This window comes from Falco cherrug, chromosome 6, assembly GCF_023634085.1.
Source record: "Falco cherrug isolate bFalChe1 chromosome 6, bFalChe1.pri, whole genome shotgun sequence".
NCBI lineage: Eukaryota > Metazoa > Chordata > Aves > Falconiformes > Falconidae > Falco > Falco cherrug.
The window spans coordinates 22,854,818-22,998,996 of NC_073702.1; the positions used below are offsets into that span (position 1 = coordinate 22,854,818).

Genomic DNA, 144,179 nt, shown 5'->3' on the forward strand with positions numbered 1-144,179 from the left:
ACTTCCTGGCTACTAACATTTAAAGCTTTTATCACAAGAGAGAAAGAGTATGTCATGTACTCATAAGGAATAGAATTGTTACCAACAACCCAACAACTGCTATTATTGGCATGTTCCAAACAGGCTCCAAACCAGCTTTTTTCTACATCTTAACCTCCTGTTGCTCGGCAAGGAATAGAATCACTAAGCATCTCAGATGTATTTACTGATTAAAAAAAAAACACAACCCAACAAAAAAACCCAAAAGGAAGGCAGCATGAACCCGTCTTGCTCCTGTGTGAAGCTACTCTAAATCACTTTTTCTGCTACAAAGAAAAGGGTGCACATAAGGCAGGACATACAACTCTCGGTTAATGCAATGTTATGACACGATTTTTAACTTCCTGCAGAATTCAATGTAGGAGAACAGTGGGTTCAATTGCAACCTTACACTAATGAAAAACCTGATGTCTTTATGCACAGATGCTGATTTTAAAAGCATCTTTAACAACAGTAAGAAACTACAATTAAAAGATTCATTCCTTCAAGACTTGTTTAACAGTATGGCCAAAATTTTACCAGAACATATTATAAAAGAGATTACCTGTAGATTTCCCTTATGGAATTCACCATACTAATATGTACATCCTTTATGACAGAAATCTGCCTCTGAGTCAGTCATCCCAAATTTTGACATAGCCAGCACTTCTCAGGTGTGATGCAGCTAACCTGCTGTAGGGCAAGACTGCATCACCCCTTGGGGCTGCCCATCTCACTCCACTCACCACGCAGGGAACCGAGAAGTACCAGTAACCCCTAGTTAGAAGCAGCTACAACATACATATTTAATCAGATGAATCTCATACCCAGCAACAAAAGTCTCAAAGAAAGAACCGAGTTCATGAGTCCACTCGATCACCATTTCTCTTTCCTTTAAAATCAGGATCAAAAAAGCACGTGAAATGTATCAAATACTGTAAGAAATAACAGATTTAAGTTATGAAAAGGAAATAACATATTTCATCAACATGATGAAATTCATCAAAGAATTTGCTAGGCAACACTTCCTAGTACCATACATATGGGACAGCATTATCCACAGATGTAAGCAACGTTCTCATTTATTTCAGAAAACATTCAGCACAGCAAATGAAAGAACCAATAACATCAGAATTATAATAGTGAGGCAAGGAGACAACAAAGAGAGCATTAGGAGTGGGGGGAAGCTAGCAAGGGAGAGCTGCATTAATTTTCGTAAAGAACTTGAAAATGCTTCCCTGTTGGGAAAATCCAATCTGCTTCGAGACCTTTGACTGTGAGAGCAGGGCCAAAATAATGATGAGACAAGGCAGAGCATCGCTTTACACACCCCAGCGCCCACGGAGCTCAACCGCGCAGTAGCACTACAGAGGAGTTCCTAACAGCACAGGTTAGGGAGGTGCAAATGGGGATTTTACCAGCGCCTCACTTTGCAGTGGGTACACAGACCAGGACTGGGAAGATTTCCTGATGCACACAAGGAAGTCAGGGAGAACAAAGTCCAGAACTTTGAGGAGTAGGTACCCCAGAGGAATAAAGGAGGAGACACCCCACCTGCACCTGTTACTACTCATGCCTTCGGAGGACTTCAGAGTGAGAAGGTTTTGTTGGCTTTAGTGAACTGTCTGCTTTACAGAAAGGAGATATTAATTAGCTAATAAAGGTTGTCATAGAAGGCCTGAAACATAAGATAAATACTAAGGGTCACTGGATTTTTTTTTGCTCACTTAAACCTTATCTTATATTTAATACTGCTTATTGATTTCATTTAGACCAAAAATAATTTCATCTTCTGAAGCAGTATTTAAAATAGATCACACATTGTCAGCTCTTTCAAAGGAAATTTCTAAAAATGGTGGAAAAGCACATGCAGCCCTGCTCAGGATAAACACTAAATCTGTCCCCCCCTCTCAGTCTTTACTGGAGATCAGCAGAGCAGAGTGCTGATCACAGGCTTCCCAAACACCACTGCCTGAAGGAGCTCTGCGTCCAAGCCGCAGGGCAAGTTTCAGAGCCTGTAACTGTGGTTTGGTAGTGAAACATGATGTGTTGCTCAGCATTAGTATGTCTGAAGACATTGTCTTGGATGGAGAAGGCAGCAATCTTAATGTGCCCCCCACGCCCAGGCACCTCCTTCAGGTTTCACTGGCACCAGCAGAGGAATGGCCCAAAACATTCCAGTAATTCCCATCGTGTCAGTGACTGGGGCAGCTCACAGCAGGTTCAGAGATGCGCAACTCAGTGACACCACAGAAAAAACAACTCACCCACTTACAGACAATTTACAGTCACCCACAAGCCCCAAAGGTGGTACATTCACCAACAGTGCAGAGGTAGGGCAGGTGCCACTGTGGCACCCGGTGTGGTGAAGCCTTGGTCTTGGGCACCTGGCACACCTTCAGTGGCCATCGATGGAAGGGGAGGCTACCAAACAAAGGGGACTGCAAAGTTTGGGGAGAACAACTTGGTGATGCTCTGTCTTCAGGCACCAGTAAACATACATCCCAGCCCGGCGTTTGGGGTATTTGGCTACTTTTCTGACAAAAAGAAGAACAGAAAGAAAATGCTGTTTTCCAGTTTTCCATTACAACAAAAACAGGAACATAGATTACTTGTTTATATATGACATAGTGAAACCAAAAATAAAGTTTCTCTTGTAGGCACTATTCACTCTATGACTTGAAAATCACAGATTCACAAAATGGTCAGAGTTCGATGGCACCTCTGGAGATCACCTATCCCAACCCCCTGCTAAAGCAGTGTCACCCAGGGCAGGCTGCACAGGATCGCGTCCAGGCAGGTTTTGAATGTCTCCAGAGAACATACAAAATGCAATATGTGAAATGTAAGAGAATACCCCTAGAAACATGCCCAAATGCCTCTGTCCAAATTAGGCATTTGTGGCTTTTTTTAACCATATTACACTCAAAAAGTTAATACGTTCAAGTCACACCTTCTGGGCAAGGCTACAATGAAAAGAACTGAAGCATGACACAACCCAAAAATGAGGCCAAAACCAAAAGCCCTGCCCAGAGCAAGGTGTGTACTTAGGGATGCCTTCACCAGCTGGCACCTAAAAACCAGGTCCGAGTTCAGTGACAAAACCTTCCTTGTTCATCCATAACCAAAATGGCTGAATTCAAGCATTTCAAATATTTGAGACGGCTGGATTTCACCAGGAAGTAGGCTAATTTTTGAAAACTAAATAGAAATAAGCTGAAGTCTGAGCCACTGACAGCTCAAATTTGCACACAGGCAGCACAATGCTCTCTCCAAGCATATCTGGAGAGTACTTTATGTGTGCTCATTTATTATATCAAATAACAAACACACACGTATTTAAATCTCTAGAATCTGTTAAGTTTTAAATTTGTTTTCCCAGTGAAGTTGCTTCCATCAAAGTCAATGCCTACAGCTAGGCAGAGCCTCTTAAGCAGCTGCCCTTGGTGTGATAGCAGCATGTCTAAGGGCAGGATTTGGATGCTTGCAAATGGGTGCTTGGTACTAGGTGGGAAACCTCAAGATACCCCAGGTTGGCAGATACGTATCCAGATGGCACACAAGGGTTACATGGGACCTTTCTGAAGCAATGGCTGAAAAGCAGAAGGGTGACTTACCCAGCATCCCTAACATGGCCCCGAGATCTTCAGCAGTGGCAGGGGAAGGCCACCCTGGGCAGCTGGTGTTCCCTGGGAGGTGCTGGGTGCCCCTGACCAGGATGCCAGCCAGTCCGTGTTGTACCAGCCAGGCCTGCACAGGGCGCCTTGGAGATGCTAAGGCACCTCAAGCGATGCTGGGCCCTGATGGGAACACAACTGCATTTAGTCACCAGAGCAAGTCAATGCTGTCAAAATGTTTCCTCCTGTCAAAAATGAGGACGCTGCTTTCTCCTTCACACCACGACTCAACGACACAGAAGCAAGCACAGGTGAAGTGAATAAACTGCCAGTGTGCAAGAGAAAGTCTGAAATTTTCACAGGGATCAAACTACAAATGGAAACACAGATTTCAGTCAGCCCCTTTTACTGCATCAGGAAACTAAGTGAAGGCCCCGGTTCAGGCACAAACACACACGGAGGGTATTTTTGCGTGAATTCACAACTATATCACTTCAGCACCAGCTGAAATTTCCAAGTAGCCTGCTGTGGGTAAAAAACAATGTTATTATCAAGGAAATTCAGAAAGATGTTGTTTCCTGGCGACAACAGGCAACATTCCAGGAAATTCTTTTCACTGATCTCTGAATAAAAATTAAGCCACGCATGTGGAAGAAAAAAATTCTACACATAACCACTGAATGATATTATATCATTTCAATTTTTACAGGTATCAGTTCTATTCTGGTTTAGTCTTTCAGTTCATGAGCTTTTCCATATACTTAGGAACAATTAAGTGCCTCCACATGGAAAAAAGTTGAAATTATTACTAGTTTCATCTTCATAATGACTATATGAATATTAATTTTCTATGGCTCAGTATTGTTAATCCTGTATTATCTTCTGACTTTCCTCTTTGTTTTATTTTATTTTACTTTGGATTTGGTAGTGGTTTTTTTTTCCTAAGGGAATACTTAAATTATTCTTAAAATTTCTGTGAAATCTAAGGATACTAAAGGTGTTGAAAAGTTACTGTTGGGTCTGCAATCTTAATTCTTTCTCCACTCTCCTTTGTGGATGGAATATAAATGCTTGGGTATAATCACAATTTCTTGCTTATGTATACAGTCAACTTTTCTAACAGGTTTATGGTATATAGGTTGGCACAGATTTGTGTTAAAACAATACATGAAAAATCAATCAATTAAGAAGAATACCACAAAATCCTCTAGATCAAACCACATGGTATTAGCAGCTATAGCCAAAAAATATCAGTAGTGGATGAAGTAAATTTTCATAGATACAGTTTTAAAGAGAACCTATCAAGAAGTTTTTACTAAGTAATGTTACAGGGTATCCATCATTCTTTTGTAACGGGGACATCTGGCATGCACATACATCCCTGTTTATTTTGGTACTTCTTGCAAATCTTTCAGATGAGATTTCACTACCATCTTTCAGTGGTAGTGATTACAAGAGCTAGACATATTTATGAAGGGAGGACAAGGCTGGAGAAGACATTTTTATGTTTTGCTCTGACAAAAATGAAGACTAATGATCACACTGATGTCTTTCAGAAGAGAACTCACATGGGAACAGCCTGGCTGCCAAGAATACTTTGTTCCTTGTGCTCCAAAATCAGAAACAGTGGAAAAAAATTGTTCCATTGGTCAAGAGGAACGCAGCTTACACAGCACGTTGTGATAATAACGAGTAAGATCTTTCTTCAGGGCAACATGGACCAGCCCCACTACAGGTGTTGAAAAAGAGAGGCAAATGTTATTCATCATTATGTGGAATTATGCAACTGAAATTAAGTGTGGCACAATGTTTTCTTGCACTAAATTACTTCCTGGGGTTTGGGGTTTTTTTGACAAGTTACATTTTTTTTAACCTGTTTTCCAAGTAAAGAAAACTACAAACGCAGCCTGGCAGCTACCTCATATCAGCTGAGCCCCTTCTATGCATTTTTACATGTCAAGATGCTGATACAACACAATGCTGATGACTGCCTCTATAGTCTGTGCAGTTTTATCTTGTACACATGAAAATAAATTCAAGTCTTGTCAATCTTTCATGATGCAATTTGTGAAATGTGTATGCTACCTCAGGAAAGAGATGCCATGCAGCTTGTTCCTGCCCTTTACACTTAACCAGAACAAAACACCCACAACAGTCATCCCCTGTACTGCTCTATTAAGATCTCTTCACTATTATATTCAGACACCTTCACCCATATCCTTGATCATTTGTCTCCTTTTCTTCTGGTGTCAAGCAGTATCATGATGCTTCCCTAAACCTCCGTAACACTCTCCCTTTTTTCCAAAATTAAACTGGGGTTGCTCTTGTGCCTGCTCACCCTTCGGCTGATACACTGCGGCATTATTAATTGCAGGAAAGCACAAATGTTAACAGGACAAGCTGTACTTAGAGCACTGATCTTTCAAGCAGTGAAGCAAAATTCTGTCTTTCATTTCAACACTGTAATCAGAACGTAAGGCTTCACACGTTGTCCGGATTCTCGAGCACGGTACTAGTCTGCTAAGTTTCAGTGTCCACGTACGTGCTGTGGAATAACAGACGGACATGTCAGAACACGTGAAATGAAATGTCATCAAATCAGGAACCATACCACAAAGTTTTTAAGATAACGCAATATTTAAAGAAATTAATAAACAGATAGAAAATACTCTATTAAAGGAAGTTTGGAAAAGTTGTTTGCTATTTTTCAAAAAAAAAAACCAAACTGGAAAATAAAAAGAAAATGTATTACATTGCTTTGGTACACAACTATATAGAAGCGTATCCACAAGGACATGCCAGGAAAGCTCCTGAAAGAGACTGCAGTCTGAACGTGATACAGTTATATCGGAGCAACTTTTCTATTTTATAGATCAAAGCAGGCTTCTAGAGCCTGGCATACACTATGCTTCTCAGCTTTGTATTTTGCCCTTTCTGCATCATTTTTAGGACAGTAATTCATGACAATTTTGGAAAGTCAAAAGAAATAGAAAATCACAGGGAACTGATCAGAGACCTGACACTGGTTAGCAAAGGAAGCATGTTTCGTAATTTATCCACGACGAGGAGTATCCAAGAGTGATTTCCACCATGCTCTAAATCATAATCACAGTGCGTGTTGAAAATACTAATGTATCAGATGAGGCATTTTATAAGGAACGTGCAATATCGAAAAGCAACATCAAGTGAAAATGCTATTTTGAAATACAATAACTAAGGAAAATAATGAAATTTATGTCAAAAGGAAAACTCAAAACTAAGCAATATAAAGGGACATTAACTACACTACAAATCACCTCAAGAATGAACATACATTACTATAGGAGACCTTCTATTGGTGGACATAAGAATATTTCCACTAATTCATTTTATTATAATAACATATATATGATATAATATAATGTAATGTAATATTATATTCTACTATAATATTATAGTAGTAATTGTAACCCTTAACAATTTAATTTAGCTGTAGAGAAACGTTTTTAGGAAGCAAAAAGAGAGAAACTTTGAGAAGCGTCCAAAATTGATCTATTACTTCTTCATTTGAAAAGAAGGTTAACATAACTTCAAACTACTGAACTTAACTGTTTAGATCTATTATAATATTCAGTCATCTCCTTATTTTCAAAGGTCAGTGTATGTGCCTTTGAATTCATTAATACATAACTTTCTAAATCTTGTGGCAGCTGAAATCTTGAAGTGTATATTGTTCAAGTTTTCCTAAAAAAGGTCAGTGCAATATAAGAATGCATCACTTTGCAAAAGGAGGAATGAGGCTGAAAAATAACATAGATACGAGCTTTGTCTTTTAGAAGTGTCAAATACATTAAGATGTTGGAGTAGTAAATTCTAAATTACTATTTAAGAAAACTTATCAAATTACTTACCATCCATATAATTACAAAAGTACAGGATATCATAACTAATCGCATCCCCCTTCAACTTCACGAAAATAATTCCTTTCAAAACACCTCACTCACTCACCTCTTGCATAATGAATAAAAGCTGATGTGCATGGAGATGGGAGACACTATAGAATCCAATGCATTTCAGGACCGGCAGCAAAAGTAACGCTGCATTTTCAGATGTACTGCTGCCTTTTCTGCATATAATGCTATAAACTGCAGATACCTGTGACAAAATGCTCTGATTTACAAATCCTAGTATAATGCAGTTTAAATAAACTGTGTGTTGTGAAGGAGATGTGCCTAGTCTATGTGTAACATTTTCATTTCTCAGCCTACTAAAACTTACGGGGGAAAAAAAGCAGTCCTGTTAATCCATTTTAATTCCAGAAAGGAAAAGAGTAAATTTAAATTTCTGTCAAGCTACTAAGAAAACATCACTTACATTGGTTATTTTTAAATGAATCTCTTAAATTCCAGAGTTATTCCCTTAAATCAAATAATTTATCTAGCTATGAAAACTAATTTTGGACATTTGCAGTATGAATGCAAACTACAGTAGCTATTCCTAAATGACACCTTTTGTAAACAGACCCTCAAATGAATGAGATCAAAATCTCAGACTGAAATAAAAATCAAATTACAGTCTATACAATGCATAGCAGGAACACTTAACAATCACATTTTTAAAATGTCTTACCTTTAAATAAAACATTATGGCAAAGATATCCCAAAAATAGCCAAAAAACAGGCCAGATGCCAGATAACAAAGCCACAAGTTGCCATCAAAGAAAAGATCAGTTTCACGTCCTGCAGCCAGAAAGGGATGGAAACATCAGAGGGGCTTGAATTCTCCTTCAGAGGGAAGGTGAAGCTTGTGTCACTCTTACCAATGGGAGACCAAGTCTTTCCAGCTAGAGGATATTAATACCTCTTACTCAAACGCAACATCTTCCTGCTATATGATGTATTTGTGTCCCAATTTTTAAAAAATAAATATGCATTATTAAGTCTACAGATTATTTCCTCTACATCATGTTACCATGAGGAAGCCTGGTTAAGGGTATGATAAAGAATTCAGAAAGATAGGCAGTGTTTTCAAGAAACTTGATTGTGTTTTTTCATTTCCTTTTTTAGCATTACAAAAGGCACGGATTCTTCCCGTAGCTTCAACTACATGGGATCTGAAAGGGTGCAAGATCAAGAGAAGTAAATCAAAAGAAGAAAAGCAAGCTTTGTCATCCTTTCTGCTCATCAAGGAAGATAACTGTTATCAATCTCTAAAACTGAAGAACGTATTTCTTCATTTAAGTGAAATCTGCTGTCGCACAGAGGATAAAGGTGGCCTTATACTGATGCTCTTTGGAAAGAATCTCACTCTGCATGAAAGAAGCAAAAGTGTCGTCTTTTATCTTACTTGGACTCTGTTTAGACAATTTTGATAGAATAAGAGTGTTTATGCTCTGTAGCTTTATATCCCAATGACTTATTAAGCCATAAATTAATAAGAATGTAAAGTGAAAGATCCTCTGGGTTTTTTTCCTTCATCTAATTTTAGATTACTCTATAAGAAATAAAAGGAGTAGTAACTACCTGAGATTCTCTCGCTACTGTCAGCCATTCAGGGGGAAAAGGAGGGTCAAAAATAACCTCTCGCTTGTGGCGATTTAAGCTATTTGTTCAGTGTTATTTTTATAGACTACTTGTGAAACAAGACAGGCATGAAAGCTGGGAAGGTCTTTCTACTCCTCACTGCCAGTAAAACACACAATACGAGAATAACATACCTCTGTATCCCTGCACGAGTTATAAACATGACCATGCAAGAGTGAAAGAGTATGGACAAAGTTTCCTTAAAGGCTAAGTTGATTGTCTGAATCACTACTAATAATACACATGGTTTCTATGAAAAGTCACCAGCCTATCCAGTTGCGAAACTAGAATTGCTGGAGACTTTGCTTATATTTTATGATATGTAATTTGCATAACAGTATTAAAGCATTAAAAAGTTTTACAATGCAAGTCATACTGTCAAGAAGTAAAGAATCACAGGAAACTAATTCAGTTGACCTCCAACGCATAAAAATAAATCTCATGTAGGAAATCAACATATTAAAAAGCCTGGCAAGCTAAGGGCAATTAGATTCCAGACAAGCTTGAACAATTAATTTGCATTCTCCCACACACCTTAGGGATTATTGAAAATACAATATTGCCTAAATTAAATAAGACAGATAATAAGGATGCAGTACAAATAAATGTTTTGAATTGATACTTCAGTACTGACCTGCTGCCTCTCCAGGGCAATGCAGGAGAGTTGTTCCCTCTGAACAGCAGCGTTCCAGAGGCTGAACACCACTCGAGCAGTGCCTCAGCTTCCAAGATGAAATAAGTATCAGAGACACCTTAAATGACCACTACCACAAGAGACTGGTGTCTAATTTGTCCCTACATTTGTGTATCTTAGTTTTACGCTTTCCTAACTGTTTTCAACTTCATTATCAAGACTTAACCTTTACATTTGCAGGAATAAACTTTGGCTTGCAACAACTTTTTGTGTTCCAGCTGAGCTCAGGTCAATCTGACAACCTGAAGATGCTCTTCTTTTCTTTGATACAACAAATTTACTTTTTAAAGAGAGTATTTAAGATGGAAGATACAAAATTGAGAGCGGTGGATAGACTTCGGGTCAAGGAGGAGCAGCCACGAAGGACACAAGATGGAGAACCTACAGACAGATAAAAAGCTCTGGTGTATACTTCTCTTACTGTTATTTCTGCACACATACAGTCTGAATCCCTGAATTACTGATGTTTGCAATTTTATGTATGTATTTGACCATATTTTTTATGTTTCATTACTGTCAATGTATCTATCTATATACACAGTGGCAGCAGCATCCACCAAAGATGATAGATTCCCCTTGTGAGATAAAAGCCTTCACCTATGATATATCCAACGCATCTCTGCTAACTGCAGGTGTATACTACACTTACTACCAAAAGGGGAAATAAAAGTATTTTTAGATCATAAGAATATATCACTATAAAACTACAAACAAACTACTTCTTGTTCATTTTCAAAACTGGCAAGGACAGAGAAATGTGACAAATGTGGAACGAAAACGCATGGAAGATAGGTAAATTTTATGCACAAAAGAAGTACTTAAGAAAGTATAGTGAGAAACAGATAAAAGCAAAGTTGAGATCAAATATATATGCATGCGTAGGAACACTGATTGAGAAATCTAACTGCAGTGATTTCCATCCTCTCATCACAACTGAGCGTGTACTAAATGAATAAACTGCTACTTGACATTTCCCAGATAAATATCATGGGAAGAGTACTTATTTTACCTTAATGAATCATTTTGGCCCCTATAACAGAAAGTAGCAGTGATGAACTATAATCTATTCCAGGAAATGTAATTCTATAATGGAGATATATATGGACTGAAATATGAGAAGTTGTGGTCTCCAACAGGTCTACTTTGAAAGAGATTCTGATTCATCCATGCCCACTTCTACTTATATTTGATCACAGCTGTTGACATACTGTATCTGCCATGTAGAGAGATATTTCTCTACTAGAGGTAAGAAAGCCATATGGTTTGTGGATGACTATGAATTTTCGCAAGTCAGGCTGAACTACATAATACTTTTTTTTCTGTAGTTACTCAAACAAAACTACCCATTTACCAAACAGTATTTTTTGATTCAGGTGGGATATTTTGGCCTATATAATACATTTCTAAGAAGTTGAAGTCTCTCTTAAATACAATCATAATGGGATGAGCTAACACTAACTTTCTGCATTAGTGGTCCTCTCATTCACCATGCATGGTTACATAAACAAATTCACTGTAGTGATGAATCGAAGCAGTAAATAGGACTTGCCTTGCTCACGGAGTAGAACCAAAGCAGCTGGTATTGCTTGACTGATGCAGTTTGAAAGGGTCCCTGATGGTATACCTCAGAAAAACCAGGGGTTTCTCTCAACATTCTTTTCATTACCGAAATTATGCATAGGATTATCACACCTATACAAGGAAATTGCTTTGACTACGTGTAATGGCAAACAGGGGAAAAAATTCCTGCCCAAGTTGGGTGTAAAATAACATTTTACCATCTTTGTTAAGGCACATAAATATTATCCCAACAATTACTCTAACGTCCATAATTTAGCCAGACAAAGCTCTCAATCAAGCTGAAATTTAGTCATCCAGACTGCGTTCATAAGTATTCCCTATCAGAACATCCACTCTCAGAAAAAAACTTGTAATTGGGAAGTCGTAACTGGACCAGGACAGGCAATGCTCAGGGAAGCCTGCCACGTGTCCCCTCTGGGCAGGTGCTACCTGGTGTTCACACAAAACAGAAAATGAATATCTAAGCCTTCCTCAGGATCAAGTATGAATGTGCTATTTAGGAATACATTTCTCTTATCACACCTCCCAACTAATATTAAAGTAACTCACTGCATATATCAGAATTTATTAGAATATAATTTTTAGTAGCCATAACAGACCTTGATGGTTGCGTCTTGATTTGGTAATTTTTTCTTTTAACAACTTGGCATAGCCAACAATATCACCATTTAGACTGGTGGGACTTTGCCCTACACGACCGTGAAATCCCGATCCCATTAAGTCCTTTGGAACATTACCACCGATACAGAAAATCTTGGATTTGACTGTGCCATTTTACATGTTACACAGACGAAACCACATTCTTCTCAACACCTCTGTCAAAAGCAGTCTATGTTTGCAGGTTGTTAAATGCCTGTTTAAAGAATTTATGACTTCACTCTAAGTGCAACTTCAACATGTACATGAAATTTAAACTCATTTCAGAGGGACCAGAAATTCTAAAACGTTAACAAAGAGGTATGCTCTACACCATTCCAGTGCAAACTAGATATATGTGTAACTAAATGCAAATAGCACTTTATAGTACTAAAATGAAAAGCTAAAAATAATCTAAAATAGAATCAATGAATTTATTTGACAGTCTTAGATTTTGCTTCATGTTTAACTGAACAATGGCATAATAAATGCAATCTTTAACTTAGGAATATTATGTCAGATCACACAGGGTCTGACTATAGCACTCAGAATTAAATCTCCAATGCATAACATTGTAATTCATAAAACTATGAAACGTCATCTGAGTCCATTTTAACCACATACCAAACATCTTGAAAAGCACGCAAAATGATGGGGGGAGAACAACCTTTCAAATATAAATGATACAATCTGGTTAGCACTGTAAAAATAGCTACACACAGTAAAAATCAAAAAAACTTGTAATTCCGAAAGAAAGTGGTTTATGCAAACCATCTGGAAATGACTTGGAAGTATAATTGCTATATTGCAGAAAGCAGAGGAATGTAAGACTTCCACTGTTCTTATTTTACCTGTTTTCCAGATAAAACACAAAGACGGAAATGAAACTAATCACAGATGTGAAAGGCTGATACCCCAAATATATTTGCATTACAAAATAGGACCAATCCCTGCTCTACCCCAGAGTCCCTTTCTAAAACAAGTCCAGGACAACCAGAATACTTGCCCTGGCATAGCCCAAGCTACCGTACAAGGCACTCAGCTGCCTGGACCCCTGCATGGCATCACCCAGTCATCGGCACTTGGGTCTACGCTCGGCCACACGGAGGTGACCCCCTTCCCCCCCCCCCCCCGCAGGATGCCCGCTTGCAGCCGTCTGCTCCCTAAACGGTCAGCGGTATTCGGTATTTCAAATTTTGCTAGGGCTCCGCTTGTGATGCTACTCCGAAGCACACAGAAGTAGACACAAAACACTCCAGCCCTGAGAAGGAGGGCACTCGAGTGTCACAGCCCGGTTCTTGGGCTCACAGCACAGAGAACGACTGGGGCACTTAGAGTACTTGATCTCCATCGAAGCGCTTCGGTCTGGAAGAGATTCAAGTACCACCTGCTCCCCAGACACAGACGGTGGTGCGAGCCTCTGCCGTAGCGCAGCACAGGCGGAAACAAGCACCAAAAGGGGGTGGTCGCTGCAGGGTGAGACCTCTGCAAGTTTCGGGGCGCCGGGCCCGAGGCACGGGCACACGCGTTTGCCGCCAAGCGCCCGGCCCCGCCGTTCCAGCGGGAACATCGGCACCCCGAGGGTGAAGTTCCGAGGGCGCCAGAAAGCGGCGCCGCGGGCGAACGCTCCCCCCGCACCTCCCGCCGCCGGGAAGGCTCCCCCCGCCCGGACCTGACCGGACCGGACCGACCCGCGCCAGTCGCACGGCGTCCGCCCCCCACCCGCCCCGAGGTGGCGGCGCCCGGCGGTTCCCAGGCCCCTCTCCGGCAGGCGAGTTTCGGGCCGGCGGGCCGGGCCGGGCGCGCTGCGGTTTCGTTACGCTGCTCGTGAACTGGTTTATTTCTCCGGCAGAAAGCCCCGCTCCACTGCTCCGCGGCGCGCCCGGCCAAGCCGGCGGCAACCGCGGCCCGCCCCGCGGGGACAGCCACCCGCGATCGCCCCGGCAACCGCGGGCAGCGCGGCTGATGCGGCCGGACCCGGCGCCCGCGGACTCCTCCAGCCGCGCCGAGCCCTGCGCGCCCGGCGGGTGCGCGGAGCCGCCGTGGGTAACGCCGCCGCTCGCCCTTCCTCGGAGGCCGGGGAGCGGCCCCGTCGCCCCTCGGGGCCCGGCCGCCCTCCGGGGGGCTGCGAGCGGCCGGCGGGCAGCAGCGCGACCCCTTCGACGTACCGGCACGGCGGGCGGCAGAGGACAGGGGAGGGAGCGGAGCGGGCGGCTGCAGCCCCGGCCCCCCCCGGCGGGGCAGCCCCAGAATTACGCGCTCCCGAAATTTAAATCTCCGCCGGCACTGCGGCTCCGCGCGCAAAGCCCCCCGCCCCGCCGCGCCCTCCGGCCGTACCGGAGGGTCCGTCCGTCCTCGCTCCCCCGCTTCCCGCGCTCCGCCGGCGGTGCCAGCCCGCAGCCGCCCCGCGCCGGCACAGGGCACCCCGCCGCGCAGCCGTCCTGCCCGGACTGTGCCTCGGCGAGACCCCCGCCACAGCCAGCGCGGCGCCGGGACGCACGGATGCCGGGGGAGAACGCCACAACACCACAACCGACGGCGCGGCTGGCGCGCCCTCTCCCCGCTGCCTGTGCACCCGTCCCCGACGGCGGCGGTGCCCGCACGCCGCGACCGGACCCGCAGCACCGGCGCCTCCGTTCCCTCCGCTGCCTGGGCGGGGGCACCCCGCCGCCCCGACGGCGGTCCCCTCCGCTCCCCTCCCTCCTTCCCTCCCTCCCTACCTACCTTTTTCAGCGCTGACATTCTAGTGCATTATTAACGCGGCAGGTGCGGGCTGCGCGCGGGGCTGCCGGGTCAGGTGAAGGAGACACCCGGCCGGGAGCGGGAGCGGGAGCAGCGGCGTGCGCCCAGCATCACCCCGGCGCGACTCACCCCGCCGGGGCGCCGCCGCCCGCGCGCCGCCGGGGCCGCCCGCCGCGCGCCGCCCCCCCGTCCCCGCGCGCACTCCCGCCGTCGCTCCCGCGCGCGCGGCTGGGGCGCCCGCCAGCTCTGCGCAGCCGCGCTCCCCCTGCCGGAGCCCGCGGGCACCGCGGCGTGCGGGCGGGGCGGGGCCAAGCGGCTCCCAGCCGGCGGCGCCGGCACGCCCCTGCCACCGTCTCGGCCAATGGCGCGCCTCTCGCCCCGTGACGGACAGGCGCGGCGGCGAGCAGGAAGGAGGGCGAGCGCAGTGTTGCCGGCTGCGAGGGGCCGCCCGCGCTGCTCGGAGGGGGTCGCCCGCGCGCCTGGGGCCATGGCCCTGAGCAGGAGGGAAGGTAAGGCCGCGCCGGGTGAGGGGGTGTCGATTTGGGGACGCCTGTGCTGCCGGGCTTGCTCCGTGGGGCTGGGACAGAGCGAGCCGGGGGGCTGGTTGTTAACGGCCCCGGGCGCGGCCGCCCTCGGCTGAGGCGCGTTCCCGACCGGCCCCGTACCGTGCTGCCGCGGGACGCGCGCCCCGCTCCTCGGCGGGGGGTGGCGGCGGGAGGCCGGGAGGAGGGAGCCCGGCAGCGGGGAAAGCGGGCGGCCTGGGTGGCTCCCTGCGGGAGGGACCCTGAGGTGAAGCCGGGGCAGGGCGGGGGCGGTGGGCGCGCAGGGGCACGGCCGGGCGGCCCAGCGTGGCCTCCTGCCCGGGGCCCTGCCCGGAGCTCCCCGCCGGGGCCCTCCTGGCTCGGGGGCGCCGGGGAGCGTTCCTGCTGCGGCGTGTTTCTGCCCGGGGGTGGGGAGGAAGGGAAAATCAAATTACTGCTCTAATCACACCTTATTTTATGGTGAACGGGTTTTTTTTCCTCAGTATGCACATGCGGGTGTACCCGTTGTTAGCACGTAGCTTGACTTTATTTAAAGCTAGTTAGCACAGTTCTGAAATAAGTATGCTACTGTGCTTGCAAAGAAGAAAAAAAAGCTTTCCCCTATCCAAGCATAACTTCAATCCATTTGTTTTGCTTTTGTGTTTTATAAGACATGGTTATGTGCAGAAAGAATGCAATAATAAAAATGCAGGTGTTCTTTAAGTGGTACCTTGTTCTTAAGGGAGGTTGAGTAGGGCTGAGCTATAAGGCAACTGAATGCTCGCCTCCCGTTGTGATTTGTGGCTGGCTCCTGAGGTTGCAAACAGTTACAGCGTCCTGAGGCTTAAGTCTTTCCTGTGAGGATAACAATGTGAGTGAGACTGAAGAGCAAGGGTTAATGTTTAAGCTAATTGCTGGCTGGCTGCAACTAGTGATAGTTTTGAAGGAAGTATAAAAACGAGAGTAGTATTCTGAGTTTTAGATGCAGCCTTATTGTAGGAAATGGAGAAGGCAGGTGGATTAACTGCTTTGCTTCTAGTTTGACTTTGAGGAAAACCAGCGAATTACAAATTGATGTCCTCTGGGAGAAGGAGAGTTGGGAAGAGTAAGTTCGTTCATTGGTAAACAAACATAGGAGTCTATAGCTGAGTGGGGGAAGCAAATTACAAAGCCCTCAAATTGTTTAAAAACAAAGGTCAAATAACTACTTGTTTCAATAGGGTAGAAGAGAAAGCTGAAACGATCATGCTAAGTAACTGGCTTGACTATGTAAAGTTAGAAATCAGTCATATTTCCTTCAGCCACTCTAAGGAGTGATGACTTCAATTTGGGAAGAAAATACATTAAGGAACACAAGGATGACAGGGTGCCGCATGGTCACCCGGGATAAGGTAACAAAATTGGAAGAGTTTACAACCTTATCTGATCAGCCTCTGCAGCCGATGGCATATATGGAAACTGTTGACTTTCTCTTGTGTAAACTATATATGCTTTTAAAAAGACAGATGTCTCAGACTGCGGGGGGGTGGGGTGGGTGGGAGGAGTTTAGATACTTCTCTTTACAGTTGTTTTTGCTCCTGTTTAGGAGTAGGTTGAAGAGAGACTTTTGTCTGTGTTAACCAGTGAACACTGAAGTTTTCTGTTTTGTACTGAGCTGTACCATAATATAGAATAAATGGGATGGTCAATAGTTTGTAGGATGGGTCTAGTTGTCAGTGAAGAGAACCTAATAGCTGAAAGATGGTAAGCCATCTTTCTTAGCTAAGTGCAGGTAAGTGAAATACACTTCACTTTGCAGGAAAGGGTGAGGCAGGTGTGACTAATAAAGTACAAAGTTTTTCGAGTTTTGTGGAGCTTCTTGGTTTTCAGTTGCTCATGTGCTAATGATTTCTAACAGGGCTAGAGGTACTAGCAGCTGTCATTATATGTATTACTGGCTGGATGATTATTCTCTCTGCGACAGCCTTCATAATTTGTAGCTGTTAAACATCATTAGTTGCATCTCTAAGGCTGTAGTCATTGTTTTTGAAGTGTGCAGCCCCAAGGTAACACTGTGGGAAGGGGTTATGGAGTGGCATTCCAGCTGCTGGAGGGTAGAGTTAAGATACTGGTGCAGGTGTAGTACACATTACCAACCTTAACTGCTAGTAAGAAGGGATGGAGAAGTTAATATGCATCTTGGGGGTTCTGTGTTTTGTGGGGGTGGCTGGTTTTTTGGAGGGGAGGGGAGTGGGTTTGCATTGGCTTCTTCTTATAAATTATGCTTTGGAGCAATTCTTACCTACTTTGCAGTGAGACATTCTATCTCACTGCAAGTCCACAAGAGATAGATAGGGCTCTGTTTTAACATATTAGGATATTTTTAGAAGCAGATCTATGTACTTGTGTTACTTACTTAGAGTAGTAAGATGGGGGAAGGGTGATGTGTGCCACTTTGGTGTGTTGGTTTGGGGTTATTTTACCTTTTTAAACAGTTAGTGCATTATGGCTTTCACTCAACACTAGTTTTGAGTGTGTTATCAGTAGATTTCTGGGATCTATGGGCTATCTCAGAGCAATCCATAAAAAGTTAAGATTGTGTTGTGGTTTAAAGCCCAGCTTGCAACTAAGCCCTACACCCCCTCAGTGGGATGGGGAGAGAACTGGAAGGGTAAAAGTGAGAAAACTCGAGAGCTGAGATAAATAAATAAATGAATAAACAGTTTAATAGTTAAAGCAAAACCCACATGCACACGCAAAGCAAGGAACTCATTCACCACTTCCCATCGCCAGGGAGGTGTTCAACCATCCCCAGGAAAGCAAGGCTCTGTCATACTTAATGGTTACTAGGGAAGACAAATGCCATCACTCTGAATGTCCCCCCCTTCCTTCCCTCTTCTTCCTCCAGTTTCATATGCTGAGGACTATGTCATATGGTCTGGGATATCCCTTGGGCTGGTTGGGGTTGGCTGTCCCAGCTGTGTCCCCTCCCAGTGCTTGTGCACCCACAGCCTGCTTGCTGGTGGGATGGGGTGAGAGGCAGAAAAGGCCTCAGCTCTGTGTAAGTACTTCTTGGCAATAATGGAAACATCCCTGTATTAATAACTGTTTTCAGCACAAGTCAAAAAACCCATAGCCCCATACTAACTACTATGAAGAAAATGAACTTTATCCCAGCCAAACCCAGCACAAGAGTTATTTCCAGTATGCAATATGTAGTTTCTTCTGTTTTCAGTTGTCTTTAGTTCAAAAGATTGAAAACTGTTCTCTAGAAGTTTGTGTTTCTATTAAGGGTTGCCTAATGGCTTAAATTAAAACTCCCTTTATGACTAGAAAGAAAAGAAAAATTCTCCTTTGTTGAAAATTCCAGTACTTTGTAATGATGGGATATTTGGTATAATACTGATTTCTGTTATATGTGTATGTGAGGACGCTTGCAGAAATTGTTGGATATTATGTTGTAGTCAAATATTCAAATCACAGGAAGGGGTGATATATTTCTCCGTAAAGAAAACTATGTAGACATTCAGTTATAGTTATATTTTATATAATATGAACTTATGAAGATTGCTTTTAAATATAACTTAAATGATGCAAAGTCTTGTTGAACTTTTGCCTGTGCTCAAGTGATGTTACCCTTGCCAGTTTCATGTTTTGTTTTCTAAATACTAGTATATTGAGCTTCATTTTAGTTTCATATGAGCAGAGGGAGCAAGCTGTCTCCTTAAATTTCCAGATTTTTTCCTCTTCAGTAGTCTGAACTCTGAATGACTTTTTTTACTGTTTTCAGCTATTTTTATGTCAGTACTTTAGGCCGTTTTAATACCATTTGTTTGTTTTCCATGTTACCCCCCAGCATCTATGATAACATTTAACTTTAGCCCATACAGCTGAGATATAATTTGATGTTCACTTCAAACCATACGCTGTTTGCATCCAGGTAAGAGTTCTTTAGGTTGAAGTAAGATTTAAACTTTTTGAAGTTTATGAAGTTCACACCTGTGCTGGCAGGGGACTGGTCTTGATGACCAGTGATAAGTGCACAGCTTTCTTTGACCTTTTGTACCCAAAAATCTGTCTCAGAAGAGAGAGGGGAGTCTCTGACAGCTATGGCTTACAGTTGGCCCAACTTGGAGTACCCAAAATTATTAATAATAATTATAATCAGCAAAATTGAGCTTCTTTAGCAGGGGTGGGTGAGATACCTTTAGATGGTTGAAGTGAGGTCTGTTTGTGCTAGGTAAGATCAAGGTAATGGTGCAGTATGAGAAACGTGTTGTGAAAGATGCTTAGAAAAATGGATAGCATGCACAAATTGAAATAATGGATAAGATGCTCTGTTTTCCCAGGACTGCAGTAGCAGTACACATCTTACAAGGCTTCCCTACAAGGCAGACAGGGTTCTTATGAACAGCTGGAACAAAATCCTGATATTCTCATCATGGTGGTTATGCAGCTTCTTATCATCTGTGTCACGTCAAGTTTATTAGATGTCTAGGAGCGTGTGGCTGCAATTAAGGTGGCCTACTGAGAGAGCTCTAAAGCCTTTGTTGAGACAGGATGGCATGATCTATTAGTCAGATTCTCAGTGAACTACACAGTCATGCAGAATTTGCTGACAGATGCAGTACCAGTCTTACTGATGTGAAACTGCAGTGTGACACAGATGGTGCTTTGTGAAGCTGAATCAGTTCCGTCTAAGCTAAGAAGACAGAGCAAATGTCCACTTTTTGTAGTGGATAACTTACTCTTTTGTATTGGCAATTGCTATGAACTGTGTTGGCCTGGATGCACACAGGCCAGTCTTGGTCTGGTAAAACAATCTTCCGTTGTGGGTCACTCATTAATTTAGGTGAATACATAAATGTGTGGTATGTAATCGCTGTATTCTTTTCAGTTCCTGACACGTGCTATATACTTAAGTAAGTTGCTGCTGTTCAAAAGTTGCCTCAAAGATAGGAGAACAATATATTACTGAGTTTTGAATAACAAAGTGTTTTACCGTATATTATAAAACTTAGTGCTAGGTGAAAAGAGTAACAGAGCCATGGTTTATGGACTGCTGTATTAGAGTACAAAACTGGAAGTTTTTCACGCTATGTGGTTCCTGGACTATAGTAAAGTATAAGACAGGAGTAAAATCTAGGCAATTAGCATCTGATTTTAATGTCTCATGGCATGTAGAACACTAATAGATGCTGTTTCAGTGACAATAATGTCAGAGGTCTTGAGACAAACTTAGATATTGCAAAGTTGGTATTACATACTAGATTTAAAACAGCAGCATCTGAGCTTCTTGCGTGGCTCCCCATGACATTTTGATTAACAACCATAATGAGATGCAAACGGCTGATAGCTGGTAGTTCAAGCACAGAAGTCATGTGATCTTGAATACTAGTAAATCCTTCTGTTGTTTGATTCCCAAACAGTACAAACGAGTTCTCCTTTTTCTGACTAAATATGTAATAATAGCTTTAGCAGTTAAGAGTAAAACTGTCTATGTTATATGGGATATTAATGAGATCAATTTTAAAACTGGGAAAGGGACCATTCCCACCTTACATGTAGACATTGTCAAAAACTGTACAAGTTTTTCCCTTTAAGCTGTCATTCAAGTTTTATGAGGCTAGTAGAACTAAAGGATTGTGTAAGGAGCTAGTCAAGTTGAAAAATAAATCAGTTCTCATGGTATTCCTACTCAGTCTTAATCCTGGACTTCTGTAGTCCCAGTAGAAACAAAACCAAGCAATCGACACTCCTTGATACCCGCTGACTCAGATGGTAATAGCTCACGGGGGAGATGGGGCAAACAGCCTTTTTTCGAAAAAGTGCTTTCTTTGCGAAGGCAGATAGTTAAAAGTAAGGTATATGAGACTGAGAGGCTGTGCCTTCCAAACCAAAAGACTTTAGAATCAAGATTTCTAACCTGTAGGGAGATCTTCACGGGAAACAAATTACTGTGTAATATAGGACTCCTTAATAGAGTAAGGCGAGGCAGAAGGACCAAGGCCAAAAAACCTCAAGCTTTTCAAATGTAACAAATATGGTTGGGGGGGGTGTGTGTGTGTGTGTGTATGTCAAAGGTGAAAAAGTACTGGAAAAAACCCATGTGAACTATTGAGTTCCTCTACTTCTTGAAGCACCTCCAGAGTATTTTAAAATATATTAAAAATATTCAGACACAAATTGTTTAGCCTCACTGTGGGTAGGTGTGTAAAATTACTTCTTCCAGTCGTTCGGACAAGATAGCCTAGTGCTTTTTCTGGCCTTAAGGTACAAGTGAATTCCACCCTGAAATTTGAAGCCAAAGAAGTATTTTGTGTCTTCCTCAAGAAAGAATTTCAGAGAATAGAAGTGCTGTTTGGAAACAAGGACTGTAAATTTTATAGATAGATGCATTTAAGTCTGAAGTATGAAAACTGAAGATGTTGTAGATGATCTGCAGAATGGCATCCTCTTTGACCAAACAGAAGATTTTATAAGATGTTAGCTTCTGTGTTTGTGTAAAAGTGCCTCTTTCACGTAATAGTTAGTTTCAGCCTGAATTTTCTGCAGCAGGTTTTCGGGTCGTTACTTTTATCCTGCTTTGTCCTTTTGCTACTCTCATAAGTCTATTACCATAGCTTCACCTGCAGAATGAAGACTACTTGGAGACTGTGAACACAAAGCAAAATACAGTAAAATTGGATCTTCCCATTCCTATGGACTTAAAACTGTACTTCAACCACAGCTAGAATTCTGCTTATTTCACACTTCCCCACCCCCTGCTCGCCTCTGAAAAGGCTAGTTTTGTTATTCCCATGACAGTGCTTTGCTTTGGTTTGCATGGCCTCTGTCTGTGGTAGAATGGAAGTTGGCACTCTTGGCAAGGCTGGCCTCGCTGGTAGCAGTAAAATTACATTTTCCTGCTCCTGACTGGAACAAGAGCATCCCTTCTTAAACATATGATATACCATTATGATTATCTGAACTGTCAGGCTATACAGAATGCAATTGCATGTCACTCCAGTAGTCGTCTTCTTTCTCTCATATATCTGGGCAGCTTGAACATTTTTGGAAATGGGAAAGTCATACAAAAATGAGGCAGAGTGGAAAAATGGTACCCTGTTCAGCTGCCATGCAATGTTTTGTTCTAGTTAATTCCTCCCTTTCCTCTTTGATTTTAGTCTGTTAGTAGTTGCTGAACTGGTGTCCCAAGTCTCTGGGAGTCTTCTGTGCAGCTAAGAGATCTCTGTGCAAAGATTATTTTTTTTTTTAAGTTAAAGTTTAAATATCTAGTCATTGCCCTTGGGGCTAGAACATGCATGTGTGTGCATACACGCTTCTTGTATTGTGAAATTTGGGTCATGATTAATAAATTAATTATCCTCAGAGGTCCTCTGTATTGATTTCCATTAACTGTAATGGGGGCTTGTATTCTGCATTATCATTTGTACCCAGTGGCTGGTTGGCAGAAGTGGTGTCTTGTATACACTAGGTCTGTGGAGGAGTGTCTGATGTGTCTACTGCTAGGCATCTTAACTGCAAACTGAATTTTGCTCCTAGTGTCTGAAATATAGAGCAGGTACCTTTGTCTTTGAGACTTAGAGCCATGATCGAAGAATCACTGTATATTAGGCCAAGTAAATACAGAGTTAAGACCTTTGTTCATCAGTTTGACCAGCTGAGCCACTCCTTCAGAAAGAATCTGAAATACCTAAAACATGAAACGCTGTCCTGTATGATTAAAGAGCAAGTAAACTGTGGGTAATTATTTAAGGGAACGAATAGTAGCCCTTAGCCAGAAGTTACCATCTTGCAGTCTTCCTTCCATCTGCTAGATGGTAAGAATAGCAGTCCAGCTAACATTTTCTGTATGTAGCAGTCTCTTAAAATTAAAATGCTTTACATGCTGTTGCTTTGGGTCCTAATGAAATCTAGGTCTCTCTCTCTTTCAAGTGGTCCCCTTGACCATCTCCAGTCGAGATCTGACTGTCCAGCCATGATTAGGGAAGAGGAGGTTATCCAGGCAGCGGAGCTGTTATACTCAACTAGGCAAGGCCCTAAGCAATCTGCTGTAGTTGATCCTACTATGATTAGACTAGATGATGTCCAGAGGTCCCTTCCAACCTTAACACTTCCGTGGGGGTTTTTGACCATGCTGTAAAGTAACTGTCTTGTCATGGCTTTCATAGGCGATGGGATACTTGCATCATAAACGAGACTTCAAGGATTTAAATCTTTTTGAGTATCAGAGTAATAATGCATTACAGAGGTGAACTGAACATTTTAATGAAGCCTTGTCCATGTGTTCTGCATGTGGATTATCATTCTGTCTGCTCTTTCCGTCCTCTTCTGTTCTGCTGTACTATCTTCTGCTTTGGAAGAAATAGCATATTAACACATTTTACACATAGGATGGTTTCATAAGAAATTCCTGAATCTTCTCTTTTTGGAAAACTTATGTTTGTAGGAGAGAGAGACCAAGTAGGGCAACTTGCAAGCTTCACAGAGTTCTAATGTGTTCAGCACTCTTAATGCCACTTCATTTATTCTTGCTGCCCAAATTGCATTTGAGTAGGCAGAAGGTAACCAATTCAGAAACATGATGTTCACAAACTTACAGTATGTATGGCAAGTAGCCAAAAGTACATGGCAAGCATTCTCCACAGAAATGTTTTTGAGGAAACTGTTGCCTCCTACACTGAGCTGGACAGGAACATTTCTGATGTTGTTCAGAACTTCATTTGTTTAGTTATTCAGAGTGCTTTTGTTACAGTCTTAACTGAGCTTTAAGTCATCTTGTCAACCCTAGGAGAATCATTATAAATCTGCAGTGCGGTTCCACTGTTGGCATGTGTGTGTTTGTGGGTAATTTGTTTATGTACATAAGAAACTTAAGGTGGTGTTGGTTTAATACATAGATGCCAAACAGTGCATTTATTTGAAGGAGGCTTTTTACTATTCTCACAAAGTTGTGGTGAACGCTCAGGATCTTTCTACAATTTGAATCACTAGCTAGCACGTGTTCTGCACTCTCTTTCTTTGAGTTATACTTCGCTTTGTTACATCAAACTGTAGAGACCTGGTGCTTTTTCAGTTTTCTGGTGTATTTGTACTTCACTACGTCCACACATGAGTTGTCAAGAATAAGCCATGGAACTAGCCTGGTACCTATTGCAGCTTGTCCTCACTTCTGAAAATACCGGCTCCTTTTCATCAGTGAGGAAGTCCTGGAAAGACACATCTTGTGGTGTTGCTTCAGCTCATTGCACAGGATGAACATTCAGTGCTTTCAATAAAAGGCCGGGCATTTTGATAATGTTACATGTTTTCAGCTGGAAAGTGAATTTGTTTCACTTTTGAAATTAAATAGAAAACCTACTCGTAAAACAAGACTAGAATATATAACCTTTTTACATCTCTAGGTCTATTAGAATTGAAGTTTTCTACTGAAAACTTCCAGACAGTTGGACTAGATGATAATTGTGGGCCCCTTCCAACTGAAGTACACTGTTCTAACTGCAGAAATACACCAACTGCTTTCTTCATCCTGTGTTTACAGCTCTCTACATCTCAGACACAAGACCACGGTATTTTTTTTAAGCTATGGAAGTACACAGAAGCCACATAACTGTATATGTTACTTCACTGTAATATGGCATAGACTCTTAATAAAGCTGTGAGGAAGGTTCATGTGTTTAAATATAGTTTTACTTTGAATGAAAGTACAGTAGCTTTTCCACTCTTGGCTTTTTAAACTGTGTTATTTGCCACTACTATAAGCCAAATTACGCTTCCTTTTCTTTAAGTGGAAAACTTGATGTCAGTGGGATTTCTGTGAGGAAGCTAAGCAAAATCTCATCCTAATGCTCTGAATTACTTGTGTTATACATTTTTATGTATTGCCATTTAAATGTGACTGTGCCTTAGGTGCTGCTGAAGTAGTAAGTAAAGTTCAGGATCATGGTTATTGAACTAAAATGTTATGTGGGTTTTACCCCTTTAAAAAAGCAGCAGCTATGCAGTGAATATAACTAGTAACTTGTCTTGTACACTGTTAGTGTACGTAATGGAAGTCAACTTACCTGGTACTGTTTGACACGTGATGATGTGTCTTTTTTGCTAGCTTTAATTTCAGAGATCTGTTTTAGACCTCGTGTTGGTCTGAATGCATCATACAGTGGTCTAAATCTATCATACATTTAATGAATCAAGAACCTGGGGTTTTTTAATGATCCACCATTTTGTTAAGGAAAGTATTTACCACCGTTATGTTAGGAAAACTCTTTCCTTGGTGATCTTTGTAATAACTAAGATACCTTCTGTCTGCTTCCTTTTAACAAATAAAAGGATCCAGTGTGATCACATATATCTGATCTCTGGCTTAGTTTGCATACACATGAGTAACCAAATGTAAGGAACCCTGGAGTGATCTGTGAAGAATATAGTATTAAAAGCAGTCTTCAGTGCAGTTAGTTCTATTCCTTTCTGTTGCAGTCAGCCATGTAGTATTTATAGGAGTTAGAGCTCAATGTAAGAGGCTTCTTTAACTACATTGTTTTATTTTCTTCTGTTAGTTTATTAGAAGAATGTTGCAATACTTCTAGATGCTCATCAGTGCGTTAAGATTGACAATTCTTATTCACCATTAGTTTCTAATATTTTTGTGGCATGGTCTAATGCAGGGGTCCTCAAACTTTTTAACCAGGGGGCGGCGTGCGGATGAAGTGGCAGGCAGGCATCTGCGGCTGCTTGGTTTCCCCCCCAACCCCGGCGGGGGGGTCTGTAAATACCGGGGGCCGGATTGAGGACCCTGGGGGGCCGTACCCGGCCCACGGGCCATAGTTTGAGGACCCCTGGTCTAATGTGATCTTATCCTTGAGCCATGTAACACTTCTCATTACTAGCTTAAAATTTATTTGGCATTTGTTTGCTTATGCTAAACAGCCAAAGCTCTCCTTGTTCTTCAATGTCTTGTTGGTTATTGTAAAAACTCTTCTCTGTGTCTGCTCAGGTTTCAGTTCAGCTGGTTTGTACACAGCGGACTTAAGGCTGTACAAGGTTTTTGGCGAGATCTCTCTAGATTTATATATTAATGTAGTTCATTTTCCTGTCTTGGATGTAAAAAATACTTGGCCCAGTAGGATCTTGGATCACATTGTCATTGTACTAGTGGCTGAGTCTAATGATTGATAAAACACACAGATTTTCATCTGTGGTCACCTCCATCTTAGTAATCTCCACTTTAGAATGTTGGGGGTTTTTTTAATGTTTAAGAGGAACATTTGCTTGTTCCTCTTAAGTGCAGAGTGGCCCCACACCCCTGAGGGCAAAAGAATCCATGAGGTTGTATTTCTTTCTTTAATCTTTATAACCTTGTTAGTGAAGGCAGTGTCAGTGTAGCCTGGTCTTCCCCTACAGCAAAAGTGCAAAGAATTTCTTAAAACCTTTAGGATTTGGGCCAGGCATTTCAGTTAATATTATTACTGTGCAGTACCTCCTTTTGACCATATGCCTAGTTCTAACATGAAGTTCCTTTATATAATCTTGAGCTGTATTCAATCTATTCCACAAAGCTGGTGTGGCACACACAACTCATGCCCACCAACCCCTGCCATGTGTTCACACACAATCTGATATCTGGCAAATCCAGGTAAATTCAGAACTCAAGGTCATCTTTAGTTAATGATTGTAAAAAACCTAATGCATCTCTCACCTTTGCTCACCTTTGGTGTCTTGTTTTCAACACTATATCTGACGGCATAAATAATTTACCCATTGTAGTATTAAAGTCCTGTCAGATTCCTGGAGGTGAAAGCACACAAAGCGTGGCAAGCACTTCTTCACAATTTTATTTGCTCTTCTGTTTGGGTATTGGAGACATGAGCAGTGGAAAAACCTTCCCACGTGCTACTCGGAACTAAAATGGCAACAAAGTCTGCCATGGTAACACAGAACTCCAAAATATGGTGGTCCCTGGGCTGTACTCATTCATCTAACCTAGGTTTAGAGCTTTCTCCAGTTGCCACTGTGTGACCAGGTGTTCAGAGCTATGCGTTCCTTCAATAATTTATAGCTATAGGGACATTTTTCTTCATGTTGCAGAATACATTCCCTGTAGAACTCTGAAAGCATCCTTAGTCTTTGGTAGGTTGGGAGTAATGAGCTATCAATTATACTCCAGAGAAATAGAGCCATAATAGGCTACTGTGGTAGTTTTTAAAGACTTACCGTGGACTGGGTGAACTGAAGTCTTCCTCTTATTAATTCTTGCCTGGTCTGTGCCCTACAAAACTTCTTGGATTAGTATTTGCTGGCCCAGATTTTGTAAGGAAGTAAGCACAGTTGAAAACAATGAAGATTTAATGCTAATAAATATTCTATGTTGCTTTCAGCTGCATCCACATCACTGCCATTCCTGGCCCCTAAACTGCTTAGCTTACCTGCTTCCCTCTCTCGCTTCCAGTTTTTTGTCTGTTAGTTCCCAGACACTGCTTTATCCTAAGAGGAGAGGTACATTTGTGCGACAAGGCTTCCCCTTTTTGCCTCATAGCTGGCTGCTTTTTGCTTTCACATCTCTTTCCTGTTCAATTATGGGCTCAGTTCCAGAGATAATTTCCCCTCAAACTATTCTTTCTCTTCCAGACTGGAACACTGGGTTTTGTAATATGTGAATACAATTTTCAAGAATATACTCAAAAACACCCAGTAGAATGTATTAAATTCACTCCCTTGTACCTTGTGCATTAATGCTGTGTGTGAATGTGGCAATTCTCATTGGTTCTGACTCCAAATAGTATCTCGTCTTTCTGTGGTCTCCCTTATCTTTTCTTGTGGTGTTTTTAAAAACACATCTCAAAATGTATGTGCTTGTTTAGAAACATCAGTGAAAAGTGAAAAAGTGTTCCCAGATTGGTCTCTTGAAAGATGGCATGAATCTGTACAGATCCTCGTATCAGTTAGTTGACTGGAAAACAGTAGCAACAAATAACTGTATGTACTGGGCTGTGCTACAGGTAAGGTGAGAGCAAGTCTTATTGCGTTTTGGAGCTCTGATAGGTTACATCTATCTGACAGGATACATCTCTGGTAGTAGATATTTTTCCTTGAATTTTCTTTATTGCTAATCTCATGTTAACAGGTCATTATTTTTAAGGATTTGAGCAATTCTTACCAGATGATTTGATCTCTGGGCCTGCATAGTGCCAAAGACATCAAGTTAAGGAGGGTTTTGAATAGGGGAGAAAAACTGCTCTTTAGCATCAGGCAAGACCAATCTCCTGTGGTTAAGCCAATGCTCATGGATATCACAGGATATCTTTTCTTAAATAATTGCAGCAATAAAACCCTGAGGAAAGAGGATTCTCTGTCATCTGAAAAATGTTGTGGTAGCTCAGCTCAGACTTTTAACTGCAGAGTGCTACTTTGGAGCATGTAAAGCTGCTGAGTATGGCAGGATAGATATTCCTCAGAGCCTAATTTCCTTATTCACTGATACGCAGGACAAACTTGTTCAGAAAAGTTTCGGGCTGCAGGCAGGTTTTGTTTTGTGGTTGGTTGTTGTGGGGGGGGGGGTTTGTTGTTTTTTTTTTTTTTTTTTTTTTTCTTCAGGCTAGAATATACTTAGGTTTCCAAATAGTTCAGACTAGAAGACTAGATCAGTCAGTCTTTTCAGATGCTCTCTAGTGATACCACCTTCTTCATTCTCCCAAGGGAGGTGTACTGCTGTGATACATTGCTTCCTGCTGTCTTCAGAAGGCTTGAAATACATTAAGTTTCAAACAGGGACCTTGTCATGCCTAGGTGTGCCCACTGCTCATTTCCTTTCTGTTACGGCTATTCGGAGTTACTAGTCTTAAGAGACAGTGTTGCACTGCTGATGTGCACTGACACAAGTGTGAAAGCGCTGCGGGCAGCAAAGAACTCCCCCATTCTGCACCCAGCTGCTGCTTCCTGCATCTGCTGAAAACTCCAGCCTGTAAGATTGGATGCTGCTTTCGTGTTGGCAGCTAATCCACACCTTTGCTGAAGAAAATCTGCCAATGCTACTGATCTAGGTGTTTATTTTGAAGCGAGAGAGATTTTTCTGAAAGAATGCTTTCCTCAGTATTCACATCATCTGAAGACAGGCATTGTTTCAGCTTGCTTTCTCAAGCACGGGTATTAGTGATGGGGAGAGCCCCCATGTAAACGAGAAGGAATTATTGATCAAAACTGGTCTCATATTGTTTTCTGAAGCAGTGCTAATGTGTGTATAAATTTGGTCCCTATATTCTAAAAAGGAAAGAAAAGAGTCAAGTTATTGTTTTGTGGGGGTAATTGAACAGATGACTAGAGAAATCAGATTTCAAGATGGGGAGCATAAAACTCACTGTATCTATGAGAAGGCTGGCTCTCAGCAGATTTGGATAAAATGTATTTCCACTTATAGATTCATCAGTTTCACAATGATCATTGCTTTAGAAGAACAACTTCCTCAGTACAAGTGCTTGAATGTTCATTTGTGTACTGGTTTTGGCTGTGCTAGAGTGAGTTTTCTTCATAACAGCTCCTGCAGTGCTGGTTTTTTTTGGATTTGTGGTGAAAATAGTGTTGATAACCCACCAGTGTCTTGGTTATTGCTGAGCAGTGCTGGCACAGTGCCAAGGCCTTCTCTGTTGCGCACCCCCACCCCACCAGCAAGTAGGCTGGAGGGGCACAAGAACATTTGGGAGGAGACAGAGCCGGGACAGCTGACCCCAACTGACCAAAGGGATATTCCATACCATATGATGTCATGCTCAGCAATAAAAGCTGGAGGAAGGGGGAGATGTTTGGTGAAATGGCGTTTGTTTTCCCAAATACCCCTTATGTGTGATGGAGCCCTACTTCGTTGGAGATGGCTGAACACCTGCCTGGCACTGGGAGGTGGTGAATTAATTCTTTGTTTTGCTTTGCTTCTGTGCGTAGCTTCTGCTTTAGCTACTGAACTGTCTTTATCTCAACCCACAAATTGTCTCAATTCTACCTTTCTGATTCTCTTTCCCATCCCACATGGGGGGCAGCGAGTGAGCAGTTGTGTGGGACTTAGCCACCTACTGGCATTAAACCATGACATTTAGTAAGGGCTCTACTGGAGTTCATTAAAATGCTGCAGGATTAGTTGCAGTACTCAGGGACAGGATCCGGTTTAAACCTCTTGGATAACTTGCTTTAGAGTCAGAGATCTGCAAAAGGCACTTAACTTTGTCTTACTACACTGCTTATTTCTGTCTGCTTTCTCTAGCTCTGCTTTAAGGGGAGTGATTGTGGGTTTTGTCTTCCTAGCTGCAGAATATCCTGGCAGGGGGACCTTACGAAAAGAAAATACAGTCACTTGTTGATGGCTCTCCTTCTGGGAGCGGTAGTCTTAACTCGCAATTTATAAAATGTATCATGCCTACTTGACATTGCTGGTAGCTTGTCACATGTTTTTATTACTGAATGATGGATATGCATAGAAAAACTAAAATCTGGGCTTCATAAGCAAAGCTTTCTGCACAAGTACCTCTTCAGGCTTACATCTTGTCATAGGCCTTTCATAAGCCTACCAATTATTCAAGAGATTGGACACAAGCAAAGAGTAAGTGATCACTTATAAACAAGTAAGAGCTCAAAAACATCTAATAAAACATTCTCCCTCAGTTAGTCATTTACCTGATAATTGAAGCACATTGCCGAGGCAGATGTGGAGGAAAAAATTATCTATCAAGGACTGGTGGTTCAAGGATTTCCCAGCTCAATGAAGGTGATTTTTTTTTCAGTTGTGAAGGAAAGTAATTTGTTGAAGAAAGTTATGTGGTGATAGTATGTTCGTCTGTTACACTGCAGTAGGAGCCATTCTTTTAACAGTGTAAGGCCTTTTGACTTGGCAGAATTATTTTGTTAAGAATCTGCACCAGGTTGCTTGTATAGTGTCCATACACTGTATATTAAATTTAAAATTAGTGTTTAGATGTGTTTTTCCAAATTTCTCTTTTCCTTCTTTCCGCCTTGTCCTGCAGTATCTGCTTGATCATGTAGAATTAGTGAAACTGGGGCTGAAACAGATAAAAGCTTTTAGTATTACTTTGTATTTTGATATAATACATAGCTTTAAGTGATCAAATTGTGCATGCTTCCATATAAAGATGATAGTTTTGTTGATGAGTAGATTATTTGCATATATTTTCTTTAATCAAATCATGCTTGCATTTGAGTAACTAGTAGCAGATTGCTAGTGTCGTCGGAAAGGGGCTCATAAGAGGAAGAGGCATATAAGAATACTGCTAATTCTGTAGAAATAATTGGGTTACCATGTGTTTCTGCTGCTGTCTACTTCTAGGTTTTGATGTGATTAAATAGTTGTAGCTTACTGATTTTAATGAGTGATTCAATTGCAGTTGCCCCTGTGCCAGAAGAGACCTGCATTTTGAGCAGCCTTGTAACACTTGTGTGGGAAGATACTTGTTTTAAAAGAAACTTTAAAAAAAATGTATGTTTTATCTGTAAATGTACTGTTATTGCCAAAATGCAGTCAAGTAGAAGACTTCAAATGTAACCTTGCTAGTGAACTCTGGGGTTTTAAAGCTGCTTTTCTGACCCTAATTGTGACTTTAATATATTAATTTTCATTTTACCTATGAGAGGTAGGGACTAACAAAGACAAACTTGCATCGAATGTGAGAGAAATTATCTTGTATCAATAAGTTGCCAGATTTTTAAAGTAGTAAAATACCTTTAAATCACTGCATTTCTTTCTGTTTAAAAAAAATTTCTTGCCCCACAGTATTCATAGGGAAAGTACTGAAACGACTCTATGGTGAAACTGCATCTTCTCTTGTGCATACTTCAAGTAGAGAAGAGGAGGCGGTTCTCGGAAATCTGGGCTCAAAATCCGAAGAAAATTTGGATAATGTTCAGGCTTCATCAGCACATGATGCTAGCACATCAACTGATACACCCTGTGAATCATTTCAAGGTGAGACTGTCCTTTTTCTGATAATATGCTTTTAAATATAGTTACTTGTAAACAGAATAGTATGTACTTTTCTCATCTGTTTGCATCAAAAGACAAATTTTGAATACAAGTGCTAATAGTACTTATGACCTGAAGTGTTCAAGGTATTAAATCCTGTGAAAGCCAAGAAGTAAGAGTCTTGATGTTTATGCATGAATATAGCATTTAGCAGTAGCTAATATGAAACTTCAGTGTAAACTGTAACTGTCTTTGGTGTGATGTCTGTTGAACAGTCAGAAAACGACTTACGCTGGTGCAGCTTTGCTCAGCTGTTAAGAGATACATGAAAAGAATAGTGGGAATACGTGATCCAGCACTTCCTCCTGCCCTCATGTTGCAACAGAAGGCATATATCAGTTCAGGCACTATGTTAGTTCCCTGCTGAAGAGCATTATTTTGTGTGTTTATGCAACAAAAGTGGCACATGAATATTTTTGACAGGTAAGTAAAAGTTGTTTTTCAAATGGATTGTAAAATGTGGATACTGTGCCAAAAAGATGGAATTGGAGATTATGGTAGCTGTGATATTGTGATGTGATATTGTAGCCGTGATGAAAGGCTCTGTACATAAGTATACAAGTGTGAATTGCCTTGTGTTGTCGTTCATCTGAAAGCAAATTTTGCGGTAACGGAAAGAGGTTGTTAAACTGACTTGAAATAAAAAAGCATGTTTCCCAAGAGCATAAAAAAACTTTCTCAGGGAGGTGCTGAGCTAGACCTGTTACTCACAAGCAAAGAACAACCAATTGTGGATATTGTGCAAGGCAGGAAACTAAAGTCCTGGAAGAAGCGAGCAAAATTATTAGGATTGGAACAGTGTACTACAGAAGAGCAGATCTTGTTTGGGGATCTGCTTGGGAGGATTGAGTGGAAGACTGGTCTGAATTCCAAAGGCGCTCTGGAGAGCTGGCTGATCTTCAAGAATAACCTTCTCAAAGCACAAGAATGGCTCATTTTGACATGCAGAAAACTAAACAAGTGTGGCATGGTGCCTGACTGAGCTCAGATGTGCCAGGGAGCAGCAAAGGGAAGGTGAGGGAAGGCTAGCTGGGACAAAGCAGGCACAGGAGCTGTATCATTACTGTGGAAGCAACCCCACAGTACGTGATAAAGGAGAGGAGAGCATGTCTGGTAACAGCAACCAGGTTCAGCCAACAGTCCAGTGGCACCAGGCGTGTCGGTAGTGACACAGCAGGTGTGAGGTCAAGCCACTATGTAAGGTCTGTGAGTCAGGGTGTGTGTCAATTGGGCTATGTGCCCAGGCACAGGTATGGCAGCAGTCTAGCTCAGACTGGGAGCTGCTTAAAAGCCTCAGCTTAAAAGCAGCTCCTGGGTGATGTGAGGGGAGTCCCTGCTGAGGTGGCTTCTTATAGGTCTTTCATTTCTTCACAGCAATCTGAATCAACAGCTGTGTGATATCAGAGATGCCTGTAAGTGCAGGCAGCTAAGCTTCTCAGTGGGAGCTCTGGGCCCTTAAAACACAAAAAGGAAATACCTGCTTTCACCTTCTCTGTATAAGCTACCTAAAAGAAATACAGAGATACTGCCCGAGTATGCTGGTATGGTGTTAGGAAGGCCAAAGCTCAGCTAGCGTTGGAATTCATGAGTGGTGTGGGAAGGAACAAGAAGGATGGGGGCAACAACTGGAAGGCTAAAGAAAATGTGGGGCCACAGCTCAATGGGTAAGGGTCTAGTAATGGAAGACAAGGAAAATGCTGAGGTACTTTGTGCCCTTTTTTACCTATTTTTAGTGGTAAGATTTGTCCTCGGGCCTCCCAGGCCCCTGAGTGTACTGATGTAGTTTGTGAGAGTGAGGCATTACCTGCAGTAGATGGTGAGAGCTAGGGAGTCATTAAGCCAGTTGCTGAATGGCATATCAGTGGCACAAAGTGGTGTGCATCCAGGCATGATGGCTGATGTCATTGTGAGGCTGGCTGCTATCCTCATTGAGAAGTCACCACAACTGGGAGGTTCCTCAGTGTCTGGAAAAGGCAAACATATCTATTTTCAAGCAGGGCAAAAAGGAATGTCTGAAAAACTGTGAGCATGTGTATGGAGTAAATCCTTTGGAAGCTTTTTCCAAGGATGTGAAAGACAAAAAGGGAATTGGGAACAGTAAATCTTGATTTACTGAAGGCAGGTTGTGCAACCCAGTTGCCTTCTATGATGACACGACTGGCTTGTAGATAGGGAGGGCACAGTGCATTTTCTCTAACTTTTTTAGCAAAGCCTTCGATGTAAGTCTCCCATAGTATTCTTAAAGCCAAGAGGGCGAGATACCAACTCGGCAAGTGAGTGGTCAGGTAGACTGCCAGGCTCAAAAGATGGTGATCCGCAGTACAAAGTTCGATAGATGACCTTGTGCTAGTGGTGTACCTTGGGGATTAATACTGGAGTGCATACTTCTGTGTCTGACCCAGAATAAGCAATGATACAGGCTGAGGGTAACCTGGCTGGGAGCAGCTCCACAGAAAAGGACGTAGGGGTTCTGTTGGATGCCCAGTTGAACATGAGTCAGCATTGCATCGTTGCCACAAAGGCAGCTGATGATGCCATATTGTGCTGTATTAGCAATGTAGCCAGCAATTTGAAGAAAGCAATCATTTCTTTTGTGAGACACACTGGAGCAGCATTTGTGAGTCTATTCTGCCAACGCTGCGACCAGTGAGTTCCTTAGTAAAAGACAGGTAGTGACAAAGTAGAATGAGTCCGATGGAGGGCACCGTAATAGCCAGAGAGCCAGATGACAATATATGCCGAGAGAATTGAGTTTGTTCGGTGCATAAGAAAAGAAGATTAAGAGGAAATCGCATTACTTCAACTAACAAATGAGGAGGAGGAATATAGAGAAGACCAAGCTGTTTTGGAGGTGCTCAGCAACAGGAGAAGGGGCAGCAAGGAAGTTGTGGCAAGAGTAATTCCAACTAGATGGGTAAGGGAATTCGACCTTGGCATGATCCAGCACTGGGAATGGGCTGCCCAGAGAGAGTTTTACTAACTCCATCCTTGGAGGAGCTGAAAACTAAACAGTGTAATAGAAAACTTGATCTAATTGGGTCAAATTTTAATGAGGTTTGGGTTAATGATCTCCAAAAGTCCTTTCCAACAGAGTAGTCTAGGAATCTGTGTTACCAGGGTGGGGGGTTTTTAATTAAAAAAAAAAAAAAAAAACAACCACAAACCACACCTCACCCAATCTGTTACAAGTGTGGCTAGTAACAGGTTGGCTACAGAGCTTTCTTATGTGTGTCTGTGGTAGAATTACCTTCTGAAAGCTGTTGTCCTGTACTGCATCCTGTTACTGTGACAGAAGATTGTCTGGAGATCTCAACTTGTTGCACTTGCATTTGTTTGATACCCATTTTGTTTTTCTAGATCAGTACTTCTAGTACTACTTTTGTGTGGTCAATAATGAGGTACAAGAGGCTGATAAAGCATTAAGTTTATTCTATAAAATGGTATTTGGTAGCATTGGGAACTAATTGTCCTGTCAAAATATGTAACGGGCTATTTATTGGCACTAAGATGAAGACATGCTAAATAAGTTTGACTATGGAGTCATTTCTTAAGCTACAGATGCCTTCATTTGTAGTGAACCCATACCATTTCTTATAAATTAGGGCCTGCCCAAACTCCCACTGAAGTGGGAGGTGAGGGGGAGAATTTGGTTGGCTTTGTGATATATATCTGTTTGTACCTAGTTCCCAATACAATGTTCTTCAGATTAATGAAACAAAAGCTTTTGATCTAGAATCCTAATAGAGGTGAAATATATCTCAGGGGAAAGGGAACATGGAGCAAAAAGAACAGTTCTGTATTTATGATTTTCACAGCACAGCAATGAGGCTGTTCTTAAAATTATCAGTAAGCTAACTGAGCTTGTTTTTGTTAGAGGCAAGAAAATGCTATGGTAGTACAGAAGAGGTTCTTCTGTAATTGATGTTCTATAAATTTGTACTTTCAAAAAAAAACAACCAAACAACAACTTAAAAAGGGTTGCAGTGATAAACTCGTGGGTAACTGATTTTTCTCTCTTTCCTATCTGTGAAACCAGCAGATAACCACAACCAGAGAAGAAGAGTTTCATTTAAATTTAAGGAGATCTTGCATGAATAGTCATGTACATTTTGTGATTTTATGGCATTGGACACTGAAAGTAGCATGTTTAGGCTATAAGATTTAGAGCTATAAACTGTATGGCTTTGGAAAAGGAAAAATATAAAGGCATTGATTTTTTTATTTTTTTTTTTTTTTTACTACCATATACTATTTTAAGTAACTTTTTTATTGTAGACCAAAGGTTATGGGCATAACTATGAAACAACTGATCATTTAAGTAGCAGTAGTCTAAGATGAACAATGGAAAATGACGGGGATTGTGTGGATATGAACTCCTTCCTAGTCTGAAAGTGATCAATTTAGTCCTACAAAATCTACTGAAAAAATTAATTTACTGTCAATAAGAAATCGAAGATTTCTTTAAAAATAAGCTGACTTGAAGTCTAAGTATTTTCTAGCATTGAATAACAGCTTTTACTATAAAACTCATCACAATGTTCTCCTTTAACAGTTGTTTTCAAATTGTGAAAATACCGTTACTGATTTGCATGAGCTAACTCCTACTAGATTGTGGTATTTGTTGGAATGCAGTTTGCAGCATTGCCTGGAATGTCTGCGTCTTGTCGTATAACAGGGACTTATGCCCATAAAATTTAAAGATTATGCCTCTCTATCCTGTAAATATTTGCATTTCTGTGCCTCCTTTGAAATCAAGTTGAAGTTGAGGTGCTTAAGCATATAGATCAGGACCCATGTTAACAACTGTTTCTCATTTAATTTTGGAAGATTACTAATGTAGAGGCAGAAATCATTGTCCCATAAAGCTCCCCACATGGTTCTAGAACTAAACCTTATAATAAGACCCAAAATAATCATTTTGATTGTTGGAGATAGAAGGGAAATTCTGAGGGATGCTGTCCTTTCACTATAGAGTGATCTTCTGAATAGTATATGCATTTTCTTTAGGAAAGTGATAGTTCTGTTATGGGTGGAGAAGTCATGTGGAGGTGCCATGCTGCTTCTGAAACCCAAAGAAGGAGGGTTTTCACTTATATCTTTTCTTGGAGAGAAATATTTTATTACTTTTAAGAAGCAACTTAAGAAAACTCAACAAGTTCCAACCACCAGCCTGTGGCCAGAATTTCCATTCAAGGGCATGCTAAGATGTATCTTCCCTTTGGATTCTAGTTGTCCTAAATGAGATATTACTTTTTTTCCCCTCCCTCTTCTACTAAAATACTAGGTGAGAAAATGGATGTAAAATAGAGTTGTGTCCCTCCACGACATTTAGGTAACACTTTCTAAACATTTCTTCCCTTGAGGAAGTTGACTCTTCCATTTGCAAGAGCTATAGTTCTTAATTTCAGAAGATGTAAGAAAAGAGTTTTTTCTTTCTTCAACATAAAATTGAACAGGGTTAAGATAAATGGCTTTATTACCTTAAACCATTTTAAAGTTACTCATATACATAATAAACCTGAGCCTTCTTGGCAGGCAAAGTATTAAAGAGACCAAATGGAAAACTACAGTCTCCTACAAATAAGAGGACTTAATTTTCTTTTTCCCTAAGCTTGTGAATATACTTCCAAGTGCAGTATTAGAAATGCTTAAAAACTTGTTGTAACACAAAAAAAGCGTCTATCTAAAGACTGAGAAATTATTTCTAAATATGGATTACTCACTTGGATATGGGCTTGGCCTAAGTCTTGTTCTGGATTGGTTTTGGTTATTTCTGACCCTTGTTAAGGCAGGATCTGCTTGTAACAAAGATTAATTTCATGGAGAATGTTTCTCTTGAGGTCTGCAGTGATTTCTTTGCTTTTTGTGATATGAAAAATAACTAGGTTTTAAAGTACCTTTATGGTATATGTTCAAAGTAGACACGCATGCTTCTGACTAGAGACTTGGTAATTGTAGAATTGGCTTTTTTAATAGCCTTCTTAGTCTCAGGCCTTCTTCTTTGTCAGAATTATAACCACTTTTTAAAGGATGTGGGATTTACTGGTTGATGTTTAGCATCCTGCATATAAAAATTTAAATTTAAGAGTTGCTGAAGAAGGATAATTATTCACAAGTGACATGTGTAGTATTCAGTTTTTCTGTATTAAGCACGCTGTTCCACTTCTTGCTTTTGCATCTTCCCTAATTCTGAAAAAGGAAATTGAAATGCAGAGAGCCTAGGTGGAGTCTCAGATCTTCTGGAGACAACCTATTTGATGTTTTGTCTCATTCATTTAAGTAAGAGGTAATGAAGAAAAACACTAAGCTATTTTAAAAAACCTTTAAAAAATTCATAAAACTTATGAGTAATAAAAGGGAATTCCTATTAGCTATATAAATAGATAATACACAATTTACTGCATATTAATTAAAAATGGGAATGTCTATTGACTGTGAAATATCCTAGCATTGCTATCCTATGAGGAATTCCTGTCAAAATTCAGTACAGCTGTGTGATGATTTTTTTGTGTGTGTGTTCTTACTTTTGAAGTTAATACTGACAGTATAATTTAAGAAATCATCACTGGGCCATCTGAACTGTGTCCTTACTCATCCTAATCCTGTCTTCCTGTGGCGTTCTGTTATAGAAAACTTTTAAGTTTGTGACAGAAGTGCCTGGAAGACACAAATTGTCTAAAAAATATACATGGACAGCCCTGGCTTTTAGTTGATCGAATTGATGAAGTGCATATGCTTGAGAAGTTAAAACTCTAGCAGTACCCAGTGCAGCAAACAGCTTTAGAGACTCGTTAAACAATTCAGCTTCGTTTTAGTTAATTACTCTGAAAAGCTGTCTATTGCGAATAAGATAAAGAGCAGTGGAGACTATAATTATTGTACAACAAAGTGTTGTCACGCACTTTTATGTTCTTCTCTCAAGGGTTTAAAAAATTCTCTCATTATATGCTATATTACAGTGGCATCGTACTGTGAAAATGGGACAGATGGATCCAGGAGTGAGTATTTGACTGAAGACGCCAAACCCTGGTGGCTATGGTAGAAATGGTGCCCAACCAGATTTAAAAGCTGGTATCTATATGCTTGGGGGGAAGGTAGAGACTCGGGGGTTGCGGTGGGGGGAGCACAATCAAAAACAGAACACAAACAAAAAAACCTGTCTGTCTTCAGCCTGAGTTGGCTGTATGTATGACATCTGTAACTTCTGTTCTGAGAAAAAGAACCTTGCAGTTCAGTCTCCGGTTCCTGTAGTAATGCTTTTGGTTTTGATTAGGTTTTTTTTTTTGGCTGTGGTTGTCAGATTCCTTTCTTTTCCAGTGTTCTTATGTATATACGTTCACTCATTCTTCTCTTCTATATCTTCATTTCAAACAGTTGTCATAGAGAAGTCTGTCTGCTGGCCTCTGTGACAAGTGGAAGCTATTTAAGAAGTAGCTCATCTATTAGTGTGTAGCGGCTCCCTAATTGGAGTAGAAAATGCCGGATTTAGCTGTAAGTGTAAACAAGCTCTAAACTTCAATGTAGCCAGCTACAGGAAAAGTAATTATCCTGAGAAAGGAAACAGAAAAATGGCTTGTGTAAGAACTTGATGAAGTGGAGTGTTTTCTGGTAGAGAAGAGCTGATAGACAGCTGTAAGGTGAATCGAACTGTAATATAGTAATTGTGTGTTAGCATTCTTACTGTCCACCCTTTCTCCCTGTTTGAAATTGTTTTTAACAAGTGGATGACAAAACAGGTTGTATGAGAGGCCTCTCCTGTTCCTATTTACATTGGGAAGTTTATTGCTTAAAGCTGCCATTGTCAAAATCATAGTTCTTCAAATTTCATGTTTGCTGCTGTTAAGCATGCTTTCTTCCTGCTTGTCCTTCCTACCAGCTGTACCCTCTAACTGTTATTTGAAAAGTGGAAAGGCTTCTAATGTGAACTTGCTACTGAACTAAGTTTCGGGCAAATAATTTTCCAAAACTTTTTTGTGCTTCTATGGTTTGCATTATTTTTGTACACAAATGGGAATGGACTCTTACTGATGACTTCTGATTATGGAATTAAAAGTGTTTTGGGGGAAAATAAGTTTAAAACCTTAAACTTTGTTTACCTTTATTCTGATGAGCACATTTGTTTATTTTCTGGTCTAGTTTCATTCAGGTAAGTCCCAGTAATCATCAATTAATCAGTGAGGGTAATTAACTTAATTGCAACCTAGACATGGCCTTTTAGATTCAGTACTGTTGCATTTATTTTAAAAAATATATTGATTGACAGGGATGTATTTGGCTTTTGAAAAGTATGTTGAACAGCTAAGATCTGCAGCACAAGGAGAAATAATTGAGCTAAGTATTAACATTAAGGTAGCTTTATTCTGTTAGTACAACTAGAATTCTTAGACATTTAAAATGTTGCCTATAATCATAGACTAGGACATATGAGATGCTGAAGCTTTTAAGTTAAAAAACTTAACAGCTAAACTTCAACTTCCAGAAAACAAAAAATAGCTTGGACCACTTTTTTTAAATAAGCTATCTCGTAATTTTAAAACTGCCATATGCCAGTACTTAGATGCTAGAAGGTGCTCTGCTTCTTGGTTCACTCTCATTCTGTTTTGTACTTGATTTTTCGTTACCTTTTCCAAGGGAATGTAGGTGTTAATGGTTCATAGGTAAATATTCTTCCTCAGACAATGAGTGAGAACAAGAGGAAGAAGGATTTGTTTGATCTGGCTTTTCTCTATGACATAGAATGTCTGCCACTTCTAATGTAATGAAACTGAGGCTGAGTTGTAATGGTTAAGTCTTGTCTCCAGTAAAATGGGCTATAATACAGCCTTTTGAGGTGTCTAAAAAAATAAATAGCTGAGTTAGTGTACATGTGGGAGGTGGTGAGGGAAATAAATCTGAGCTTTCTTGTTCCTTGTCTCTTATGAGTTTCCCATCCCAACTCCAGGCCTTGTAAAATAGGTATATCTTTACTGAGCGTAGTTTCCTTCTGAAGTTTTTGTTTCCATGAAGCTGAAGGAGAAGACAATGATGAGAAAGTACTTCTGAGGATTTTCTCAAGTTCTTTTTTTCTTTTAATGCTCTAGTCCTGTGAGCATCAAACATCTCCCCTTCCCTTCCTTTTCCCTCTCTGAAAACTTTGAGGTAATGAGGTCTGTAAATTCCAAGTTTGACCACGTTTCTTTCATTGATAACTTTGTGGTTATTCCACTGGAAATATTAACAGAAAACAGAATGGTTTAAAACACTATTAAAAAAAATACCCCCATAAAAAGGAATGCTTAGGGAAAACGCCCTACATAACTACTGACTTCATTTACTTTATAGTCATTTCCATTATTTGAGAAGAGGGAGCAACCACTGTTGTCTAGACTCTCTTTTTAATGAAGTGAAGCACTTAGTGATGTGAAGTGTCAGGAGGGAGGCTGGAATGAACCGACTTGAGTGTCAGCATGCTACCAGACACAAATGATGTACAGTCTAAGAATTGGGTGCAGTGTTCTGTAATGTGGCTATGCCCTTACAAAACAAATCTGAGAAAGTACTGAAAACATGCTATTTCTTGAACATCAAAGGATGTTCAAGGATCAGAGTATCAAAGGATAGTGGGCTGCTTCTATATAACTGAATAAAGTAGCAGAAATTAAGGTCAATCCAAAAGATTTCACTACTGCTGTCTACACTAGTATATAGTGACCAATAGTATTGTCAAAACCAGTATTGCAATAAAATGGGCATATTTTACTACTTCCTCACGATGTTCTCCAGCAGCTTGCTACTTGAGGATTTTCTGAGCCAGAGCACAACTTGCACCTGTTACTATGATTTTTTTTTTCTTTCATTAATTTGTTGTTTGGATCTATGTAATTTTGGAATAGAACTATAGACTTTGAAGTTTTACCTGGCAATCAGGGAAACTTGTAATTCAAAACAGAATAGCAGACATCTTCAAAATTTTAAAGCTGAAGTGAACTCTGCAGAAGAAAATACTTTTTCAGTATTCTGTTAAAGGTACTGGTGCCAATAATGTAACATAAGATAATTAGATGTCCAATAGACATTCAGTAGGCTTTTATTATTTAGAAAGACATAAAGACTCTCAGGAAGGAGTGTATCTTCTTCAGCCAAAAACGGGCTTGAGTGACGACTCTTATTTATTTCAATAAGGTATAGATAATGAAGGGGGGGGGTTGATTGGGCACTAATACTTGCAGATGAGAGCATTTTTTCTATTAAATCAGTAAGATTGGGCTCTAGAGGTGTTAAAACAAGCTAAAGGAATTAGCTTGTAATAGTTTACTGTTTTTCTTAGCTCTCCATAAAGGGAGTTCCATAATTCTGTGAGAGGCAAGTTCCTACGTGCAGTAGTGAATTTGTACAGAAATAATTCATCAACTACTCCAGTCACCCAGCAAAATAGCACAACACTGCCATTATTGAGCGATGGTTCTCATTTGAGTAGAACAAATGATAAGCAGTAAGTGACGATCTGTCCTTTGCTAGGTTGCTTATAATAATTTTTTCTCACTACCCAGTGTGACTTACCTAGTATTGCAGGAGAGAATCCTGCTGAAGGCTGAGGTCAAGCAGCAGGAATTATGCAGCACTCCAGGGAAAAATTTTATGCTTTCTGATTGCACAGAAGGCTACTTAGCTAAAACGTTCTGACTTTGTGGAAAGCACTCTCGTGTGTGTTGACTTGAGGCTGGAAAAGTGTCCTGTGAGCAGAGGATGATTGTACACAGTATGACACCTCATGTCCGAAGTTACTCTCACATACCTTACCATGACAGACTAAAGTAACTATAGCTTGATGTCCAGGAACTTGGATATGATCTGAACAAACCTGTGTATACGTTGGGGGATGGGGGGGTGGGGCACTGTGGGGTTTAGGATCACCAGACTTGTCTTACAATGTTTATGCTGAAGGACAGTTTATTGTCGTACTGATCAACTGGAAAAGTACCTGTTCTTTAGTACCACAGCTCAGGAGGACCCTGATCATGTTTATGTTCTACAGTTAGTCACCGGTACTACCTCTGCTACACTTCAGTTTGTGAAGGTGTTTTTGAGAAGACAGAAACTCTCTTGCCCGGAATTTGCATGTGTACTGTCCTTAAATACACTTGTCGTGCTAGTCAATGAATGTGGAAGTGACAGTGTGTGTCTCATGTAGATATAAAGAGGGAGTGCATATGTGCATTGGGGATTGTCATAGTTCTCAGGTTGTAGTCTCAGTCTGTCACACGTAATAAAAATGAGAAATAGCTAGATCATGGTAATGTTCTATCTTACATAGTAAGTAAAAATATATTTCAGTACAAACGTCTTAAAGGAGATAACAGACCTTCTTCAAACTTTATTTTTCTCCAGACCAGATCTAATGTAACACCATGCAATAAGTGCCTAATAAGAATGACTTTTGTAGAAGGTATGATATTGAACTAATCAGACCTTGGATTTGATCCAGCATCAATCTCTCTCTTCCTATGCTTTTTTTTCTAAAAAAACTCTTTTAGGTCATGAACTACTTTCTTCCATTTGGAGAAGTCATAGCTGGGTGTTTGCAAGGGATAATTTTGTGGAAGAGATCAGTCTTGGGCAGATTGGGTGCACTTGATGGTTGTTCTGGTGAGGCTGCAACATGTTCCAGCTGACTTCTGGACTTGAGTCCTCCATTTGCTCTATGGAGGCCAGTTGTGTGAGGTTCTACAAAGAAAAGTGCCTCTAAGAGTAATATTTGTTCCTTCTGTGGTTTTGTAAACATCCTTTAGATGTGGGGGGTTTCCCACATAAGACTGGGGGATTTGTTGCTACACTGAGATTATGCAGTTGTGAGTATACCTTTTTTATTATTATTATATGGTAACAGTTTTGTTTGACATTCTTGCACAGGACTAGGAAAGAGTAATGCTTGATTTGTGGTTTGTAAACTTACTCAAGATGAATATGGGGTGAATAAATATGCAACTTGGTGTTACAGAAATGAAGTAGCAATATGTTTGCTGATACAAAACAGCAATTTAACCAAGTTTGATACTAAATGCAACAGTTGTTTAACAACATTCAGTGGCAAAGTACATTTGATTATTTACTAGATAGAGGACAGGGTCAGACAAAACTGTCAGGGAGACCCTCCCACTGAGTCATGAGGTTTAGAAAAAGGACCTCCTTGCTTTCCAAACTTCTCAGAAAGGAGTCTAGGTGCAGATGGATCCAGTCCTAGTTCTGGACTTGGTCAACTGTGTTTATATCTAAAGGATTATATATCTGCAGTCAATCCTTTATATCACTCGGCTACAATTTCAAAGCTTAGCATGCTATTCGTCACTTAATTGGAATCTGTTGTGGCAAGGAATCTCTCAGCCTCGAGGAGTAACCTTGAGGGGTGTCTGTATTCAAGGGGAGCCCCTGGCATGCAGCTCACAGCCATGCAGGAGGGTGCAATGGGCCCTGGGCTGTCTGCTCGTTGGGGAATAAGGTGATTAATTTCTAGTCATATTTGCATACTGGTTGTATTTTTGTTGGCACATGTACAACTAGCCTTCAGCTGTTGCGAGCAAGATGTATGGCCCTTCACTATTGTGGTGTTGTCTATCTCCCAGATTCGAACTTAGGCCAGATGCAGCCATCACAACCACTACTGGGGGCTATTGCTTAAACAGAAAAGGTGAAGGGGGGAGGAAGCACAGTGCTGTGCTCCACCCCATGATTATAGTCAATTCATCTTACCCTCACGGAGGGGTGGTATAGTGACCTCTTGCCTCTGTGCTATAAATGGTGTATTGATAGTTTGTGCGCTTTACACATCTGCGGTAAGTAGTTAGTGAAGCACTGCTATTTGTTATGCATTAATTTGTATGTTTTAGGTGGTTGAAGTTGGGTTATTTGTTTTATCATGTACCAGCCTTTACATACAGTATAATTATAAGCAGTAGACGTGTTAGAGTTAGTAAAATCACAGCTGGGTGAAGCATGAAATTAAAAACTCCCATTGCTGTCAGTGACAATCCAATAAGAGTTTCTCAGCAATGTTTTCCACTCTTCCTCACTTTTTCCAGTACATGGTTATCTCTTCTGTATCACGATGAACGATGATTAGAGTTTTTTGTCCACCGTTTCAGATGTGTTCTAGCAGTTGACACAGATCATAATGCTGTAGCGGTTTCTTCACCAATGTAAGATTCATTCCCATGGGCATAGGCAATAAATCTTGATTCAGTGTATAGTTAGATTGTAACAATTGATAAGACATAACAGGAGATGAATAATTAAAGTTGTATTCCATAAATTTAGTAAATTTACAAGCACAAATATTTGAGCAACTGCTTGTATCTACAGTAATATTATCTACAAATGTAAAATCACAAAGGGTTCTCATACAAACACATCCCTTGCCAATATATACAAGCATAGTTTCAGGGTTTTCATTGGGATGTATTTCAAAATGACAGATGCTTTGTTCAGTGTCAAGACAAATGTCTTGGGCTTTGATAGTGTTACTCTCACAAATAAATCCTTGTTCCTTTACAACACATGCATTAACATGAATAGTTTGCCCTTTGTTTCTGTTTTGTAGGGCCCATACTTTTATGTTCTAATGGATAGCATAGCTCCATTGTGATTTAATCCTAGCAAAATAACAGAGTATATGGTGCATACTGAAGCAAAGGCTGTGGCTTTATTGTTGATGGGGTCTAAGTAAAACTGACCAAATACCACCAAGACTGGATTTATTTCTCAAATTTAGTTGCACTATCCCAAAGTACCTTTCAAATTTCAGTGGGTAAGGTGCCCTCTTCACCTTCTCTTATTAATTGCTGCTACCATAGGTTGCATCCATAGTTGAGCTTGGATACAGCTAAGAGCTAGAGAAATGTTCTTTTGGGCTACACCAAGTGCATCCACAATCAGTTGGTGGTCTCTTTCATTATTTCTTTCCCATTGAGACAATACATCAGATTAGAGCCATTGGTTCATTCCCAATGCTAAAAGAGAAGACTGCAATGGTTGTTGTCATTTATTTAAATCAAGCGCAACAACGGGTGCTTCAGCATCTCTACTATTCAAGGCTCCAAATTCTGTCCCTATGATACCGGTCACGTCTCTCCTTGTTTGTCTTGGAGAGGTGAGGGTTTATCCATGTAACCATGCTAACTGTCCTGCATAGAATGTATGTAGGAATGGTAAAGAGGTCTGTTTGATTGTATAGATACTAATTTGTATCAATAATTATGTTTAAGAGACCATGATGGATTAAATAACACTTGTTATTGGCTTCTACTTTTGATCACATATCATCCAATTCCAGAAATTTGGGGGGAATAAGAGTTTTCTTATCCTTTACAATTAGGACAGATGTTGTACCAGGCTCAGTAATATCTTTTTTTAAATTTAAATGATAGTCCCACACCATGGTGAGCCCAGGGGCAGACTACAAAACCAGGTTGTATTAAGGTAAAAATGTACCAACAGTCCAGTCTTTCAGAGGTGCAAAGTTTTGTATCTTTTGCTGTTGTTTGACGTAACGTAGTACACAGAAATCTGAGATGCCTTCTCATGAGTAGACCCATTGATCGCATGGCATCCTATTTTAATTTCTTTTCTGGCCATTCCTCCAAGTTGGGGAACTTTGTGAGCTTCATCTTTATCCCAGCTCCATTAGTTTGCTAAGTATATTTTGGTTCTGTGCGTGACTGTGCTGGAAAGCTTTAAATCTCCCTTACTGGAGCGTATAGCCATACTTCTGGTATATTTAACATGAGCTTGAGACCACGGCCACTCTAGGGTTCTTTCATCACAGGTTAAGAGAAGCAGCATTGCTAGGATTTGGAATAGTAGCATGACCACAGCATTTCCATTTGCCATCCTGTGGGGTGCTGCAAGCGAAAAGTAGACACTTGTTTCAGTGGGGAGAGTCTGAACAGGCTACCCCATTAAAAAGAATGAAAAAATACATCATGCATTAATTCTGTGTTTTGCACCACTGCCATTGGTAGCTTCCCAGACAAGTGGGCCATGAAGTTGAGTTAATGTCACAGTACTCGTGGATGGTAGCTTGACCATCACAGGCTGTCCTGGCTATAATGTTGTCAGATACTCTCTTTTCCCAGTAAGTGGAGCACTAAGCTCAGTTTTTACGAAGAATGCTTGGTTTGCAGGGCTTTCAGTGGGCCCATATTGATTATTTAATTGATGGAGTACTTTGGGAAGTCATATATCCCCATTGAGGCTGGTGTGGTTTGCGACTCCTTTTCAATAAGCCAATAGCTCTTTCTACCATCACATTTGATTGAGGGTAGTATGGTGTGTGGAAAACCCATGTAATTTCCTCATTTTTTTGCCCAATCTTGTACGTACGTACATGTAAAATGTGAGCCATTATCACTTTGGGTAATACCAGGAATAGGCAGATTTGAGAATCTGTCTCTCAAATCTAGAGCCAAGATGATATACCTTGCACTGTGTTTTGCCTATTAGCTTTCCAACACTTACTTGCTATAAGCAAATCGGAGACTAATCCCACTCCTGTGAGAATGTATTGATATCCGACAGGGGATTTGAATGGTCCAATATAATGTGTGCCGTGTAGACCATAAATTTTCCTGTCATTGATATGTAGAGGTGGTGTTTTAGCAAGGGTGATATGCTTGTAATTTCAGTCTACACTGGAGACATTATGTAAGGATATGTTTACGAGTTTTCCTGTGTTCATAGGCCAGCCCTTACTCTGTGCAGCAGAGTGCTGCTTTACCTGTGTGGCCTAAGTTTTAATGTAAGCATTCTCCCAATCAATACCACTCAGGATTTAAGGTGATTTTCCTGATTTTAGTTAGCTCATCTACTTTCTGATTCCACTTTGTGGCTGGTTGATTATCCTTAGCATGAGCTTTTACCTGTCACACCTTGAACAGTGTTTTTCTGGCTATATCTAGTAGTAATTGCCTATCTTTGGTTCTCCAGGCTGGGAATCTATTTACTTCCTAATTCAAGGTTTCCCGTTCACAGAGCCACTGTGTGGCACCAGCCCACACAGTGTAAGAGTCTACGTCTATGACTTCTGTTATGTGCTACCAAAACAATTGCTCCTATTTCTCCTACTCATACACTGCCATCACCTTCTATTACTTGTTTACTGGTGATAGTATCTAATGCAATGCCTTTATATTGCCATTTACCATTTACTCTTTCTGCTGAAGCATCTGTAAACCACATGTTTTCTGTTGATGTACTGTCAGGGGGGGGTGGTATATTCTGTTAGGCAGGCTTACCATTATCTGATAGTGGGATTTTGTGCAACTTTTTCTGGGGAAATCTTTTCTAGGATTGCTTCTAGTAAATGAAATGGTCCTCTAGTTTGCACGGGTTGTCCCTGATGTATTTTCTAAACTCATTTAACTGCTTGGACTAAAGATAAAAGTACCTTTTTCCCATTCAGAGTATCGTTGTTCTGTTTCTTTAAAAGTAGTTGAGCTAAACAATAAAGGTCTTTTTGGCCCATCAGGGCCAGTTTGGAAGAGGTTGTAGTAAGTAGCACGTTTGGCGAAACCTCATTTGGCTGTAATAGTGTTGTGGGGCTGTGCTGGTCCCAGCGACTGATACATTTTTAATTCTTCAGTTAGATATTTGACTGCCTCTCTATGTTCTTCTGACTTCCAGAGTTTGCCTTTTTGTAACATAAAATGATAGAAAATCCAGGTACATGCTTCCTCCAATATCCTAAAGTTCCCATTAATTGTTGTAACTCCTTCTCCTGGAGTGCAGCATTTTCAGCTTTCTCATTTTTTTTTTCTTAAGGTTTCTAGAGAAATCACTGTGCTGCCCATTATCGATCAAGTATCTAAAGATTTTACTTCTGTACTTGCTCCCTGACATTTTCAATCCTTTCAATCTCTGCAGTCAGTCCTTTACATCACTTAGCTACAATTTCAAAGCTTAGCATGCTATTCATCACTTATCGGGAATCTGTTGTGGCAAGGAATCTCTCAGCCTCAAGGAGTAACCTTGAGGGGTGTCTGTATTCAAGGGGAGCCCCTGGCATGCAGCTCACAGCCATGCAGGAGGGTGCAATGGGCCCTGGGCTGTCTGCTCGTTGGGGAGTAAGGTGATTGATTTCTAGTCATATTTGCATATTGGTCGTATTTTGGTTGGCACATGTGCAACTAGCCCTCAGCTGCTGAGCCAGATCTATGGCCCTTAGCTGTTGTGTTATCATCTGTCTCCCAGATTCGAACTTAGGCCAGATGCAGCCACCACAACCACCACTGGGGGCTATTGCTTAAACAGAAAAGGTGAAGGGGAAGCACGGTGCCAGGCTTGGGAACTCCCATTTAAACAGGTCAACTTAAATTGTTTTGAGTCATTGCTCATTTACATAGTAAAAGTTGTTACTGTTGTTCTTTGTAAGATTAGGTGTTCTATATAGTCCTTCAAATTCTGTCATGTGTAACTCTTTGGTCTGGGAGGTTAATATCACAGTATATCTACTGCTTTTATGGTTGAAGAGTTTGTCAGGACTGCTGCAAATTGAGTTTAATGTTTTCACGGTCATCTTTGTTTTACAAAACCTAAATGTAAAGGGATAAAAGGGGAAACTTGAAATTGTTCAGAAGGGAGCATCTCAAGAAACATTTGTACATCCTTATAATTTAAAGCTGTCACCAATTAGCACTACATCATTAATCAACCTGGGTGAGGGGGTGGAAATCAATGCAAGTACTGCCAGTTCGGTGATTTGGCATCATCTTCATAGAAAGGATCTGCTGAAGAATTATTCCGAATTAATTTTTGGTGGATCTTTTTCCAAATTACATAATTGCTCTTCATCTTTCTGTATGACTGACTTTCCTTTGTTCTCCCTTAAAGTAAGAATCACCAATACCAGTTTGAAATTTTGTGGCTTGAAAAACTGACAACTTTCTAACGTGTTCTCAAAACAGAATTATTACATCCTGATGATTTATTACATCCTGATGATGCGAACAACTGTGATGCAGCTTTTCAAAAGTGCCTTGAATGTTCTGAAATGTACTTTATCATAGATGCCTAAGATGATTAGTCATGCCGAACTCTTTGAAGTATGCTGAGAAATATCAGTCTATAGTTAAATTACAAATTTGCATACAATATGTATAGTTAAATTACATATTAGAAACATAGCTCCCTAACAAGAATTATTCCTATTAGACAGATACTTTAAATGTTTAGGTATTAGTCCAACCGTAGCTGTAGCTTGATAATAAACTCAGATTGTCTGGGATCTGGTAGCAAGTTTGTGATGTAAGGAGGTTAATTGTGTCCGCTTGCCGATGTTTGTACCATATATTATTTTACACTTCTGTCTGTGTTTTAAAGGGCCAAACTGACGCCAAGAAGGGAGGGCTAGTGCTGAGTCTGCTGGCTTACGCAGCTGGCTGGCTGTTTAAAAACAAAAACCCTACAAAAAACCCCAAGAAACAAAACCACAATGGAAGACCAAAAAATACACTGAACAGTCTAAAATTACATTGCAGCATTTGGAGACGCCCTGACATCCTGGCCCTCTTTGAAAGGCTTTTGTCTCCTTGTGGTTGATACCTACTGTTGTCACTACTGAGCAAAAAAAAAAATCAGTCTGCTATTTGGACTGGTTTCATGTAACAAGCAGAGAGGCTTCTCTGTCATTTCTACAGAGCTACTTCTTGTCTGGTGAACAACTGGAAAGTTTATGCTGCCACTCTTGCATGTATTTTTAAATACCTTTTAAAGATACAAGGGATCCTACAAAAACAGTCTGCTCTCATCATCAGAAGTAGTTTCTTATACAATGAAACAGTTGGAAAGCTGACCCTTGGCACTTTTTCCCCCCACACACTGAAGAAAGAAGCAGAGGAAGGATGAGGAGATGAGCCCTCTTGGGCAGGCACTGCTGAGGCTTAGTCAAGTGTGCCTTTCAAACTCCCTTTATCTTTGTCCCCTTCATAACAGCATAGGCAATGTTTAAAAGGTCTGCAGATGGACAAACCAAAGTTCTGTGTTTCTTTTTTCTGTTGCTTCTATCACTTTGTTATCAGCTTGTATCTCTCCATCCATCCATCCATCTTTTATAAAACAGTTCTTAAAGTAATAGTATCTGCTCATGCTGAATGGGGAAAAATGTGTTGATTGCCTCTTAAAATATTACTGTAAGTTGAAGCTTCTTCTGAAGTTAGGACAGGAGAGTGTCTGACACAAGGAAAAAAGGTGTTTCTGGTGGAAGGCATTAACCTGTGGAGTATTTGTTTATTTACAGCTGCTGTGGAATTCAGTAAAATTGTGTTTGTTATATGATAATGTCAGTGTTCCACACCTGACTTCCTCTAACTTCCTTTTCCTCTAAGGATTTTTGAGACTGCTTATTATCATTGCAATAGTTGGGAAAAGGTTTGAGGAAAATCTATGCTGAGATCAATAGCCAGACACCTTGTTTTTTCTGTTTTGTAGGTGGTGACAATACAGTTACGTCTTCAAGGAGAAAGTACACAGTGAATCTTCCTCCAGAGGGTTACACTGTAGTTACTCCAGATGCTATTAGGAGTTCAGTTTCTGAAAACTCAGGTGGTAGCGGTGACTCAACAGGTAAGTTTGGATGGTTGTTACTAGGACGAATTTTTCTCAAGAGAAGCTTCTTGGCTCCTGTAGTTAAGTAGATCCAAACTGCAACAATTAATTATTTAAACTATTGCTGCCAGTGGGTGTCACTGTTCTGCAGCATAAGCAGAGTAAGGCTGTACATCTCTATGGGTTCCTTTCCATTGTTAGAATTTGAAGACCAGACTCAACATCTGGTTATAGCCATAGAGTGCCACTGATCTTACTGAAGTTACATAAAGTGTAACTGAGGAGAAAGTCTTCCACGCCTCCCATTCAAGTGCCACATGTATATGATGCCTGTTCCCAGTTATTTTTAAGAGTAAATGTCAGGTAAAGCTGTTTTAGTAAGTCTTACTCCTGATGTTCTGAGGAATTGGGCAAAGACTTAATGACTCTTTAAATTTATCTCTCCCAGTTAGAACAGATGTTCACCTGACTGGAGTTGATGGAGGGTAATCCTTTAGCATTGACAAGAAACTGTCACCAGGCAACTTCAGAACCAATATTTAGTGTTATCAAAGGATACAAGAGAAGCAACACAGATATGTGAAGAAGTGGCCTCTAAATTGGCCTCCATTAAAAACATGGGGTTTTGAATGACGTTGCTAGAATGAAATTGATTGTCTTCGAAAAAGTCCTCAGATAAGACTAATTAAGTTTTTTTCAATTGTTATGTTCCTGTGCGTATATGTTTTTCCAGACTGTCTATCGCTGTCTTTTGTTGTTAGGGACAGTCTACAGCAAAGAAAATATCCAGGTGAACCAGCTGAAGTCAAATGCTTGACAAGCAATGCTTATTAAACTGCTCTATCTGTTTCAGCCCAGGGGCTGCCTAGATGTAAGGAAAACCTGAGATACAACGTGCAGACACAGAAAGGCAAATGCACTTTGCCTTTTGAAAACGGTACCCACAGGGGTGGATTTTTTTGGCTTGGAAATTAGGTCTGCACCCTGTTGTGAACTCCATTCAGAAGCTGGATACAAGTAAAACTATTAAAAGTAGCCCAAGAGACTAAAGTGATGACCAGCATGAGTGGTGGCACATCAAGAATGCTCTTTCTGGGAGTGAAATGGTTCAAAGACTTTTTTTTATGTTGAGGAAGAACTTTATCAGAGTAACATAACAGTAGATCTTGATACGATGGGGATTATGGGTAGGAAGGTGTTGTAATGCACAACTTCCAGGTTGTGCTTTTTTCTTTGTTAATTAGGATTCATTTTCAGAATCCAGAATGTTTCTAGACTATCCTTAAATTTGTTTAGTTACACAGTTCTCTCTGGGCAGTTCACTGGGTTTCTGTTTCCCAGCATGTCAGATTCAAGCTTCTTATTCTGATATTGAAGCACACTTTCTTTCCCTCAGTGCCATATAATCTCTGTTGATTCTTTGATGCAGTCTCATTTCAGATATTAGAGAGATGCTTCGCTTCTTCTGTATTTTGCTAACAAGATTAAATGAAGTCTTATAATACTTTGTAGGTAAATAGGCCTATAACTTTCACTTTTATACTTGTACTTGAGTGACTTCCAAATAAAACATTAGAATGCAGGCCTTTAAACGCTACAACTGAGATATTAAGTTATCAGCCCAGAACTTCTGTGGCAAATTTACTCAACCGCTCTTTAAAATCTTTTAATAATAAATATGTAGTGCGTACTAGATGTTCGTAGAATCGTAGAATGGTTTGGGTTGGAAGGGACCTTAAAAATCATCTGGTTCCAACCCCCCTGCCATGGGCAGGGACACCTTCCACAAGACCAGCTTGCTCAAAGCCCCATCCAGCCTTGAACACCATCAGGGATTGCAGGAGGGGGCCTGGGAAGCAGGACCACAAGTAACAATCAGTTAGTTGAAAGGAATGTGCTCGAGCATGTGGGTCACAAGCCCTGGTGATAAGGGACGTGAGAAATTACCGAAGGGTATAGAAACAGGGACTAAGTATCAAGTTGAGACTATACAAGGAATAAGGCAGGGGGTTTGTCAGCTTGCTCAAGGATGTGGTGCAAGAACTGCAGACGTTGTCTTTAACTGTTGCTGAATTGCTAAACAGCTAGTGTGAGATCTTTGCGCGAGTTGCCACACAGTTATAGAATAAGCAAGTTTTTGGACCAATCAGAATAAGATGTAACGACTGCTTGTGTGTATATAATCATGCTGTTAGGCTAATTAAAATGACATTGGCTTGCATCAAGCTGTGTCCCGTCTCTCAATCACGTCTCTCAATCACGGCAAGGGATGGGCCATGTTGATGTATTGCATAAGAATAAAGCAGAATAGAATTTAGAATTGCATTATATTGTCCCTTTTTAGGGTCATATACATATTTGTCTGGTTTTAAATGGATAGATTATTGAACAGTGGCTTCACTTGCTCATTTTTTAGATTTAATCTTTTCCTCTAGTATTTCACAACAAACATGCTCAATCGTGATAGCAGTAAGCTGCTTAGTGGCAGTATTGACTGTTGGATAGTGATCTCCTTTAGCTGATCCCAGTCTCAGTGTTCAAGAAAAGTAGGTTTTGGACTTCAGCCACTTTTTTTTAACCGTTAACAAATGCATCTGAAGTTTTGGTACATTTAGTTTTTGATTGGTTTGCTACTTGAGTTTACAGTTTATCATGGAATCAAGAAAAATTAGGTTTTAAGTGATCTTTGGTGGTTTCTAATCTGTGTTCTCTTTGCAAGGTAGGTTTGACTATAGATGGTGTTCTTGCCTGGTATTTGCCTAATTTGTTCTTGAAAACCTCCCTGTAGGGAGATTTTTCTTACATTCTTTTTTTTTTTCAGTTGCTCTAGTCTTTCACTACCCTTTAATGCTAGATCTTTCTTGCTGTAGCTTAAGGCCCATATTATTTCTTCCATCTAAATACAGATTACAGAATTAGAGATCCGTGTTAACCCTGCAAGGCTGAGGGACATGTTAACTTTACTGATGTGTATGTCTTTTATAGTATTTAATTTAAGCATATACATGAAATTATTGCAGGATGAAGGCTGTGATTTCAGGCAGTCCTCAAAATAGAAAAGGAACGGTTTAGACAATCACACCATGAATTGCTTAGTTTGCTCACCTAGGTTTAGTAGTATATCCTCATTTAGATGTCTTTTTGAAAGGATGAAGGAAAGCTCCAATGAGAGCCTTTGACACTGAATTAAAAAAAGGGAGTATGCATGTCTGTATGTATGAACCAATATGTATAAAACTTGTTTTGTTTAGAAGTGTTTCAATATTCCCAAAGACCCAGCTCCCTAAGGTGAAAATGCAGATCTAGTGTTTGCATCGTTTTACTCCTAATACTATCTATATGATATATTTTAAAAGGCACCAGGCTATCTTCTGCTGTGTTTCCTAAAAAATGGAACATGTTGTGTATATATGCTGAGTAACAAAGGGCTACCTTTCTAGCCTTTGGACCTAGAAGTAAGGGAAATAAATTCTGTGGAAATTCAAACAGCAACCTGACTCAGAAAATAATTTTATTATGAAACCGGTCTCATAAAAATAAGATGACCGTATCTTGGGATTAACATTTTTCAGTTGTAACTTACAGATCAGTGTGATTTGCTGTGTCTTTTAGATACATAAAGAAAATCAAATCCATGTTTATCTGAATTAATAAGATGATCAAGAGGAGTAGATACGCCATGGCTGAGATTTCATTGCATTCAGTTCATCTGTGGAAGAATGAAATATTCAGTCAGTAGAACATGAATTTAAACATCAGCTGTTTTTGAGAAGTTATTTAAATGTTGAAGTTAATTACAATTATAAATTAAAATAGTTTGTCAGCTCTAAAATGTTTGGGTTTTCCATTATTATTTTTCTTGGAACTAGTAGTTATATTATGGTTGATACTGTCAGAATGAAATTAATCTTGTCCAGACTAGCTTCTGACCAAGGAAAAAATAACAAAACTAAAAAGGCAGGAAAACAGGTCTGTGTGAATAGTTTAGCATGTCTTTCTCCATCTGTCTCTGTATGTTGTTTTTAGCACTTCAGATAATCTTTCAAATACTTTTATCTGTTGTGTCAAACTGTGATCAGTTATGCCCTTAACATTATGCAGTCAACTCGGGATACACATGTAAATGACTAATTGCATTGAGATTTAAAGTTTTGTGAAGTGTCTTGGCTTCCTTGTGTAATTCTCTTACACATTTCCCAGAGGTCGGAGGAATAACGATGCTCTTTCAGCCTTGTTTTCTTCATGTAATGGATGAACATGTAGTAATGAGAAGAAAAATCTAAGACTGCCTTGTCATTCAAGAGAATAATAACAATTAAATTTATCCGGTATTGTTAGAATAATAATTTAGACTTGGGTGTCTAATTTTTAAAACCTCCCTTGACTGTTTTGGAGGAACTGAATGTCACTATGGTGGTGTGATCATGTCAGCCTTTTGTTGACTGAACTGAGTAACAGTAATTAGACACTCGAGGGAGGAAATAAAGCAGAGAATTTCTTCTGTTTATCACATTATTTTTGTATTGAGTTACATGTTAGTGCATTGCTTTCTTTCAGCAATAGACATTATACTTTTGACAAGGGCGTTAAAAACATGTAACATTCAAGCTACATGCTAGTTACTATCCATCAAATTCTGGTCGTAAAATCACTATCCTCATAACTTAAAGCTCTTAAATCAGAGATCAAAATTAATTTATTTGTATTTCTCAATAAATAGATAATAATTCTTCAGGAGTAGTCACCTGAGAGGTGCACCATCATGTCTAAAAGGGTGTTCTGTATGAAAGGAGAATCCAGAAAACTTTAATTACGTGTTCTTTAATTTACTAGGAAGCAGCAGCTTAGTTTCCATTTGTTTTGGGTTTTGATTTCGTAAGATGAAGTTAAATTGTGGAGGTTTTGCTTCTTATTTTAAGCAGGTGAAACAATATGAAATACTGTGTCTTGCATTAAAATATGAATGCTAAAAATGTAACCTTATTCCTTCTAAATGATAAACTTTGGTTTTTTTCCTCCAGCAATGTTTCTTCTTGAATACTCTAAGCTATGATAATAGAATATAACATAGAAAATTATTTTATTTGTGCAAAAAAGTGTGCTGGATTATGGTTTCTCTCTGAACTGGTTTAATATTAAATCCATATTTTTATGTAGAGTTGTAACGTGGTATTTGCTGTTTCTTAGACTTGTGGCAGAGCAAATTCCTGACTGAGACTGTGGAAAATAAGAAGACTGTGCACGTAGGAGTTCAAGAATAGGCAGTAGTTGAGGGCACCTGGAAGACTAGATAAAGAGAATTCCAAGAAAAGTGTTCTTAGGGTATTTTTTTATTTTTAACTTCATACTCAAGTATTTTTGTTCTTGTCCATCTCACTAATATTTTCTTCATATTTTTGAACTGCAGTGCAGTATTCATCTGATAATATCCTGTTGTTACTGTCGCGGTTGTTTCACCAGTGTTGGTGAAACCCCTTATATAGACAAAAGGAGTAAGACCGAACTGTGCTTTATCCCACCTTCTAAGGGGTATGCTATGAGACAGAGTTTTAGTTAAGAGGAAGAGTCCAGTCTGGATGCTCCACTCCTGTGCTGAGAAGTCGTCAAGTTAGAGAAACAGAAGAAGCAAGCAACCCACTTCTTTTTTTTTCTACCTTTTCGCATCTGGCAAGTCTGAAATAATGTGGAAGGTGGTACTTCTGTGGGAGGCTTTCTCACCTAGTTAAATTTGTTTGTTGGCCTGAGGCAGCGCAGTTCCACATGATAGATGTATACAAGTTAGTTGTTAATGTAGCTGGCCTTTGGACTTTTGCTTTTTTTTTTCTTTGTTTCTGTCAGAAAGGGCAATACTGAAAAGAATTGCTACTGCTGCAGCAAGAGGCTCAAGATGAGGGAATTAATTTAGAGATCTCTCTCATTTGCATGCAAGTAAAGTTATTCAAATGAGATGCATTCCAGGAAACTAATGGCCATGTCAGTGAAGGGTACTGATATTGGGAAGGGGTTTTTAGCAGACTTCCCAGAAATGACTGCATTCCCTGAGGTTGGTTCTGCTGGCAAAAGTAGTTGGTCTTACTGATCAGCAAAAGATAAATTTGGTAAAGGCATAATCAGGTAGTCTCTTATCTGTCTAGTGTCTTGATTCAATTAAAGTTTAAGGCAGCCATTTTAGGAAGACTTAACAATGCTTAAGCCTGTGTTTGTTGTTAAGATGATGTTAGTATTATTCCTGTGTTAACTACTTAGGTTCTTGGCTGGTGGCTGGGAATGTCATACATTACAGAACTGATATACTTAGCACGCCAAGGGAACAATATATTTTAAGCAGCTAATGCCGGCAGCAAACCTTTTTCACTGGTAGGTAGCACTGTTTGTGAAACTTCAGCATTATGACTATCTTTGTAGCCTTCAAACTAGAGGGATCGTTAACTTAATCTTCTGTACCTGTTAGAGAGGTCATACCTCATATTGAGCTCAGGAGTTTGTGTTTGAAAAAAAAAAAAATACCATGCACATTTCAAAAATGTCACAGAGGCTCTGCTACTTTCTGGTAATTAGTTCTAATAGTTAATTGGCCTGAATGTATTGGGGGGGGGGGGGGGAAAGACAATTTGAAAATTGCTTTTTTTCCTGCCTTCCTCCATGTGAGTGAAGAGCATTTATTAAGCAGTATTTTCTTCCCACAAAGTGCAGGTAATCAAGTCACCATCATCTTTTCTGATTAGATAAATTGATTCACTTGTGTATTTCACTAAGATACTTCAGTCCTCAAGTCACTTTTGTAGCTCTTTTATGTATCTCCCCATTCACAACATCCTTGTAAGAATACAAACTCCAGTACTTCCTGTAGTATTTGTGGTTTCAACAAGGCCATGTGTTGAAATAAGTCTTTGTAATTCTGCCCACTACTCTTGGATTTTTTGTATGTCAAAAAATTGCATCAATCTTTTTCTGCCACAGCATTCCACCAAGAACTCCTGTTATTTGATACGTTGATACTTTAGCCATTGCCAGAAGTCAGTCTGTTGAAAAATGTTTTCTGTTAAACCACTGCATTTGATCATGTTTAAAATTTGTCTGGTTTGTTTGATTTTGGTTTGTTGTTTCTGTTGTTGGTTGTTGGGTTTTGAGTTCTTTGGGGTTTTTTTTTTTTAGAACTAGATTACCAAGTAGTACTTATGTATAACTTCCCTGTTTTCAGTCTTTTTTAATATCAACAATAATTCTATTATTAAGCACTGATGAAAAAGCCAAGTAGCTGCAAGCTTTCTGCCAGTACCTACAGAAGTAGGCTTTTTCAAATTTTAAGTCACCTCAAACCATATCTCGGAATCTCTGTGCTAAGAGTTCATAGGCTCTATGTGTTGCAAGAAAAGGGTATCCAAAGCTGTAAGTATTTTTATTTTCTCTGTATATTAACTCATGTCTTACGTTTGCCATCCTGGAGTCATACCACATGACTTCAGCATGTCCTGGCATCCCAGTTTCAACGTCCCAAGTACAACAGATTGCCCAGAATTCTTTACCATTGAAGAAAGTAATACTGTATCAAAGGTTTACATATGTTTTCAAATTAATTAGAGGAAGTATTGGAGAAAGAAAAGAAATTTTGCATTAAAAAATACTTATGTTTGTAACTCCACGTCAGTTTGTTCATGCATACAGTTACCTCAATGATGTTACTATATATTGTGTGCATAATACTACTTAACTATAAATCAAAATGTTTAACAGTACTCAATGACTAACAGGCTATTACCTATTTTAAGTAAAAGATAGATTTCTGTTCAGGAAAGAGCTCAACATGAAATAAACTGGACTTCCCTTGAAGACTAAGGAATTTAAGCACACGTACAATTGCTTTTCTGAGTCTGGTATCTGAGAGAAAGAGCTAAGGAAAAAAACCAAACCCCTGTGAATCAGATTGTCTTGTAGTATGTTCTGTCAGCTGCTCCTGCATCAACTGTTCAGAATCCTGTGGCCACTTGCTGTGTTCTGAATATTCAAAGCTTTTAACAAGACAAACAGAGGGAACTGTGGCAATTTGGGGATAAGGATTCTGCGTTTGAAAAATTGCATTGCAAAAGAAGTAATAAAATCCTTTCCAGTTTTACTCCACTAAAAACAAAAATCAAACAATATACCGATTAAAGAATGCTTACATATAAAACTCGTATCTAATTTAGGACTTCTTTCATTACTCTGGCATACTTAATGATGCTAAAAGATAGTCTTTGAATAATGAGATGCTAAAGTCCATCTCTTAACTTAGTACAGTAAGTCTGTGTTTTGCAACACAGGTGCACCACATCATATTTCAAATGATAGCATGAATAAGTTAATGTGATTGATATGCAGATATCCAGACTTTTCTTACAACTTGCTGAAAAAAAGGCATTTTTTCTGTCCCACTTTCAACTACTTCCAAAAAAACTATTGCTGTAAGGTTTGTTTCTCTTTTCTCCTTTCCTCAGACTTGTTAGCATGAGTCTTTCCTCTTGTAGTAAGGATGGTATGGACTTGCAAACTTATTTATAGAAGAGTTACTACCTTTGAAAAGTGATTTTCAGTAATTCAGCAAGGAATAAGCAGTGATTATATGACGTTTCTGACTCTTGTATTTTTAATGGTTAGGTTAAGTCCTTTTTAATTTCTGTTAATGAATTCCCCTAATTAACTTCGGGTGTTCTAGTTTTATTTCTCTGCCAGTTTGGATGTCACTGTTTATTATTAAAGCAGTATCTTTGTAGATGAGTAAATTATAGATGATAGCATTCTGTAATTTAACTCTGTTCTTGCAGAAATTAATGTATGACTCCCAGTTTGTGAATGGCAGATTTTCTTGAGTTCCCAACGGCTTCAGGCATTTCCATGTGTATTGTCATCCTTGGAAAGCAAGCTGTAGCAACAATGACATCTCTGGTAAGGATGTTAACATAAGTGTTTCCATAATGTTGCTGGTGTTTATAGATCAATCAATAACTTGGAAGGGGAGATGTCTGTGAGGTTAAGCAACTTTCTCCTCTACAGCCAGTTTCTTCTTCAGTGTAAGTGTACTTGACATGGTGTGTGACAGATGCCACAAACAAGTAGAAGTGTTGGACACCTGTGGCTGAAGAGTTCTGTATGTCTGATGTTTTCTCCTTGAATATCCTTTCTGCAGACCTTGTATTTGTTGATAGATAAAATGACATTCCTAAAGATAATATCACCACAGGTTTCTTTCTGAAATTGAGTAAGATTAAATAAGCATTTTTGTTTTCAGAGTTCAGATAAAGTATTTAATCATTTGTTATCTCAGGCTTAATTTAAAAGAAAAAGGTTAGATCTAGTAGTGCTCATATTTATACTGACACTGTTATACTGACAGTTGAATTACATCACAACAATTAAACTGCAAGATTGAGAAAGACCTAAGTCAACTTCCGTAATTTAATACTGCTTTGGAAAATTTTAAAATCCTGTTCTGTTGGAACGGGACACTTTTTTTTTAAAGTGACACCTGATTCAAGCGTCATCCAGAATTCTAGTTATGTGTTTAACTTTTATCATACTGACTACCAAGGAATTAAATGTATGCTTAAAGGGAGATGCCTGATGATGCGCCATGCTGCAAAAGCTAGCTAACCACTGTGATCACTTCTCTTTGGGAATCTTTCTTTAGTATACTACATGTAATACAGATTATAAACATTTGGGTAGGTGTAGCTTGCACAGTCACTTACAGAAAAAGTTTCCAGACTACTGGTTTCCTGTAGCAGTACTATGAGCAATTTCAGTGATCTCAGTCAGCCAGCTAGAATCTAGTAATCCCCTCTTGATTTCACAACAAATCTGAGCCTCCTGAAAGTGAGTATGAAATTCACCAAGAAATTCACTGCTGCCCATAGAAGGTTTTTAAATACAGGATTGGGATATCAATTGAAACTGTAGGTGTGAATCGCTAGTTTAGGTTTATATAGAGTGTAGAAACCAGTTATTTCTAACTACAACTGTCTGTAACTGTTTACATTTTCTAAATACCAATAGATCCACGAGCATATAGGACTGTTACAGAACTAATGCATCATGGTATGGGTTAGGAGTTTTTTGAAGTCACTGAACTCTTCAGTATTTCTTGTGTGATAGTATCTAACATAAAGACATTGGTAGATATCCGTTTAAAAATAAAATACCACACACAACACACACACTCCCTCCTGCCCCACACACACACATATACCCACCTCCCCAACCCCCCAAAAAACTCTAGAAAATTACTTTGGAAGTAGAATGGCAAAGAATTCTGCCCCAGATTTTTAGTCCAAATTTGTGTGTGGTGTTAGGAAAGGCTGTAAATGCTACAGAAGTTGTAAGGAAAAAAATAAAATTTATAGTAATGTGATCCATTGGTAATGCTTTACTTTAGCCATGTCTGCGTATTAATCGTTTATTAACGATCTTGATCTTTCTGTAACTGTAAATAAGTACACTTATAGATAGTGTAAGTACTAGTTAACTTTATGCATGTTTTTGAGAAAGCTTTGAATAATTGAATAACAAAAATGTACCTTTGAAATGAGATCTCATTTCTCTGTGTTCCTGTAGTGCAGAAAACAATGTACCCCTGCCTAATCCTGGTTTGTGCCTTCACATTTTAACAAAGAGAACACTCAGTTGTAACCCAGAGGGCAGTTGTGTGCTTAAGCATAGTAAGAATTTGCCAAGAAGTGCATTCATTTTTAATTAGACATCTTTACTGTAGCAGTTACCTTTGCTTTCTGTAGTGGTTCTTGTCCTTCCATCTGTTTGTTTTCTTACTCCTCCATGATAACAATCAGTGTCTCAGACAGAATCTCCTCTTGTTTACATGTCCATAAGTCTGAAAATCTGTTAAGTAGGTTCTGCTGGTCAGGTAGCAGTATGTGAAGCAGGAGAGAGAATTTCGGCTTTTATCTCTGTGGCATGTTTATTCTTGCTTTTTGTTTTATTTTGAATTACAATGATGACAAACACTTTGGTTGAACGCTCCCTCCTCAATACATGAGCCTCACAGAATGAAGAGGCAGTGTGACCTTCTATTTTCTCCTCTTTCCGGACTGCATCCCTTTAACTTCCCGTATAATTTTTCTGTTCTTGTCCCCCCACCCACTGAGTCACTTCTCCCCTCTCAGATGGAGCATACTCCCCCCTTCTCCTTCCTTGCAGCTGTATTGCAGGCTTACTGTCGTCATAGTGACAGTAGGCAATTGATGGGAAGGGAAAAGAAATAGGGAACAGCACCAAAAAACACTTTAGATCCTAGCAAAAAGCCAGTGCTGTTGTAATTGCAGCCTCACTTGAGCAGACACCCAACACTCTGGAAATCGGACACTGCCTCACTAACTTTCACCATCTTATTTCATAACAAAATCATGATCAAGACCTAAGCTTTTGCACTTAAGAGCATCAGGGTAAAGTCGATGGGTGCTGGATTAAGGGGAAAAGAATGTCAGTAAAAAAAAAAAAAAAAGCTGTTCAGGTGCTTCATTCTGTATCTCAGTGCATCACCTGTAAAAGCGGGAGGATCCGTTGTTTTGTAGATTTTGGAGAGGCTTCTGATTGCTGTTAATATACATGACAATTCCCTTTCAGCTATCAGTTGCGTAGTTGGTTGCATGTAAAATTACAACCTCCGCTGCTTTGCTATTGTCTATGAACCTGTTAGCATTGAACCAAAGCAATGTGTTGCTGTTATACATGTCAAGACCCAAATATCCATTGACTGACAACACACTTGGGAATACTAAGCATAAGAATGTGACCCTGGCTCATCCTTACACTGTTAGGGCTCATGTTGCTCTTTCTCTCTAGTGAGACTTGTTTCAATGCAGTATTTTCACTTCTCACATTCAATATAAACATAGGGAGCAGGGGAAGAGGAAAGCTGTCTGAATGCAGAATTTCTGTCGTTATATATTACTGTGCTGTTTAAATACTCTAGACACTGAAAACACAATAGAAAGCTCACTTCTAACATGAAGGGGCTTATAATCAGTATGGCTGAGTGGACAAGTGTGTGAGTAGTAGTAACCGTGTCTTTTCTTAAACAGTTTTATCTATGAAAAATGCTGCTGCCTTGTATTACATGTCAGAATCGGGCCTACCCAATCATTTCATTTTATTGTTACTCTGTTATAGCAGCTGTTGTAATTTATGGGAGTTTGTGGCCTTACAGCCACATATTGATATAGCTTCCAGTAGACTGTCTCCAGTCTCCACTTGGGAAATTTCTTGATCTCATATCCTTTGCCTTTTGGTTACTGCCCTCTGCACAATTTATAGGTAGCAGTCTTTTAAAGTACTGAGCAACCCTCTGTGCAACTGTAGCCTGTGCCAAGGAAGCTTTGAAAATCGTCCTTCATCCATCTCCCTTTCCAATACTTCTGCTACATAATTTTGTTTTAGTTTCACCATCTTCTGTCCATTTTATACTTGAAAGTGGAAATTGGTTCATAGTTGGAGTATGCCCCGTTAGTAATTTGAACTCTATCAGCCTTCTGTAAAGTAGACTAATGGAGAGAAAGGGAGTCACTTCACTGTAGAATCGTGATAGCTCAGTATTAGAGCATTTGCGTTACACATGCCATGCATCAGCCTCCCTCAGCCTCTCTCTTCTCAGCAATCTGTGGAGGGCTGAAAAAAATGGATGTTGCTACAGCAAAAGACAGAAATACCAGTGCACACAAATTTATTGTTGTAATCTAGCCAAAATGTGCTACGGGCAATGTAAGAGTTGCTTTGAACAGCATGTTCTGGCTGACCAAAGCTACTGCAGTTTTTTCTTACTTCTACCAAAGCTGTGTATTCTTTCGCTGCATCTATGTACCATTAGTTTGATTTCCTGCCTCCTTTGGCAATACGCAACTGCACAAGTAGGCATTATGGCAAATACACAATCTCTCCTGATAAAAAGCAAATTAATTCAACAGCTGCATTTCTGATTCACAGTACTAGATGATTTGTATCTGTCTGATGACGGCTCCACCTGACAAACACCTCTGTGTGAAATCTGAGTGTTCTCAGACTCAGCTGGTATAACCAGCACAGCCATGCTGACGTGAATGGATCTGCCAGTTTACAGTAGCTGAGCACCTAGCTCTCTACAACTGTAGAGACCTTCACTGACCTGTGGGCTACTGCCAACATCTGACACTTTCCTCCTTTTCTTGATGCAGATATTTTAAACAATAGTCTTGAGCCTCCCATCTTGGCCAGGCTGGTGTAATGACAGGTGAAGTTTTGTGCGAATTCATACCGGTTCTGCCTGCTTCTGTACCTTTCCATAAGTATAGAGTTGCCTTACTTTCTCAGAGCTCTTTTATTTCTGGGTGGGTTGATGATATTTGGTAAGGACTTCCATGTATCTTACCCTACATCTTGTAGCTGGGGGAGTAGGAGAGAACTCAGAATCAGTTTTACAAAACTATTTTTGCTTTGTTAGGCTAATGATACCAGTTTTTCACCAATCTCATTTAATAACCATGAATGAAAGAATTCTTAAGCTGCCTTTCTACAAGGGATTATTTATTAGCTGAATTCATAAATGTTAGGAATACTGAAGGAATGCAACATAAGCCTAATTCACAGATAATTCCAACTTTAAGGTGTGTAGACCAGGATGACAAATACCATATAACCTAAAATCCTGACTGCTAGAAACAAATTCTGCCAATTCAAATTTGTTCAGTACATTAGTCTCAGTGGGTGATGTGGTGGTGGGTTTTTTGGAACCAGGACCAAAGTGTGAGTGTAGTGCTGAACTGGTTATCAGCGTTAGCCACAAAATAAATTCATTCTGTTTCTTTACTTTTCACTGGTAAAGAGAAATTGCACTGTCACAATGCCAGATATAAGATAAAAACTTCATTTTGGTAGCTTGAATAATGGACTAGTCAGGTGCAAAAATCTTAAGTATAATGGAACTGTAAGGGTTGCAGCACCTTAAAGAGAACCTAACAAACACTTAATAAAAAAGGATGCATCCTTAACACACAATGAGTTTAAATCATTTTGTGCTTCTGTCTTAAATCCAGCTTAGGTACTTTCTTATCTGAATGGCTTAGGTTTGCAGTGTGTTCACAGACTGTTTCATTCTGTTTACATTTTTAGTATGCGCTGAACTCCATCAGTGTATCAATATTGCTGGAGTATTTACAAATGGAAACATTGTTTCTCAGTCTGGACAAATACAGAGCTCTATTTTTTTGATCATTGTCTTTCTAAATATGAGGAGTTAGAAGCTAATACTCTTTTTTTTACATGTGGGTTTTGTTGTTTGGTTTTTTTTTAATGGAGTGCTTTATTATCCTAATTATAAAATGACATGCAAGATATAATTTTTAGAAATGATAAAGGCATGCAGCTGTTTAGTTGACAGGAAAATTATTTGGTGTGAAATTTTATGAAAAGTGACCAATATTAAATATAGAAATTATATCTAGTTATTCAGCTAGCATTCTTAGAGGAAGCAGCAAGTAAAGTGAAAATGTCTCAAGAAGTTCTTAGTTTTCAAGTGTAGCTCCTATTCTTTTCCAGCCTTCATTCAATCTACTAAAAAGCTTTAGTTCTTTTATACTTAACTAACAAATTTAGGTTAGTTGTCCATTAGCTTTTAAATCTGTTATTTGTCTTTTTTCCATCTTGGCTATTCCCTTGCATCTTTATATCTCTGTCCATCATCTATACCGATGCTGACATGGTGAGTTCAAACATCTTTGGGTGCTGTTCTAATAAGCAACTGTGGTGGGTTTAAAGACAAGATGGCTTTATTAAGAGTCATTCCTTAGAGAACTTTACTGAATGCTCAGATCAATACACTTTTCATATCACAAGCTGTGTAAAATAGTAAAGATTCTGCTGTGGAAGCCCAAACATATAAAGACATGAGCAAAAATACACATACGGGAATGTGGTTGAAATTCAGAGTGTGTTGATAGACCAGCACAGGGAGGCAGCAGCTGCTGCAGGCTCCAGGGCTGATTTGCAGGTCTGTAACACTTCATACCTTGAACTGCTGCAACAGACAAAATTTGTGCAAGGACCTGATTTTATTCCATCTCTTCACTGAAGCATATAAGAATACCCTACTAACCTGCTCATATAACTAGAAGAGTGAGACATTAGTGATATTATAACAAGTGTTGATAATAAAGTCTAGCTAGGATCAGACTTACAGTTTGGAGGAACCTGTCACTTCTCTTTCTGTGGTCACATAAAAAGTGAATATTACAGTAGCTTATACATCCGTCTTAAATACCTTAGCTGAACTGTAGCATTTTTACCAAAAAGAACATAGTGTCCATCCTTCCCGTTCTTCTGCCAGAGAAAAAGATTGATTGATTCTTTGTTCAGTGCTTCTTTATTTGGTGTGTAGGTGAACACTGTAGAGGACAGGAATATTAATTTGTGCTTGCTACAGCTTCTTAAGAAATGGAAATACATAGCCGTAGGATAAATGGCAAGACTTAAAGTAATAAAATAGTGATACAATTCTTCTGCTTTCATCTCAGGATCCAGGTTTAATCTTGTTGCCTTTTGCAAGCTTTACTCCTGAAAAAAATGCCAGATGTTCTTGGCGTCTTCTTTGTAGCACTTGCCAATAGAATTCTCACATATGCCTCCATTGCTAACTCACTGTCTCTTGGGCTTTTTGTGTTTATTTTGGGCTTCTCCCCCCGCCCCCCCCCCCCCCCCCCCCCGACGACATGTTTTCCAATGCCTCTTGTGGTTTTTTCTGTTCTGTAGTGATTCTTTAACTACGTTTGCCTATGATTGTTTTAAGGCATTTAGTTGCCTGGTGAAGTAAGTACTCATAGTCAATTCTGAAATGCTGCTCAGCTGAACTTTGGTACTATAATTTTGAATATATTGTTGATGGGTGGACCCTTTAATGTTAAGTATTATACAGCTTTGGATGGAGATTTTCTTTAAAAGGGAAGAATAATATATCAAGGAAGAATGAAAGACGATGAAATGCAGTATGCAGTGTTTCCTTACTTCATATGTGTTACATACATATGTATGTATGTGTTTCTAATTTCCAACATTGTAAGATATTTTAGTGATTGCATGGCATTTAGATGTAAGTAATGTCAGAAACTACTTTTCCCATGAAAAAGATTCCATTACAGTATTTTCTTTGAATATATCTAGAAATCATAATGGTATACAGCATCCACTAATAATCGGCAATGTTTGCATTTGAAAATAAACATCACACTGTTTAGGGCAAAACCATGTATATTTGCATAGAGCACTTCAGCAAAAGCTTCAGAGAGGGTGTTATAACTTGCAAATATGCAGAAAAATATCTAGGTAAAAATGCAATGGTTGAATTACTTGAATGTGTTCTGTAGTGATTATCTACAGTTCTTTTCCTTTTTGCTCTGTAACTCTGGCATTTTTATTAAGTACATTGTTGGTTAAATATATGTGTTAAATTGAAATGCCTCTAGCAGTTAGATTACAAGCTGTATAAACTTCCATTATGCATTATATATCAGTTAGTTCAAATGTATCTACAAGGTCTTTACACTTCCCTTTTCTATACCTTCTCTTGTAATGGCAGTAATTCCATACACTTAAACTTGCTTGCAGTGAAATGCTATTTTAAAAGCTAAGTAAATGGAAAGCCCTGAATTACTTTGTGCTGCTTGCAGTCTATTTTTTAGTGAACTTCTGCCAGCTTTTTGTGTCACTGTATGTGTTAATACGGTGGAAGCTCTCTCCACCTGCTGTAATATAAGGTAATGGCAGAAGTGAATCTTGTGGGAAGTCCTGGTTAGTGTTTATCAGAGGGTGAGTGAGTAGTAAAATTTAGGCTGCAGTCTCCCTTGGTGGTGTTCAGCCGGGGAAGTAGCCAACATAATAGACTCAGGCACTTGCTATCTCCATCCAGATGGCCCCCAGTCCTGCTTTCACAGAGGTCAGTGCTCTGGCCCTTATCTCCAGGGGCCCTAAAGCCATTGGTGCAGTTTGTTTTTAGTGTCACTTACTGCAACATTTTTATAAACTCTTTAGTGTTCCAGAATAAAAAGTCCTGTGAACATAGAAGCTGACTACCAAAGTCAATTGGTCAATTCTTTGAGAAGACAGAAACCTGTACAGTGTTGCCTCTTGTCCAGCTTGAGTAAGATAACTTTTTATGAGGGGGGAAGGAGGAGGATTTAACAACCATTGCTTGTGGTAACTTCAAACTCAGCATTCCAGTGAAACCTTACAAAACTTGGTTTTGCTAATGAGATGTGCAGGTAGCTTATAACCTTACTACAGATTTCCTGGAGTTTGTTTTTGGTTTAAATAAGTTAATTTTGTTGACTTTCTGTCCTACTTTCTCTTTGCTGTTCATCAGTGTAGAAGAAAATGACCCACTTTCTCATGGTTTTGCATCTCTTTTAGTTGTTCTTCAGAAATAATTGAAACAGAGCTGAGCTGTGCATAAACCCCTGTATATCTTATAGGACCTGTATAAAACATAGTATATTGAGTTTGGCTTTTTTATTTGGTTGTGTTTTGGTTTGTTGGTTTTTTTCTTTTTAAAAACACTTTTTCATAAAGTAAACAATAATCCAGGAGTCTTTATACAAAAAAGTAAAACCTTACTTTCTAAGAAAGCAATTTTCATCTCCTATATCCCCACAGAAAGTGTTCAAGTAGATACATACGTGATAATTTTTCATGTTTCACAAGTAGCATGTGATACAGCCATTAAAGTAATGATAGTTTAGTGTAAAAGCACACATGGATAGTCTGTACAGATACAAACAGCAACAATAATGTAAAATATATAATTATTACAGAAGCACACAGATCTTCTTAAATTTATGATCCCTACTTAGCCAGCCTGCATTGTCTAATCAGCTGTGTAAAAATTTGTATGTTCTCCAGGTGAAAAAGAAAAGGCCAAATGAAGTGATAGTCTTTAATTCAAGAAAGCATTTGTATTGGTAATGAGATTATTTTTTTTTTCACCAGGCTTGCATTTGTTAAAGTTCAGAAAACTGTTAGTGCCTAAGCAAATTAAAAAATTTTTCTCAGACCTGTTCCTTGCGTCTGAATCCAGCATCTTCACTTAATGCAATGGGCATAATAACGTCGGGGACAACCTTGTAACTGAAGCCTACAAGCGGGCTCCCTTTTGTTCTATACAAGTGAAATGAAGAAACAGTTTCTACATTTTCTTGTTTAAGCAAAGTTCTGTGTAACACATGTCATCAGGTCTGAGCCTTAAATATTCCTTAAGCGTTGGAAACTTTGGTATAGTAACTGTCTTGGGAAAAATCAGGTATCACTTGGCTGCCCTGAGTATCAGGGGAAGCCATTTCTGCAGCTTAAGCATAGGAAGCCTGAGTACCCCGTTAACAACAAGCATGAGTCAGATGAGAGACACCAGAAGCAAAGTCTTTGGGGGGGGGGAGGTATGTCACTTGACTATTCTCCAGCTTTTGAAAACATAGATGATTTCCAATGCAGAGGACATATACTGTATCAAGTAATGTGATTTTGTAACCTTGTCAACTACTACAAAAGAACAGTGTGATTGACTTCAAGCTAAGTAGCTTCCTCGACTTGTACTAAAGGTTTAACAAAGTTCTGCGTATCTTACTATTGGAATGATGCTGAGATACTCCAATTCTAGAAAATGGAAGCAGTATGGTTTTCACTCTAAACTGGAAAGAATAATGTCAAATTAAAAATGTAAAAGGAAGCAACAGTTTTGCACCCCGTGATAAATTACTTCTAGGTGGAACCAAACTAGGGGGACGGAAGGGGGAATTTTTGAAGGGGATTTTCTTTGTGTGCACTTGTTAAAGTTTCTGATCTATAGCCTGAAAATGTAATCACATCTCTCCATCACTAAAATCTAGTTGATACTTTTTTCCTGAACTGTAGCAATGTTAGAGGCATTGCACAAATACTGACAACATAAGTAAAGGAACTTTTATTGACTAGCTGAAAAGGCATCCTCAAAACTGTAATGACAGGAGTATGAAAAGATTAGCAGAACAGTTCTGCTCAAGTATTTTTTCTTGCTGTCCCAATCATGTGTAAGCCGTCCTGATATTTATTATTAATTAAGACTTAAAAGTTAGGAAGAGCAAAACAAAGCCCGAAAGGACTGAAGGAATGGTGAAATACACTGTGGTGTCAGCTTCATCAGGATTAAATGGTCATTCAGTTATACCTCTGTTCTCCTTTTTTCAGGTTGGAAGTGGTCAGTTTGACACTGTCTCCCATAACACCCTCATAGCCAAGCTCAGGCAGTGTGGGTGAGATGGGTGGGCAGTGGGGTGGGCTGAGAACCGGCTGAGTGGCAGAGCTCAGGGGGTTGTGATCGGTGATGCAGAGTCTGGCTGGAGGCCTGTAGCTCGCGGGGTTCCCAGGGGTCAGTACGGGGTCCAGTCCTGTTCAACTGATTCACCAGTGCCCTGGATGAAGGGACAGTGTCCCCTCAGCACCTTTGCTGGTGACACAGCACGGGGAGGAGTGGCTGAGACCCCAGCAGGCTGCGCTGCCATTCAGCGAGACCTGGGCAGGCTGGGGAGCTGGGCGGAGAGGGACCTCATGGAGTTCAGCAAAGGCAAGTGGAGGGTCCTGCCCCTGGGCAGGAATAACCCCCCGCACCAGTACAGGCTGGGGCTGGCCTGCTGGGAGGCAGCTCTGCGGGGAAGGGCCTGGGAGCTCTGGTGGGCAGCAAGGTGCCCATGGGCCAGCAGTGTGCCCTGGTGGCCAAGGCCAGTGGGACCCTGGGGTGCATCAGGAGGATCATGGCCAGCAGGTGGAGGGAGGTGATCCTGCCCCTCTGCTCTGCCCTGGTGAGGCCGCATCTGGGGTGCTGTGTCCAGTGCTGGGCTCCCCAGTTCTAGAGAGACTGGGAACTGCTGAAGAGGGCCCAGCGGAGGGCTACCAAGGTGGTGAGGTGACTGGAGCATCTCCCTTGTGAGGGAAGGCTGAGAGCTAGGCCTGTGTAGCCTGGGGAAGACTGAGAGGGGATCTTGCCAATGTTTACAGATACCTTAAGGGCAGGTGTCAAGAGGATGGGGCTGGGCTCTTTTCAGTGGTGCCCAGTGACAGGACAAGGGGCAATGGGCACAAACTGCAACAGAAGAAGTTCCTATTGAATATGAGGAAGAACTTCTTTCCTTTGAGGGTGCCAGAGCCCTGGCACAGGCTGCCCAGAGAGGTCTCTGGGGACATTCGAAACCTGCCTGGGCACAATTCTGTGCAACCTGCTCTGGGTGACCCTGCTTTAGCAGGGCGTTGGACTAGATGATCTCCAGAGGTGCCTTCCAACCCCAGCCATTCTGTGATTCTGTGGATTTAAAATTTAAGACGGAGGAAGCTTTTTTTTTCTGAAGCTTTGTCCTCTCTAAGTCCAAAAAGTCTTCAAGACTAACTTCTTAGTCACTGGAACATGTACTGATAGTCTCCAGTACAGCTTCAGATGCTTACAACAAATCAGAGCCTGTCCCCAGGTTATATTCAGTGATACAGGAGTACAGTAGCCTCTTGTGTCAGAGCTGCCAAATGACTTGTGTCACAATTTCTTTGCCCATGTCTGTTGTCTGTATTGTGGAAGAAATACATATGAAATATCAATAAGTGGTAGAAAGGGACTTGTTCAACCCAGATTTATTCTTAGTTTCCTCTTACAGATTTCTTGCCTGCTGATGGATATTTCATTTAAGTAGAACATCCTGCCTAAAAGTCAGCAATATAGGTTAAAGTCAGATGCTTGTGGTGGGATAAGTTCTCTTTGGGATAACCCTTTTATTCCTTCCTGAAGCAATGGCATTTAATGCTCATAAGGGAATTTATTTTCCAGTGGGATTAATGGTAGTGTACATCGGCCAGTTCACGAAAGCATGGGAGAGATTCAGTTAGTATAGCTGTGCTGATTTTGGCTGAGGTATAGGTAATTTTCATCATGGTTGCTAGCATGGGGCTAGGTTTTGGATTTGTGCTGGAAACAGTGTTGATAGTGCAGGGATGTGTTCGTTACTGCTGAGCAGCGCTTGCACAGAGCCAAGGCCTTTGTTGCTTCTCACTCACCCCACCAGCCAGCAGGCTGGGGGTGCACAAGGAGCTGGGAGGGGGCACAGCCAGGACAGCCGACCCCAACTGACCCCAGGGATATCCCAGACCATATGACATCATGCTCAGCATATAAAGCTAGGGGAAGAAGGAAGGGGGGGGAACATTCAGAGTGATGGTGTTTGTCTTCCCAAGTAACGGCTAGGTGTGATGCAGCCCTGCTTCCCTGGGGATGGCTGAACACCTGCCTGCTGGTGGGAAGTGGAGAATGAATCCCTTGTTCTGCTTTGCTTGCACATACAGGTTTTGTTTTAGCTATTAAACTGTCTTTATCTCAACTCTCTAGTTTTCTCACTTTTACACTTCCAATTCTCTCTCCCATCCCACCAGAGGGGAGCGAGTGAGCAGCTATGTGAGGCTTAATTGCTGGCTGGGGTTAAACCGTGACAGTACTGAGCATCTAACTACACAGATAAATATATCAAAAAAGGGTAAGAAAAATTATGCATATCCATAGCATATTACATGTATTCTGTGAATTCAATCTATTAATAATTAGAGTTCCATGAAGTGATAAAGAAAAAGTAAACTTTGAGTTCATAAGAGGTGTCAGGCAGTGCACCAAGTGAAGAAAAAAAAAAAGCAATGCCGTCACCACTGAGCTGGATTGGGGTGGCAGTATGCGATGGAAAAGAATGTATTTGCTAGCAGATGACAGATTTTAAAATTTGTATGAACTATAATGTCAAGTGTAGACAGATGAACACGTTTCCCTTTGTCATAGCAGGGTTATTTCATAAATCAAGTCATATAACTGAAGAATGGTAAGGAAGTCTCATTTTCAAGCAAAGGTACTGTGCTTCAGTGAGGTGCAGAGCACCTTCAAACTTCCAACAAATTAAATGGGAACAAAAAAGTACCTGACACTTTACTAACCTGAACAGACAAGTCATTGTGCTCAGATTGCCATTTGAAGTGCTTTGCTTTTGGGAAGCAGAACAAGAAATCCTGGAAATTGCAAAGATTGAGTGAGCCATGTTATCCCAGTAGTATTTCGCTGTGCCTAGTACTAGGTGATTTAATAGTATAAAGCAGGTGATGTACAGTGGGATCAATACCTAGGAAAATACAGTATGCATAGTACATGATCTCTTGTTGAGAACATGTGACAACATTATTTCAGTCACTTCCCAAACATTTATTTGTGTAACAGATGGTATCAGTTGTTTCTGGTTTGTTGGGTTTTTTTTTTCAATTTATTATGACTAATCACATGTTTATGTCATTTATCATGTTTCATTCTTTGGAAAACTGTAGCTGCCCAGTAGAGAAGCCAGGAAGGAGCCCGTAGGAGATGAGCAGACATTTGCTGAGAGAGAATAACTTCCTAGATTGTAAAGCACAGGCAGGTTGCAGAGTAATGATGGTGACCAAGTAATAAGCTCTGTGTATACCAGAGACCAGGCATCTGCTGAGAACAGTGGGAACCCAGGCTTCAGAGGGACTTCCCCTAGAGACCCAAAGGGGACTGTGCACACTTTTCTGCAGCTCTGGAAGTTGCTGATGTGTTGGACTCGGAGCAAGCCTGAGCAAAGAGGATTCATTTACCAGGATGCAGTAGGCAAGGTGAAGATACAGTTATGTAATGTTTTGGTTTGGTTTTCCTCATTTTGAGTTTTCTCCCAAAAAAATCACCTGTTCTAGTATATGTTCTAATAAAACTTGGCTTTCCTATCTGAAAGCCATTTTGGAGTGTTCACTACGGAAAAAAGCTTTGAGCACTCTGTCCTCACAGCTATGGCCAGGGCAGAGCCCCATTGCAACACAGCATGCAGTAAAGAACAAACCTACATCACTGGCAAGACTGTAGCACCAGATTCCCAGCTATTACAAACCGGCAGATTACCAGTTTACACAGCTGCTCAGGATCTTCCCTATGGTGTTTCATTTTTACAGCATACTTGTCTATATATTTATATGTATATTTAGCTTAGCATAGATCTCTGTCACTAAGAAGTGACTCACATTAATGTTTTCAACTGTTCGTTAAAATGTAATTCATTTAGAATGTGTTTAATAAAAATAAGTTGAACCCAGATCCTAAAACATCCCAGATTTTACAAAGCTGCTTAGAAACTATGTTATTAAATTCAAATCAGTCTTAAGATCCAAAGATAAATGGATAAATTAAGTAGTTTAAAATAAAACACTTGGAAGGTTTGCATTCTTTCAGACTTTCCTTTTCCGGAGTGTCTTGAAATAGGATTTACTGAAAAAAGTGTAATAAATTGTAGTTGTGGCAGCTTTCGTATGTGGCTTAAATGTGATTGGTTATTGGACGCTGTGTAAAAAGTTACAAGACGCCGTGCAGTATTGCAAAAATTGAATTGAGGTATCATATTTAAATATTTGATAACTGAAATTGATAAATTGGGGCTTTTTTTTTTGCTGACTACCTGCATTTTGCTGTATCAGAGCCTGTGTGCTTTTAGATAGCTCTTCTGTACAAGATTGTACTTTCAGTTTAGATCTGCTCTTTGATACTGTTTTATCACAGGTGAAAACTAGATACCAGTTTTCTATTAGGTTGCTTATCATTTAATAGTTTTTGGTCCTGTAGTCTGAGTGACTTCTTACACTTCACACTATTTTAGCTGGTATATTTGTAAAGAACATTTTAAAAGCTGAACGGAATTTTGAGATTGCAGCTCTTCTTATCATTTGTGGTGGTGTTCTGAGCAAAGAAAGAGCTTTGGATTCTTTAAACTAAGCGTTGGTTGAAAACTAGCTCTGGGGGAAAAAACAGACTTTAAAAGAAACTCTGAATGTGTGTTTGTGTCCTGCGTAGTTAAAAGGAAGAACACATTTTTTAAAAGTCTAAATGTGATATCAAAAGTTTAAAATGTTTCCAGTTATAAATGTTAGAAATCTCTCCCTCTGATCATGGTGATGCTTTCTGTTCAAATACAAGGATGCAATCTTATTAGCAGAGACTAAGAAGGTTTCTGTATTTAGTAGCAATTAGTCTTTGTGGCTGCTAAACTGTAGAAACTCCCATCAGCAGCTTTAGGATCCTTGGGCTTTTTTTATTTAGTTGCCTTCAAAACAGTTCCTGATTGTCACTGAATCTCTGTTCTTATTTCATGTCCGTGATTATGCTTGGCTCTGTGATTTTCTTTTTATATTCCTCACAGAGTCAATATAATAATTCTCAGGTTTTTTTCAGAAGCAGCACTGAGCCCATTTAGGAAGTGCTGCATGATGCCTCTATGCAATGGAAATTGACTCAGATTGTTTGTGCATCACCCCAAAAAAAGCAAAATTGAATGAGTATTGTGAGCTTGAACTGTAAACAAATATAATGAGAAAGATCAATAAAAGGTCAAAATATTCAGTTTTGTTTAAAAATTAAGTAATTGGACAGTACAGAATTTGTATTAGAAAAGCTGTTATTTAAGAAAACTTAAGGGCTTCAGCAAACACAGGTTTTTGTATAAAATGGCAAGAGGCCCGAAACATGATTGTCAAAATTAATTTACTCAACGGAATAGTTTCTGGTATCTCCTGAATGCCTTAAATCAACATATGTGTGGACTGCGTGTACATATCAAAAAGCAAAGCAAGCTTAGAGTGATTCATCATATACCCAGCTGGGATTGTGAATACTCATTGCTGTGCGCTGAAAGATCAGAGCAGCAGCAGAGAGGGTACTAAAGGGATCTTCAGTTTCTCCCTGGAACTGATGCATCAGCATGTTGTGAAAAGTCTCAATTTTTATACCCAGTGAATAACCAAGGCATTGGTTGGTGGGGCTGTGAGAGGAAACGTGACTCTTGACATTGTCCTAGGTGGAATTTGGTTCACAAGAGGCACGTTGCAACAGCAACAATTAGGTTCAACATCTTACTTGAAACAACAACAACAACAAAATATCCAAAATCCACAGCAGTTGTGATCCACTTCAAGAAAGGGCACTACACAAAAACAAAGATACTTGCTAAAAAGAACCTAAAAAAGGTCAGCTAAGAGAAGAAAGTTGGACCAGGGGATCTGGAAGCTACATAAGGACACCATATGTGATATTCAAGGCCAGCGCCCACCACCTGTCATGAAAGGCTTGAGAAAAAGCAAAAGGAAGAGAGCAGAGCTAGACAACAGCGTAAAGGAAGTTGTTAGAAAGAAGTAGGTGTCCTTTTAAAACCTGAATTCACACCCAAGTTATGTTTTTAAACAGATCTAAATATAATAATATGGTAAGACAGGCTAAGGACTATTTGAGCAAATGGTACAAAAAATTAAAACCAGTAATAGTTTTACTTCTGATGTATCAGGAGCAATGTGCCTGCTAGTCTCTTGAGCCAATTATCATGGTGTAGAAGGAATACTGAGAAGGCTTGTTTCAGTGAAGTTAAAGAAATTCTTTGCTTTGATATTATATGTGGGGAAAAAACTATGGAGAATCCCATGTTGGAACGCTCTTTCTTGGGCTTTCTCAAAGGATATGTGAAACTGTAGTTATTTAATAGTCATGCAAAAGAACAGTTATAAAATAAAATCACCAGTACCAGATTTTATTTACCTAAAATTTGTGAAAGAATTCAAGGAAGAAAATTGCCTACATTACTGACAGTGATGCATAACCACTTGCTTTTCAAATTGCTTTGTTATCAGAGACTTTGAGGCTGAATAGTGAGAGTCCAGTTGTTTTTTAACAGGTCTTAAATCATCTAGGGAACTGCAAGCCTGTAATCCTGGTGTTTGCCGTAGGAAGTTTAGCACAATTTATAATGCAGGATAAGATTTGCAGGTGCCTGAAAGCCTGTGATCAGCATGGGAAGGATCGACATGGGGTTTACAAAGAGAAAATCTACACGTTATCTTGGAATTCTTTGAAAAGCCAGGAAATCTGTGGATAAGCTACAACTAATGTGGTTTCCTTGAATTTTTACAAGAATGCTTATAAAGCCCCTCACCAATGGGGGCACATAAACATTTAGCATTGAAGACTTGCAGACTGTGATATCTGCCTTTACTTATTATTGTCATTACTCTTAATTGGATTTGCTTTAAATCCAAGAGGTAGTACTCAGTTGTGGTATGCAGCATATATGCAACATTTGCCAGTTTTATATGAAATCTTTACCTGTAAATATAAAAACTTAGTATGAATGAACAAACAAAAGACAGTCCCTATCCTAAATTCCAGTCTTTCGCACTTTTCTCCAACATTAAAAGTGTTGTAGATTACTAAAACCTTCACAGTGGGGGGGGGGGGGGGGGGGGGTCCGGAGTTCAAATGATGATCTAAAACAATTACCAAAAAGTGTGTAAAAAATAATAATGGCTTCTTGTGATCCTGAGATCTTTTCAGTATTGCGTGTTGAGATCTTTTCAGTATTGCGTGTTGAGATCTTTTCAGTATTGCGTGTTGAGATCTTTTCAGTATTGCGTGTTGAGATCTTTTCAGTATTGCGTGTTGAGATCTTTTCAGTATTGCGTGTTGAGATCTTTTCAGTATTGCGTGTTGAGATCTTTTCAGTATTGCGTGTTGAGATCTTTTCAGTATTGCGTGTTGAGATCTTTTCAGTATTGCGTGTTGAGATCTTTTCAGTATTGCGTGTTGAGATCTTTTCAGTATTGCGTGTTGAGATCTTTTCAGTATTGCGTGTTGAGATCTTTTCAGTATTGCGTGTTGAGATCTTTTCAGTATTGCGTGTTGAGATCTTTTCAGTATTGCGTGTTGAGATCTTTTCAGTATTGCGTGTTGAGATCTTTTCAGTATTGCGTGTTGAGATCTTTTCAGTATTGCGTGTTGAGATCTTTTCAGTATTGCGTGTTGAGATCTTTTCAGTATTGCGTGTTGAGATCTTTTCAGTATTGCGTGTTGAGATCTTTTCAGTATTGCGTGTTGAGATCTTTTCAGTATTGCGTGTTGAGATCTTTTCAGTATTGCGTGTTGAGATCTTTTCAGTATTGCGTGTTGAGATCTTTTCAGTATTGCGTGTTGAGATCTTTTCAGTATTGCGTGTTGAGATCTTTTCAGTATTGCGTGTTGAGATCTTTTCAGTATTGCGTGTTGAGATCTTTTCAGTATTGCGTGTTGAGATCTTTTCAGTATTGCGTGTTGAGATCTTTTCAGTATTGCGTGTTGAGATCTTTTCAGTATTGCGTGTTGAGATCTTTTCAGTATTGCGTGTTGAGATCTTTTCAGTATTGCGTGTTGAGATCTTTTCAGTATTGCGTGTTGAGATCTTTTCAGTATTGCGTGTTGAGATCTTTTCAGTATTGCGTGTTGAGATCTTTTCAGTATTGCGTGTTGAGATCTTTTCAGTATTGCGTGTTGAGATCTTTTCAGTATTGCGTGTTGAGATCTTTTCAGTATTGCGTGTTGAGATCTTTTCAGTATTGCGTGTTTTCTAATGAACCATTACTTTTTATTGCATTTGTTAACCACAGCTTTTCACTCTTGGCCAAATTGTAGCTGCTGATATCTTAATTGGCACCAAAAATAACATTATTTTTTTCTCTTGCAAGATCCTAAACCAAAATTAAATTCCTCTGCACTGACTGCTCGGTATACCATGGAAAATCCATCCAGTTTATTAGGGAGAAGAAAAGAGTTTAAACTGGATGAAAAACCGGGAGAGGCCCATGTCTGGTTTCTTTTGAGCAAAATCAAAAAATTACCATGAACAACATCCAGAAAGCCTGCTATGGGACTTGGTCATTGAGCAGGAGAGCCAGCTGCTGTACTTCAGTCATGATGAGCACGTTATAGAGGAGATTCTAAAGCTTGAAGGATATTCTTTGACTATCTTTTCCTCAATCTGCTTTATCTCTCTTTTTTCTAATGTGCTGTTTGAAAGGTTTGTTCTAATAGTGTTTAGGGACCCGATTTTTAAAAAACCCTAGTATTATCTGCTGCTTCTCAGATACGGGAAAGCCAAACTGCAGTTTGGCATGCTGTGGAACTTTGTATACCTTACTTGCAGACACCTAATAAATAGCCTCCCATTTTTCATTGTCTTGTATGATGCTTTCCCTGAATGTTTCCATCAGCCATTGTGTAAAGGAGCTGAAATAATAAAGATAAACTTGAGCTCATCTTTTCAATCACAGAATTCCCAGCAATGTCTTCAGGCTGATGGATAGTTTGCTTGGGAGGAACAGTCAGCTGTTGCTGTTAGCCTATGTAAAGCATTGTATTTAATCTCTGTGTCTCTAGCTGCTGTGATAATGAACACAAAATAACTTACTAATATGGTATAAGTTAATAAATGCAAGTCAGCTTATTTGGAGCCTTGATGTATATCATTATTTTTATCATTTTCTGTTTTTCCTTGAAGATACAAACTGGATGGGCTGACTTTTCATTATCAAAATTCAATAAGCAGTATCTGTAAACTGAGTCCTCCGTTTCATTTTAAGTCTGTTTCTGACATTTTTCTGCCTCTGTTCTGTTAAGAAGACAGGTAGTTTGTGTGCAGAAAACTTTAATGTTTCAGGCTGGATTAGATAGGCTGTTAGAAGATGACTCTTTTGGTGCTGACTTTCCTTTTCAGGCTACTCATTCCCACTTCCATATCATTCTGTCGGTCATGCTAGTGTGACTGTGCAGCTGCATGGTAAACTGCATCAGGAAAGTAATCTAGACTAAAAATTACCTATGGGGGGGAAAAAAAGCGCAAAAAAAAAAAAACACCTAAAAAACCCCCCAAACAAACAAAGAAAGAAAACAGTTATTTTTAACTCTGAACAGTTCCTGAGGAGTGTAAGGCTGAAAGAAATCCTTATAAAATTACGACCACGACTGGAAAATGTATATGGGTATTCTGTCTGGAAGCCAACTTTGCTCAGTCTGAGAGGGCACCAAGTCCAGACTAAACGGGTTGAAGACAGCTGCTTCTGCATAATTGGATTATGTGATAAATTAAGCTACTTGTGGAGCACAGATGAGTCTCAGGAGGGAGAGAGGTGACAGGCCATTACGGAACAGAAGGAGAAGAATCATCAGCTCTTCTGGAATTAGGACAAGCTGTAGCTGCAGTTGTGGCTAAAGTTATTGTTGTCTAAAAGTTCATATTCCTATCGATGTTGCTTAAGTATATATTCAATACCTTACTAAGATTGCTTGTGTAGTATTCCCTGCATTTGTTTTAATTATGCTGCTTTGATATAAGAAACCTCTTCAGTCAGTGGGAAAAATTACTGAAACCAAGTTCATATCTATTGAAATGTTATCAGACCTGCCTACTGGTTTGAAATGTAGAGGATCAGTGAAAAGTTGGGTGGTTTGGTTTTTTGTAACAGTGGGGTTTGTTAATTAGTAAAAATCAATCTGATGAGCAAACTCATGTTAACACCTTCCCCCATACTGTTAATTTTTATAAAAGAGACCAATTCTTCTTATTTGTTGAAAGCATCTTGTCCAAATTTATTGTCTATATTTCCTTTGTGGTTAACAGAAGGGGTGAAAGAGGAAGACCTTCAGGGTGCATTTCCGTCCCAGCTGGTTTAGGGTGAGGTAAATTGCTTTTTGAAGATGATAGTGTCTCTTGATTTATCAGAGGGAGTGCAGATCTAAGTACGCTCTTAAGTATTTTCTTTTCAGACAGCCAAAGTTGTGGGAGGTGAATCCCACTGAACATTTCATTTAAGATCATTGTGTGGGCTGTGACCTAAACATGGTTTAAATTTCTTGTATAACTCTTACTTATATTTTAGCATAGCTGTTATAATCAGCTAGCTTGACTGACTATACAAACAACCAGTTCTTGAATCCCATTGAACTCTTGGCTCCTGTGCATACCACACACATGTGAATTCAGTAAGCTAACTGTGCTGTTTGTAAAACAGGTATTTACTTTCTTCTAATTCCTTGTGAAACTGCTCGGTTTAATTAGATGTCACCTTGTTCTTGCATCAGGAGGCAGAAACAGGGTCCATTTTATTATTCTTTCTTTCAACACAAATCATACAAATCTTTATTGAGTTTCTCTGGTGACTTCTCTGAGAGTCCTCCTCTTGTTGGCAAAAGTCTTACTGTGATGGGATTATGCAAAGAAACAGCATTACAAGCTTGTAGAGTGCAACAGGTTTGTATAATAGCTTTGGAATATTTTTCCTGTTGTTTTCCATCCTCTCTCATGTATGCAAACAAGGTGTTTGCTGTTTTGATAACTGATACCCACTGAGCAAATGTTTTCATTGAGCTTTCCATACTGATGCATAGGTTTGGCTTTTGTTTTGTTTTTCCCCAGCTGATAACAGTTCACTCTAACCCTAGTAGTGAGTTGTTCAAATTAATCCCTTTTGTGTGCATTGCTCTGCATTTGTCAACATCTGATTTCATCTGTTCTTGATGCTGAATCACTAGTACCTCCCATTCATGGAGCAGTAGATACTAAAAAGATATTAAAATGTGGGGCAAAGAATGACAAAAGCTGCTAGAAGACTTGCAGTTTAACTCCTCAACAGAATGAGGTCAAGTCTTGTGTTTTTGTTTTCTGTGTTGGAGGAAACTCAGCACAGTTCTGATTTCCTTTCATTCAGGTGTTTATCTTAATTACATACACATAGGAAGACTACATTCATTCTGCCTTGACAGTGTTACCCTGGTCTCTTCAGACCTCCTGCTATCTTGAGCTACCAAAGATAAGCAAACTTCTGGATTTGACTCAAAATATCAATTATCTTAAGACCTGTTCTGCCTTCTGCACCATTTTTTCAAGTGGCTTCAAACCAATTGAGAGTGCTTGGCTGCGCAACATGCTGCAATTTTGCTGAGATTTAGTGATTCTTAAATGCTCAAAGGGCATGTTGGGCCATTTGCTGAGAGCACAGAACAGAGTAGCTTTATTAGCAAACACTGTGGTTCAGGTTAACGGAGGGGCGAGAAATTTTACAGAACAATGTATCTATGTTTACAGTGAAATTCACCTATTAGAACACAAATACAGCCATGAAAATCCAAATTAGATCTTAAGATGAAACATTGATGTTTTGTTTATAGCATCTTTCACCATTCATATCTGCCTTCAGTTTTGATATTTTATTCCTACAGAACGACACAGACGTTATTTTTCCCACATCCCATATGTCCAAATCATGTATAAAGATACTTAGCTCAAATACCATGTGTGCAGAACATTCCGCACTGTGGGTACGAGGTGATGTTTGGTGTGTCTTTAACATGCTGTGGTGTTCAGTTACAATACAGCAAATTTATTTTTATGCAGCCTTCTTTATAGAAAGTATGGAAAATTGCTTTGCAGTGAGTCATCCGTCAGCTAAAGAACTAGAAGTCTTGTAGTGGTATTTAAAGAGAGAAAGTGGCTCAGAGCTGACAGAGTTCAAGACAGAAAAAGAAACGGCAATGAAAGAAAGGGCCTCCAACCATGGAGAAAATAGACGTGAAGACTGGTAGGGGGAGGAGTGATGAGAAGGCCAAACAAGCTGAGAATGAGAGGCAGTTCAGGAGACTATGCAAGTAATTCTTGTTGGGCTTCAGGTGTCTCTCCTGCATTGCACCAGCATTAGCCAAGCAAAGATTCTTTAACACTAAGGGAATGGTGTAAAACCAGACAAATAAGAGCACTGGGCTCAGTGCACTGTGAGGAGTTTAGAAACATGCAGGTAGAGGTTGCGGGAAGGATAAATGGCTTAATTTTCTAGAGCAAGACATTAGAAGAACAGGGTAGTCTGCACTCCATGATGTTTAAACATGTGAGGATTTTGTTAGGCTATGAAAGAGGGAATTTTGGTTAATTAGACAGGAATTACTATAGTCACGAATATGGACTTCAGCAGCAGTGCAGTCAAAGGGAAGATGGATTCTGGCAGTCTGCCCTTGCTAGTGCCAGGAGGGCTTGTGCTCACAAGTGAGTGTGTAGGAGGGGCAGTCAGTTCAGGGTCAGAGGTGACTTCAGAACTCTGACTTTCTGTACAGGGATAAGATGTGAGTAAAGAAGCCTGAAAGCTGTTTTGGAGAGCAAGAGGAACTACTTTCCCATGACATTTGAGCCTTTTGAAGAATCAGCTAGGAAGTAAATTATAATGTAGTAAGGAAACAACAGAACTAAGACAGGCTGTTAAAGAGATCAGAGATTACTTGCCAAGGTCACTGATGCCTTTCATGCTTTCCCCATAAAGCTGATGTCCAAAGCAGTGAGATTTCCCAAAGGAGGAGGATGTTTAAGGAGGAAAAAGTGGAAGAATCAGAAACTGGTGTTTTTAAAGCACAGCACTATTGTGAAGGGATATCACCAATATAAACACTATCATCTTTTATTGTGACTTACGTGCATTCTTCAGTTCTTGATAAAGTCTGCCAACTGGTGGTGTCGGGCTCTTGGGGAAGCTTTCCCATCCCATCTCCCCCAGCCTGCACATACTGGTTTTTGCCCTGGCAATTCTTTTGACCTCACTCCCTGTATAGAACCATACTATCTGTCTTAAGAAAGTAAATGTGATGCAAAGTATGTGGCACGAAGGAAAGTACAGTCTTTATTGAAAGCAGAAGAGAAAAGAACTTGTCATCTTACTCAATGCATTCAGAAAACTTGGCTTTGACACTGTAGTACTGAATAGCATTCAAAACATAAAAGTAAGGTTAGAGCCACTCAGACATCCCAGAATTTGAAGGGAGTAATATTTCATTGTATGCAGTCCCAAAATGCTTATTACAGATCCTCTTATTTACAACTATCATGTCTCTTTTGAATCTGCAGAGGAGGAATATCAAGGACAAACCAAGAGAAAGCACATTCGCAGGAAGAAACAAAAGAGCAGTTTGCAAAACTGTAATAATTTACATGGAGAACAAACAGAATCTGGAATGCAAGAGACTCTTGTTCAAGATAATTTACAGCTGCATCAGATAGACAGTCCCAAACTAAGCAAAAACAAGAAGAGGAAAATGAAAAAGAAACGACAGAAAGAAAAAATGAGAGCAGCTGGCTTGATATCAAAAACTACCGGTGTGGATTTTACATATCAGCCTGACAAAAACAACAGAGAAGAAGCAGCAGGCTTAAAAGACACAGATGAAAAGGCAGATAGCATTCTGGACTTCCTGCAGGCAACACAAAAAATTTATTTTGCTGACAGTATGTACCACTCTTTGTCCTTTCTTTTCATTAGTATTACCACGTAGGGGAAAATAGATATACACATTATTGCTGTAGAATGGGTCAAATCTACTGGACAAGTGTCAGTTTTGAACTCAATGAGACACACAAGCACTTTAGTGTTTGTCCTGATTTCTGGTATATGCATGTATAGGTAAGAATCCACATCAATATAAAAAACTGTGGTCCCAATCTCTTTTTTTCTGTGTCTTTGAAAATATAAATCATATTCCTTTCTCCTTTTTAGAACATTCCAATGCACTCGGGGTAAATGTAGTGGTTTAAATGGACCAAATTCTTTCCTCTGCAAGCAAACATCCAGAAGGATTACTTGCTTTCAGAGACCTTCAAATGAGGGCAATGATTGCTGTCCTGAGCTACTTTCATGCTTACTATCTCTGAACCAACCCACTTTTCAGAAAGTTCTTTTTCCCGGGAGGAGATTTATTTGTAATATGTAAGGAAATCTAGACAGACAGCATCCAATAGGAAAGGGGAAGATACTGTTGGCACCGGGAAAGTGTATTGGCATAAAGCACTTGTGAACAAGATGCATGTGAACTGATGCTCAATATGCGTTTCATAGCAATTTGAAAAGGACTGCATGGTTGTTATCGCTAATGGCCTATTGAATGCTCACCTGGCCACTAAAATCAGATAAATTCCTACTGTTTGTTTCTTATGTGGACTTCCTAAAACGCTGCTTGTATGGTGCTTGCATCATAAAAGCCTTTCAGAGATAATGAAGTTTTAATGGTAAGTACTACAGTACTTACCTGTACATACACCAGGTTATGTTGGTATCACTGAGAATGAAATACATTTTTCTTCAGGGCAAGGTGTGTTCTTTAGTTGCTCAGCTTGGAACATACCTTTAAAATTATAACAGTCTTATAAAACTGGAAAAAAGCAGTGAAAAAATTTTCAAAGTGCATGGCCTTGCCTTGACTGTCTTTGTGGAGCTGAACGAAGAGTATTAAACAGCTTACCTACCTGTATGAGTCCATCTTAAGTCAGAGCTGTTAGCTCCTACTCCCATAAAAATTCCTCTTTAGACCGTGGACTGACTTTAAAAACTGTGTCAAGATGACATCAGGATTTTCATGTTAATTTTTTTCTCAAGACTTTTACATAGAATTTTCTTTCCTTACTGTCACAATTTTTCTGCTGTGTCATGTGTTCGTACTTAGCCTAGCACTGGAAAGCCATCCTACTTTCTGGCTAATGTATTTCCATAACCAAAAATAAAAATTTTACTACTTCAGTGTATGTCTAAGTAAATACAAGCTAAACTACATGCATTAGCTGTAGTGGGACTCCAGAGTAACTGAGAAAGATTGCAAACTCAGGTAACAGTTCTGCTGTTAATACATGTCCCAGAACAGAAACCTGGTCAGTTGGCCATAGCTGTGTTGCATGTTGAATTTTAAGAAAAAGTGTTGAGCTTCCAGCTTTCCTGGAAGTCAAGCTCGGGTCTTAGCAGTGGTTGACACACTGACTGGCCCTGGCATCAAACCCGTAGACTGGAGTGTTGAGCCAGTGGGGACCTTGGAATCCATGGAAAGAAATTCTCAGGTAAAAGAAGGTTCATCTGCAGATGAGATGTCACATCCATAAATCATAGCGTGACTAACTTTCTTGTTAGGCAAATCCCAGTTTATATATAGATCTGACAGTATGCTGTTTGCCTTTTCTAGTTGAATGACTTTAACACTCCCTAGCTTTTTAGATAAAATTGGAAGCCATTGCTTTTAGCAGTATTTTCAAATGGTCACATTGGATTCTCATACTTATGTCAGAAAGCTGAATCGGGAAAAATCTGTTCTCAGTTGGCTTGCTGGTAAAACAGAAGAATTAAAAAGAAGTCTGGTTAAAGGGACAGACTACGCATTGTTACTGCAGTGGAAGAATGAATTTATGCTTTAGTACTGTAGAAACAATGCGTCCCTTTCTCTGCTGTCTTGCATGCTGTAATATCTGCTTTTTAAATAAAAATATAAAAGTACAGCAACAAGATAATCGGATGCCTCCAGAAGTTCTTTGCAGTAGTTCCACAGAGTTCTTCCCCATCTCCAAAGGGAAAAAAATAGGTGTGCATTTTTATAATACATAGTGTATGGGAAGCAAAAACACAGTGCTTTGGCCACAGTACAGTTTCTTCATCACACCTTCTTCCTGTGCTAATCTTGAATATCTAGACTCCTCTTGCATTCTTGTCACTATGAATCTTATTGTCCTTTTTACTTCTTGAATTTGACACTTTCCCCTCTTACCATTGTTTTAATATTTAACAAAAAATAGGAGGAGCAAGCTGCCTTCTGGTACGAGATATCTGGCTGTAAGTTGTACTGAAAAGGAAGGTGCTGTATTTGAAAAGAAAATATAATTAGGAAAATTCTCTGTGTTCATTGAGTTTTGGGTTTTTTCCACTTGTTTTTCCAGATAAATCAGAATGCACGGATTCAGCTGTAAACTGTGCAGCTGCCCAAGAGGTTTTACAATGTCTTGAATCTCGCACCATTTCTTCCTCAGATGTGACTCTTCTACATCAGTTGAAATCCCTTGTATTGCTGCAGGATATTGAGAGATTGAAGGATGCTTTGAAACAATTCCAAGAACAATCCATGATGCCTTCTGGTAGGTACCATTCATTCATGTTCATTATCTGATGTTCTTTTGTGTATAGATTAAAACTCAAATTTGTTGCAGTGGTTTTTTTTATTTGGAAGCTGTAAATATTTATATAGTAGTAAATATACGCTTATACAAGATTTGAAGCATAATTCCCACCAAAAATACAGTGATTTTCCCTTTTTCATGTTTGGTTACAATCAATACGGAAAATTTTCATATTTTGCAGCAACTATAGACTACAAGGTCATTCAGGTTCTTAAAACAGTACGTTTTAAATCTTAACTGTTTTAAGTTTTAATCATGTTTAAAGCCTATTTTTTAATACATTCTCTCTGTAGACTTCTTAAGTCATAGAAATTATCTTGTTTATTTTGGAGATTTCACTCATCCAGTTAAGGATTAATTTTGCGTGCATAAAAATCAATAAAGCCCATTATTTCATTTCTTCTTGGTCACCTATGTGGCTTCTTTAACACGTAGATTTTGCATGCCAAACTTTGATTTACAGCTTTGTTTTTGTTTAAATATAAATGTCTGGTTTAAGTTTCTAAAAATAGTGTTGATTATGTAAAAACGTTAAGTCACTCTTTATAATAAATGATACTATAAAGTCATTCATAAAAATAAAAATTATTCTGTTACTAAATCTTTTCATCCCTGAGGCACAAGTCTGATTTCAGTCATGTTCCTTTTTTTCTCTATTATAATCCCTTTCATTTTAGTAGAATTTCTTCTTGAACAGTTAATAGTTCCTCAAGTAAATGTGGGATCAGCATGTAGTCCATAGAAGCTATAATAATTCATTTTCCAAGTAGTTTTCATTTAAACAGTCATTGTTACTTGTCATTAGTACTTCTGTTACAGCATCAGACAAATCTACAAGATGTGCTGAATTCTCTTGCCTCCCAAAGAATTTGATCAGTTGAGAGCACTTGCTATGGCACGAGAGAATCTCAACCATTTTAGATTGTGTTCTGCATCTTTTGAAGAGTAATGACTGAGCTGGTAGTAGTGCATCAATAGAGTAAATAAAATCATAGCCGTCAGAGGCTTAGGAATAACATTCAAAGAAGACAGTGCTGCTTGTAACATCATTAAATAATTTACAGCATGGTAGTGCTAAAGATCCCAGTCAAGACTGGAGCCTACTGCATGCTGTGCATTGTAAAAACACAGAAATGGGAGAATTCCTGCCTGTAGAGTTCATAGCTGATACATTCTGAAAAGGACACGCTTAACAGAAGTAAATACGTATTCTTTCAAAGTTTAGATGTGGAGTATGAGAACCCTCAAAGCTCCGATCTATCTGAAGTATCCACATGGAACAAAATCCTTCTGTGCATTCAATAATTAACTTTAAAGCCTACATTCTGTGATCTTAATTACAAACAGATAGTCTCATTGATGTAATACACGTTTGCAAACTAAGTAGGACTCAGCAGGAATGGTGAAAATAGTATTGGCCCTTTATTAAATGACCTAATTCAGCTTCTTTTCATTAAATTGGAATGGAGCTGTTGAAGTGACCACAATCAGGCTATTCCTTACAGGCCTTTTCCAAATTCTGCTCAATACAGTAGGAAATCTGTTGGGTTTTGCAGTATTGAGGCAAGCTGCTCTGTTTACTTTTATATAGCAATAATGTCAAACTGAAGAGAGAAAACAGAAGCAAATTAGAAACAAATCCATACAACTGCCCTAATTTTCTGAGGTATGTATTTGTCACTTGAAAAAGCAGAAGAAAATTTTCTGAGTAAATTTTTAAATTCATTTATGTTCTTGCTGATACAGCCTGAAATTATTTATTCTTCCAGTCGATTTTTTTTTTTTCCTAGTAACTGTTGTCGCTCTGGGCTCAATTCTAATCTCATTCCCAGTTCACAGTGGTGTGACCATAGTAGTTGATAGGTTATTCAAGAGGTACAACAATGTAAGAAAGAGGAAAATACATTTGTTATAAATTATTAAAGTATAATTAAATACCTGCCAGATATTAATTTGCCTCATCAGAGTTTAACAATACATTCTATTTGTAATTCAGGAATTTCAGTGAATGAGAATTTAGTGCTCTGAAATTTTACCTTGAATTAGGCTTTTAATTGTACTTTTTTTCTACTTTTGGCTCAAAAATAGGTCATCTTGCCCAGTTTTGGGAATTTATACTTCATTCCCAATAAACAGGTGATAAGAGTTAATACAAAAACTTATCTCAGCAAATTCAAGATTTTTTTATACAAATACAGGTTAGGGCTGTTTGTGGAGACAGAAATGTATAGTACATCATAGTGATCTCATGGTTTTTTTACAGGTTTGTCTGATTATCTTGCCTTTTTTTCTGTTTTGTTTATTTTTACTGGGACATGATGTATGAGAAGAAAAGGTCATTCCTTATTAATATGGTGAAGACATTTTTTTTCTTCATTTTAGCAAGGTGTATTAGTTTTACAAATAAACCTGTTTTATTCTCTGTAGCTCAAGAAGCAGTATATTAACCCTTTTCCTGTGGTTATGATTCTACTTAAGATGCCAGCATCAAAGAAACAATAATGGGTGCTATATTTTGTTCAGTTTTATCTTTAATTCAAGGAAGGAAAGAATAGGAAACAAATGAGAAGTGATCCATCTCTTTCATAGAAGTGCACATTCTCTGTTAGTAAACTTTACAGGCCAAACATACCATTATATCTCCTTTATTTCCTCATATATATATTATGAGGAATCATAACACATAACATATATGTGTTATGATTCAATCTAATTTTCCACTGGGGTTACCAAGTCCCACTTGGCAGGTTTATGCCTAGTGATGAGAAATTGGGGTGGCGGTGGGGGTGGGGGTGCATGTAGTATTTTACAGACCCTTTAGTGTAAAGCTATGGTCTGCCCAAGGTCTGCAGACCACAAATTGAAAATCATTGGTTCAAGACCATGTTTTGGTATTTCCTTCACACCTCTTAGCATGTTATTCAGATTGGGAATCATGATTTAACCAAAACAAAAAAGAAACTATGAAGAAAACAGTGTCTTGAGCTCTTGGATCTCAATATTTGCAGCCATATCAAATAAAGGTCTTACAAAGCTGGTGGTAGGGTCGGCAAAATTTTGCAGGAAGAAGGAATTGCTAAGGAAATTGAAAGAGAAAAATTATCAATATTAAAGTAGGGGGTTTAGCCCTTCATTTAAATGACAAAACATACTTGAACAAGCAAATCTCTGTGATTCAGAAATACAGATTGTTCTGTCTAGTGGTCATCCTCCATCAACTTACCTTGTGCTCTGTGCTTCAAGTTATTCTGTCAAGTTACCTTTGGCCTTGTACTTCATACAATCATACAAAGTTGAGGTTGGACAAGGGTTTCTGAGCATGGCTATTTGAAGAATCATTGTTCTTAGACTGTAAAAAAGAACAAAATGTCCTATTACTATTTCCATTTATTTGGTAGTCTTTATCAAAAAGTACTTACCTTTACGTAATGTCTTCTGTAAGTTCAGGGAAGAAAATGTTTCAAAGTCAAATAGACATGCGTTTCTCATGATGGGGGCTTGGCAGATCTCTGTCAGAAAGTCCGTGGCCATTTGCCAAAAGGAAGCCAGAGACTTTCATGATCCTGCACAGTGCAGTGGGCAAAGGAGAAGAGCTGTTACTGGAAGTAATGCTCCATTTGCTGGTTGGAAACTGTAGCTTTTGAAATGAGGACTACTTAATTCCTATTTCACATCAATTATTAAAGGTGATTGCCTAATTAAAAAAAAAGTCATTATCTCCTAATTTATGAACTCATTCAGCTTCTACTCATCAACTTCATTCCATTATCTATTAACATTTTCCCTTTGTTGGTTAGCATCAAGTCTCAAATATACTCTTCCCTTGTTGCCTAGGAAATTATCACTCACAGAAGGAACCAGAAGCTTCTTTTAACTACCTTTTTTTGGAAAGTTGTCCTTTATATGTGTCTCCATTGTGGCAGGTGGCAGGGGGATATATTTTGCAGACCAGAAGTAATGCAGTTACTGTGTGCCAACAGTGCACTGACTGGACACACAGAAGCCCTAAAATGATTAAATTTAACCTTTTTTCTTTTTCTTTTTTAATCAACATTCAAAGAAAAGGAAATGTGAAAGCTATGTTAGCATAACGTTATAGAACCATGTTAAATGTGATATTACGTGATAAGTACTGTGGAAAGTCCTGTCGTTAAAAATAAGTAAAGCCGCATAGATAATCTCTGAATTAAGACAGAAGCCACGGCACTTTGAGGCTTTGATGTATCTGTCTGTACAAGACTACTCATTCTCAACTGGGGCTTCTAGGTGCTACTGTAAGTTAATTAATAATGTGTGAAATTACTATTCAGACAGAAAGAAGTTGGACAAGATTGCACTCTTTTTAGCCTTACCCATATGATCATGTCATTGCGATCTCCTTTTTTTCTGAGTTACTGAATCATAACAAATAAGATTCCAAAATATAGAACCAAAACTTTTTCTCATAAAAATAACTGACCTCCTGAAAGAAAATGCACCTGTTTATCTAGTCTTCAAGCTCGGATATCTGCATTGTTTTTACTGAAATGCTAATACTAAATGAAAACAGATGTTCACACAAGTAGTCTTTTTTAATGCTCAGAAATATTGTAGAGGTATTTCAGGAGGAATGTGTTTTCTTTGTTTCAGATCATACCAAGATAGTCACGTCTCTGTTTCACTACTGGATTACAGACATCCTTCCTGTGAAGAACAGGAAATAAAGCTTTGCCTGTGTCCATATGCGCAGGGTTAAAACTTAATGTAAACACTCTTAACCAAGTAGCAATTTTTCAGGAAGAGCAGTGTCAATACACATTCTACACCTTCAGGTAAATGAATTATTTTTCTGTGTTAAAACTCCAGAAGACAATAAACCGTGTATAACTACATGTGATTTTTGTGTTTGGTTGGTCAAGAATATGTATATGCTGTATGGCCTGAGTCTTCAGCTGGATTAGTATGTACATTTCACTTTAGGTTAAGGGCCTTATCTGGAATTATAAAGTCTGTATCGAGTATTTTGTTTAACAAGTATCTTTGGAGGGGGGGGTGGGGGTGGGGGTGTTTGTTTATTTATAAATTGATCATTCCTTTCTGGAAGTTTTATTTATTGACTTTTCTTGTTTATCTGATATAGCTGTTTACCTGAAAAACAAATATATTTTTTTATATTTAAGCAACAGTATGCCTAAGGAATGTATTTTTGCTGAATTATAGAAATAGATACATTTCTGCATGTGGGTCATGTAGGGTACTGCTTGGAGTTATGCAGAAACCTGGATGGCATTTTAAGGATACTCCACAGCCCAGCCTGTAACAATCCATTGGGCTTCACTGGCTGCAGAATTATGGGACTGGGTTCTCTCACTGATTACTGTGTAGTCTTTCTGCAACTGAATTTGTCCACGTGTAGAAGATGCAGTAAATAATATCCATGGCTGTAAAGTGTTTTGGAAACAAGAACAAAAAAATGCTTCATGAGAGGCTTTTCTCTCAGCTGAGTCATTCACCTGATAGGTGATAACAGAGCAAACCATTTCTTTTATCTCAGTCTGTTAGCTTCCTCATCAGTAGGGTAGGGGCAACGTATTTATCTCCTTCAACATATGCTTGGAGATATATTATTGAGGAGACTATATTAACATTGGGGGAGAGTTATTATATTGGTTGATATATCCTATTGCAAGCCATTGTTTTCAGTGATGTTAAAAAATGTGTACTAAAACCACAATCATACCTCTTTCTCATTAAAAGGGGGTCAGTAACATGCCAAAGGATTGCAGATGTAGAAGAAATGGTCTTACAGCTAAGGTAGCTCTGTGTGGCCCTGGAGAACTTAAATTAGGTCTGTATCTGCTAGGAAAGATATTTAAACCAGACTTTGCAGGAGGAAAACTGATAGTGTGTTCCCTGTTTTAATGCTCCTGACTTGCTAACACATAGGCACCGAACTGTAGCTGCGACTTTTTCACTGAGATGCTGTGTACCTCAGTGCCACATCTGGGAAATGAAGACAGTACCACTTTAGTGTGAAGCACCTAGATACTTTATTGATAGACCCCACAGAAAATTTATCACTTCATCCCTAGATTAAGGTTTGAAGGTCGTGCAGTAAATGAAGCCTAGGAACCACACAAAAGGAATGTGCAGCAACTTACTAGGTAAGCATCATCTGTCCTATAGACTGATTATGAAAAAGTGAATGGGACTGTGTAATTAAAGAATTATTTTTTATAAAATTTACATACACAATATGTATTTTGAAGCACAAGTACAAACTAGGTCAAATTAGGACATACAAACAACTGTAGTGCCTGCCTTTCCTGATACTCGAGTGACTGTGCTGAAGGATGTTATAAGGCTGCTGCTTTAGGTGGACCTGGGGATTCCTCCTCCCTTTCCTCTAGATCCAGCCTGGTGCACCTGGAGACCTGGATGTCTCTCAGCCCCTCATCAGTGCAGTCAGCTGCAGCTTTCATCTTTCCAGGTTCAGCCAGTAGTGATGCTTAGCACCTCTTAGCAACGCGCACACACAGCACTCAGATGGCTGACTTCAGAGACCGCCACAGACATGGCACTGCCTTTGAACAACACCCATGAGTAACCCTGACAGGACTTACATAAAACACAAGTATAGTCATCTTCTCTGGCTGATGGGGGTTGAAGTTCATGAGTGAAAACACACATGCCCTTCACTTTCTAGATTTACAAGCGTAACCCCATTTACAGATTCCCTGAATACCAACGCGGGCTGCCAGCCTCTCCCATGTCCCTGCCTGGATCTTGGCCCCTCTTACCCATTCTGCAGGTCTTCTACTCACCAGCTAGTCGAGCCTGACACACGCTACCACACTTCCACACACTCGCCTCACGAGTGTTCACGCACTTGTCTCACAGCTCTGTTTGTTCCTTTCATTTCTCTTCTTCGTTATTTCTGTTTCAGTATTTGGCCATTTCTCATAACATTATTTTTTTAAAAAAGAATTATGCTGAATTTTTAATAGCTGCATACAGAGGAGCAGATTTGGTTGTCTTTGCCAAACAGAGATACGTTGTAGTATCAGTAGTTTAATCCCAGAATGTAAGTAAAATTTCTCAGGTCAAAAATGTACTTTCTTTGAATCATGTAATAGCGAGGAAAAGACTGCTTTCAGTCTCCCTTTTTTCCCCCCTCACTTTAAGCACTTATATTCTTATAAGAATATAAGAGCCTTATATTCTGTGCAGAAATCAGTTGGTGCTAACAAAGCAAGCCTGGGAACAGTTTCAGAGCATAGCTAGTTAGTCAGTGATATCTGATGTCTTTGTAAATGACCTGTGATAGGAGCTGAATCTTATGCTTATCAAACCTGTCACTATTACATTAACGGGGATTATAAAGAGTAGAAGATAAAGTAAAATTTGAGATGTTGGAGAGTTTAGAAAATTGGACCAAATTCAAGAAGGTAAATTGTAGATTGTCATTGTAGATAAATACAATCACATAAGAGTGTATTTGTTTCTGAAACAAACGTGCCAAACAACTGTGCTGAACTGCAGTAAGGACACCTAAGAGCAACACATGGCAGAACACAGCCAAAAGGTCTAGTTTAGAAGCAAAAGAAATTAACGTTGTTTATTCTATAATAATGTCAATTAGGTAACGTTCTAAAAATGGCAGAGGGGAAGGATTGTTTGGTTCCATGTTTAACATCCTGTTTGCAGTCAAAAAGATTTCATACACCAGAATTCTAATGCCTGGTCTCTTTTCTGTGCTGCTTCTCTAAAATAAATGGTGCTGAATCTCCCTACACTTTTTATGGTGTACATTGAACATTAGTATAACCAACACAGGTGGGATATGAAAACTAAAAATTTTGAATTAATATCCTCCAGTGAACCCAGTGTGGTTTACATTTCACTATACATGGCTCCTTCAACATAGCAGTGAAACATTTATCGCTTTGGATTTTCATGCTAAACTAAACTAAAAAAAGGAGATAGCCTTGAGTGTTTGCTTCTTCTGCATCATTTAGTCTAATTAAAGTGCAGTATCATATGGAATTTCTGAGAAATACAAGAGTATTTTTAGTGGACTTTGCATCACAGAACTTCAGACTGAACTGTACACACACAATTATCAGCATATTTCAAGCTTTTAGGAAGATGGAACTTTAAAATTTTGGTTTTAAAACCTACATGGATTCCAACAGGACAAAGGTAAGCATCAACTAGAAAACAGCCTGCATGTAGCTTCAAGAGTTAACTTTCTAGTTTGCATAATTAAACATTGCACAGTAAGGAAGGAACAGCAACACAACGGGAGAGAAAGCAGACTCTGAGTAGCTGGTGGTCCCTTACCCAGGCTCCATGTACAAGGAAGACCACAGGGGCTGAACTAGTTTTGGGTATCAGTAGTAGTGAATAGCTGGTCACTATGCTTGTATACAAGGGTATGAGTTCAAAACCAGTATCTCTGTATATAGGTACATGTTTTATTCTCAAAATTGCCTGTAAGACCTTAATTCTTCTCTTCTGTGGATGTGTAATGTGGGAATCGGATTCTAATACTACAGATTTTGACTGCTTCATAAGTGGTGTGATATTTTATATAGTACTTTAAAATCATGTAGGGGTATAAATTCTTTTATGTATTTTCTCTGACAGCTGGCTTTTCTCCCCTGCACCAGTGTGCAGGTGGGTACTGCTCAGTAGGCTGAATCTCTGAAATGATATCTAGGGGAAAAAAATCTGGAAGGAAAAAAAAAAAAAAGGAAGGAAAAAAGTGGTGAGTGGCATCATGAAAACAGAAAATTGTTCAGCTCTTTGACCAAAGGAAACACATTTCACCCGGTAATACCTGGTATATCACAAAAGCAGTCCACAGACATAGAGTAGAAAGAGGTGTGTGTTACGCTTGTACAGCATGCTACACATTCAGTATAGTAACAAAGAGCGGTAGTGAAAAAAAAAAAGCAAACTCTAAGATTTGTAAAATGCATTATATTTAATATTTGGGCCAAACTCAGGTTATGGCTGTGTAGCTTTTGTGATTAATTGCTTCAGCCCTAGATTGCACCTAAGGAGGGCTGCATTGCACATTGTTTATGCAGGTAATTTAGCGTCACCGTTAACTACTTCATCCTCTGCACTGCATCTAAGTAAATTTTGTTGAATAGGCTAATTACAATGTCTGAGTATCTCACGATTTTTAATACATGTTTTTCTTAGATGAAAAGATGTGTATTTTTAAACTGCTAGATCTGCTAGATATGTGCTGAACTAAGCCACGGGAGAAAAACACGTAAGCATAAAGAAAAAGCAGTATTTACAAATGCTGTATATGTTTCCTATCTCTATATATAGTCTATGATTATTTGAAAACAGTGTATATGCACCATAGTCAGTCAAGGTCAAATATATAGCTTTAATAAGGACTTCTCCACGTTGAGTATTTAACTTCGTGGAATTAACAGTCTGTAGTCATTTTAATGAACTGTATATATTTGTAAAATGTATAAGCAAGCTGTAGTTTCACATTATTACTGCAATGTACATCCTGTTTTAGGATACATAATGCAAAAAAAAGAAGTAAGTAGTGTTATCTAAGGTTGAAGAGGACTACACAAAAATAGAGAAGGAATGAATCTGTGGTTCAATACCTTCTTTTCTCTTGCATCAACTCGAGGCTGCTATAGGTTGCATCAACTACAAAGGCTGCTTTGCTTCACTTTCAGGTTCTTTGCCAGTCATCCCAGTCCCTCAGTCAGTGCACAGATGATTCCTCCATCCTCTCAGCCTCTGATACTAGCTTTCATCACCCATTTGTAACATTTTTAGATTTACACATTTGTGCTTTTTCCCACAGTGCCTTCCACAACTCTCTGTAGAGCAGTCTTTCTATTGTCTTTCTTTCCTTCTTTAAAACTCTCCTTTACCATGATGCTGCCCAGAAGCTTGGTAACAGCTAGGTCAGTAGTGTGTTAAGACAACTGCCTACTGCGCTGACTGATGTTGCCTTATTGTATCTGTGTACTCCCACCTCAGCCTGCCTGTTTTCTCATGTTTTCTCCTTTCTTTAACTAGCAGCAATTTGATGCAAGGTTTGGCCTGCTGCACAGCACCCACCCAGCACAGCGAATTTCTATTATGTTTGACGTGCCAGTGTGGTAGGGGAGTGTAACAGACCTAACTCCAGTCAAGAACATGCTAGAACATGTAAGCAAGGCTGCTGGGTAGTTAAAGATGGCACAATATTTTTACATGTACAATACACATGAACAGCCTAGTAAAACAAGGACCTGGTTCTCCTTAGTGGGCGCTTTGAGGCAGTGCTCATCTGCAGCTTGCTCAGGAGAGCCTGGAAGCATGCGAGGTGGGATTAATTTCCCCTAACTTCAGATGTCTGCAGTGTAAATGTTTCCATCTGACCTGCCTGTCCTAAAGAACTTTGTAATCACTGGGATGACATAGATACATGTACAACCCAATATAACTGATTGCTTCTAGACAGCTATTTTAGAGTAAGAACAAAGGTACAAGTAAGAGAATTTACGTTGACTGTTAGGGGAGCATAAACAGGTAAGTCAAATGGAAATGTCTGCGTTGCAGGCATCTGGATCTTATAAAAAAATATATTTTTTTACATCAGAGAAAGGTACAGGAATGTACATGTTGCATGACCAGAATGTCACCTACTCCTGGAGCTGGTCTAGCAGTGGCAAGCTCATTCAGCTTGGGCAGGGCTATGACCCTGCTCCTTGCTGCTTTCATATCTTCTGTTGGGAATCCATTGTTTGGGAGTGGTAAAAAGGAGGAGAAGAAGAGTGAGGAGCTGTTGTACAGCTGTGGTTGGACTCACCCAACACAAGCTGAGGAGGTGCTTCTTCTGGTCTTCTTGTTCCCTTCATGCAGTCATGCACAACGCGCCCTCCACCACTTCTCAGATAGGCTCAGTAAAAGATTGCTGTGTGATGTATTCCTTCTCCCAGTAACGGTAATGAAGTGGAGGTGAATATAAACGCACAGAGAAGGAGTAACCATTGCTAGGAATATCAAACTGATTACCCATTACCTGTGTTCTAGAGAGTGAAAGAATAGCACATGTATTTTTTTCAGAATCACAGGAGTAATCACCAAACTCCGTAGATTTAATGATAGCTGTTTGATCTCTGTCTGGCTTGTTGGAGCTTAAAATGAAGGTCATGTTCAAATCTGATTGGAATTCAGAGAAAGCGTTGTAGCTTATTACCATTACTATAGTGCTGGATTCTATTTACATTGGTAAACAGTTTAAAATACTTGACATGTTATTCAATTAAATCTGTGATTGCTAACTGACAGACCAAAGTGCATTGATTTTTCCAACCACATTAAGCTAAGTACACGGCACAGTGTTTCATTAGCCTGTCTGCTTAACCCTTTCACATTAATTCAATTATCCAGTATAAAATTAATGTGTAAAATATTAAATAACTATAAATTCCTGAATTAGAAGGCGTTACAAGAATATAATCATCTCGATAGTTTCTGACATATATTTATTACTGGATGATTTACAGTCTGCTACGGGTGACATTGTTATCCAGATGGAAAAAATCACTCAGAAAGTTTTTCTCTGTACTCACTCAGTATATTGATAGATTCATAGAGGGTAAGACTAAAAAGAGCATGAGATTATCTTCTCTGACCCCCATCTAGATGCCTGGTCATAAATTTTCCTTTTATCAGGGTGAAGACCAGTAACTTGAGTCTGACAAAAGCACAATTTGTGGGTTTTGCTAAAGCAGGGAAAGGCAAGCTTCATTTAAGGACGTCAAGAAATGAACACTTAGCCCCTTCTCTGGTCATTTATTCCAGTACTCAGTCACTCTCATGGTTAGAATAAATTTGATTTTGTTACAATTTAACTTTCAGATTAGTTCTTGGTATGCTTTTCTTCACTAGATTAAATAGTCCCTCGCTAGCCACTATTTTCTGTCTGTGAAAGTTTTTGAACACTGTAATCAGGCTGCAATGCAACCTCCTTTTTGCTACCCTAAACATTATCTTTAAATTATTTAAGTTATTTTCTACAGCCTTCCAATTGTTTTTGTGGCTCTCTTGTACATTCTCTCCATTTCCCCCACCACCACCATTTAGAGAACAAGTGTTCCGGAACCGCACGCACATAGAAATTAATTTAAAATCTCAGCAGTGCCAACTTTCATAATCACTGTTCCACTGTTTGTGGGTCCATTTTTTGCCATAGAATTGTATAGGGAGTCCACGTTGAATTATTTGCCATAGTAGACAAGTACTCTTGAAGTGTATTGCTTTCCAGGATATAGTCCCTGGTTCCATACTTCTTGCTCTTAAATGTCTGAGTTTCTGTTTGGCCATATTAACCTTAATTTTCTTTGACTATGTCTAGATTAGTAAATGATGGATTGTTTTGCGTGCCTGTACTGCTTTCATTAGTATCAACTATGCTAATCTTGGTGTCATCTTCAAATTTTATCAGCAGTGATTCTATGTTTATTTACAGATCATTAATAAAAATGCTGAACAGTGTGGAGTACCAGTACTAATATTTATGAGATCCAAAAAGAAATAACATCAGTTAGTCACATTTCCCTATCTGCACCTTCTTTTTCAAAACAGAAAACTGGTATCATCTAGTGGATGTCTAATGTATTTAACATGTACTTTATTATCTTACATGCTTTTTTTGTTTTGATCAGAAATTCATGTGGCACTAAATAACTACAGGAGACTAAATAGCACAGGGTGTAATGGTTGTCTGCTGCTGTCAACAAGTATTTCTTCAGTTTTCAACAAGAACAATGTTTTGATTTTTTTAGGTAAGGGTAAGAATCTTAACTAAAGACACAATACAAAAATTGAATTCTTGTTTTAGAGCATGTTTAGGGGGAAGCAGAATAATATAGAAGTATTCAAAGTAAATAGCCTCTCAAATCTGTCTTTCTTTTTTCCAATCTGTTGCTCTGCAGGGAATGATATGCATTAGTTAAGAATGATTGTTGTGAAAGATTCCTTATTTTTAAACATAAAAGGAAAATTTCTATTTCTTTTCCCATGAGATGTGATCCATAACTTCAGTTATGAAGGTGTCTAGTGTGTGAATTGTCTTTTGTGTTGCATTTCTTCCAGCTGGTAGTTGAAGAAAGATCCTTGCAGTAAGTTCATTAACTACTGATGAAAAAAACAGGTTTGAAACTTAAAAGTTTGCTTAGGAAAGTTGCTTAAGAAGTTGCATTCACAGTTTTACAGTGGGATATGCAAATTTTCAATTTTTTAAAGAAATGGTTCTCTGAGCACATTTCCAGGCCACAGCAAGGCATGTTAACTGAGAGTATCAGCACTACCTGTCTAAACCCTAAGCTATTATTAGGTAGCAGTGTAAGGATTCATCAGAGATAATTAATCGAACTTCAGATTAGTCTCCCAACTTCTGCTGCTCATGGAGTGCCAAGTTGCAGTTGGTGTCATGAATCAAAATGTAGGCGTTTTCTGTTGGAACTAGAAATGGCAGAGAAGTGTCCCAGTTACTCTCTGACCAGAACTGTCACGGTCCAGAGACAAGCAGGAGCAGATTCTCAGAAGGATCTTTGTGCGAGACAGAACCACCAGTGGGATTCCCACTTCATTGTAGTGGTTCATCACTCTCATGGTTCCCTTTAATCAAGGCTGTGTCACAGGTTGGCCCCAAAGCTACACAACTGAAAAACAGAGGAGTAATGACAACGTAGCAGTGCAGTAACCAGCAAGTCAAGTAAGGCCAGCTAGTACAGGAGCTAAACATGAAAGGAAAAGGATTTTAAAACAACTTGCAACTGGAAGTACCTCTCCTGCACCATCTGTAGGAGCCCACAGTTAAAGGCAGAAGAGAAAACGGAAGTGTTTTATACTGAAAACTGCAAAAGAAAAAGAGCCAAAGATGAGAGGTGTTCAGAGCAGTACATTGATTTGTTTTCTCAGTATGAATACAGTCGGTGAATGCAGTTCTGCTGCTTTATTTGAGGTAAGTCTTAACTGCCTTAGCCAGAATCTGACCTGTGGCTGTATAAAGCCCTCACAAACAGCACAGAGCCTCTAGCTCCCAGGTTCTGGCTCTGTACTAACACAGAACATGTCTTGCAGGATTCCAAAAGATTCCTTAACTCTCCCCGACACTGGAAGCCTTAGGGAAAAAAGCAGTGTTTCTGTCAAAACACCCTGACGGTATCCTTTCTTTCAGTCTGATTCCCTTATGCATAAGCAAAAAAAAAATCAATATCAAGCCAAAAAATCTTTGTCAAGGTACCTGACATACAGACTTAGCTGACCGTTGTGTTTGTAGAAGTCCCATGCCCATCTATTTCTCCATAATTTGCAAGGCCTTGCCCTGTTTCACAGACTGAAAAGCCATCTCGGACTACCTTGCAGGTGCCATAGAGTAAGAATCTGAACATGGGCAGATTGTGGGAAGCAACTGGCGGCAGTGACTTGCTGAGGGGATGTGAACAGGCGGGAAGGAGAGATGGGGCTACGTGAGTGTGGCTGTTCCCTTGTAATTTGCAATCTGATTTGCAGATCCATTCTGCTCTGTGCTCAGCAACATTCCTATGGATGACCTAAGACTTCCACTTTCAGATGAGAGGTGGGAAGCTTCGGAGGTAAAAGTCACAAAGATGAAATGGCATTGAGCAAGTATCTCGAAGGGGGTAATTAGGTTTTTTGAATAACAACTAAGGATCCTTTCTGTCAACCTTGGTATAGCTCCAGTTGTCAAAGGCTGATCCAAATCTTAGGAATTCCCTGTATCCAGAAGTCATAGATGCTTTGTACAGCAGTCTCTTGCACAGTGTTTTGTTTGAAGCCAATCAAAGAAGTCTGAAAAGAACCCTGTAGTGCTGCAAAAAACATAAAACTATCTGTTAGAAATCCAAACTAGGCAAGTCTTTACCAGCTTTTTTTTTTTTTTTTTTCCTGAGCACCTAAGTTGTTATTCTTTGTGAGTGTCCAGGATAAGCAAGTAATCTGAAAAGCCTACCCAGTAAAGCATTCTACCCACAGTTGCTGTTCCTTCTCTTCTCTGGATTCAGATCTGAGTCCATGGACCTGACTGTTATCTCAGTGCCTGGAATGGTGTGCTCACATTGCATTATGCCCTGCAGGGATATTCATTCCCTTTCCCAATCTGGCAGCCTGTGCTTGTGAACAGAGTCATTACAACTGAGCATGCTGTTCTATGGTGTGCCCTAAGGCGGCGGAAATGACTGCAGTCCAACTCTCAGCTCAAGAGTATTGTGCACCAGGATATTAACTGTAGAACTGGCAATATTGCTTTGGTGCAGAGGCTTCCTCCAGGCACCCACAAGACAGATGGCTTTATCAGTACACAGCCATTCACCTCTGCATTGCAATTGGGAAGAGATACAAACAAATTTCCAACTGTCTTTGCTAAGCAATTTTACAGCTGTCTATCTGAAATTAAAGCACCCTCCCTTGGTTGTGCTTTGCATTTTTATGGTGACTAGCAATCTTTTTTTCCACAATGCTACTCTCAGCCTTCCAGAGAGCTTTCAATGTTCACAAAAATACGTGACACTAAGTTAACAAAGACGAGTGCTTCAGACTGTAGGGAGCCAAGCAAAGGAGGATTCTGCATAATCTGTACAATTGGACACTTCCTGTAGATCAGTGTAAAACCAAATTGTTTCTGGCAGGGAAAGGCTTTTTTATAGAAGTTCATAGGAATGAATGAATATGCACCTCATGGCAAGTCTTTGTAGAGCCTATACAAAGGGCAGCTTCCAGCCTGCAGCCCATCAGTCCTGTTCTTCCTGAACTGAACTGTGCACCAGTCTTTGAAGTGGTATGAGCCAAGGATCGAAGCAGTGCATTTCTCAGTAACTGAGTACCTGTCTGTGGCTCAAATGAGTGGGAATCCATGAACATGTCTCTCGTTGGAGTGAGTTTTACATCAGAGTCAAAAGCTGGTCAGAACTAAATTCTAAGATGAAGAAGCCAGGGCATTTACACCCCCTGGCTGTTGTAGTACCTGTGCTCCAGTATCCAAATAAAGTAGACGCAAACTTCCCATAAGTGAGAGGTAAGACTGAACCATGCTTAACGAGTAAGTACTACATCACCATCGGGGAAAAGCAGTTTGCTGAGATTTCTGTAAGCCGTGAAATGGAAGGAGTTTACAATTGGCTCTGAAAGTAACATCAAGTTGGGACAATCTGTCACAGCAGTTCCTAATTTATGGAGAAGCCGTGCACTGAAAACAGGGTCCCTGCCTCCAAGTTGGAGAAGTCAGTGTCTGGCAATCTCTAAAAATCTTGTGGACAAGGCTATGATGCAGGAAGGAGGAAAAGAAACTCAAAGGAGTGGGTTTTTTTCCTTTGTATGTTGGGGCAGGAGGACAGTGAATCCTTACACATTTCCTGCCTTGGAGAAGTATAGGAAGATCGGAGGAAGCCTCCCTCTAACTCTGAGTGAAGAAAGAAAATCTTAATAGCTTGTATTTCAAACTCTCCCTTTGTCTGCAGGTCTGGGAAGACTATGGAAGTGTTGGTAAGAACATTGTAACATGAGAGGGAGGGGAAGACATACAGAGGAGGTGAGGAAGTAGGGAAGAAGAGTAAACTGACACATCCAACTTGAAGACTCCTGTTTGCTCATTCTTTGTAAAGAGATTTTTTTCCTACTTTTCATTATGCCTTTTTTTGCCCTTTCCTGTATATTTTGTGAGTCTGCTTCAGAGATGGGGGGACCGAAACTGCCCATGTTGCTAAAAATGCAGGTTCACCGTGATTTTTTTCAAGTGTGTTTTGATTTGCTCTCTAGTCCTTCCCGAATAATTTCGTTGCTTTTTTGACCCCTTAGTGGGTACTGAGCTGATATCTTCAGAACTGTTATTTCATACCTGAATGTTCCTTATCAGTTTTAAGTAATTATGCACACCACTTTGCAATATCCTGCACAGAATTTCGTCTGCCATTTTATCGTTGGTTTTTCATGATTGTAGTGCTGTTCCGAAGCTCTGCACAGTCAGCTTTCAATTTTAGTCCTCGTGATAACTGCAGTGGGATCAGCAGTCTCTGTTCCCCCATTATTCATCACCTTTCCCAGGTCATTTAGGACTTTGCTGAGCAGCACAGATCATGGCACAAAGTCCCATAGGATTGCATGGGTGAATTCCTTCCAGTGGGAAAACTGCATTCCTGCTTTTACTTTTGTATCTTTTAATTGTTTATTCATTTAAACGAGGATCTTCTTAGCCCATGAGACTTCCTTTTCAAGAGCTTTTTTTCCCCAATTAATTTTTTAAATGGATTTTAGTACACCTTAATCATAGAATCACAGAATAGTTTGGGTTGGAAGGGGCCTTAAAGATCATCTAGTTCCAGCCCCCTGCCATGGGTAGGGACACCTTCCACTAGACCAGGTTGCTCAAAGCCCCATCCAGCCTGGCCTTGAACGCTTGCAGGGATGGGGCATCCACAGCTTCTCTGGGCAACCTGTGCCAGTGTCTTACCACCCTCACAGTGAAGAATTTCTTCCTGACATCTAGTCTAAATCTACCCTCTTTCAGTGTAAATCTATTCCTCCTTGTCCTGTCACTCCATGCCCTTGTAAAAAGTCCCTCTCCAGCTTTCTTGTAGGCCCCTTTAAGATACTGGAAGGTTGCTTATTTGTCGCTTCCTCAAACAAAACAAAAAAATGCCTATAGGCTTCTGAAGTATGTCCTCCCTTTTACAGAAGCTTAATGGAGTTCTTCCGAATATATTTTTCTGTGAGTCTGCTCATTTTGTTCCTTGCTATGGTTCCTACTGATCTGCAGAATAAGGACGTCATGTTCACTGGTCTGTAGTTCCTCAGATCACCCCTGAATCCTTCATAAAAATTAGCCATTCCACCACCTTCCCATCCCCTGACACTGAGGCAATTCCCAGTGAGGGGTTACACACCGTGGCTCGCAGTTGTGTTATTTCATCCTTGGGTTGGTTTAGAGCTCTTAGGTGAATACCATCTGGTCCTAGTGAGCTGTTAGCGTTGTGCCATGGGAAACACGGTCTCTGAAGAGAGGGCTCCATGCTAAGTCCACTGCATCATGTGTGCTCAAGTGCAAATGTTCACTACTTTGCCCCTCTTGTTTTGTTTTCCACTTCTAGGTAATTTGAATTCTGTTTTAATCATATCTGCTTGGCCTCCCAGTCAGATAGCCACAACACTTAATCAGAATAGAGTGCCTAATGAAAAAATAAACATTATAGAAATGCTGCTCTTTTGATTAATGTATCTTTCATGCTTTATTTCCTGCATAGATTGTTTTGCCCTCATCTTAAGTTGATGAATCTTCCGGTGGTCAGCTATAGAGTTCACAGCATAAGACATGTACTTTTACACAGGATTATGCCTAAAAATAGACTACCAATCGTGTTAAACAGCCACAACTGTGCTGGCACAATGCCATGCCAGAAATAATAGATGCCACTTTCAGGAATTAGAATATTTAAATAGAAATACAGATAGTAAGCGATGGGAACCATGTGTACTCAACAGTGTGAAGGCAGTTACAAGGGAACATGTCAGTGTGCAAGAACAGAAATTCAACTAGCAAGGTTCCCACTAAATCTGTGTAATTTAATTTAAAGCTTTGAAGCATTTTCTATCATACTATCATCCAGTAATTTATATCTTCTTATATTGCAGTTTAATGTCTTACAAGAGATTTTAGAGGCCTTTTCTGTTTTGGGTGGAGTAATTCATTAGCCTGTTGCATTGGAAACACGGCATACGCCAATATATATTCAGGCCTATATATCTGCAAGGATGGATCAAAGCATTTACAGTTTCTAAATTAGAAACCCTTTTGGGGTGTTGCAGATCTAGATATCTATTACCGCTAAATGTAAGTAACTTTCCTAGCAGGCTGCTAAGGAAGACTTCAGAACCTCTTGATGTTTATAGACACATTTGCTTATGCAGGAATGGTAAATGTCAATAAAATTCTACATTTTGATAATAGCTCCAGATTAATTTTAACTGTGATGACATGCATAGCAAGTTCCAGCCCATCCAGAAAGAAAGATTCTACATGTTTGTTTAGAAAGTGGATCAGGTGCCTTTGTGGGATTCATGACTCATAATTTATAAAGCCATATGGAATATAGTAACCCCCCCATTCTGGCTATCTGAAAATTTTGTTTGAAAAGAACAGAGAGGTACCAGTGATTGACTGAAGTTGTATACTTCTGTTGTAAATCAGCACTTCAGAGTTAGAACCAAAATTGTGGTCATGCTTTGAATGTGTCTATATCGTCTTCTTAGAATGAATCCTTCCCTGTTCCAGAGTCCTGGTACCCCAAACATCCCTGCTGTGGCTATTTTTTCACACTACAGCTGTGCTCTGAAGCAAACTAAAACTGTCAGTAGTTACAGAAAAGCTCAGGGTACTGTACATTAGGGTCTTTCTCGTACATAAAATATGGCAGTTCTTTGCAAGCCTCCCAATCATTTGCGGGCATCACAGCAGGCCTCATGGCCTTCAGTCCTCAGCTGCCATCCCTAAATACCTGCACTTCTGGAATTCACATCAAAAGGCTGCTTCTTCAGCTCTGTCATTTATGTGATACACAGTGAAGATTTGGCACATGTAATAGGGTAGAGGAGGAGGAAGAACCCTGCTCAACAGCTAGTTGCATATGCACGTGCTCATGTGCACGGTCTTACTGATGAGAATATTTCCCAACAGCAATACAGAACTGCTGGGAATGATCTGTCCAGCTTTTTACAGACAAGTGGTTCAGATTCAAAAGGCTGTGTGTGTACGTGCATTGGACAGGTTACAACCCTATGCAGGTCAGTATAGCTATACACTGTGTATCATGCTGCAGAAGATGTCTGGGACACCGTGTGTGGCCTCTCATGATCCAGGACGCTTTGCAGATGGAGTGAGTGATGCCCATGAGGACACAGAGTGTGACGGTCTAGCTTTTTGTCTCATCAGCCACAGAAGCAGCAAAGGACACAACGTGAAGTGTGCTCATCACAGATTGTAATATGATTTCTCATATCAACTCCCACAGTGAGAAACACCCACTGAGGACTGGCTAGCCAGAAACACATGTTCAGCCTGGCACAGGAGCCCATATCTGATGAGTGTCTTGAGGTAGATAGTGGACTTCGGGGAGCAGAGCAGGGTGAGAAGGCATGCCTTGCTCCTTAGCAAGCTCGTCCCTCTTTGCTGCATCTCTTCTAAATGGAAATCACAGGCTGTTCAGAGGAAAAAGCCTAATGCCTTATTCCTTTGCAAAATAGCAGCCATTGTATGGCACTCCTCGAGAACAAGAAGTAATACATTGTCTTGGATTAATAGCAGCTTATTGGCACACACGATCACTAGAGTGGGTGTGCTTTTGAATAATGATGTGTCTTGTGAGTCTTCTGTGTTCAGATACATCCATAGGTGTGTCATAGGCATCCCTAGTCAGACCAGCAGTGCCTTGGTAGCTGATAAATGGTATTATGTTAAATGATGATACTACCTCATTCACAGACTGTCAGGATTGCATTGTGTGTCCTTCCAGTGTGCTGCCTTGCTGAAGTGGTTGGTACGTGCAAGACAGTGCATTACACTTGTGAGAAAAAGGGAACTGTTACAAAATCTTTCCAGGGTTAACTGGGACTCTGGACCTCTGCTGGAAGTCTGTCCACTGCTTGCCAGATGTGAACCGTCCCAGAATAATGGCCATAGATAAATCTTTCCGCCAATATGCACCCAGGTAATTCTCAGGCCTATGAGCACAGCCCATAGTGTTCCAGCTTCTCTGGTAGTGTGTTGTGCTGGTTGATTTCTGAACCTGCTTCAGAAGGAGCAAAGCATAAAGCTGTTGCTGAAAAAAAGACAGCTATGACTCTGCTATGCATTTTAAACCCTCACCCCACTTTGCAGGAGTGGGTATTAAGCAAAAGGCCCAACAGGGAAGTGCTTATGATGCAGTGTCACTTGCACATCAGAGGCGGATAGGCCTCTCCCTGCCCGTATCTGCTAGAACAGTTTTCTGTCGCAGTCCAACCTAAAGATTCTGCAAAATTGTACAAATATTAAGGTGGGTCCAAACATTGGAGTTGCCAGTGGCTGGCATAATTATAGCAGTACTTTTTAAAAAGGTGCTAGCATCCGTTAAGATCTTCAGACCTGCAAAGACCCTAAGTCTGTCTGTTAATGCCCATTGTTTGTATTCTTGGTTTGGGGTTGTTTGTGGGTTGTTTTTTTTCATTTTAGTCGTGGTTTTTTGGTTTTCAGTTGTAAAAGGAATACATAATTTCTGTACTAGTACACAGCTACAGAAAAACTGACAGTTTATTCACTCAGCTGATTGCTCTTGGGTCAGTGGCAGCCAGGACTGGCAGTGTTCTGTAGAGCAATGACTGCCTACAGGGACACTGGAGATGGTCCCCCCAAGGGTGCTGTACTTGCCTATCAGGTCAGATAGCACCTTGTATGCATGGCCATAATGCAGTCCTTCTCATGTGTTGGCTTTCCCACTCTGTTTTAGCAATGTTGCTTTCCCTCTATGAAGACCTCCCCTGAGCAAGGGAAGATGAAACTAGGCTGTTGACGACATCCAGTAGTTGGGGAGTGAGGCAAAAATCAGTGTTCAAGGGCGCCAGCGCTGCTCATCCGTGTCTTAAGAGGAGAAGAAGGGTTTGACAATCCTCCTTTTGTGAGGTTGAACATAGCTTATTCTTGTAATACATACTTCCCATTTGCTTTGGTCATCTTAGTAGCTGTTCGTCATACCAGCTTTACTTTTAATTCTGCTGCTCTAATGAGCGGGGTGCAGTTCACGTGACTGGCTGCATTTACACTATTGATGTCTGCGCTAGCTGTACTAACTCACTGTACTATCAAGCGTCGCTTCTTTCCCTGATCTTAACATAAACATCTAAAATAGGTAAATTACAATGGGAGTTTAGAGCGATTAGTTCTGAGGCAGGCATCTGCGCTAGCCACATTTGGAGTTAGGAGAGAGGGATCCAACCCTGCTTGACCAGAACTGGGTTCCAGATGAACTGTGCTAGGCTAGTGCCTTTGTGCTACACCTGTGCTGCTGCCAGTGACAGTAGTGTTTACCTACCTTTGTTTTGGAAATACTTTAAAAAAAAATCCAGGATTTTTTTTTCCCCCCCTGTAGTTTCTAACAGATACAAACTGCAACAGTCTCTAACAAAATCTTCTTTCATGGCTGAAGTTCTTCTTTCCCTGTAGCAGAAATTAACTTGATTTTCTCCTATTCTTTCGCTGTTAATTTTTAGTCGGTTTCCATTATTTCATCTCTCAATGGCATCAAAGCACTGTGAGTAGGCAGGCTGCAAATACAGGAGTAACCACTTGGCAGTGGAGCTGTGACGAGTGAGCAAGTGAGCTCTCAGCAGGAAATAAATGAGTAGTTTAAGCTACTTCAATGGTAACTCCATAAGCCTCAGCAACAGTCTCTTGCTGCTGTCTATCTGTAACCTTAGATGACTTTGAGGACAGAACTATCTGCAATTTTCTGTCTGTGCCTCAGCTCATCTACACAGTATTGCAGTCTTCTTTTATTGACAGTATTTCCTACTTCTGTCATCAGCATCTTCCAATAAATCTCCCTAATTTTGTGCTCCGAAAAGCTATTACTGTGTAATGCAACAATATGACTAACATTGTTCCTGTTCCTTGCTTGCCTTTATCATTTTAAAATTCTTTAACCACCTTCACATCCCTCCTTAACACTGTGCTTTGCTGCAACGCCTACAAAAATTTGGAAACAACCTGATGCTGAGTGAGCTGAGAACATTGCCTCGCATGCCAAGCAGTATATTTTCTTTGTTTCCCTGGGCTCCTCCATCTGGTAGCATCCATCTGCCTCCCCATGGATTGTAGGCTCTTTGGGGCAGGACCGTCGCTTTTTTCTATGAGCTGACAGTATCGAATCCTGTTACCCCTACAGAGCTGATGTTTTCATTACCTTTGTTCTAGGCAAAATTCCTTTTAGCCCAGCTTTAATCTTTTAAGTAATGCACAGAATGATTTGTGAGGACATACTCTCAGACCTAATAGCTGTTAAAGTCAAAAAGCCCAGGATTAGCCGTATGGTTGTGTGTGGAGGAAGCTTTGCTTGTTTGTTTTCTTCATGGTTTGGTTTATTTATTTGCCTGCAGTGACAGCACTCTGTTTACTCCTGTCCCGCACAAAAAGCTGCAGTGGAAGCCATGGTAGGTTCAGGATCCTGCCTGTATTCATCCACCCTGGCTAAGGATGATGAATTTTGGAAAGTACTTCTTTAGCTAAGTGTCTGAATTATTTTCAGAATTATGACTTCAAAGTAATAAATTTTGCTGTTGTTGTCCAGGTATAGAATGAAAATTCTGTGTGCTGTACAGGAAAAACTCTTTTAAAATGCTGTCCCTGTATCAGGGTGGAAGGCCTAGAGTAGGTCAAGCTTAGTGACCCTGGAAGCCAGGGGAGAGTCTTGCTTTAAACCAGTTTACTGCTGAGAAATGCAACTGCACATAGCAATGCCCTGCAGTGTTCTGCCTGCAATCTTCATCAGGCAGGAGCAACAACTGTTGTCAGACATCAGCTCCAACCACTTAGCATATAGTGGGTCACAAGTAGCTGAGGCCCATAAACGCGCACACTTGCCACCGCATTGCCTTGGGTGGCTCAGCCCCTGTGCTGCCCAGAGCCTCCTGTCTGCAGGTGTCCAGGCTGCCTTCCCTTGGCAGTGGGGGGGCCGTCACCCCAGCCACCCATGAGGAAGGATTTTCCCCTCCTTGGTCTTATCACGTTCTTGTTCTCGCTTTTTCATTCTTGTGGCCTTGCCCCAGCAGAGCTGGTAGTGTGGCTGTGGCAGATCCTCGTGGAAAGCAACTGCAGCAGCGGGAGAATCACCTGCCTTTCCCGTGCTTCCCCCGCCATTGATTGGGGCCCGAATGGTACATGTGCATGGAGCGTAGCACCAGTCAGCGATGACAGCATCACAAGCATGAACCACCGCCAGCAGTTTGAGCAGGTCCCAATAAGAGTTGTGTCCTCTGCAAGGGGCTTTCTGGGGTGACGCTGCTGCACTGGAGGGGAGCCCTGGGGAGGCTGCTCACTTGGGCATTCCCATCACCTCTCTTCCCACTGGCCGGAGTTTCCCTTTTTCCCCCTTTATTATTTTGTCTCTCTGACCTTCCCTCACCTCTCCCTTCCTCGGTCATTTCCATTTGTCACCAAAAGCAAGGCCGTGCATGCTGTCAGCCGCAGGCCCCACTGATGGATCCTTGTGTCTGGGCATCCTTTGTGTAACAGCCACGTGTTGGCTGCAGCTCCTTAATCTGGGCTTCCACGCAGGCATGAGAGAAACCGCTCTCCCCTGCTGCTGTTGCCTGCGGTTTAATTCACACATGTTACCAGCTTGCCTCACTCCTCCCTCCCTCTGGTTCAGGGTGGCTAAAAACTTGTTAGAAATAGGATTTTTTAAGAAATAAGAAAGCGGAGGGGGGGGGGGGGGGGGGGGGAAGGCATGGGTAAATGTAGGCAATGGACTCCGATATGGGTGAGAGTCGGGCCCACTAGCATCCAGAGTCTCTCGAGTGCCATAGACCACTGCTATTCCAGCTCTCGCAAGGGTCTGCAACAGCAAGAACTGACCAGCGGAAGAAAGCAGTATAGGCCCCTCTTCTGAAGGCAAGTTTCTGGTGCTAAAGCTGCAGTATTGGTGTAGAGGGAAGCATTGACATAGCTTTTGTCAGGATAAAAGTAAATATACTGGAAAGTAGCTGGGAAAATGAGCTGGAAAATAGGAATCACTGTACAGAGCACAGGCAGCAAAGATGGCTGGAAAGTTAAGGCTGATTTTAGGAGACAACATATTTAAGGATCTGAAAGTGAATTCAGGGTGATGTAAGAAGCAGTGGTCTGTGAAAGAGAAGCTAACAAAGTCCAGGGCACACAGAGAAAGCAGCAAGTCCAGGAATGGTTAGTGTAGTTTCAGCCTAAATATTTGAGGCATCTGTCTTGGAGCGGTCAACGGCACAAGCTTGGGGTGGGCTGCAAAACTGACTGAAAGAGCGGGGGGCTGAGCCCCAGGCTGCCATGCTTGCCCTGCTGCTTGCCACTGAGCTGTGGTGAGTAATGCTGCATGTCCCTGCATCGTGCTCCAGAGAGGCAGGGACACGCTCATGAGCAGCACAGGCAGCATGAAAAGCTTTTCGGGGAGTGCCGGTCAAGGAGGGGCTTCTAATGGTGTGAAAAGAAGCTGTTCCTGTTGGTTGATTCCTGATGCATTTGGGGAAGCAGCTCTTGCTGGTCCCAAATGCACAGGATTACAGCAAAGAAACTTTTAATTTCATTATTGACTACTTCTCTTCGTGGAAATAGAGTGCAAGGTGGTGAATATTGACAGCTGGGTTCAAAGTGTCCCTCACCTTTAATTTTGGGATGGGGGGAATGTCAGCATATCATTTGCATTCTTATCTGCTTGATGCTATTAGAAAACAGTGCCGCCATCAAGCAGTGAAGGCATTAGTAGATGACCGAGGCGAGTAGTCTGCGCTGCGCGTGGGACCACCAGGTATTTGCCAAGAGAGCCCTTTGCGGCTTGTGCTTTTCGTCCTCTGTTAGCCGGTCCCCTGCCCAGGATGGGCACGTTCATCTCTGCATCCTGGCTCTCAGGGCTCAATTCTCAGAGGCTTGAACTTCAAAAGGAACAGGAGCAGCTCCTTGTTTGTTCAAAGTTCTCCTGAAACAGCTCGGGAGGGTTATTCTTTCAGAGTCCTCAGAAAGTTATGCAGATTTTGATTACACCTGCAATTACAGAAAGCCAATATGTTGAGTACGGCAAATAAGTCATTTTTAAAGACAGCTTTGGTATTCAAGGCATGCTCTTCCCTTTTATTTTCTGCACAAAGCAACTTGGTTGGAAAGCTCTCCCTTTCTGAATACCTTGCCACAGGAATCTCACTGCCATCCTCTGAATGGAAAGAGTTACACACAAAATGACAGAAATTGGTAGTAACACATTTTTTGGACCTCCTGAAACTGATACTGTAGGAAGTAGGTTTTTCTTTGAATGCAGGCAAGACTGGAAATTTAAAGGAAAAATTCCTCATTCTGTGTATTTCCAGAAGAACATGGACTCTGCAGCATTAGCCTTGTCCTGCTTTGCTCAGCAAGCCCAGGTGCTCTCCTGTTTGTGCAGGGAAGTTAGTATGGGGCATACAGTGAGAAACAAGAACAAAAAATAAAAAAAAAAAAAAAGCTTTTTTATAGTAGAGGTTTTCATCCCAAATGCATTTGGGCAGGTACAGTGACTTGTACTTACTGGTACATTTTCCATTAATTTCAGTCAGCTCCCAATTTTATATTGATTGTTTCCTGTTGATACATTTCCTGTAGCTACAGTATACAGCACTTAAGGTTTAGCATGAAGTCACTGTGCAAGTTCCGTATTAAAAAAAAACCAAACTACAACAGATGGCAGGCTGCCAGTCTCTTGCTTTTAGTATTTAGATTGACGCTATAGGATGAGTTCAAGTCCGTTACCTTTTTTGTGAACGACATATAACTCCACTGATGCCGATGGGGTTCACGTGGTATAAATGTGGTGCAGTGAGAGGCAAGTAAGATCTTCCCACTGCATGCCATATAAGCCAGAGTCTCAGAAGAAAACAACAGTGTGCCTTTATATAACATTAATTAAGCATCTGCTGAAAAGTAAATGAGTTTTGTGGATTCCTGATAAGTGGTATCATTGTGGAATACCTAATGTAGAGTATTTCTCCAAGTAGAAACATATCATGTTTCTGCTCTTTTACGGCAGGAATATTTCTCAGAGAGCTTTAGGCTGCTGTAGCACAGGCTAAAGGGGTGTAAATCAGCGCTGTTCTGTGGAGTGCTTGTGATAAAAACCCATGTGGGCTCACTCTGCACACCAGTGCTATACTGACTTACACCACCTGAACATTTTTACCCTGCATGCTTAGAAGTAGGACTGCAACTGCAGCTATATTCTGCCTTGCTATCCATATTCAAGGCTGCATGTATTGATAATGGGGAAAAGGAGCTTTCTCAGCAGTCTTTCCATGTACACTCCTAAAAGAAAGAGAAATTACTTCTGTAGATTAGATTTTACCACCATTTCTCAGATCGTGTGCTATACGACCCCAGGAGCAGAACTGAATCCAAGCTCACTACAGTGAAAAAAAATCACAGTTAACAGAAGGTAGCAATAGCAGCATTAGATTAGATATTTTTAGTAGTAAAGCTTTAGCAGTAGAAAAAGGGTCAAGAACATGCATAATGCTGAGTAAAAGAGAAGGCTATCAGAAAAGAGGGAACTTATTTTTAAACGTGCCTCCAAATAACCCTATTATACTAGCATATCCTTTCAAGTCAGGTCATGGCTGCATTAAGCTTCCTACCGAGTCAGGTCATCCTGTGGGTATAAATGTGTGCTCTAAGTTGCATAAAATCCATCCAATCCTATTTGCATTGTCACTCTACGATACAAAAAGCTATAGTGACCTTTTTTTATGTCCAGTACTATCTATAAAGCAGGCTTAGGCCCTTTTGTTCTTAAGGAGGTCAGCTGTCAGTTACTCTCTTAATGAGCTTCAGGCATTCCCAAAGAGTTTTCCAATATTGCAAGACATACCTGGCCCCAGGCAGAACAGTTATGGCTCTGCCAACACCTAAGCGGTGCAGACAGATCCCATGTGACAGGTTATGCAACTGAGCTGGGCTTTATATACCCCTAGGACCTTAAGCATGTAACGGGCTCGAGGGAAAAGAGCATCAGGTGAGGAAAAAATGTTTGCATACCTTGCTTCTTGGAGTGCTTTTGGCATTGTCGCAAACCATATTAGACTTAATCTTATGTTTCAGTAAAGGGTCAGCTTGTAAAACTCCCTGGGATGTAGTAATGGTTTGTGTGTTCTAAAATTGCAGGGTCTGAAATTTTGCAAAGACTCAGAAATCATGATTGCTTCTCTCCGGAGAATGACACCTGGGTATATAAGGTTGTTGCAGGTATGAAAATTCTGTCCTTTTTTTCTGCTTTTAATTACATCTTTGAAATACCAGTATTTCTTTTGCTCAGACTGATTTCATTTCAAATTATTGCATGGTCAACCCAAGGGAACGCTGGCTTCTGGTGGGTTAACTTGCGTAACAAGTAGAAGAAGTCTTAATTAAGCCTCTGCTGAAAAGTAAATGAATTATGATAATTCTTCATAATTGGTGTCATGCTGGAATACTGAATGCAGACTACTTGGAAGGAGTTTATGTTTCTGCAGTGCTTAAAGAGGAAATACTTCTCCACCATTTTCTCTTGCAGTGGCTTTGTGTGTTTGGGGCAGTAGGAGAATGTTAATGGGAAGAAGGATGCTGAGTTCCTAAGCAACTCAAAAGAGCTGTCAGTGAAATGCATCAAGCAGCTTCTATTTATATGATAAAGAAACCACAGCCAGTATTGGCCTCTGGAACACTGGTGGACCAGAGTATCAATTATTATATGAAAAGAAAAAAAAATAAATAAAAAAAGGCATGCATAGAAAATGTTTTAAATTAGCTACATAATTGAGAATAAACCAGCCCAAATATATATATACATCGAAGTAGAGCATCTTCTTTATCGTACTCCATATTTTGATATTTACAGTGTATATCCTTTTGTTGGAAAATCTGATGGCTCTTAGCAATGTGATCTGCATCCAAATCATAGACGATAGTAGCTGAGAGGTGATAGTTGCGTAGCTGAGGGGGTGAGCTAAGGATACTGTGTTTCAGTCCCAGCAGTGGAAGTTCTTTCACACCTCCTGCATATCTCTTGATATCACCTTAAGCAGTAATTTTATTTGGAATTTATTTTGCCATCATTTATTCTGCTGCTGAAGTAGCTACCCACACCGTCAGACACGTTTATCAAGGTCAGAGCACTCAGCTCTGATTATTTAACCTCACATAAAAAATCTAGAATCTGGAAGTGAAAATCAGGTTCCTTGGAACATGTCACTCCTGCCAGTGGTGCCATGCTTTCCGTCCGTGGACTGCAAGGGAGAGTACACAAAAGTCATTATTTCAGGCCTAGTCATGATTTCATATAAGAAATGCTGTAACTAGAAAGGCGCATTGTATGTTTTAACTCACAGCGCCAATATGTATAGGAATTTCTGTTTTGCTTTCTAGGGAGTCTGTGCAACTGTGTTTCTGCTTCTTGGTCAGTGTATCGTATGTCCTAGCAAGCAACAGTAACTTAATTTCTGTTCTGACTGTTATTCAGATTATCAGTAAATAATTTTTTTTGTATCTTTACTTTGATTGGCATTTTCTGCTACTTTGTTAGACTTGAGAAAGAGACTGTGTTAAAACTTGTCTGCTTGGTCTAGTCCCACCTGTGGAGCTAACAAAAGATGATACTGATCCCTTTTAGCCTTGCTTTCCTGAATTAATAACTAACATTCAAGGGAGCATCACTGTGTTAGCAGCTAATCTGTGGGAAGGAGATCTTTGAACTTCACGGAACAAGAGAGTCCCTTCTCTTTTATGCCTAAGCCTCCACACTTAATTCAGCTCCCCTTTCAGCCAAGTAGCCAGAGGGAATCCCATTAAAGTCACTGAAATCGATGAGTTACAAATGAGAGAGATCATATTAGAAATGTGTCTTTTCTTTTACAAAGCCATAAAAAGGGGAGCCCTGCAAAATGTGCAGTGGTTTGTGCCGAATACTCTTCAGCAAAAAGCAGAGTCATACTCTATGACATATAGAAGAAAAAAGTGCTTTGTAGGTTCCAAAGACACACTTTTGTGTTGCCCTCAGCTGAATCAGCATGTAATTTGCCCTGTTTCTCCCATAGACTCAAGCTGCAGGAAAAATCGTTACCAACTCGTCAGACACCTTGCTGCAACGGGCAGCGGTGCTACTGGGAATGTTTGGGATCAGTATATCCAGCTACAGCACACACCAGCTAACTCAAAAGAGACTTCCCTTGACCCTTCAAGCTGCATTGGGATGTGACCCAAGAAGTAAAGGCTTACATCAGTAGTGCTGATGCGTGGCTTTTCTGCCTCAGTAACTGGTGTGGAGGTAATGAGACACTTTGCAGCTGTGATTTCTACAGGCAAAGTTAAAAAGATGGACGAATTACAGACTTCTTCAAGAAAGAAAAAAAAACAATGACTAACAGAGGCATCAGTTTTCCAAAGACAAACCGTCTATAAATACAATGGACTTTCTTTGTTATCCCGTGTATACATTGAGAGAGATCTAAAGGTATAAAATACAGTTAAAATCAGAGTAGGTGTAAACAGATCGATGAGGGTGCCATGCTTCGTTAGTGTCACCTTGTTGCAGCTTTTGCAGATTTACTGTGCAAACACTGGTTTTGAAAAGGAAAAGTTAGAAGCAATATATTCCTTATGAGAAGAGTTAGACTGGTTTGTGCTGTTATATCTAACTAGATATGTGCATTTGTGTGTATTACAGAATTTGTGCACCCTAATTTTTCCTACTGAATCTTAAACATTTCTTGATGCCTTTTGTGTAAAAATCTTTGTGTATTTTAACACAAGCTGGTTACCTTCTGCCACAGCAGATATGGCCACAGGCTACGCCATCCATATGATGTTGGGAAGGAACTGTGGCAGCAGGCCAGATAACTTCATAATTGTGTACAGAAACTCTCTACTCTAGAAAGTATCAGTAAAAATACTGGGTTGGGTTTCATTGCAGAGTTCAGTATCTGATTGTATGCCTCTGCGAAGCCCACTCATCCCGTAATGTAGATTGTGATTAAAATAAAAATAGAGATTGACCTTTTTTCCCCTCCTTTTCCCTTGTTTTCTTGTTCTTCTCACTCAGTGCAATAGCTTATTCAGGAATGTTTTCTTACTATCGGTTTGCATTTTTCCGACTGTTTCTGATGTTTTATCTAAACATGGCTTTGTAGGCTCTTCGGTGCATGTTAGCGTTTCAAATCCTTTGTTCTCAGTTACTAAATACAAATATTATTTTGGGGGGTTTTTTCCATGTTTAAATTATTTCTTGTGTCAACAGTGTTTATATTCAACCACTAAGGGGCATCCTACACAGCTGAATGTTTTGAAGTCCAGCTTGTTCATTGCAACATTACAAACCACAAATTGAATCAGGCTGAAATTTTTACCTTTTTTTTATTTTTAGATCGTTCTTTCCCCTGTTTCCTTTTCTCACCCCCTCCAAGCAGTGTCTTTCCTCCCCCACAACTGTTTTTAAACTGAAGAAAATGAGAAAATCAGTGCTTACATGGTCATTTTTTACAATGTACCAGGTCACAAATTACCTCCATCTTGTATAGTGTTCTGTTTATACATAAAATTAAAAAATCGTATAATGGATCCCATCTTCTGCCTACACATACAGAAATGAAACAAAATACTTGATTCCTTTGACAAAAGTAAGACTGGTATCTCTGGAAAGCATTTAATCACATTGATTGAAGATGCACAGTGTGACCACCACCACCACCCTCAATATGCCATATATATGGCTTTTTAATCAATGCATATGGGTTTGGGCAGCTGCATTTTGATCACCTGATTTCCTGCCCCCATGCAACATGAATGGAAGATCATTAGCTGTTTTCAATGCCATTACTATGCTCATGTGAACTCTTCCGTTAGATAAAAGGTAAGTGCAAGAGCATTGTGATTTTAAGGTGATAGAATAGAATAAGATAAATGATAACTTGACCACTGAGATTTTCCCATTTTACTGTATCATGAAAATGATGCCCATGAGGAATATATACTTTTTCCATGAGAATTGCTTTGAATCGTTTTGAAAATTTTATCTGGCACCACTAGAAATGACAGGAGGACAACACAGACTATAGGCAAATTGACTGTGGAGAGACTCAGTAAAGGTATGGGCCTTAGGAGCCTCAGGAACATACAGTGAAGCACCAAGAAGGTGTAATTGAAATTAATTACAGAACAGTTACATTTAAACTTGCTGAAGATTTGGGGCTGGGCTGTAAATCACTGTTAGGTGAAAAGTTGGGACTGCATCCAGCGGAAGATGCAGATATCTGTAACTAACCTATCTGTTCCTGTAAAAGTCTAAAACCAAAATTTTAGTTTTTTGAAATACAGCTGCCACCTCATGCTGGGCACAACAGATGGCCATGCGCCCGTTGCTTTCACTGCTGCAGCAACCTGCAAGATTTCCCCTCAGCTGAGTGACGCTGGGATGTGCTGAGCACCAAGACATTGAAACTTGGTGGGGGTGGGCAACAATATGCCCATCATCTCATCCTCTCTGTGGCTGGAAGCAGAGGTGGACTGGGGGCTGCCATAAAATACTACTGGAAGCTAATATCCCCCGGCCCTTTTTATCCTGATGTTTGTTGGAGCAAACACTCTTTGGCAGAGGAAGGAAAGGCACCTGCACAGCGACTCTCGCAAAGGAGCCCGTGGCGCCGTACCTTCCCTCTGCATGTTCTTCAGAAGGACCCCATGGTCCTGTGTGGTCCTGACTTCTAAAGGAGGCTGGCCATTGCACCCATCCCAGCTCTGCATCAACGGCAGCAAGGGGCCCAAATTCACAATTAGGACAAGCTAAAGGCTTTTTCCTCCTAATTGCCCATTAGCTAAGGTTGCCCCCGCTCTCTGCACTCAGTGTTCCTTGTGCTTGGACCCTACCTAAGTTTGCCATGTTTGTAGACATCTAAGTCCAGCCTGCAGACTGAGTATGTGGCTGGGCTCCCAAACTGGGCAGGATACTGCTCCGTGCTGCAATTCCCTAACCTGCCTGTGAATTTAGTCTTCAAAGCTCTGAGCATGCCAAACTTCAAGCAAATGTTTATGTCTACTGAAGTCAAAGGGGAGTTTAAGGAAGATCTTTACATCCTTCGCCAGACTGAGGTATTTAATCTCTTCCTTGATCTCCCCCAAAAAGCATTTACATTTTAAATATATTTGTACTTTTGTTTATACGGTTTTTACTTCAAAAATGTTGGCAATTCATCAACAATTGAATGCTGATGAAAGTCAGGAGCCTGGTGAGCTTGGGGAGGTTAATGCTGCCTTACTTACTTTTGCAAAGCTTTTAAGAAACACCAGCAATGGATTTCATTTGGCACATAAATTGTTATGTTTGAGGAGTTACACTCCAGGAATTACTCTTTACCTTCCCTAACCTGTAAAAATATATAAACAGTAGTACTGATTAAGCTAGTAAATATTAGACCTTCTTTAAAAATACACTTTAAAAGCCATTTCATAAAATTTATCAGATTGGGTTTCCTTCTAATACAGGCAAATATAGATAACTATCTCCTGATGCCAAGCAGTTTTAACTAATCCACTCCTAACAGCAGTAACTTCTCTAGTTTGAATCATGTCTTCATACATCAAGTTGATTATTTTATTCTTCGAGAAAGAATCCCAAGAGATTTTGTAGCTGGTTTGTATGCCTGACTCCAACTCCTAAAAGCAAGTGAAATTAAAGCATTAAATAATCCAAGAAAATCAAACGTGGTTGGTATTCTCTTCAAATAGATGTAGCGTAGACTGGAGAGTTTTTTGAGATAAATGGTATTGCTAGTGAATATCAGAGAACATTCAAGCTTGATCTCTTGTGCTAAATAAAGTTGATTAAATTCACTTCAATGTTTTATGAAAAACTCTTTCACGTATATATACTCAGTTGTCTAAGGCAGAATTTCTGTCATCTTCCATCAGGACAGACAGCCTAGGACAACTACTCAAGGTAACACTCATTTACTAATAAAGGAAGTATAAAATGAAGGCAAGTCTCTGACATCTTTTCATACATCTTCTGGAAATTATGTGTCTGCACCAAAATTACTGCTCTAGTGCATTATTTGTCTCTAAAGCTGGAGATTATAGCGTTGCAGATTGTGCATCTCCAAATATGTCATAGACCAAGGCAGCAAACTTGAGTAGTTACCGATCAGTGGATGCTCCTGTTACTTACTAGGCAGCAGTGATGTCATCGTGACACAGAGCCTTTAATTAGTGTATCAAACTAAGAACAGAACACAAACAAGAAAATTCTTTTTTCTACCCTAAATCATGGGCACGTATTTTATACAGCAGATGTGCTGCAGGCTGAAACATCAGATTGCTTGAGTGGGCTTTCTTCTGTCCTTCAGCTACCCTGAGGTTTCACATCGTGCAGAGCTGCTATCTAGTGTTTAAAGTATCTGACGTGGCCCCCAGTGGAGGTGCTGCACAGCCTGGGGGTTGTTCTGGCAGCATGACCCTGGTGCCACTGGTGCCTTGCTGAGAAGCCCTTCATTTCAGACCATTTTTACTAGCGCCAGATGCAGGTAAGTCGGGCCTCAGCTGAGGTTTTGGGTGGTGCTGTAATGGAAATTAATATCACCAATAAAACTGGGGCACTGATGCTGTGTGGGAGCTTCCTGGAAATGTTCCGTGTCTGCATCGCCTTTTCAGTCGCAGGTTGTACAGCGGGCTGTCTTAGTGGTAATTCACCGCCCTGGCTACAGCTGAACACGGCCACAGGGATTTAACCGAGAAATGTTTTAACCCCTGCAGTGCAATGGCACTTCACTATGAATATATTAGTGGTAAAACAAAAAATAAAAGATACTCATGCTTGTCATGTCTGTTCCTACCTTGGATAAAATGCCTTTTTCACTCTTAGTTATAACTGAGTAGTCAATGATAACACAAAATAACCCGCTAAATCAGTCTTGTCTTTCATATGACTTTCTTGTTACTCTTCTACAGCTATCGCAATTTAATAAGGTAGCTGAAAGGTAGTTTAATCAAATGGTAGATTAATACGGTTCCTGGAGCTATGTTCACTTCAGTTTTTAACTAAGCGTGTAATCATGAGCTATGGTGTGCCACTGACTTTTAATGAGAGTGCCCCTGTCTCTGCAGAGTGTGTTTGTAAGCATAAAAGCAGCCCAAAAGGGCCCAGAAAGAGACACTTCTTCACCTCCTTAGCACCATTTTTGCAAGTGACCTTTTTTAAGAGTGCAAAGTGCTTTAGAATCAATAATCCACGCCTTTTCAAAAGCTTTTAGGAACTTCACGTAATCCACAGCACCCCACTGGCAAGGTCCATCCTGCAAGGGAGACAGTGGAGGCATGGTGGTCAAAGGAGGTGTCTGATCCCAAGTGGAGTGAGGGCTTGAGTGAGCTCTCAGTGTGTGCTTCCACGTGCTTCCATTCAGAAATGACGGGTGAGATCCAGCTCGGCTGACCGGAGGGATGGAGAGGTTGACCAAGACTGCCAGCTCCCTTGGGTCCCTCTACAGCCAGCAGAGAAGGGTCGTGGGGGGGGCCACCTTCACCCTGCCACGTGGCAGCTGCCTGAAGGTGATTTAAAATGAGCTGAAGGAATGTGGATGGTTTCCTTACATGTGGAAGTATTTAATGTTGGGGGTTTCTTTTATTTTTCTGTGATTTTCCTGACTGGGGGAAGAGAGTGTATCGTGATGCTGTTATTTAAACCAGAGGAAGGAAGAAATGCCAAGGCAGAGTGACCCTGCTGCTGATAAAGGTTTTTATCTTAAAAAAAAAAAAAAAAAAAAGTCAAATAACAAATTGGTTGGTTGTTCACTCTGTTCTTCAGTAATGAATTACAGGAACTTAAAATCTCTCAGCACAACAGGGATGGTGGCACATAAAGCCAAAGTGCATGAAGGCTTGAACAGAATTGTCAGTGCCTGGGAATAACTCAGACACTACGTGCCTTCCCTGTCATACCTGAGCCACCTTTCCTTTTAAAAATCAAGCTTTGCCCCAAGGGAAAGAAAGCACATCAGACTGTGCTCTGCCCCCCCAGGTGCTCTTCTGCTGCACCATGGTAGGTCCTTGCTGTAGGTGAGGAGAGGAAAGGTGGAGGAATGGCACTGAAACCTTTGCTTTGGTGGCACAAAAGCCCCTCAGCTGCTGCTTCAGGCCAATGTAACCAGAGTATTGCCGAGCCTTTGGTGAGGCTCCACTTACCTGTCCTGACTGCTGCCTTGTGCTCCCAGAGCTCCTTTCTGGCTCCTCTAAAGCATGTGGAGCTGTGACTGACCCTCTGTGCCTGTGTCTGTGCACATAAGGGAGAGCGGGTGAGAGCAGCCTCTGGCCCTCAGGCTGCAGGAGGTGGTAAATGCCAAAGAGGGAAGGGGAGGGATGCCATCGCAGCATCAATGATTTGAGCAAATCCCAGGCTCTTCCCTGGGAGTAACGTGTGATCTCCCGCTGGATCTTAGCATTTGTCTGCAGGACAGCTCCAGCAAGAGCTCTTTCATCAGGTTAACCGAGAGTCCCCTTTCCACTCACTTGCCAGTTGCATCCTGTTCATTAGCCCCAGAGCTCACCTAAAGGATTATTTGTGATGTTCTATCCTCAACTGAATTTGCTTGTAAATTTGATAGCATAGCATCAAGAGGAGAAACTAAAGAAACACCAGGAGTGTTTGCCATTAAAAGATACCTGCAGTGGTTTTTTGCCGCTTTCCTCCTTATTGTCAATTTTTCAATAACAATTCTGCTCTTGTATGCGTGCCCCAACATCTCCCTGCCTTTTCCTTGCCAAGCAGAAAGACCCCGTGACCTCAGCTGACCCTACCTTGCAGAGCGGCATGTGATGGGAGGAGAGGCATCACTCGGGGAAGAATAAGAGAAGCAGAACAAGTATCCTACCCACCGGGTGCCAGGAGCCATAAATCTCAACTGCTGGCCGTGCAGCAAGCCCGGGACCATGCTGAGCCCAGGGTGCCTTTAATGAGCTAATGTTCCTGCAACCATTCAGCAAAGCTGAGGACTCACCCAAGCTCTGGGTAGTTTTAGCTGTGGTTTAACTATGCAACTGTCTCAGTACAAGTTTATGCCAAAGTGACAGGAGGATGAATGTAAAGCAGCCAGTTTATACTGGATCACTAACAGACTTTTTGGTTAGGGTTTTTTTTTAAAAATAATACAGTTTGAATTTCACTTCATAACTGCTCTCCCACATTAAAGCAAAATTAGTTCCTTGCTGAGCAGCGCATTAAAAGTGCAGAGGATACCAACGCTGCAGTATGATGCTACACCCTTATCTCACCAAACCTTAGCCACTGCACATTAAATATTCAGCCTGGGCTATTTCCACAGGTTCTCTGCGTAGGCAGTGCAAAAAATAAGCACCTCCAGAGAGCAATTCATCCCCTTTGGGAAGTGTCTGGAAGATGTGGGCCAGCTCCCCTGCTGAATGTGTGCCTCTCTCCTTCCAGACTACGGGCTGGATACCTCACTTACAGAAAGCTCAGGGTAGCAGAGACAAATAATTCCACTCTCTACAAAAACACGCTATTCCAGTAATAACAATTTCCCATTGAAGACAGACAGCGAGATAATGAGTTAGTGAATTCAGAGGCATGATTGCCAGGCTCTGGGCAACTTTCAGAGGGAGCCATGGAGCTGTGGGATGCAGTCTCTGGGTCCAAGAATGTGGAGTCTGGGCACTGACCAGCACAGGCAGCCTCACTGCGGCTGACCTCCCATACGGAGGCACCTGGAAACATTCAAGAGCTGAAGCAGCACTAAGAGCATGCTTGCACCAGAGAGGTGAATGCAGCAGTGCGTATCACAGTAGCACAGCTGACTAGCATTAGGAAAGGCTGCAAGGAAGATGCACAGGTCCTGGCATCCACATGGGAAGTAAAAGCCCACAAAGGACGTTTTGTATTTCCCTGGGAGCTAAAGTCCTTGCCACTGTGTGTGCACTGTTACTGTGCTACAACGGGAGCTGCTAGACAGGTGGTTGGCACAGGTCTGCTGACCATTCTCCCTGAAAGCAGCAGGGTGCCCTCTGCAGAAGGAACAGCTTTCACCCAGAAAACCACAACAGCATGGAAGGATCCACCACAAAGAACATTCACAACCCCACCAGCTACCGCCTTGCATCTCCCCATTCTTGTCATTCTTGTTCCTTCCAGTACCACCTCTTTTGGCGGTCCTTCCAGGGAAATGACCCTCATCAGCGATGAGGTCATGTCATGAGAGCCAGCTCTCCTCCCACCTCCCCTGAAGCAGAGGCACAGCCACTGCCTGCAGGCTAGAGGCCAGAGGTGGACTGAAGGTTGGAGGTGGGCTGAGGTCCAGGGTGAAACCCAGTGGCCACCAGAGTCTTCTGCTGACCCAAGGACATGAGGCGTGGCCAAAGCAGGAGGTGCCCATGTGCTGCAGCAGCGCCTCGGAGGCCACTTAATTGATTAATTTCCATTGGCATGCAAATACAATTTAACACATTGCCCAATCTTTTATGAAAACTATGAGGGAACAGCAGAAAATAAACCTTTTCTGAGAAATACAATCTGCAGACAAAAACCAAAAAGAAGATGGAACTGCAGCTCAGAACTTTGCAACCCTATGTCAAAATATGCTTCAAATACTATCTTGAAACTTCTTTAGCTGATCATTATTTTGCTCTCTGAACAACTTGTATATAAAGACCCACATTTGACTGACATAACATAAAATGTCTGAGGCATTTGATTGAGGGTTGGAATTACTTTAGATTCTTCCCACTGTCACCAGAGAGAACTAAATGCTACTCAGTTCTTGGGTGAGCCAGTCCATTTTCAGAGCCACCTATTTCTTTCCACTGACTATGGAGGGAGCCTACTGTGTCTGTGCTTCTTAGGCATCTCATTTAGGTTCCCATAGCTAGCTAGGATGAATCCAAGCCAAAATCAATCCACTTAAGTGTCAAATCTCCCATTACCAAAGGCCAAGCTGAACTTGCTCTTACAGCAAACAAACCCCACAGTTCTTGGCACTTTGTTTTCCCAAGCAACAAAGCCATGGTCATGAACAGCATCACAGAATGGACCTTCAGAGATCATCCAGTCCAACCTCTCTACCATGGGCATGGACGTTTTCCACTAGTCCATATTGCACAAAGCCCCATCCAGCCTGGCCTGGAACACTGCCAGTGATAAGGTATCCTGTTCCAGTGTCTCAGCACCCTTATCATAAAAAATTTCCTTTCTTATATTCAGTCTAACTCTACCCTCTTTTGGTTTAAAACTGGGGCCCCTTGCCCTGTCACTACAGGCCTTGGTGAAAAGTTTCTCTCCATTTTTGTTATAAGTCTCCTTTATATATTGAAAGGCCACAATAAGGTCTCCCAGAGCCTTCTCTTCTCAAGCTGAACAACCCCAACTCTCAGCAGATCTTCACAGGGGAGGTGTTCCATCCCTCTGATCATTTTCATCGCTCTCCTCTGGACCCACTCCAACGGGTCCACGTCTTTCTTGTGCTGGGGGCCCCAGAGCTGGATGCAGTTCTCCAAGCGGAGTCTCATGAGACTGGAGTAAAGGGACAGAATCGACTCTCTTGACCTGCTGGCCATGCGGCATTTGATGCAGCCCAGGATCACACATTGCTGGCTTATATCTAATTTTTTGTCAGCCAACACCCCCAAGCCTTCCTCCACAGGGCTGCTCTAATCCATTCATGCCCCAGTCTGTGCCAACATTGGGGACTGCCCCAACCCAGGTGTAGGACCTTGCAATTCGCCTTACTGAGCTTCAGGAGGTTCACACAGGCCCACTCCTCGAAACTGTCAAGACCCCTCAGGATGGCATCCCTTGCCTCTAGCATCTCAGCACCACTCAGCTTGGTGTCATCCGCAGTCCTTTCCAGACAGAAATAATGTTAGAGACACTCTGCACCCCAGCGCTATGCAATGGGCGTTGGCAGAGGTGTGAAGAAGCACGGCAAATGGTCTTGTGTGTGTCAGCACTGAACTCTCTCCAGCCCTGGGCCATCTCATGTTGCTCATCAGCTTCATTGTCACCCCTGAGATTTGATGAAAAAGTGAGTTGTGCTCTACTTTGATTTTCGTGCTTCCTATAAAGCTGGACTTCATGTACTCACTGTAGTCTAACAGCCCTTTAAATGAGATATTCTTTTGTCAATATCTATACTATAGTGTTCTTTCTGTTAACACAATGTTTGGCATAAAATGTTACTGGTTATTATATTCTTTAATCCCAGGGACTGCTGAGAAGTTCTCAATAAATAATAATTTTCATTTATTTTCAACACAGGCATCTATATGTAATTGTATAATATTGCTGAGAGTGAATTATCTGCAGGTCTGTGCTGCACTGTAAATAAAATGCTGTGTGTGCTTTGTGCTATGTGAGCCAAGGCAGCACCAAGAACCTGAAATCATCCACTTTCCTGAGAGAGTGCAAGAAGAAGAGAGGGTATAGAGAGAACACTGCCCAAGGTTTACATTTGGGTCTGATTAAGGACTCCAGGAGTTGTTTCAGTTCCTCACCTACAACAGGCAGGTAACAATACTCCCTTTTTCTCACACTTCTGTTTTGCCGATGGCAGCGGGAGGGGGGGCAATGCTCCAGGGGCCGGTTCCCCCCCAGCAGAGACCTGCTTAGCACTTGGGCAGCACTTTGGGCTGCATGGGATACCCTGGTTGACCACAGCCCTCTCACTTGCCCGATACCATTGAGTGCTTGTGCTGAAAAGCCTTGGTCTTTGTGCAGAAGAATATGAGCTGCTGCCATAGGTAATGCTACAACACTAAAAAAATAATATGTCTGTGGCTTAAAAAAAAAAATATATCTCTTGAATAGAAACGATGGCCTCCTGGGTGCTTAAGATCCTCTCCTCCTGAGAAAAAATCAAAACCTGCCAAGATCTTAAGTCATCTGGCTCCATATCCATCTGCAACTGACTCAGCGGTCTTCCCTTCCTCCAGCTGCATAAGTAGTGTGTTAAGTGTCCTAAAGCCAGGTATGATATCAGTCCTTGATGAATGAACATCTACGACTCCTATTGCAGATGCTGTGAGAGGCCGCCGGGCTGCCCCTGCTGTGCTAGGCGCATACCCACACCAAACACAATTTCCTGCCCCAATTTGCTTTCCATGCAAATGAGCGAGATGTAAAGTTTGACAAGTCACTCTGGCATCCTGTGAGTGTTTCTGGAAAGTCAAAGGTGAGCAATAGAATTGTTTTCCTGCCTTTTTTGTCAGTGGCTCCTAACAGAAGGAGTGGGTAGAAATATCGATATGCCTGCAGAGTGAGAACATGGAAACTGAATACTCAGACCATCAACCTCGCTGAAAGTGTCTGCGCTGTATTAGATAATGTCGAAAGGCAGCTATGCCAGGCCTCAGATGCTTTGTACATACCAGCTCCTAAGCAGTGATATCTAATTAATATAATCAGTAGCAGTTATTTGAGGCAATATTTTAGTATCAGAATGCATTTGCTTCCATTACCTGAGAGGTGCTGCAGCCAGGGAGCAAAGTATTCACCTAATACTGTGTTATTATCAGGTGGACCTGAGGAAATTCACTTTGGAGTACTTTGGGATCCGGCTGAAGGAGTCTTAAGAGCCATTAGTGGTTATAACTGAGGTTCATGAAGGGTGGGTGAGGTCCCAGAAGGCTGAAAAAAGGGTAAATATCTTTCAGACAGAAAAGCCGAGGATCAGCTTGCTGCTCAACAGAGCTCAACAAACACTCAATAGTACTCAACAAATAATCAGAGCTATCTGCAAACCCACAGGCAAAAAAAGGATAAAAAAGCAGCTAACGTATTTACCAGGGATAAATTGTGTGCGACCAGTCCAGTTTCCTTCTCAGCCAACATTACAAGCCAGCAAGCAAACACCGCAATGCACGACTTCAGCAAGGTGGTCACAAATGACATTCTCATACGCAAGCTGGGGGAAAGCACTCTTAAATGAACCGCAGTAATGAGATTGCAGGTCTTGTCTGAAAACCTACAAAGAACGAACAGTATTCTTTGTCTGCCTGGGAAAAGAAAAAAGTGCAGAATGGGCTGCTGCACACTGCTGTGAATGGGGGCTGCCTGATATTTTTACTAATGACTCATGTTCTGAGAGCGGGTATGCATAGAACATCAACCTCAGAAGGTCTGCAGGCACTGAGAGATAGGAGCAGAATTCACGATAGATCTAAAACCTGCAAAGTGCTCTCAGGTCGGCAGTGGGATTCAAGGGCAGGCACAAAAAGCTTGGTGCTTTGGCAAAAGCATCAGCTGTGCGAACAATGTGTGAGGAGCAACGCAAGACTGATGGAGCGAATCACAGCAACAGGCAGCAGAGGCAAATTCTTGCAGGGGTGGGAAACAATCTCGTGAGGATGTCAGGAGTGGGGGCACAAGCTGGAAGGCACATGGAAGGGTCCTTCTGCTTTGCCCAGAGCCGGTGAGGGCCCGGCAAGACCCCTGTGTCTTGTTTTGGGCACCACCCTTTAAGGAAGATGTGGACCAGTGGAAGAGAGCTCTGAGGAAAGTGACAAAAATAAGAAGTGCAGAAAATGTGATCTGCACAGAAAGACTGAACAGACTGGGAGCCTGGAGAGGGGAAGGCTGATAAAAGCCACAGATCCAACCGTCTCCCTACAAGTCCTGACTGCAGACACCATGCCCGCAGCGTGCACCTCTCCTGACTCACAAAAAACAAGTGATTTTTTTCCACTGACCTACCACGCTCTGTCACAGCCCTCCTGCAAAGCTAAGGCTGCCCTGCTGGGCGATGCTCTGGTGCGTCTGGATAAAGCTGGTTCGGACAGGAGGCTTAGGGGTGCTGGGTTGTCCTGGAACCAGCCAACACACCAACCAACACTCAGTACTGCAGAACCACCAGAGGGAAGATGCCACCTAACATGCAAGTAGGGATCAGCCGTCCCAGAACTCTTCTGTCCCGCGGGCTGGCCCCCAGGGACATTGGTGTGCATGGCTGCATTGCCGGGTGCTACCAGTACAAAGGCAGTGCTGGAAATAGGCATTTTGTTTTCAGTTTTATTTAGGAAATGAAGTTTCAGCAAAGCAGATCTCTTGCTGTTTTGTCCATTCTGCCTGGGAAAAGGTCCATAATATTGGGAGGAAAAAAAAAAAAAAAAAAAGATTGGCTTAGATTTGTAAAGGCACTGAAGCCAAAATCACTACTTCCTACTTCAGATGCCTTTCTTTAGGTACCACAAAGCTCAGCCTCACAGAAATGAGCTGTGCCATGCCAGGAGGGTGCCAGTGCTCCCCACAGGGCAGGAGAAAGAAGAGAGACTGCAGAGCAGCTCAGCAGATCTGCAGGATGCTAGCCCTTGCTGGGACAGCTGCTCCAAAATATCTGAGCCTCTGACAATGCTTGGACACTCCCGGTCAGTCAGGACCCAGTAGCCAATGGAAAACTCTTCCCAATGCAGTATCCATGGACAGCTAGTGCCTCTGGACATGCAGCTGGAGGGGAGCAGAAGGTGCCACTCACTCATCCCCAAGAGCCCAGCAGTCAAAGCAACTCTACCAGGATGACAAAGGCTGAAGGTGGCACCAAGGTTATCACTAGAAGCACTGTGTCCCTCGCCATGGCCACCTCCCAGCCTCAGGAGATGCTCCCAGCAGCAGGCATGGGGAGGAGGCAGGTGCTCACTACGGGAGACCTGGCAACAGGAGCAGGAGCATTGCTGTAGATGAATGGCTAGAGTGGGAAAGGAGGGCAAAAACTTTAAACCACAGAGATCTCCTAGTGCCTGTCCTGCTCTTCGTGTGACTCCTCAACCTAGTGCCTGTCCTGCTCTTCGTGTGACTCCTCAAACATGTGTAATCAAACACTGAGAAGACTGACTGAACTTCAGAATAAGCAATCTATTAAATTTCATTAGCTCTCCTTTCCATCACAAACTCTGAGACAGAGCTGTGATCTTGCCTGTGCTCTGAAGAAGATTGTTTGCAATCTGGTGGTAAACAACCATAATTATCTCCAGCGCAATACCCAGTCGAATACCCAAACGAGTCAACAGCAAGGCTGCTCAGCCTGGCAAGTCTGCCATCACACATGCAGGTGCATAGAGGCAACTGTCTCATGTCTGCATTCCCCTCTCCCTTTGCCGGCGATGTGGGGTTGTTGGACTCACTGCAAGACTCCAGCATCGGGCATCTGGTCTCACCAGTCACAACCGCACACCCACAGGGCCAGCCCTCTCCTCCCAAGGCACTTCAGGGAGATCTCCGCCACATGAGACCCCCTTTGCCCTGTTTACCAGAAGGTGAGCTGGCAGCCAGCTTTGGTGCAGGAGCCAAATTTCAGGTATGTAAGATACAGGAAAAATATTAATACTTCTGATGTATTTAACACACTGACTGGGAGCAGGGAAGCTATTGTGACTTGTAACGTAACCATTGTGCTACGAAACATCATAAGCTGTGCACTCAGATTGTGTTTATGTAACAGCATAACAATTTTATGCAAATATCTGCTCTTTTCAGTATGCTTTTCTTCCCATCCTGCAGTTTTCACTCTTTCCACATGCCCATCTTATGCCCAGTTCTAGTGTTTGACTTTAAATATGTATATCTTTTGTTATTCTCATTGTCATACATGGTTCAACTCACTAGCCTGATATTTTTTTAATCAACTATTCAATATCTTGTAACCCAAATAATAGTTTATGTCTAAGGTAAAGTTAATGTGATAGTAGAAATCTCTACTTTTAGCAACAAAGCTCATATTTCATATGCTATTCACCACCGAGAAACAAAATGCTGTTGCGGGTTTCCTCTGAACTGTTCCTATAACACCAGCATTGGGGAAGCACAAAGATCAAAAGACCAGAGAAATCATATTTCTTTCAGAAATCTAGGTGCAAGTAGAAATGGTTAAAAAAAAGAAAAAGGATAAAAATATTTAATGAAAAGTTACATATCTCTCTTAATCTTCTATTGAAATCTAGCTCTTCTTTGACTAGCTCTAGGACAACTCAAAGGACTTGGGCAAACACCAGACCAAAACTATTCCTGACAATGTTCTGGAAATACTGGCTGCCTTTTGCAGTCAGACATGCAGAGGGGTTTAAATTTAAACATTCACTGTCAAAACTGGCATCATTTTATGGTAGCTGCAAAAGCAAGTCAATGCCCTTGCCCTGCTGAAGGTGATCACCTCCACGCAAGCCCTCACTGAAATGTCAACTCAGTATAAATGATGTCCCTGAGCAAGCACGGCTGTCCCACAGCTGGCAGCACCCTGGGAAAGTGGGTCTGGAGCTCAGCGTACCCTCAGGATATGTTTTGATTTGCCATACATAATTTTTCCATGTTCCCTACAGAGACTCTTCTATAAAAATTATGTACATGTTTCATTTTAAGTAATCTCTGGTGCCTCGTAGCCTTGCTCTTTGAAATAACCGAATCTGAATATCCATTACTGCAAGGTATTTGAGGACAGATTTCCAGGCAAGATTCTTAAATCATCTCTGTAACATGCACATGTTCACAAATCCACCTGTGTGAAGTTCTGCATTTACAAAAATAACTTTTTTCATGCAAAATTATTCTTGCCAAATCAGGAAACTTCCACAAGTAAGGATTTGATCAACCCCTTGCATCTGTGCTTAAAAGATAAAGGAAGAAGTGGAAGAGAACAGAGTCTTGAAAATGAGAATAAATCAACTCCAAACTCAAGCTGCTTATTAAGTGCCATGAAAACTGTTCTGTTACCAAACTTAATTTTTCTTCCTTTCTATGAGCGATGAGGTATTTTCTTCTTTGGGAGTCTGGCTGGGTGCAGCCGCCGTTTACCAGCTGAGCACACAACAAGGCTGAGCAGTTCAGGCAAATGAATCATCTTCATCCCTGCCAAAAACTGCCTCACCCGTGGAACACCTTGTGGGGAATAAGGTAATCTCTGTCACTTTGAAACAACTCTAAATATCTTTAAAGAAGTCAGAGGTTATAAACCTGATGCAAAAGCTCCTGGGCGAGGGTCTTTCTGGCGGGCTATGGTCTCCCACTCTGATTTCATGCATAGTGCATCCCTCTGCCTGCTAATGTGCCTGCGGAGGGCATGTGGTGAAACGCAGAGAGTTCTTGCTGCCGTTGGAAATGCTGGGGTCTGAATGGGAGGGCTGGGCTTTTTGTGGTGGCCTGGTGTGCTCCTTTTGCAATATATAGAAACAGAGATCACAGCAATGCTAGAGGTGTGGTGAGCAGGTTTGTAAAACCCATCCATGTGCAAGTCCCATAGCGCAAAACCTACTGCATACAATGGGCACGAGAAGGGATTTCTGGGGCGGATTTGCACTTGAAGTACTTCTGTGCACGCAGAGGGGTGGGCTGGATGTTGGGTTTTTTCCTTCCCTTCACTCTGGGCCCTCATTCCAATTTTGCAGATTTAGCTTTAGCATATGTAGCTCAGTCCTGGTGTAAGTGCATATGCTCATGCCACCAATGTTTCTTTAACTACTTTAAATATTTCTAACAGTTCATAGAATCATTTAGGTTGGAAAAGACCTCTGAGATCATCAAGTCCAGCTGCTAACCCAGGACTGCCAAGCCCACCACTAAACCATGTTGCCAAGCACCACATCTACGCGCTTTTTAAACACCTCCAGGGATGGTGATTCCACCACCTCCCTGGGCAGCCTGTTCCAGCGCTTGACCACCCTTTCTGTGAAGAAATTTTTCCTAACAGTTCCCTCTGTAACAACTACCTCCCTCCATAATATCCCTCATGGAAGCACAAATCTCATTAAATTCCTTTATGTTGAAACAACACACGAACTATGAAGAGATGAGTTGGGAAAACTTAAGAAGTCTCAGGTCCTGTAGTGGGGCACCATCTCGCCATTCCAGATTTCTCTGAAAAGAAGCATTAAAAACAATTGCCTCTTTTGCCAGAAGCACCCTATACACCACTCATAGCAATGACGGTCCCCGGTAAGACTCACTGTGTGCCAAACGTGCTATTGAAACAGGTGAGAGATGTTATTTGCCACGTTATGGCTGGGACTTCCTGCAAATGCCATATGTACCCTCCCTGTGTGTCCTGGGTGCCGCAGCCCAGAGAGCAGGCCCCGGATGAGGAGAGACTAGGAGAAGGCAGCAGAGGGACTGGCATGAAGAGTATGTTGGTATGTGGTGGTAAAAGACCTTGTTGCAGCTTGATAGTTTGGAGAGTGCTGTGACACAGCCCCACCACGGAGTTTGCTGCATGCCCACTTGTGCCACTCCTGCCACCAGAAAATTGTTGTCATTTCACAGGCCTCCTACAAAATCATTGGGAGGTTTTGGTGTATGTTCGGGGAGAAGAGCCAGCATCACACCCCCTGCCACCCTGCAGCTGTAACAACAGCACTCCTTTGCTGAGATGGTCCCAGACCAGTGTTGTGCGCCAAGTTCCCCCCTATATAATAAACATATGATCACAAGGTCAAACCTACAGGCAAGATACAGATGGGTGGCTATTATAGGAAGGATCAAGGTAAAAAAAACTTAAACCCATTACAAAGTTGTTCTATATACTTAGCAGTATACTAAGTATATAACTATATGTATAACCCATTAAGAAAGGCTTTTTTATGCTTAGTGGTATAACCTGAGGAATAGGGTGGAGGGAATACTCTGTAATTAATCTATGAGCAGATGAAAACTTGCTCTTTAGTAGCAGTTTGTCAGGGAGAAATGCTAAAGTGAAGTGTGATTGTGATTTTTGGGGGGCTGTTAAAAATAAAATCCTTTCAAAGGAATATCTGACTGACATCACAGAATATAAATCGGGGGGGAAGTTCAGCTTATGGGATGAATGCTACAAGGTAGCTCAAAGCACCCCAGTTAATAAATAGCTCCAGCATTGCTCTATCACTTTGGAAAAATTCAAATTTTACTCATGTTGATTCAGCCCCACTGAATTTGGTAGCACCCTGCTGTTACTAGAGGGAACGATTTGACAAGGCAGTCCTTCAGCATCAAAAGCGATCTGATCTTTTTCCTCACTTTCACCTCATTTATAGCCCGTGTTTCTACTCAGCTTTGACTTTGCAAGTTTCTGTTGCTCTCTCACTTCATGTATTGGTAAGATGCCTTCTAACTACTAGGTCCTGTGGATGTGTTCAAACGTGCTAAGAGAGAGCAAATACTCGCTGATCATAATGCTTTGACCCACTGTGACAACACAACACAGATGGCAGAGGTCTGCTGGCCATGACAGTCCTGGTGTTGACTTCACTGGGGTTTGATTATGGTTTAAATTCATGCAGATCTGCCATCAAATCAGCATCACAAACCCCATAATTTTGTATTTAACTCTTGGATTTTCCAAAGTGATTTTTTGCTTATGTTGTAGAGTTGTTTCTAAATATCAAGAAAGAAAAAATTAGAAATGTTATCTGTTTAGCAATCCGTATTTTATACACTATTGCCTTACCTTTGTAAGAGTGAGCTTTCAACATATTTTCTTAAAAAAAAATACTCCTGCCAATTTAAATGAAGAAACTGTCATAAAATTCAGATGAAAGCAGTTCCATGGAAAAGTACAGAGGAAAACGCGGAAAAAAAAAAATGACATCCCCCCCCAACTGGTGTGATCAGATGAGTGTCAGTGTGGTTGGACACTGGGAGATCAATCACTGCTCTTGGCTGTCTATACACATTTCTTCCCATGCCCAGTAGCCCAAAGCTATTTCTCAAAATTCCTGCCTGAAGTCTCTGCCACCCCTACGCTGTCCTTTGCGTAATGAATATCACTCCTTTTTTTTCTAGAGAATTCTGAATGTTTTGTTCCCTTAAGAAGCCAATGTAACAGTAGGTATTATCTTGAAAGTATGAAACTGCACATTCTGCCCAAGAAATACTTTCTGAGCACTACAGATAATCAGCTTCTCAGGTGCTTGTACCGAGGCAGTTTCACAGCTCTGAAGAATGCTATGCGTCATCTTTATCCCAGGACATAAAGCTCACCACTCTCGGGGAAATCTCACACCAGCCACCACTCCCAGGGAAGGAGACATCTCCAGAAATCTTTACTCAGTTTTTAAGTTTTGTCTGAGCTATTTTCTGGGAATTAAACACAATCCATAAAAAGAAAATAACAAACGTCTGGGCAAATGTGTCAGGGCAGCTGAAGAGCAGATAGCAACTGGCAACTTAATTTTACTCAGGACTTCACGAATATTACATCCTTTCTCAGGGCACTCTGAGGCAGGAGCCACTAAGCTGAGCCAGAAAGGCTAGATGACAGCATGCCCAGGCACTCCCTCCAAGGTAACTGGATTTTGGATCCCCTTCCAGGAACACCATCCATGTGCTATTTATCCAAAACCTCAGGACAGCAACAACAGCTCCAATGTACAGCTCATGGAAGATGTATGCACATGCACAGACATCCCTATATGAACATACAATGTATTTTTTTATATATCTATATAGAAAAACTCAGAACGGAAGCCCATTTTGTTCCTGACGCTGTCATCAGACATGCAAGCAAACCGCCATGCGATGGGGATTTGGAGCTACCAATAAAACCAGAAAACCAACCCTCCCAGCAAAATGCAACGCACGCCCCCGACATCCTGACGCGCTAAAGCTGCAGCTCTCTTGTGTTTAAAGTAGTAGTGAGACACAGAAAAGGCACTTCAGCGGCTGGCATGGCAGAAACCAGAGCAGCCTTGGCATAACCCACAACACCAGGGCACAGGCAGGGCGGGCGCATGTGGACGGAGCCTGTGAGCTGCTGCTTCCCGAGGGGAAACAGGAAAAGCACCAGTGTGCAGAGCCTAGAGAAACCGAAGTCAAAACAGGAACTAGAGTATAACTCAAGATGAGGAAATAAAGGCAACTTTTCAGGCACACCCCGGGCAAGGAAGGAAGCTAAGAACCCCCAGCACAGACCTTGCTATCTGCTCTGTAATTCCTGCCCTCATCAGGAAAACAGTTGCATCAAACAGCCACCTGGGTCCATCAGCAATTTCTTCATCTATCCAGAAAAACAGTCTTTCAAGGTATGGCTTTTCTTAAATTAACTGGAGGAGAGTATAACCTCCTAACTTGACGCAGCTGCGAGGTTTTCTAAATACACAAATGCAAACTTAATTATCCCGATTACTTAGCATAAGATTATTAGTTGTTTACTTCCTTTGTTCCACTCTGATTGGAATGCTAACTAGATTTAATTATTAAATAACCTATTTTTTCCTCAGGCCTTTGAGCTTGGTGCTGCTTTCGGAGAAGGGATGTATGCCATCTACATGGGGGGTCCTTTTCCTTGACTTGTGCGGTCAAGAAGGAAGAAGTGACTTAGTGCAGGAGCATACTTCGGTAGCTACATTAGGTGCTGATACCATTGCAAAATCTTATTTTTATTATTACAGTAGGAATAAAATGTTTTACAAATGCACCTCCTCTCTTCCTTGTGCTACCCCCTGAGGCCATAGTATCTGTGCTCTCCTACCTTCCTTGATGCTTTTTGCTTCTGGCACATTGATATGAACAGCTGTGCTACAATGAAATACCCGAACTCCTGCATTTGGGATTAGATCCAAATACTCTTCTACCTAAATTAATTCCTGCTTAAGCCTTCCTATGTTGCCCAGTGTTTTGGCCTGCACTGTGCTATTTCTGTTGTCGCACTCCATAAAGAAGTATCACACTGGAGGGCAATTTGCTAACATAGCTGCAACTACAGACTTGCGTAAGCCCCAAGAAAATTCTAAGGTCAGAACATAAGACAGGATATTTGACATGTGATATCTTCCCAAGTCAAACCGGTGTTGAGTGGCCAAGGCTGAAATTCTTTTCCAGGTGGAGAAATAAGCCATACTTCCCACCTTGCAATCAGTCTCTTTCTGGGGAAGATTTCTGTGGATCCTCTCCACTGAGCCAGCACCTAGCTGTCTACTGGAAGACCATCAGACCTGGATGAAGACCCTGATCCTTCTTCTTGCAGCACAGTTCCTGGAGACTGCAAGAGTGATGCACAGGTTAGTTAGACACCTAGAAAAGATGTGTTAACCAGTGTCACCTCCTCTAACAAGGAGCTTTTAAGACCAGATTGGCTACATCCGCAATTGCACATGTGCCTTCGGGGAGAAAGAAGGTCAGTGAAGAGGTGTAGGCTTCAGCTACCGGTCCAACACGATGGGAAAGCTACTTTAAGACAGCCTGTGCTGATACCACTTTTTGAGCAAAAGGCTGGACATTGTAAAGAGCCCTCCAATAAACTCTGGATATTTCTGTCTATCAATGCAATAGGTATGTTGAGCCAGTGAAATATTGGTTTGAGGATGGAGGGCTTAGGAGAACACTCAGATTGTCTGTCAGTGGGCCTGTCATCGCTGTTGGTGATGGGAAGGTAGACCATATCTATATTTCTGTCTGTAATGCAATGTCCTTTTGAACCAGTATCAGGAGACTATGATAAATAGGCATTGCCTTTCTTGACTGCACGGTAGACTGAAGATGTTTTTATTTGAATACATACACACTCCTCCTATTGTGGAAGCCTGTATAGCAGCCTGGACTGCCTTGCAATCTAACGTGACATGTGATAAATTAAATTTGTTGCTCAGGGCTCAAGAATTCAGAATAGATGATTGTATCCTTCTGAGACCTATTTCTTACAGCTGGAAGTCATTGAGGAGTGTTTACTTATTCCAAAATTTCTGATCATGGTATGAACTGGTAAGGGCAGAGAAAAGTCTAATGAATTGCACGGAACTGATAAAATGCACATGTTCCTATTTCATACTCTAATAATTTTTATACTGTTTGATGCTTTGGTACGTTTTTCCCTCGAATGACAATGTTTTTTTTTTTCTTTTTTGAGTAACTTTACACGTTCTCTTTTTCTTTCTTTTTGTTTTTTGGTTGTGAGGGGTTTTTGTGGATTTTTTTTTTTGAGAAATTGTTTCCATTCACTTGAGTGATTGATATTGCTGCATACTGTACTCAAAAATTAGTAACTGTGGGACAACATGTTCCTTGGATATAGCTTTGTACAATTTTTGATCAGTAAGATGGTTTTCACTTGCAGAAAAACTACTCATTTGAGCCTTATTTTTCCTGACACTAGGAACACAGACATATATTAACACCGGGATCTTCTATATAGATTTTATCTCTTCCACTGCAGCAGCTCATTTAAGATTTTGTTGTCAGTGGGGCATTATGAATGCAAGGAATAATCTGTGAAGCTGATTAGGGGATGTGGGTTTTAGCAAAGCAATAAACATGTGAATGCAACTTGGAAACTTTTTTAGCTTCACTGATGAGTTCTCCCCTTTACTATTTGTATTAATTAGAATGTGTGTAAATCAAACAAATATGAACGTTAGTGAGGACAGTAGTTAGCAGGAATTTCAGTGTGCTTCTGTTTCCTTCTCTGCTGTACTTTCTCCTTCTGATTTTGCTACAAATCACCAGTAAAATGAAGGACCACAGGATTTTGTTCCACTTTGCTGAAAATAAATGCGCAAAGAAGCAGAAAATTTTAAGCAGAAATCGGAATGATAAGGAGGAAACAGAGTAGGAAGGGAGGAAAATTAGAAAAGTGTAATTAGATTTGGGAACTTGAAAGAGAAAAGGAAAGCCTCTGCATGACAATACTCGTTCCATGGATTACTTTAGGATTTACTGCTTATTTATTCCTCACTAATATGCACCCTCTGTGTTCATTACATTTCAGAAAAAATAATTCAGCCATCATTACTACTTAATGTTAATGTCATACATTAATAATAATCAGTGGTCACTTGCTCTAGAAAACACTCAGGCACCTGTACCATTCTGAAGCTGAGAAATGGTAGCTGCCAATAGCTATTTAACCCACTGAAACCTGTTTATTGCTCAATACACTTAAAACTAATAATTAATCTCAGGCTAGCCCTCCAGGAAAGCAATAGTTGCAAGGGGAGTTGTCATTTTGTGAGATCAAGACGGCTGTGGATGATAGAGGCAAGGACACTTGAAGACAAGGGCATCCTTTGCATACAAGCACAGCAAAATATAGTAACCTGTTAGAGGTTTGGTGTCTCACACTGATGATTAACACATCTGCTCTTGGATCAAACATGCCATGAGTTGAGTGTTAGTCCTATTGGTGAGGAGATGGGATCTTGGTGGATGGTTCTTCACTCATCCTTCAAGGGGGGAAGGGCTGGGGGGGCTCCTGTGTCTTATAGCAAATAAAGTCCTGTGCTACCTAGACTTTATTTTTATATATATATCTCTATATATCCCCCATTAGCTTCTATATGCACATGGCTAATGCGTTACAGGTGTTGGCAGGATATCTGGTAAGAGTGAAATCATCTTATTTCCAAGTTAGCAAGTTTTGCATGAAAGCTTTTTGTGTGAATTATGGTTTTATTTCAACAAATGAGACATACACCTAAAAATCCCACATAGCAGCAAAAGATTCTTCATCGCTGCAGCCCTCAGCAAAGGACGAGTTAAGAGTTCCTGCTGGGTGCAGCTGAGCGATTGGTAAGTCTGTGCCTTGGGCTGGGCTGCAGTAAGGGCTGTGTCAGTGCTGCCAGGCTTCAGCGGGGCTGTAGGTGGTTTCAGCAGAGCTAAATAGCTGGGATATCAAAGTTTTCTGATCTCAAGTTAACGGGCAACTTTTAAATACCTGAGTCCTCCAACACAACAGATCAGACATGGTACTTTCACTCTTTTCATCGCAAGCATCTGCGTTGTATGCAGCAACTTGTGCACCCTTCTCAACAGGAGAATATTATGACAGTCAGCTATTTCTTGTGTATGATAATATTTATTGGCAAATAATATTCTCATGAGCATGAAGATCATACAGAGCCAATTTCCTCTTTCATATTTCCAGATGTGGCCTTCCACTAGCACTCTGTCCAAAAAGTGTTCTTCTAGTTTTCTGACTTGCAAATTGGACTCCTTGTCTGCATGGCTTTCTGCTGCAGTCCTGCCTGGTCTGTAAGGCACACACTCACATATAAGCCCTGAACTAATTAATTCCCAGTCTTAGCGTTTATGTTCAGTCTAGTCCTTGGCAGCCACTGCCATTGTGTTAGGTCTGGCTGAGCAGTGGAATATTTAGTTGTTTGCTTATTTAGCCTGAAGAGAGAGCAGTCAGGGTAACCATAAAACCCAGTGAGAATTGTATGTGACCAGCTTGAAAAACAAAGATAGATTTGCTGGATTTCACCCGACCTCCTGCAAAGCAATGCTTTAGCAGTGCCTTCAGGGGATGACTGTCACCTCAGTGTGCTAAGGGGAGTCAATGAGTCTCTCACGCAGAGAGCACAGGTCCCCTGCACCACCGCTGCAGCCTACAGTAGCTGGGGGGCTTGCGCTGTTCCCAGCCCCTTTGTTGCTGCTGCTACTTGTGCCTGCCACCATTCCCACCAAGGAAATTGCCCATCCCTGTATTTCTGAGGACCACCTTAAGATGCTATTTAATATTAAGAAAAGCTTTGAAATTCCTGAAAGGAAGACAATGTCATTTATAACTGAAGTTATTTACTCCTAATGCTTACAGGTTGTATGTCAGCAGGACCATTTCCACCAGTGCAGTCACCCTGTACAGATACTGTATAAGTGCTTCCACTAAGTAAATAATTGGATGGAGGAATATAATTTGCATAAGCATTTCATATCTATAATTTATGCATTTTCAACACCCATTCACTCATAATTCACAACAGCAATTTATTCCTCTGTACTCATCCAGTATTTATCTCTCTGCTACAAATAGAAGTGGCCTATTTTTGGCCAGCACTAGTAAAGAAATTAATAGACTGACTTTAGAGTCATTTATTACCATTGGCCTTCCAGCAGCAACTATGAGAGTCCCGACAGCCTGACATCTGTCTTCTGACAGGCGTAGCATCATACCTTTCTGGTCTCGAGCATAGATTTAGGGAAAGTTCAGCCTTCCCATTGTTACTGTATGCTATAATTTTATTACAGATTTGAATGGAGCACCTGTTTGAGAGCTAGGTGATCTTCCTTTACAGCAACAGGGAGGAAGTCTCTTCTAAGAGAGCACTTCAGAGTGTGTCAGCTTGGTGGCTGCTCTGACTTGTCTTCCAAGGAACTGCTGGCTGTGGAGGAAGGGTAGCTGCCCAAGTACCTTAAGCTCACGGCACCAGTGCCTTTCCTCCAGTGCTTTCTGACACCCGTTTTTACATTCTGTTACTCGAAAATATATTAAATTGATAGTGGTCCTTACTGCGGTATGTACCACAGCTGGCTGACTCCTTCAGTCCAGCGGCGTTTTTGTTCCAGTTGGCATCTCACTGTGGAGCTGCGTGGGGCAAACACCAAAACCAAAAGCTACAAAGGGCTCCCTGGGCAGTGTCCTTCAGGCACAAGGGCACAGAGCTGGCTCTGGCCGCTGTGCACTGCCTGGACACAGTTGTAGAAATTCAGCAAATCGTTCCCTAGCATGAGGACTGGGCAGTGTGGTTTAAGCTGGCTGTATCCACGCTGCCTTGCTGGTGAGCCTGAGTTTGAGCTGATGCCCACCTGCTGCCCCAGTTCCCCCACCTGGCAAGCCTACTAGCTCCACCGGGGTGTCTGAACAATCAGGTCATTGTGGTTTAAATGAGATCTTGAGACCCACGCACACAGCTTGAGATTACCCCTTGAGTACCAGGGTCCAGCACCTGTTGTCAGTACCTGTAAAACCCAATCTGAGTAACAACAACAACCAAACAAACTGCTATATTATTTCAGCATCCTAAATGGCATTTCTCTTCCTTGCCATTTTTTAATTGCCCATGAATCATCTTTAGTTAAGTTTAAGGCAATGAGTAACTCAATGACGCAACAACAGAAGCTACAGCTCAGAATTCATCTCTTCAGGCACCAGAAATAAAGTATGACACCTTTGATTGATCTATTGTCAAAATAATTGCACTTTAGAGCAGCATTTTATTTTAAAGGGGTTTCATTTTGTTTCTCAGAACTTCAGCAAAGGGATTTTTCTTCACCTGATTGAGGAAAACACAGGTGGTACAATGCTCAGAGCTCATCTCCATGTGGAAATACACTGGAAGAGGTATTCTTGAAGAACTGTATCTGATGTAGAAATGAGAGCTGTAATTATTATTCCAGAATACATTTATTTTTTTTTAATAGCTATTTTGGTTTAAGTCTCCATGCAGCCACACTGTTTCTCAATGAGCTCTGAGGATGGATTACAGTCAATCCAAAAAAGCACTCCAATTCTGAAATAGGAGCATCCAGAGAGGATGTACGCCCAAATAATGTTCTGGAATAGCTATTTCAGAGACTTTCCAAGCACTGAGGAGCCCTGAGGGCAGGCAATCTGAGGTCTTCCAGCAGCATCAGGGTGGCCAAGTTTTGCATCGCCAAAGCGCGAAGTGCTGTCAGATCTAGGGTGGAGTGCGGAAAGCCGCCACTACCAGCCCTTCATGGAGCTCCTGGAGGGGTTCGGGGGGGGGGGTTCTTGCACAGAAAAAGATTCTGTCCTTGAACACACATGTCTCAGTGCACAGGTCTGAGTACATGTGATGATGAACAGGCCTATGTCCATCGGTCCTGCTAGGATATTTTAGCTTGACCTCCTCTCTCTCGTGCTTTGGCAGACCTGCAGTTATTTTTATAGTGGTAGCCTGAAT

The 144,179-nt window shown here is 40.7% G+C and overlaps 1 protein-coding gene across 6 annotated transcripts; it reads left to right on the forward strand.

The window, feature by feature from the left end:
* Positions 1-15,248: 15,248 nt before the first annotated feature.
* ERICH1 (glutamate rich 1) lies at positions 15,249-118,820 on the forward strand. Of its 6 annotated transcripts, XR_008732812.1 has the most exons (10): positions 15,249-15,358; positions 32,118-32,309; positions 39,326-39,364; positions 51,822-51,956; positions 84,722-85,099; positions 87,563-87,757; positions 89,391-89,465; positions 92,429-92,610; positions 115,734-115,814; positions 117,641-118,820. XR_008732812.1 is itself a non-coding variant. In XM_055714143.1 (7 exons), exons 1-7 carry the CDS (start codon positions 15,337-15,339, stop codon positions 117,799-117,801), a joined length of 1,164 nt encoding a protein of 387 aa, XP_055570118.1. In that variant the 5' UTR covers positions 15,249-15,336; the 3' UTR covers positions 117,802-118,820. The 6 variants fall into 6 exon arrangements, 1 of the variants encoding a protein (XP_055570118.1); XR_008732810.1 differs by lacking the exon at positions 89,391-89,465; XR_008732813.1 differs by lacking the exon at positions 89,391-89,465 and having other exon boundaries at positions 87,653-87,757.
* The last annotated feature ends 25,359 nt before the right edge of the window (positions 118,821-144,179 follow it).

What these genes read in the sequence shown, in the direction of transcription:
- ERICH1 (XM_055714143.1), top strand. Translation starts at nt 15,337, where the DNA reads ATGGCCCTGAGCAGGAGGGAAG. An exon ending in ACCCTGTGAATCATTTCAAG is followed by an intron (nt 32,310 to 51,821) that starts GTGAGACTGTCC and finishes TCTGTTTTGTAG; the next exon opens with GTGGTGACAATACAGTTACG. An exon ending in TGGTAGCGGTGACTCAACAG is followed by an intron (nt 51,957 to 84,721) that starts GTAAGTTTGGAT and finishes TTGAATCTGCAG; the next exon opens with AGGAGGAATATCAAGGACAA.